The following is a 118243-nucleotide window of genomic DNA, read 5'->3' on the forward strand; positions in this document are numbered from 1 at the left end:
CCGCGCAAGTTACCCAGGGACTTGGCATCGCGAGAAGCTCTTGCATCTCTGAGACAGAAATGGGGCCAACAGCTCTTGCCCGCTCCCTTTCCCCCCGTACATAATAAGCCTTTCTCCAGGGAATAAAATACCGTGCTGCTGCGTGTACGTTTGTGGAATCGCTGCAAGGTGGAGAAGACTGTGTGGCGTTGTTTCCCGCCTCTTTCTCCCCTTTTTTTTCGAGGAGAGAGAGAGGGACAGCCCACGGGGTAGTCGGTGGGTTAACCAACCAGGCAGAAGACTGAGCACGCCCCCGTCCTCGAAGAAGCGGGCGTCAATCCCATGGCTGGGGAACGGGGAACCAACCGCGCAAGGGAAGTGCGCATCCTCCATTTTGGCTGAGGGAGGGTGGGGAGCGTGGTTCTCGGTGCTTTGCCGCCTTGGCGGCTCTGGGTTCGATTTGTCCCTTTTAGGGCATTGCCAGAGGTTCCCCCCCGTGCTTTGCTGTGCCCCTGAGGCGAGAGGCTCTGAAACCAGGCACCTCATAGAGCCCCATGTTGGTCTGAAGTGGTCCCAAGTTCCCTGCCTGCAGCAGCTTCCGACAAAATGGAGGACATCACCACCATTACCAACCACCACTATCACCACCAGGAGCCGTGCTGGCAGTTGCAAGGGACACAGCTTTCTTTCTCCGGAGTAGGCAGGGGGAGGGGGAAAAAAAGGGGGGGTTCCTCAATGGAGACAGGGATCTTTGCCCTTGGGAAAGAGCTTGGAGACTGTTTCCATTACTCTGCCCCCTTATGGAAATGGATGCAGGTTTCCCAGCCCTGCTGTGGGGGCGCGCGCGCGCCTAAAAATGTGGACGAAGCGTGGCAACCATCACCTCCCCACGGAACAGGGTGTTCACACCCGAAGCCACACGTCTCCACTGCAATTATTGCCCAGAGGGACCGTGGAAGGCAAATTAATGGGTTAAACACACCACCTCCCTCCCTGGCAAATGTCATGCGGAGTAAAAGGGATGCCATCCCGCTTTCATTCAGGGGGAAAAAGAGCACAAACTTCTGCAGGAAAGTACCCGGCAGCAGCAGCAACCTCTGGGGCCCCAAACCCGCCCATCCACCAGGAGAAAGGCAGAGGTGCTGCAGCTGTTGGGTGGTGGGCAATGCGATTCGGGTTTAACCTGATGGAACCAAAGAGGGCGGGACCGTAGGCGTGAGTGAGAATCGGATTGACAGGGGCTCGGCCCAACCACCTGCGGCGAGGACGCTGATAGGCGGGAAGCCGCTCCAATGGGTTCTGCAGGCAACGAAGCCCTCTTCCTGGGAAGGCCAATAAGCGGGCGCACGAGGCGGCCTTTCCCCGAGCTCGGCTGGTGGGGTTGGTCCCTGCTCCTCCCCTCCGCCAAGCAGCGGCGCTTAGCCCGGGACTGGACCGAGTTAGAGTTGAGGAAGCGTTGGCGGAGCCGCGGAGGGTGCGTGTGACCCGCCGCCGCCGCCGGGGCGAGCTGCTTCTCCCCCCCGAGACTGGTGAGGGCCGTGAGAGGAAGCGGCTGAGGTAGAGGAGAGCCGGGTGGCTGGCTGGAGCCCAGCTTGCCCCTTCAGGGTGGGGATTGGAGCAGCCCAGCCGTGCCTCGCAGCAACCCGGGCTAAATGCCCCGCTGCGTGTCGCTCTCGCCTCACGCCAGCAGGGATTGGGGGCGGAGGGAGGGGGAGGGAGGCGGTTGGGGGGGAACAGGCAGGAGGAAGCCCCCCTCACTGAGGGGCGCTGAGGGCAGAAATGCGGAGGGGGCTGCCTTGGGGGGTATCTGGGGTGGCGGCGTGGGGAGCGGGGGGGGGGGGAGAGAAGGGAAGGATCCATTTTATCACGGCTTCGTTTCCAACCGCCTCGCCCGCGGTTTTGTTTTCAATGCCCTCCGCCCCGCCGGCTCCCCTCCCCTTCCCCCCATTTCGCAGCGCCCTTCTTTGCGCCCAGCGCTGCGCTCCGCGTATCCTCCTCTCCCCCCCCCCCCCCCAGCTCCCGCTTTCTCTCGCGCTCCCCTCCCGTATTGTTTGGCTGGGTCTCCTTAATGGCGGCCGACTGGAGGCGGCAGTGCTGCCGGCCGACTGCAGGGGGCCAAACCCGACACCCGGGGCAATTGGCAGGGACGGGCGCCAGGGCAGATCTCGGCGCTGGAGGCGCGCGCGCGGGTTGTTTTTGTGTGTATGTGTATATGCGCGTGTGTTCGTGTGTGTGTTTGTTGGGGGGTGTTCAATCGACTTAATACTCGGTCCCCAGAGAGAGCTCTGAAGGGGGAAAGAAGAGGCGGCTTTGTGTATGTGTTGGGTGGGTGGGGAGAAAGTCTTCGCTATTGCCTCCTCCTCTCCCACCTCCGCGCCCGTCCAAACTAACCCCCCCCCCGCTGCCCTCCAGCAAAGGCTCCCAAGGCTGGGCGCCCTTGGGGAGCAGCGCTGGGGGACGGGGCCGACCCCCCACCCGAGGTGGGGCTGTGGGGAAGGCGCTGGGGCGGGTGGAGCCTGTCTCTGGGGCAATAGGTTTGTATCCCACTGGGAGAAGGGGGCTGTGCTGGAGGGGCTGAAGGATTGAAAGTGGAGGGCCCTGCTGCCAACCCGTTTCTTTGCCCAGGAGGAAGGGCGTCTCCTGGAGGGGAAGATGAGAAGGCGCGCCCACTACCACGATTAAAACCCGATTCAACCCCCCCCACACACACACCCTCACGCTCCACCAGCACCTCTTCTCCCTAGGCTCCAGGCCAGTTTGGTGCAGCCTTGGCAAGAGCCTCGCAAGGAGAAGGAGCTCCATTGTGAGTGCTATTTATATGTTTTTCTGCCTTGGGGAGGAGCAGGAGGTAGATCATCCTTCTCCCCCCTTTTTTTTGGCACGAGGAGTGGATGGGTGGGGGGGGGTTAAGAGGAGGTGCTTCCAGGGTAAAAGGGGGGGGGCGTTGTTGGGTGCAGCAGCTGCTGCCCTGGAGCAAAGCCCCGGTAATGGCCGTGAGGCGACTCCTCCCCCCGGGGTGGGCTCTGCTGCAGACATCGCTCCTGCAATACCAACACCCGCAAGCAGACGACGGGCTCCTGCCGCTCGCCTTACCCGGCTCGGCCGCACGGGGGAGGGGAATGGAGAGGGTATCTTTCGAGTGCCCTCTAGAGTTTTGGAGCGTATATTAAAGCGCACATTTAACCAGATTTCGAATTAATTCCCTCGCAATTCCGAATCCCTGCAACCTTACCTGACTTCTCTGGCCGGCAAGAGGGAGACGACTTAAAATAATCCAGTCCTGAGCGAAGTGTGTTCTGGATCACACGTTTTATTTCTCGTTCAGGCGGATTTGCTTAGGCATGGAGGTGGGGAAGAAGATACAGTTGGACACAATGGACATTTTCATGTGTTTCTCTGCTAAGGACAAACGTCTTATTTGCCCCATTTCCCTTTAAATCCTGATGCTATCTGAGAATCCCATCGGTTGTGTCTCGTTTGAGTGAATTTTTTCAAGGCTATTGCAAAGTCAGCGAAGAACCATCCTTTTCTTACATTCTGAGATGACTGCAGTTAGCCCCCTTCTCTTCCCCTTAGTAATTTCGGCTCTTTACACTAAGTGGCGAAGTAGCTCTGTGAGGGCAAACCTAATAGAGCAGTTTATGCCGTGACCCATCATCTGGAGACTGAAAGTGATCAATAGTTGCTTGTTAAGGGTCTCTTACTAGAGGCCGCTGCAGGAATCCATTGGTGGCATTTCACTTTTTAGCTTGCAGGAGGCAAACATGGGTATTGCATGATCCAAGATCAGCATTCCTTGTCCATTATTCACATAGAAATTAGGGAGAAAGATCAGGAGGAGTATACTTTATGCAAGGTGTTAGTTTACTCAGAGGATGAGGGGGGTGCTGATTTTTAAGCTGTCTTTAGAGCGACTGGTTTAAGCCTTAAACTTTAAGGGTGCAGATTGACTCACAATTCTAATTTCTCAAGTTTTTCAAGAGCATGAGGAAGATTGTATGGTAAATAGCTTTGTGCAGACTTTAGTAGAATTGCTGAAATAACCTGTGACAAATTCACATAAATGTGAAAATGAATGTGTATTAAATTGTAATGCCAAACAGGGTTGCAGCCCCCCAACTATTTTCCTGATTTGTGATTTCTGACAACTTCCAGCAGGATCTTAGATACTAAAGGATGACTTGAACAAATTCTAAATGGTTAATAAATACTTCCCAAGCAGCATAAAAGAAATACCAGAATTGAAGGTGAATGGAAATTTGTTCTGTACAAGTCTTCAGAGAGAAGGTTTGGTCAGCTCTGAAGGGTTTCAGCTGCAGAATTAAACCATAGTACATAGACTTCTTTAAACTGGGGATCTAAGCATGCGTGCTTAAAAATAGGTTATATTGAAAAAGAATAACTTGGATGTATTTCCAAGTAAGACATGTTTAGATGAGAGGTGTAGTCGACACACTGCTTACTTCAGAACAATAAAATAGGATAACATATACTAAAGGACTAAAAATTCTAACAGGCAAGACTTGAGTCAATGCCATTTGGAATGGGACCCATTCATATCTGAGGTGGCTCCCATGTGATCATCTCTTGATAGGTTTGCATAGAAGAGCCATTAGTGTATCTTCACATAGGTGTTGATGATACAGACATCGTTATTGGTAAATTTTAAAGTATAAATGGTGTTGCATGAATTGGTGCAGTTATGCATACGCCACCAATTTAACTGAGCAAATCAAGTATAGACTGTCTCATGAAAGCTAGTCCTAAGTGTCACTGGGGCAAACAAGTAAGTGATTGGTACTGGGACATTAAGGTTGCAATACTATACCTATTCTGTGACAGAAAGGCCAGTTGAATTCAAGTCTTCTGCATTGACAGTTACTTGTGTAGTACAGAAGTTCTTACATTGTAAGTGTCTTGCGACTTAATTATTTTGGTACATTTTATTTTACTAGAATCTTCATTTGAAATGTAATAGATGGCCCCACAAAACACGTTTTTGGTAGTTTTAAGATACTTCATTACTGTGTAGTGGGAAATTCCCAACAGGAGTAGTAGTATAAAGAGCTGGCTACATAAAATTAATAGTTGGATAAGGCACTGAATGAAGTGAATAGAAATGCTTAAGATGAATAACTTTGTGTATATAAAAGTAGCTCTTTGGAAAAATCTGCTTTTTTCACCACTCAATTTTAGGCCCATTTCTAGTATAACATTTGGAGTTTAGAGATAGGGAATTAAAAGTAAATGCAGTGGCATTTCTTTGTAGACATTTTATGTGGAACTGACATTTGCTGCTTGCGTCTAGATGTCTATTGGAATCTATTAAGTTACAGTTCCTGAAAGTTGCATGGATGACAGTCATCCCTGTGAAGACTAAACAGCTTTACTGAAACATGTTTGCCACACACCTTTTAATATGTAAACCACTTTGAGAACTACTTGTTGGAAAGTGGCATATAAACAAGGGAGAGAGAGAAAAACTGATTTATGGAGGTGTTCAGGGTTATGTTGGAAGTGTATCCTGAGACATCTTGGTTGATAACTTCCATGTCGCAAGATAACTACATCTATTTGCCTGGAGGTAACACTTCTTAAAAGGGCCACTTTCAGCTGATTTTGCCTTGTGTATCATTAGGTAATTAAATTTAAACTTGGGAGTGAATACGGTAATTATTGCCAATATTTCTAAAATGTTCCAAATTCTGTCTCTGGCATCTTTGATTAAAAAGAGTCAGGTAGCAGGTGATGTCTGCCCTGAGACCCTGGAGAAATGGCAGCAAGTCAAAATGGACAGAATAATCTGATGTTTAAGATAGATACTTATATTCTGTTTTATCCTCTAACACTGTGAGGTAGGTTAGGCTGAGGGACACTGACTAGCCCAAGGTCTCTCAGTTACCATCATGGTTTAGCAGGTATTTGAAGACTGCTGGGGATTGAAAGCAGGGCTAAAGCCAATTTTCTTTCCACTATGCCACACTGACTGTCTGAAACTTACTGTCACCATATTGCATCGTAGTTGCTGTAAGTATGAAAAGTTGTGTGTTAATAAGTAGCAGAAATTACACCTCTGGCCACATGAAGCATATTTCTTCAAAATTTTAACTTGGCTATATGCTCATTCCTAAAAACACAAATCTGCTTGGTCATCACAACATAAGGCTGAAAATACATTCTAATTATAAAACAGTACAATTGCTCCACTGATTACATTGCAAAAAGTAGATTATTATTTTTTAATCAACAAATTGTTCTCTCAGGCTTCATGAACATGAATGCTTGTGGGAAGTTGCTCAACATTTAAATTCTCACACTTTATTACAGCTTTATCCCTGCACTGTACTTCAAGATCATATGTAAACTGAATGTATTGGGTAGTTTGCACAAGATTAAACTTTTTGTGATTTATTTATTTCAACATTTAATCACAATCGTGTATGTACAGTTAAGATAGTTGGGCAGACTAATTTTAGTTGGGCAACTAATTTTACTTTAAAAAAACCCCAGTGATGTAGTCACAAAATGGCAATTTAGGGAAGATTGAACCTGGTAGAGTGGGTGAGGGAGGTTGCTAAACATGGTATTGGATGGATTTAAGTATCTTGTAACCAAGAAGAACTGTTCACACCTAACAGGCTGCATCAGCACAACATAATACTTTGTAGAATGAAACTGTCACAAGCACAAAGTGGAAACTAAAAGTGAGCCTACCTGTGGACATGACAAGTTGCATGTACAGCATGTGGAATATTGACATGATAGAAAACACTTTGAGATTAGCAGGGAGTGCCTGGCGCTGCCTAAGAATTCAAAGAAACAAAAAAATAAAATCATGATTTTTAAATGGATGGTGTAACGGCATGATTTAGGTGTGTGTGCATCCACCCACCCAACTCAGGGAACACCTGACTTAACCCTGAATCCATGTGTGGGGTGGTGAAGACACTCCAAAGTGACATTTTGGTCTGCCATCTTGATTCAAAATGGTGGCTGCTGACTAAACATTGGCAAAGACTGCTGGCTCCGCCTTGGGAACCCTCACGCCAAATTTGGTGATGACTGAGGACAGATACAAGCTATTTCCCAAAATATATAATAGATGGCGGGCAGTAAAGCTTAAACAAGGACAGTTGGTCAATCCAGGGCACTGATTGACACACAAAACAGATAATTCAAGAAAATGAGCTATGCTGTAAACTGCTAGTCAAATCTTTCACATGGCAGCATTACTAGTTCCATTTTACAGCTATAACACAAGGATTAAAAAAGGAATTAAACCCAGTGACTTCTCTTCAAAAATAGACATGAAAAACAAAGCATTCAATAGAAATGACCAAAAAGGGGTCTCAATCTCAAACATGCTGAAGAGTGATACTTTTTATTAGTGCCTAACATGTTTCCCACTCAAAAAGACTTTCCATGGAGGCTCTTCTATTAAAAGATAGGACAACAATTAATAAACCATGCTTAAAATATTTTAAAAATGTGAAGCCAAACATTAGATATTTGGGAGCACAGTGCTAGCAGCACGCTGATGGCACTTGGCTCTATTTCTTCATAACATTTAAATCGAGAGGCTGCAAGCTCTGGACTAGTGCCTTAATGCAGTGGTGGACTGGATGACAGCCAACAAACCGTTGTGGGAAGACGGAGGCTTTGGGTGGTTCCATTGTCCAGACGATAGGAGAGTTACCTGTTCTGGGTTGGGTTGCACTCCCTCTAAAGGAACAGGTGCATGGCTTGGGGGGGTACGCGTAAATACGTATTTCTCATTCAGGGCCCAAGTGACCCTTAGTTTGGTGTGCCAGCCATGGCTGTAACTAGATTCGGATAGCTTTGCTATAGTATCCCCAAGACTGGATTACTGCAATGTGCTTTGTGTTAGGGCCTTGTCTGGAAGCTCCAGCTGGTTCAGAATTAAGTGGCCAGACCAGTGTCTCCCAAACAGGTCCCCGGCTGTTTTTTGGACTACAGCTCCTATCATTCCTAGCTAGCACCTGTTGTCATGGGAACTGTAGTCCAAAAACAGGTGGAGACCCAAGTTTGGGAAATGCTGGGCCAGCTAGACAGTTGATGGGGGCAGGTGGCCAGCAGCAGGTGACACCTAAAAATGTTTGCACTGATTGCCCATATACTACTTGGCTATGTTCAAGGTTTTGGTGTTGATGTACAAAACAACTTGAGCCCAAGGTACCCTAAGGACCATCTGACTTCTTATATCCCATCTTGATCCCTGAGATCACATGGAGGAGTGCTGTTGTCTCCCGTTTTACAGAGTTCCAGTCAGCCTCAACTAGAAGTTGGGCATTTAGTGTTGTGGGTCTCATGCTGTGGAACATTTCCAGCAGAGGTTCAGCAGACACCTTCACTTTTGACTTCTGAAGAGGACTTTGATTAGCCAGTTCACTTGAATGATTTTACTTTTATTCATTTATTTTTAGTTTTAAATGATGTTTTAAAGTGTACACCTTGCTATATTTTATGATATGTGGCATATGATATATATTTTATGATGGAATTGGGTATATTTTTAAGTTTAGGTTAGTTTTGGGGTTAGGACTGAAATATTGTAAGTTTTCTGAATAATAAACATTCTTAACATGGATCTAATCTGTTTCAGGATACATATTTTCAGAGATCTCCAGTCTCTCTGGAAGAGAGAGCCAGGTTTCCAGCACAAACAAGGCACTGGAGCAACTTTTTAAGCTTAACCTACTGCTACATATTCTTGAATGGGTAAGTGTTTCAGAAGATAATACCTAATCCTCTATTGAAGTGGTATTCAGGATGGTGATTTCAGGCAGACTAAAAAGTGTTTCAAAAGGATCACTCCAGTGTAGATGAATGGGCTACAAATTGGCAGATGAATTTAATGTAAATGCTCGTTGGGAGACAAAAATATATACCAATATGGTCCAAGCTGGCTGTAAACTCAGAAAAATATTTTTTGATAAGGGAATGTGCATGGAAGAAAGCTCATCAAAATCAAGTTGTGTGCTGTAGTAAGAAAAAAGGCACACTGTTGAATATTTCATAGAAAAATAACAGTGACTAGTATCTTAATACCATTTAAAAAATCTATTACACATTCATGGTTAGCATATGTTGAAAATTTCTGTTGCTGACTCCTTAAAATATTAAAAATATAAAGACTCCAAATGACAGAATCGTAAAGGGTAGCCAAAATCTGGTTTTTTCTTTAGAAAAACTGATTAAGAGTAAAATGAGGCTTATAAAATTATGAACATTGTGATTGGGAGTGTGAATAAGACTCTTCTGTAATAGTATGACTTGAAGTTGCTTTACAGTAGAAACAGGATTGACTGAAGGTGAATTGCTGAACGTTGTTAGATGGAAGTAAGATCTATTAATCTCCGAGACTTATTTTCTAGTACAGCCTGGTTAGATACACACTGCACTGGAAGTTTACTTCACACATTTGTTTATTTTGTTGATGGATTTCTTACTAGCAAACTGTTTGAACAGACGTTTTCTAATGACAAAATGATTCCTGCCTTTTAATTTCCCTTCTATTAAACCCCTCTATTCACACAATGGCAGGAAACCAAAGGCTTGTACTTTTCATTTTGCATAAAGCAGTTTCCCATTACATCAAAACTTGAGAAACAATTCTAATTGTAATTAGTTTTGAACTAGACACTTTTAGAATAAACCACTATTTACCAAATTTGAACGGAAAAGAAAATTGGTTCTTCAAAATCTAAAGTTGAAGCTTTCAGTATCCAGGTAACATGCATTTTTGTGGGGGAGGGTACCAACCCAAGGTTTGCTATGACTTTTTTCATGTTAAACCTCTAAAGCAGGTCAGAAAAAAGAAGATGGGGCAAGATTCCACTGCTGAACATGTGGTAATTGGCAATTCAACTTTAAGCTCATATCATGTATGTGGGCCTCTAAATTTATCAAGACACTTAATAAGTTAAGACTCAATTTGGTCTAAGCATCTGATTTTGATATTTGAAAAATGAGGTCATGACTCAAGGTGAATGTACACAAAACCCATTGTATTATAGTAAAACTGCTTTTTTTTCTTTTATAACAGTTTTTCTGGAAGGTCCACAAGCTGTCTGAAAACTGGCGCTGTCTGAACATCCATCTGAGTTATTGGGGCCTACCACAATGGCAACTGGCCTAGCCAATGTAGGAAACTCTTTCGGCTGTCCATCTAACTCTCTGGTTTCTAGATCTAAGTTCCAGAGTCCTTCCGTAGAAGACGACGATGATGTTGTATTTGTTGAACCTGTGCAACCTCCACAGATTTCTGCAGGGTTGATAACGGATCCTAGAAATGCAGCTTTTAGTTCACCCAGTAATGAAGAGCATCACGGAAATGACCCCAAAGCAGTGGTTCCAACAAAAGACCTGAGTTCTCAAAAGGGAAGTATAACTGAAACTATTATTATTGATGATGAAGAAGATACTGAAGCAAATCAGGGGCAAGAGAGAAATGATTCCAGTTTCAGTGAAAGAAGATTTCCAGAGCCTAAAAACAGAGCCACTGAGATGGAATTTTCACCACCCAGTTTTTCAAGAAGTAAGGTAAATGCAGGAATAGGTAATAGTGGTATAACCACAGAACCAGACTCTGAAATTCAAATTGCTAATGTTACTACATTAGAAAGAGGTATGAGCTCTGTGAGTGTTGGCCGTTTAGAAAATACTGAAGGGCGTGACATGAACTTAATGATTACACATGTAACATCACTACAGAATACCAACTTGGGAGATGTATCTAACGGACTGCAGTCAAGTAATTTTGGTGTTAATATGCAAACATACACCCCATCTTTAACTTCACAGACCAAGACTGGTGTAGGACCTTTCAATCCTGGTAGAATGAACGTAGCTGGAGATGTCTTTCAGAATGGAGAATCTGCGACTCATCATAACCCTGGTAGGTTGTACCTTTTTATGCAAATATATATTTCTTCTACAAGTGGCACAACTAATAATAGCAGTTACATTGTGGATTATTTTTTCCATTTTTGAGACCACGGTACAGGTTTACAAATCAGGCTGCATTTATTTAATCAAGGTTATTTAAATGGAGTTTTCCACTGTAATTAGTATGTTTGCTGAACAAGTGTGCATAATAGCTGGTTACTATAACAATTAAAGCATATTCTCCTTGGACCATGTAGCCCACAGAACCTTCTGTGCTACAGAATTATATCTTAATTTGAGACCAAGGTGAGTAGCTGTTGAAGAGTTAGGCCCATTGTTTGGTGTGGCTTGCTTATGAGTGAACATAGTGTACTTTCCGGAAGGGATTGTTAGTTGCTGGATAGAATAATTATTCCCTATTATAAAAAAAAGGAAAATATTGTTTCAGTTACTGGATAAAAATGTATTTCATTTGTTAAGAATTTTATTTATTTATTTAAATTTGTATACCACCCTTCCTCCAAAGATCACAGGGTGGTTCAGAACATAAAAATACACAAGGAGAACACAAAGTACATAATAAAAACAAGAACAAAAACAGACCAACAACCTCACTCCTTTTCAGAGCCGTAAAACATTAATGTGATTACTGAAGAAGGAGCAGTCAAAGCATAAAATTGGCATCTGTTCATAATACGAGATACTTTCAGATAAAACTAATATGGTACAGACATAATAAGGTTTAAAAGTGCCTCTCAAATCCTATAGCGATGTAGTTTCATGGTATCTCTCAGAAATTTTGCTACATTATCCATAATGGCAGGCCTACAGCTGTTTAGTAGAAAGGAAACCCTGGAGAAGTCAGGGCAATTTAACCTTCCTTTCAGCATGGGGTTTATATATTTATTGCAGATTTTCTGTGTAAAATGGGCAGTAAAATAAAACATGTGCAATGGTTTTGACCAGTTTATACCACAGGGACCATATCTTTCTGAATAAGGAATTTTCTAGAATCTTCCTTACAGTCGCAGATGGCATGATGTTAAATCTTGCAAGGAAAAAAGCTCTACATTGGTGGGGATTCTGGTTCTTGGTCTCTGGGGCACTCAACAATGAGTGGCCCTCAATCTAACCTGCATAATAGAATGGGAATATGAATGGAGCTAAGCTTCGGGCAGTGGGCACCAACCCCACATAAACAGAGAACAAGGTCATATGGAAAATGATTGAATAATTAAGGGACTAAGATGCAGCCCTGTTTCCTCCCCTTTGTTGGCAATAATTTTTTAGGATTCGCCTGCCTAGTTGGGAGCATTTCACTGGCAGCTCATGGAGGTATATAATTTCCTAATAAGAAAAAGTAACTTTATGCTAATGTTCATTCTGGTTAATTTATTCCGGAGTATAAATTGGGACGCAATTATAAACTGGACGCAGGTGGCGCTGTGGGTTAAACCACAGAGCCTAGGACTTGCCGATCAGAAGGTCGGCAGTTCGAATCCCTGCGACGGGGTGAGCTCCCGTTGCTCGGTCCCTGCTCCTGCTAACCTAGCAGTTCGAAAGCACGTCAAAGTGCAAGTAGATAAATAGGTACCGCTCCAGCGGGAAGGTAAACGGCGTTTCCGAGCACTGCTCTGGTTCCCCAGAAGCAGCTTAGTCATGCTGGCCACATGACCCGGAAGCTGTCTGCGGTCAAACGCCGGCTCCCTCGGCCAATAAAGCGAGATGAGCGCCGCAACCCCAAAGTCGGTCACGACTGGACCTAATGGTCAGGGGTCCCTTTACCTTTTATAAATTGGGATTGAATCAAAGGTTCCTTTTAGGTCCAGGAAGATTGTATAGAGCTTTGACTATCTGGATGCCTTAGAATATTTATCAACGGGACTCAGCTATACAGCTGCAAATAAAACATTTTATGTGTGCTTTATACAATGTGACACTAGATGGTGATTGTGAGCCTTATGGAAAATTCAATGTATTTTTAAAAGCACTTTAACAAAAAGCATTTTCAGAGCGTTTTTTATATGTCTAGATTCTATCTGGGTGAGATAGGATGACACAGTGGTCCAGAATAGTTTACCCTGGCAAAAGACCACCTGCTCTGGGCCTAGTATTGCAAGTTGAGACATCCAAAGTGTAAGTTTACGCAATAGATGTTTAGCATATAACTTACCCACTATAGGGGAAAAGACTTATTGATCTATAGTTAGATGGTATTATATGGTCTCCCTTTATATATTGGAACTGTTATTGCCCTTGTCCATGCCTCTGGCATGGATCCAGTGTTATTCACCGATGTGAACAGGTTAGCCAGTAAAGGGGTTCACCAGTCAGGTCTAATTTTAGTACTTTGGAGCCTATCACATCTGGACCAGATGCCCTTCCCTTTCTTTAGCTGGACTATTAGCATTTTTATTTCATCTGGTGACATTGGGAGCATAGAATGGTGACATGCCACTCCATCTAGTTGTTCCTTGTGCAAGACACTTGCAAAGTAATGATACCAACTACTAAGCGAAATGGATGGAGTGGGGAGGTCTTTGGTGTTGAGTTCCTCAGAGACCAAGAACCAGAATTTCCTAGAGCTTATTTGAAGTTATTGCTTGTTAGTATATTCAGTTCTCTCTCTCTTTTTTAGTAAGATACCGCAGTAGATTTTTAGAACTAAAATATTCTGGAAGTAGGCAGCACCCTCTTCCTTCCAGTATTGTCAAGAAATATTCTGGATATAAGATTTTAGAGCTCTACGTTCCTTGTCAAACCACTTGTTAGTAAAAGACTCCCTGGATTGTTTCCACACCTTAAATTGTTGTTTTGAAAAATCAGTTAGATGTTCATAGATTTTGATAGCTTCTTGGGGGTATTCTGGGTTAATTACAGAAACTGCATTCCAGTGTTGTCTTGGTTTTAAATAATGGATGGAATTTATGCAGTCCAAAGAATTCTTGGCAGAATGTCTGATGTTTTCATCATGAGTTGGGCAGGAAAGGTGTGAGCACAGGACAGTTAAGTTCTATGGCCAAGGTCAAAAATAAGTGGTCATTTAACAGTGCGATTGCCCACCAGGACTCAATCCCCTGATACTGGGGAAACTAGGAAATAGTCAAACACACAGTTCACCCCTTGTTGCTATATAGGTGAACTCTCCGGAATTATCAAAACTCACTGAATAATTGAGCAAGACTTTACTGAATTGAATGCAAAAATTGGTGAGGCATATGCCTGCATTGTTCAAGATGTTGTCCTTAGAACAGTAGACAGTTAAAGGCAGGTAGAGAATTACCTTGGTCAAGTCCAAGCACTCTGAGAAGTGCAGAGTCGTCATTGCCCACCCTCTCGTTAAAGTCACATGCTAAGATTATTTCAGTAGAGGGAATTTGTTGTTGCAAACTGCTTCAGTGAAGAAATGGGGAGGGCATCTCTGTGCAGGGAGATATATCTGCATAGATTTTGGCAAGTGTCCCTTGATTCTAATCAAACTTAAAGGCTTAGATCAGGCATAGGCAAACTTGTCCCTCCATATGTTTTGGGACTACAACTCCCATCATCCCTGACCATTGGTCCTGTTAGCTAGGGATGGTGGGAGTTACAGTCCCAAAACATCTGGAGGGCTGAGTTTGCCTATGCCTGGCTTAGATTGTAGAGCTACAGGCTTGAAGGAATGTCAGGTTTCAATCTAAACATAGAGCAGTAAGAATGGATAAACTGGGTGGAATCTACCTTTTGGGTTTAGTTTGAAGGCTGGCAGTGAATAGGCTTTAAAGCCTTCAATTACTATTGGGGTTTGAGACCAGGTCTCCTAGGAACTCACAGTCATTTGCCTTATTTCTCCAGCTCACAATGTTTCATGACAAGAACTTAATATCTAAGGGTGGAGGAGACTTAAAGAGTCAGTCAACCTTGATAGTTGCCATATGGAGTTATTATCGTCATGGCATATACAGCCATTTCCCAAGCCCTCATGCTTACCTCCTGATACTGAGGTCCTAGTCCCCTTGGGGCTCAGGGTGTTGTGAGGTGCACTTATGCACATCCACATTAATTCACATATCAGTAACATGTTCAAAGGAGCATCTTCTGTTACCATTGCTTAGCATCAAAGGAGTTTCTGGACTGATGGGGATCAAGATGTTTTTAAGTAAACAGGTTTTGACCACTTCTAATCTGTCTGTAATCAGGTGCTGTTCAGAAGTTGTTTATTTCTTAAAGGATTCTTAAATTGTTATCCATAGAGAACTCCCCTAAAGGCACTTTCATCCAAGATGTTCAGTTCTCAGACGGCAAATTATTAGCTGCCTTTTTAGATTTTTGACTGGAGAGGGGTGAAGTTCTCACACACTGGGGTGTCTTCAAGTTAGTAAGATTGGGCAGTAGTGGAACTTTAGCTGCCATTGAAGATACCAGCTAGAAATATCCAGGGATATAGGATAATGTCTCATGAGTGAATAGTGTCACTGGTGGCTTTATGAATACTGGGTGCAGTAGAAACCCCACAGCAATAAATACAATATGGCATCTTTTTTGCTTGGCTTCAAAATACATTCTCTCCTTCCCTCCCCATTTCCTTTATATGTTGAGTTGAACATGTTTGAATTTTCAAGAGAGCTTCTATACACCCTGCTCAGGTTGAGAGTGTTAAGCTTAGCTACTTTAGTTATCTATGGATTAAGACAGTTTTTGCAGTCCTGTAAAGTTGATAATTTTGTTCATTTATGTATGATAAATAGAGAGGGAGGCCTGGTTACTTTTAACAAGATCTGCTAATGGTTCAACCAGCAGACCTTTATTCCTTTTGCTCTGGCATCACAACCAAACTTTTGTGGGGCTTGGTTTTGGGAGTTGTCTGGGTTCTGGTCACTGTTTCTTATATGTGTGTTCATTAAAATGGGATAGGGTTCAGGAGAACAAAATTTTGCTTCCTGAAGAAAAGAGTGAGGATCCATCTATTTATTTATTTAACAAATTATATATCTCTAAGCAGTTTACAGAAAATAAAACAAACATTAATATTGTCACCAAAACATTAAATTTAAAAACCAAACAGTGGAAGACTACAAAAGAATTGTATATACTATGTGTCAAAAGAAAGATAAAAACCTGTGCCCACAAGACCGCTAAGTTACACATGTAGAACAAAACTTGCACAGTGGCATATAATTCTTCTGCTAACTTTTGAGCAGGGGAAAAGGGTTGTCTGCTAAAAACTTTGACCTCCAAATCTGCTTAGCCACTTTTTTAGTTCTTGAGATTTCACCAATCAAGCTTTGTTTCTCTGTAGCTAAGAAAGATATGAAATTAATGAAAACTGTAGGTGCTTAATTTTTGCACCTGATACACAGTTTCAGACATAAAAGACAAATGCACCTCTGGTCAAAAGAGGTTGCCTGAATATGTTACCGACACCACTGTAAGTGACTAGTGTTTCAGAACTTTATGAAGCTTGGCCATAAAGATTCATATATAAATTGCTTTACAATCATGTGAGGCAGGTCTCTATCACTCCTATATTGTAGACAATTAAATTGGAGTTTGCCTTGTTACCCAATTACATCAATTATCACTACCAGGTTTCTGTACATTAATATTCTGTAGCAATTGACCAGAAACCTGCTTGTGGATTTTAGCACGTCACAATTCCATGTACAAATTTCTTGCAGTATGTATGTGCACTGGGGTACTAATAGCACATTCTTCAGTCCATGGATGAACAGGAGCTTATATGCAGTACAGTGGTACCTCGGGTTACATACGCTTCAGGTTACAGACTCCACTAACCCAGAAATAGTGCTTCAGGTTAAGAACTTTGCTTCAGGATGAGAACAGAAATCGGGCTCCGGCGGCGCGGCAGCAGTAGGAGGCTCCATTAGCTAAACTGGTGCTTCAGGTTAAGAACAGTTTCATGTTAAGTACGGACCTCCAGAACGAATTAAGTACTTAACCCGAGGTACCACTGTATATGATTTACAGGTGTCCAATGCTGTTCTATCTTACCCACTCCTATTAGATAAACATTAGATAAACACTGAGGTTCATTCTTTCACAATTTCATAGTGCCTTTGAGCCAATATTAAACATTTTAACATGCTCCCTGACCGCCACCCCAACCTTTAAACATTTTGTGCTAAAGTCAAGACTGAAGTCATTTTGACCAAACCAAAGAGATTTCCCATTTTCCATATTAAGTATCATATACAGTCATTTCTACATAGGAGTAAATTAAATAAATTAAAATGAGATTTTATTTTATTTTATTTATTTTACAATTGGGAACTGTGTGGCTACTACCAAAAGATAACCAATTATAGTTTGGTTAATGAAGGACCCATTTCCCATATGTGTCTCATTGTTTGGAAGAGCTAGCCAGTCTTCTCTCAAGTAGCAGTTTTTGTAATTTTTTTCTCTACAAAAAGTAATCTTATGAAAATACAGTCAGGCAGGTTGTATATCCTCAGCAGTGACCAGAGGATGAAAGACTGCTGGGAGCAGCACAGAGAGAAGTGCCATGGTGCCCCTGTAGCAACAAAACTGGATGCCTACATCTGCCTCACCTGCAATAAAACATGCCTCTCATATCAATCTCTATAGCCATAGCGGGAGCTGTAACTCCAGTTCGACTTTACCCCCAAAAGCACACTCCTCCAATGTCTCCCGAGTCAGACTGATGCCAACAACTACAATGAAAATACTGCAGATTCATGGAGTTCTCGTTCCTTACATCTTTTTTCTGTGGATGGTTTTCCTCTACTCTAATCATGATTTATGTAATACCCAAATTGGCAACTGTTATTAGTGCTTGCACTTGAAACCAGAATGGAAAACCCATAGTTTTTTGTTTGGAGGACAAGCTCCCTTCCTCATTGTCCAATTTAACCATTTAAGTTCACTCTGGGGTTTTTAATTAGTTACTTAATTACTATAATGTGTTCATACCACTCGGTGAGCAACTTTCCAGATTCCATTGTGGCAATAGACATTGCTTGAACAATGTTGGGTGGTTGACAGACTTTACGGTTATGTACTACACCTTAAAAGCCGTATTAGGACAATCTGCTTATAAAAGTGCAAATCTGCATCTGAACGTAATTACAGATAGGGGATTTTAAGTTTTTGATGTTTGATGCTTTATTATGTTTTATATATTCTGTAAGCTGCCCAGAGTGTCTGGGGAAATCCAGCCAGATGGGCAGGGTATAAATATTATTATTTTTTATTAATTTCTGAACATCCAGGAAGACTTCCCACCATTATATGGCCGAAATAGCCCCCCCCCCCAATATAAAAATGTAAACAACTTCATTAGGTGTCAGTAATATGCAATGTTGGGACACAGGCTTGGCCATGGTTAAGTTTCTCCCAAGGTTGGGTTTTTCAGTTGTTCTTATCTTGTGACTTTAGTCAGTGTTTAGAGGAGTGATCACAAACCATGGTTAAGAAAGGATGCTGGGATTATTTGTACTGCCAAACAATGGTTGAAAACAAGGTGGATTTTTCAAACCAAGATTTCTAAGCAAAACATTTGGTTTCAGAAATGGTTTCACAAATGGGTGCTGTACATATGCAGATCATTGCTGAGAACTTTCTAGAGCTAGGTTTTTGGGTGAGCTTTCCCCCCTTCTCTCAGTGTGCATGTTCATGGGAGCATTGCCCCCAACTTCCCGCTCAATACCTTTTGGCACAGGCATCATTATCAGAGATGATGTCCTTGCTCTTGGGCAAACATTGTCCTTGTTTTCTTCTCTCTTATCTATTTCTTGAGTAGTTTGTTACCTTTATCTTCTTGGTTTTGTTGTTTGCTGTTCGTTTCAGGGTGCTTCTAGAGCCATTCGCTGATTAATGTGATGTGGATCTAAAAAGGTTTTCATCCACACTGTAGAATATAGGTTTTGTTTCATGAAGGACAGTCTCCATAGACAATCTACAGAGATTGTTTTCATGTCACAGGTTAATGGTAGAGGAGATGAGTTAGGGTTTTATGATAATGTCCAAAGTTAAGTGCTGAAGTGTGTTATTAAACAAATACTGATCTATTTGTATATGAGAAGTTTCAGTTCCTTAAGATAGTGAAGTCCAGTTACTCAGTTCTTCAAATACAGTATCATGACACAGCTTATCATTTACCAATTAGTTATTTTATCATCTCCATTTCTAAATGGCAAATTATTGAAATTTCTATAGCGCTGTATAAAATATTATGATTGTACACAAAGTTCAAACACAAAATACCATAAAAATTAGATCATATGTTTTGTGTGGAAATTGTTCGATTTGGTTGTGTATGTTTTGATGTTTATGACCATTTTTGTTATGTTGTAATTAGATATTTCCTTCATGTTGCAAGCCGCCTTGAGTGGCATACAAATAAAATTATGTACGTGTATATGTATGCATAATCATTAGAGTGACAACCTAAATATGTAATTAAAGCATAGGTACCTTGGTTTAAGAACAGTCCTGTTTACAAATGATTCGGTTTACGAACTCCACAAAACCAGAAGTAGTGTCCCGGTTTGAGAACTTTACCTTGGTCTAAGAACAGAATCCGAACGGTGGAAGGGCTTTTTGCTTCCTCCTTGAAAGTGAGGCATACAGCAAATTTGCTTTAAATCTTGAGTGGGGAACCTGAGGCCTGGGTGCTGAATGTGGCCCTCCAGGCCTTTCCATCTGGCCCTTGAAACACTCCTCAAGCTATAACCCACACTGACCCTGCTTTGTAACCCAAGTGCATGTGCCTGGCTAGAATATGCTCTTGAACTCTGATAATAGTTTTCTGGTGGAGGATAGAGAGGTGTGTGAGTGTGTGTAGAAACCAGCGTACTGTACATTTGTTGATCCATTCAGTGTGGCCCTGCCTACAACTAGAATTTGGTCCTCAGATGTGAATGCTGAAAAAGGTTTCCCCAATTCTGATATCGTCTTCCCCACCCCCTCTGTTCCATCTTCAAAGTCAGTTATCACAGAGTAGGATAATGTCTTCACGTTCACGGAATTCTCCTGAGCATTGTGTTGGAATTTTGAAGACAAGGGCACTCTATTGCTATTCCCATGACTAGCAGGTGGTGATCTGTAAATATTTATTATGCAGTATGGGCATTGTTGTATCCCAACATCTTTTTATGTTACTAACACTTATTATTTAGCCTTTTGGAAAAACTGAGTGCGTCTCCTTTTACCTACACTGGGAATAGAATATTCTCCTTCACTGTCAAATTGCTTGTCATATTGAGAGGTAATTTTTAAATTTTAACTTTATCTATTTTGTCTCTTTAAGATTCCTGGATATCTCAGTCAGCTTCATTTCCAAGAAATCAGAAACAACCAGGTGTGGATTCTCTGTCACCGGTGGCATCCCTCCCAAAACAAGTCTTCCAGCCTCCTACACAACAGCAGCCTTCTAAGCAGGTTAAAGTCACATGTGCTAACTGCAAGAAACCTTTGCAGAAGGGCCAGACTGCATATCAGCGGAAAGGATCAGTTCACCTTTTTTGTTCCACTACCTGCCTTTCATCATTCTCGCATAAACCAGCTCCAAAGAAACTCTGTGTCATGTGCAAAAAGTAAGGGATAGATCTTACTGCTTGATCCTTGCCAATGTGATCAGTATTCCTGTTCAACGTTCCAAGAACTCAGTAAAATATTTTATTTTTATTCATTCATTTATTTATTTCATAAAATAAATACACTGCTTGATAGTTGGTTTTTTATATAAAAAAACCCGTCCTCAAAGCAGTTTATCCAGGACATGAATGAGCTACCCTCTTTCAACTTATTCTTGTTCATACTTGTCATAAAAACTGATAGGCATTGAGTTGGTTCAGATGTAATGACAAAATCATTAGCCCATTTTGAAGGGTCTTCTTGATAAAGCAAACTATAGTTAAGCACAAACCATGATTTGCTCACAGTGGGAGATGGGAAATTGTTGGCTTGAGTGCCCATTCACATTGAGCTAACCATGGATCGATCGTTATTTAGCTAACAAAATTTATATAACGCTTAATCAGCAAAAACCTCTAAGCAATTAACATGAAACAATATAAAATAACTAAAATGAAGGTGGTTTGTATAAAAAGTTTTCTCCTTATCACACACATGTTTAGTTTTTCTCTGTATAATATAATCCTATACCAATACTGAGACTTGGAAAGAGGAACAAACCTAGTTAAATTTCGTACTACTTAGCATCTTAGTTTTGTTCACTGTTTCCTCTTCTGGAATCCATGAAGAATGCTGTTTGGCACTAATGATGTGGGTGTATAAACAGTTCTGAAAAAGCAAAATATAAAATTAAGCTGAGACTTGTGGGAAGCATGGGTGGAGCATTTTGGCCTAATTTGTACACATTTGTTGAGTGCTAGCAGTGAGGTCTGTGGGTGGTGCCAAGTCCTGCTTTGCTTTGTTAATGAAACATGATTAAATCCAGTGTGTTAATATTCTTGAAACTCTTTTAAGTTACCCATCTAAACAATATTAACTGCTACATCGAGACATGCTGGACAGTTAGATAAATTGATTTTGACATCAACTTGTAATTTAAAAATGTATAACTTCGCTTTTGAAGCTGTCAGGTTTACTGAGAGAGAAGAATTGTAACTCTGTTGATCCATTGGCTGTCTGCAGCTAGGTAGCTGTCTTCCTGTTTTATTAGAGTAAAATCACTTCAAGTTAATAGGGCTTAGCTTATGCATACTTCAGTACAAGAGACCTCAGGTTTGTGAGTATCTGGTGAGCAATGAGCAGCTACAGCCCAAAAGAACTACCATATTTTTCGCTCTATAACACGCACCAGACCATAACACGCACATAGTTTTTAGAGGAGGAAAACAAGAAAAAAAATATTCTAAATGAAACAGTGGATGTATGATTTTTGTGGTTCATGCTGTGGCCACAGACATGTGATCTGACAGTGAGTTTGGAGTAGCCCAATGCAAAAATCCTGAGGATCCATGTGGATCCATGCTTTGTAACCACGTTTTTGCACCACTGCGACCCTAGGCAACAGTGGGTGCGTGATTTTTTTGGTGCAGGCTGTAGCCATGGACATGCTATGTTATCTGATGGTGAATTTGGGGTGACCCAGTGCAAAGATCCTGTGGATCCATGCTTATAAAAAGTCCCTATTAAGGAAAAAACAGACAGGATATACGAAGTATGATTTCTTTTTTATTTACGGTATTTCTTTTTTGGCCACCTCTGTCACTGCAACCTTTGCTCTGTGCTTGCACACTTTTGGGCAATAGGGCATGTAACACACTTTTTTTCATCTGCCAAGATGTAGAAAATCAATTTTAATGTCCCTATATAAAATGCCTAGTGAAGCAGAAGGGTATTACATCAGCCACTGTATTAAGGCTAAACGTTTGAAGAACAGCTCTCTATGGGGGGGGGGGGACTAAATTCCATTTTCAATCAATTGTTATTGTGGCAGCAATTATCAGTGTATAGCGCACAATGAGGAAATGAACTTTAAAAAATATATATAGAAAACATTCTCACGTTATACTTCTTCAAAGAAGAGTATTAGGCTTTTAATGAAGGGGAGAGGAGAGATGCTGTAATCCTCCTGGCTCAGGAGATTCTGATTTACCTGCCGCGTTAGAAAGTATAGATTAAGATATTTGATATACAGCATATAAATCCAGAGATTTCCATGTCTCACTCTGCAATCCAGCCTGCTGTTACTTACGAGCAGGGAAGCAGGGTTTCTCTTCCAAACAAGCATACTGTCTCCCTCCAGCAGTACATTGCTTGGAGAAGCTGTAATTTGGAGGGGGCCTGGGGGCAGGGCTCTCTGCTTTTGGAAAAGAAATGAGAAACCTACCATTGTAAAGCAAAAGTCCCCTCCACCCCACCCAAGCCAGCCCCCTCTCTCTCTCTTTCTCTCTCTCTCTCTCTCCCACTTGCGTGTTTTTCGGCTGCCTGCGAGTCCCTAGAGCACGGAGAGGAGGAGGTGGTGGGCTGGAGCCTGCACTCAGTGTGACTAGGAAAGAATTAGAAGGACTCGATCATTTCCTTAACCCTCTGCTTGCCAGGAGGGCAGGGGATTCCCTGCTCTTTGTTGAGTTTGAGCAAACGCAGCAACAGAAGCGGGTGGGCAGTAAGACCCTGAGGCAGAATGCAGGAAAACAACAGCTTCCGCCTTTCCTCTTCCCTCCGCCCTATTTTTGCCTGATTTTTGCCTATTTTGCCCCTTCGCTCCGGAGAGTCAGCTCCAGGGACCACACATTCGCTCAATAACACGCACAGACATTTCACCTTACTTTTTAGGAGAAAAAATCTGCGTGTTATAGAGCAAAATTTACGGTAAATGTGCTCCCATTCCCTTTTGTTAAACAACAACAAACGTTTGCCTTATGGTGTTTCTGTTTACAATTGATATTTTTGCTTCTCATGGTATTCCACGTGTCTCCAAATAATACTTTTACAAATAAACTTTTCCATTTTCTTCATTGCATTTTCACCACTGTTGAGCACTGATGTAGATGACTAATTCCTTTTAAATTGTGGTTTGTGAAATGGGAGACTCCACTCCCAGCCCCCCAAAGCAATTGATCCCTCTTTCCTGCCACAAGTCATGGCTTTACGTTACAGTTGCATCTATGGCAAAATAATTTCATAAACAGATTGAACTACGTTTTCACACTCTAATTTACAAAGAAACAGGATTTGTTCTCCATAGTTTGCATTAGGTGTCCATGATATATGAAAATATGTTTTCACTGCAAGATGAGAAGGGGTGTACCTATCTCCTGATACTCAAGGAGAAAAGACTGGCTTTTGATATGCAAACCATTATTTGCACTGCTCCTTAGTCTACAGCAGGGATAGCCAATGTGGTACCCTCCAGCAGTTATGTACATGGACTGTCTGCTCCAGCCAGCATGGTCCGTGATCAGGGTGATGGAAGTTGTTGTCAAAAACATCTGGAGGGCACCAGGTTGGGGAATACTTGTTTAACAAGCAGGAACGAGCTGAAGTAAGCCTTGGGCTTGCATGCTCCTCCCTATTCTCCCTCTCAGCCTAGAAGAACAACTTAAAGGATTCCACTTTTAATTGCAATCTGTCAGGTCAGCCATAAAAAACTGGTTAACACAAACTGTGGTTGGCTTTTTTAAAACTAACTTCAAACCACATTTTCTGAAGCTGGCTTTTTAAAATTTAAGCATAGTTAATGCTAACCACAAGCAGGGATTTGGATGACACCAAAGTTATGTTTAACTGAAGAAGTGAAAGCATTGTCTTTGGTTGCGCAGCTTGTTCCTTCTTGTGTGTGTCACATTAAACCATTTTTAGCATGATGTTCAAATGCAGCCAATGGTATACCCCCCCTCCCATTTTGGGTGGTGGGAGGGAGGGGGCTCTTGATAATATCAAATTGTTCCCAGTGTGGTGTAGTTGTTAAGAGTGGTAGACTCGTAATCTGGTGAACCGGGTTCGCGTCTCCGTTCCTCCACATGCAGCTGCTGGGTGACCTTGGGCTAGTCACACTTCTTTGAAGTCTCTCAGCCCCACTCACCTCACAGTGTGTTTGTTGTGGGGGAGGAAGGGAAAGGAGAATGTTAGCCGCTTTGAGATTCCTTCGAGTAGTGATAAAGCGGGATATCAAATCCAAACTATTTTTCTTCTTCCCAGTTTTTTGTTCAGACTTTTAAATCTTGTACTATCTGTGACTATTGTACTTTATGGTGGCTCCTAATATTTAGAGGACGTTCCCTTCTTATCTTTCAGAGACATAACAACAATGAAAGGTACCATTGTTGCTCAGGTTGATTCAAGTGAGTCCTTCCAGGAGTTTTGCAGTACGTCATGCTTGTCCTTCTATGAAGACAAACAGAATCCCTCAAAAGGAATCTTAAATAAGTCTAGATGCACTATTTGTGGAAAACTAACTGAGGTTTGTTTGTTTGTTTCTCCCATCCCTCATTCCTCCATCCCTCATTTATACACAAATATAATATTATTTGAGTTTCTCAGGAAATTACTTAGGTAATATTTCTCACCAACATTTCTTATGTGGGCAGAATTTTCACTTGAGCCATTTGTCATGCTCTTCAGTCTTCTGGCAGCATACAAGTTCTCATATGATAGCTAGGAAATGAAAATTATTTACCTAGCTTTTCCAGGTTGGTTGGTTTGCATTTCTGCATCCTTCACAGACTTGAATTTTCTTAGATTAAGTATTTTTTTATTCTTTTTAGTTACGACTTGTGGTAGTCTCTATCCTTGTTGTTACCATTAGTCTGTCATTTTCCTTCTTTGCAAAGATAGAAATAATGCATGTACTGTAATGCGTGGTTCAACTTTGTCAGTGTCTGAGGCAAGGAGGAAATTTGGTGCATTTTGCTCTTTGTGCTTTTAATATACATGTAAAACTCATTTTTCCTCACATTTGCCCATAGTGCAGCTTATTCTGTGAATATTAGTTCTATGGAAAATGGTATTTTTCTTAGAAGAGGGTATTAGTTTCCAATCTTTGAAAATTAACTTTTTGAGAGTTAGTAAATTTCTGTGGTGATTGAATATATTGTAAAACAGAATATATTTTGCCTTACATGTGAAAGTTTACTAAACACATTTTATTTCATTCTGGTTTTTTAATACTCAGTCATGTGCAGAATACTTACCAATATTTTACCAGTCATATATTTTACAGTCAAATTGTATTTAATGTAGCATCCTCTGTTCCTGTTTTGTTTTTGTTTTTGAAGTTTCAAAAGTACCAAATGCAGCTTGCATTTCTGAAATTGCATTTTCCACATTTTTCAAACAGTTTAATGCAAATTTATGTTTCAAAGCTATTATCTGGCTAATTATAACTCATTACAGTAAAACTGTTTCCCCCCCCCCCTTTTAGATCCGTCATGAGGTTAGCTTTAAAAATATGACACATAAGCTGTGTAGTGACCACTGCTTCAATCGATACCGAATGGCAAATGGCTTAATAATGAATTGTTGTGAGCATTGTGGGGAATACCTGCCAAGTAAAGGAGCAGCAAACAATATCCTTATGGTTGATGGAGAGCCGAAAAGATTCTGTTGCCAAAACTGCGTTAGTGAATATAAACAGGTAACTCTTTATCTTCCATTGTCATTTAGTGATAGCTTATTTAAAATTGTTTAACCAGTGTATTTTGAAACCATACTTGGTATTACAAGTAGTGTACATTTGTTCATCTCGAAGCATATTCCTTATTTTAAAAGTGAAACTGAGGACACGAAACTCCCATGTTGGTTGAAGTAGCACCTCCACAATCAACCTTGGCCTTTTTTCATTCATTTGGAGGCATATCTAGGATATGGCAAACATATTTCCACAATAAAGCTGTATTTCATGGGTTGATCTTAACATACAGGTTTTGGCCCTGTATGTTAGATTTCCGCTCGTTTTTAAAAAATTAAGAAAAGATCAGCCAACAAAATATGCCGCCTTCCATATGTTTCTCATTAAGGATCCTTAAAGCACTTGCTGTAACTAGCTGTAGCTAGCTGGTTCTTCAGAAGGAGTGGGGTTTGTTTTTTGTCCCATCCCTCCAGTTACTGCATATGTGACTGTGTGATAGCAGACTCTTTGAAGCAACACAACAACTGACAATTTTGTCCAAAGAGCATCAGGGGTAGTGCATATGGGATTTTTCATTCCTTTCTCACAATAACTCCGAATGCCTCCACACTATTTCTCCCAAACCTCTCCCACTGTAGTCGCCAGTCCCGAAACTCAGGTCTTTCTTGAATGCCCCTCGACCTTCTGGGGGGGCTTGAGAGGGGCGGGGTATTCTCCTTGTGCAGCTGTTCTTCTGCATGTTCTACACTGGATCCAGGCCAATGTATTGTTTCATCAAGGTGCTTTTTAGGTTGATTCTAAACTGTGTGGAAGAATTTTCTATTCCTTTCTTGGAACAAGGTAACTATTAGTCTCTTAAAGTGGAGAGGCTTTATACTGAATAAAAAATACTCTATATTCATTTTGTATTAGCCTGTCCTGTTCTTAATGTTAAGATGCTACTTATATATATTTTATAAAATGTAAACAGCACTTCTAGAAACATAACATGGGCCTTGTTGTTTTATTATGCAGCAAAACAAAAGGGTCAAAATAGGTTATTCAAGATACTAAAAATGATAGGCACACACTGAAGCCACGGAGAAACTTGGAGAAGCCTTGAATAAGATTTCATGAAGGAACCCAAAAGATACAAGAATAACATGGGAGTTTCCCACACAATCAATAATGCATTGCTGAAATTCCAAGTGAACATGGAATTGTGATCAAATAACAACTCTGTATCTTATCAGTTTATTGTGACATGTACATTTTTTCACCTGTATAGATATTTCATGCTATTTTTGACATATCATCCCATATGTTTTTCCCCCCAAGAGGGTGAGGTGGTGTGATATATGTAGAGGAAATTACAAAATATTATTTGAATCATTGCAGTTTTTTGGGACCTATATTTTAGAATTTATTTGGAGATGGATGAACAACTTAACTTTATGTAGAAGGCTGTGGGGGCAAATATTTAGCTGCATATAAAACTTGGAACCTGATAAATCCCTCTCCTGTTATGTGCTTGGCCATTAATCTGCAATTAAAGGCCCTTGAATGAGTCTAGTGGTTTCAGTCCTCCTTGGGGCCACTCATAAGCTGTTTGTTGTCCAAGAGTGAGTAGCTTGCATGGGAAAATGATTCTCTGGCTATGGGAGATATTTATAGTCTTCCCATTGCAGGTAAAATGCCTTGGCATTTTGTAGTATCCCTGGCTCCATATGCAGTAGTGCAAGGCCCAGGTGGGGGAGAGTGTATTAGTGGTGTATTGGGGACCCTTCCCATGTGTAGGAAAGGGATGGATCATTCTGTTGGATTGTAAATGGTTTGTTATGGAGAAAGCTATACTTTAAAAAATAACCAAGAGATTGGTGCTTTGGCTTTAAATTCATAGTTTAGAATGGTTGATAAATTGGTGGCTTTGGGGGTCTATGTAAGCATAACCTACATATTATTTGGGATTTCACTATAGAAGGATGGAACCATAGTAGTGGACCCTCTGTCTAGCATTTTGTGAATTAGCTTTATTCTGATTTTAATTTACTATAAAGGAATGTAAACTGATTGCATCTTAAGTATTTTAATTTTTTGACTTAAAAATCAACACAACTATACCTTATATTAGCAAACAACTATGGGCACTATAAGTGAGTATTGTTAAATATGTTTAAATATTTTCACACTTAATATTAAAACACAATCGTTTGGAAACATTTGTTTTGAAATTTTTGGTCTGGGCCTAAAGCTTAGCCTAAACGCAATTGGCTATGCAAAACTGCCTTTGCTTTTTGCTACTAAAAAAGTTGTATTAACAAATATTTGGTTTTTATGTAGTAGGAAAACTGATAGACATAATATTTGTACCTACTTAACATTTTGTTTAAATAAATAATTTTTTCCACAAATAACTTTTTTGAAGTAGTTGTTTCAGTTCCCACTCGTTCTGCTCTCTCTCAACATTTTCCTGTGCAATTTTATTATGGTAGTCTTTAGTAACACAAAATTCATGGATAAATAGCTTGAAAGTGCTTACAACTTGACTTTAGAGACCATTATTTTAGTTAGGTTGTTCTTTGAGGACTGACATATTTTCCCACATCATGGGTGCCATGTGAGAAAAGTACTTGGAATATGAAGGCATACTTCCTTCCAAGTGTTCACATGGTTGTACTGGAATGCATGAGGAGAAGGGACGGGTTGCTATGTGGCAGCAGATTTGCATTGGTTACATATCATTTCAAGCTGTCCTGGAACATCTGCAAGCCTAGGAATGCCAATTTGCTGCTTAGCAAAACTTTTCCTTTCACCTTGTGCTTTCAGTACAGCCACATCAAAGTGCAGAAGCAAGCAGAATCTTAACATGCTTCTGCCACTATATTTGCTTTAGGAAAGTCCTCCAATACTTTGCTTTATATTCTGTATGGTCTCAGGGACCATCTGAAAATGCATTAGTCCACAGACAAGGGCTTATTTACTTACTACTCTTCCCCTCTCTCGAGCCCAGAGTGATGCCGGCTTACATGGAGTCAGAACTTTAGCTCTTAGTGCAGTGTTTTCTGACTGTCTAGATGGGTAGGCAAACTAAGGCCGGGGGCCGGATCTGGCCCAATCGCCTTTTAAATCCGACCCATAGACGGTGCAGGAATCAGCGTGTTTTTACATGAGTAGAATGTGTCCTTTTATTTAAAATGCATCTCTGGGTTACTTGTGGGGCAGAGGAATTCTTTCATTATTTTTTCAAAATATAGTCCAGCCCCCCACAGGGTCTGAGGGACAGTGGACCAGCTCCCTGCTGAAAAAGTTTGCTGACCCCTGGTCTAGAACTCTCTGTGGTCTGTCAGAGGCCTTTCACTACCACGCTGCCCAAGATCTCGGAACGTTAAATCTTGGATGAGACCCTTTATTATAAAAATAAAAATCTGAAGAAACAAATGAAGGTTAAATGTGGAAGACAACACAGTGTTTAAGAAGATATGAAATGAAGCAAATAAATAAATAAATGAAAGAAGCTCAATTATGATAACATGAGTTCAACTGGCCATCCATTTGTATCATTGATGTCCAGCTATTGTAGGCCTGAAAGCACTGCTGCAACATAACAGAAACCTAGGGCTGCATTGGTCTTGCACTATGCAGGGTTTTTTTTTCTGTGCAACTTTACTGGAGAACTTTGCCAGGTACATTTTGTCTTGATTCCTTTTTCCCATATTTGTCACTGAGAAGAAGCCATGCAGTTGTTAAAGGTCCAGGAGTCTGTTCAGAATCCAGCAGGCCTAGAGGAAAGTAATATCAATTTTATCTCCAAAACTCAAACACACAACACATGCAGACTGCTTCCTTAGCCATTGAATCTAAAAGGAGCAGAAAACATGGGGGGGGGGGCGGTTTGGAGAAAAAGGAAATACAGAAAGTGTCTAAAAATTCCAGGTTACTAGGTGATGGGTTGGAGAGGCAGTTCCTCCAAGAAGTCCAGGACCTGCATGTGCTGCAGAAGTGATGCTATAAAGATGATTTAACATGCCTTGCTGAATGCATTTCCGTAACACAAGGAACATGTTGCCATTTTATGTCAATCACTGTGAGGGTTTTGCTGAGTTTGCCCATAGATACTATCGCAATACAGCTGAGCATTCACTCTTTACACTTCAGCTGCTAACCAGTCACTCTTGATGGACATTACGGCTGTGTGTTAATACATGCATCAGTAAAGGTGTCTGCACTAGATAAGTGAGTGAAGCAGTTTACAGATTTTATTCTGGTATGTGTTTCCAGAATCCAGTCGCATGATCTTTTTGTGTATTTGGAATGACACACACTGCAGTGCACATGGGTTTTCTAATACAAATATTTTTAATACTGTATCTGGCAAAGTAATTCATGAAACTGCACTTAGACCACAAACAGAATATGGCAGTTTAGGCTGCTGTCTGTAATTGACTTGTTTTGTTTGCATTGCTTTATGGTAGCTAATTTCTATCTCTTTTTCTTCAGTGGTTGATAATTCAGGGCATGTCCTTTTAGTTTTTGCTCCTTACTTTCTTTGCTGCTACTTTAACTGTTAGCGCTTATCTGTCACGCTTTTCAGAGGAGGTAGTTGTATAGAATCAAACAAGTAAACTTTGTTGCCAAAAGGTAGGCTTTTCATTTTGAGCAAAGGAACATGCAGCAACAGTGAAAAGTGGTAAAAGAAGGAATGCTCTAATGAACATGTCATGTGTCTGCTTGAACGAGTAAATAATATTAATCTTCAAGGCACACGAAACAGTAATGTAACAGAGATGAAAGAGCCTAATCCCTTAATTTACTTGAAATTCAAATACATAGAGTACGTATCTTCTGTAGTCAGATGCTTCTAAAGATGTCAGAATGAGTCTTGCAGGAGAGTGGTAACTTTACTTTATTTGCTGTTTAGATCTGTGAACCCTAAAAGTAACACCTGAATTCTTAATTCGTATTCTGCTTGTAGGCTTTTTTCCTACCTTAAGGCATCCCCTTACTTACAGAACTGCTTGTACCTTTGTTTTTCTTTTGTTCCTTTAGTAAGCAACTTTCTCCCTTCCTTTAATCTTCTCACCATGGCTAACTCTTTCTGCTTCCAAAAGCTCTTCTGTGTATAAAACACATTGCTATATCTAACTTAACTTTCATATGCTTTTTTGCTGTATTTATAAGATTTCTTATCCACCCTTTACCGCAAGATTGCAGTGCGGGTTACAAAAATACAGTTATAAAAACAAGTAAAATTGTTCAAACAAAAAAAAGGGGAACATAGATTCAACAAAAGAAGGTGGGTCCCACAAAACAAAATAAGTTAACTGTGAAAAGGCCATGGGAAAGTGTCTTACTTTCACACAAAGTTCTCTGGTACTTTTTACTACATGGTTCCTATATTTAACATCTAAGTCACTGGGAGAGATCATCTGGGGGTGTGAGCTGATTGGTGATTGAGTGTCACCAGTATTTTGATGATTCCTAGTTTTACATCTCCTTTTCATCTAATCCAGCTGAGGCAGTGGGAATTGTGAGCGGTGCTTGGGTTTGTAGTGGCTGAGGGCCAGTAAACTGAAACTTGGTACAGGGAAGACATGAATATTGTTGGGGGGTGGTTTGTCTGCCCAGCTAGGTGGTGCTCAATCTGGTTTGAATGAGGTTTCACTCCCCTCTATATCACAGATAGCTAAGAACCCTCAACTAGCCTTTCAGAAGTGTGCTTAAATGTAAGGTGGTTTACACCAGAAAGGGGCATGCCATATCAATTTTTGGGGGGAGGGAATTTCATGATTCTGAAGCCACCACACTAAATAGTGTGTTTCTTATAGATGTCAACCTAATGTCAGTAACCACTGGTATAAGGGTCTGTGCTTCCTTAGCCAGTCGTAATTATGGGTGATGATGGGTTGTTCAAAAGGGAAAGGTTGCCCATGAGAGTCATACTATTCTGGATACTAAAGGTCACCAGCACCTTAAATTAGTGTCAGAAACATCATGGTAACCAATGAAGTTGTTTCAAAATAAATGTTATAATCCTAGTGGTGCAAATCCATCAATGTACGGGCCTATAGAAGTTTCTGGATAATCTTTGCAGTTCGCCTACCAACCCAGACTGTTAAAAAGCATTTTGGACCACTGGCACATCCCAGGTATCCTGGAACTGAGGAGGACTAAGATGCATTCCAAACTGCAAACATGAGTGATATGACTCCCCCTTCCAGAACAGGCAGTTTCCCAGATTGCTGCTTGTTCAAATTTCCAACCATCATTTCTGTTGTGGCTAGATGGAACTTCAGTTTATTCACCCACATCCTATCCCATTACAAATTGAAGATACTCTTTTAGAAGAGGCCACTGCCACATTTCAGATAAAAAGAAGTGGACCTGGGTGACTTGTAGCCATTTCATGAAGATAAAAAGTTTAGGGGAAACAACTGAACTGAGGATGCACATTAGTTATTTTCCATGAGGAGAGATTCTGTTGTGCCGGCACTGTATTTTACAGCGGAGTCCATTGGACAGAGCAAGGGAGAACAGACTTGACCGCAACAGTTTCAGTAGCTGATCAATAAGTTTCTCCTTCCCCTCTGCATGACCTACTTCCACCCCACCCCTATTTGGGTCATCAAAAACATCACCCTCATTCCCTTGGAGTGATGGATCCTGAAACTGATGCTTCACAGCTCCTGCTGGTTTTCCCCAAGGGGTCAGTATAAAAACTGCTTTGCCACATTCTTGCTGTTCAGCACTAACATTCTGATTCAATCTACAGTTTTGGTAGTAGCAAAATGTTCTCTAGTGGCTAACAAGTCTAAACTCCCTATACAAGCAGTTACTATACCATGGCCCACCAGAAGTTGCTGAGTTGCAACTCCCATCATTCCTAGCCATTGGCTACTGGTTGATGAGGGTTATAGTTTAGCAATATCTGGAGGACTACGGTTCAGTCACCCATGCCTTATGCCACTTTCTCATTTACATATTTCAGACAGTTTGGCTTTCCTAGCTGGCCCCGCATGTGGGACAGGTAGTATCTCAGAGAAGACTGCTGGAGGCCCTGACTTTCAGTGTCCTGCCTTGCAACTTAAAGTTTGACTTCCAGGACCATATGACTACTTCCCCTGTGTCAGTGGTGCTAATGTGGACCATTGGTTCCCACCCAGTATACTTTGCCAGACTGTGTGATACCTGCAACGTTCATACCAGGCAGACAAGTCACTGTATCCACCAGAAATCTAGGTATCTTGGTCTCTAATGATTGAATTACCTACAACAAGGAGCCTGTCCCCATAGGGATATTGTCACTGACAGGATATATGTTAGCCCCTCAGTAATGAGTCACTTCTAATGGAACATTTCCTCTTAAGAGTGCTGTCCTCATGCCCTCTAGGACTGCAGAGGAGCTTTCGCCTTGAGAATGAAAAGCTGCTCTGTCCTTGAAGGCCTCGTCCACCAACCTCTCTGCTTCCCTTTGCTTCTCCAGATCCCAAGAGATCTTGCCCCTTCTTTTTAGTGAAAGACTTGATTTTCAGCTAGAGGATGTACTGTTTAAGGCAGTGTTTCCCAACCTTGGGCCTCCAGCTGTTTTTGAACTACAATTCCCATCATCCCTGACCACTGGTCTTGCTAGCTAGGGATGATGGGAGTTGTAGTCCAAAAACAGCTGGAGGCCCAAGGTTGGGGAACACTGGTTTAAGGAATGGTTATGGAAACACCCTTTGCACGTTTCAAAGCTGTGTTTCTGTACAAAACACAGTTAAATTCCTATCTTACTTAATACAAAGAAACCATTTGTCTAGAAACCGGACGTTTTCCTCCAGACTATTTAGGCAGCTTCTGTAAATCAACTTTCGGATAGCAAGGCTGCCAGCAGATGGCCTTTTGAGACTGTCAGAACATCCTCAGTACAGATATGAAATCATGGCTGTTCTAGCTAGATTCCCCATTAATCACCAGCAGTACTACAGTGACTCACTAATCTTAAAGGAAGACTTTCTTTTTCATGGGTTGCCTAAAGGTAAAGGTACCCCTGCCCGTACGGGCCAGTCTTGACAGACTCTAGGGTTGTGCGCTCATCTCACTCTAGAGGCCGGGAGCCAGCGCTGTCCGCAGACACTTCCGGGTCACGTGGCCAGCGTGACGAAGCTGCTCTGGCGAGCCAGAGCCGCACACGGAAACGCCGTTTACCTTCCCGCCAGGAAGCGGTCCCTATTTATCTACTTGCACCCGGGGGTGCTTTCGAACTGCTAGGTTGGCAGGCGCTGGGACCGAGCAACGGGAGCGCACCCCGCCACGGGGATTCAAACCGCCGACCTTTCGATCGGCAAGCCCTAGGCGCTGAGGCTTTTACCCACAGCGCCACCCGCGTCCCCTCATGGGTTGCCTAAGCAAGTGCAAACTCATGCAGGGATTAAATGAGTCTGAAACTTTGCTGTGTTTTGTAGAAGAAAGTATCTAGAACATGTTGATTGGTATTTAAAGAAGACTCAAATAAGATCATATTTTCCACTGATCAAGTTAAGGTTTAGGTTTGATTGTTCCCTGTCATTTCTCTTGGTGGGAAAAACTTCTTGGGTGGTTTCAGAGTGAAAAACAGGTTTTAGAGGCTCCTGTTGCAGAGGCAGAAATTACTGTGAGTTGCTTCTATAGTACTAGATAGCATGGGGCAGGGTACCCAGCATGGTGCCTTCAAGTTGTAGCTGGGCTGTAACTCCCAACAGTCCCAACCAGCATGATTAGTGATCAGGGATGGGAGCTTTAGTCCAACAACATCTGGCAGGGCAGCATCCTGGCTACCCCATGGTAGGAAAATAAAGCATGTCTTGTCCCCTGTAGACATTGTTCCCTTACATGCAAGTCAGTCATTTCATATCGGGTTATAACTGAATTTCCTCCTAAATTGCCTTTGATCATTTCCTACCTAATTAGCCAGTGGTTATAGTAGATGTTAATTCAGTGTATGACAGTTGTGAAAAGGGCAAATTAAGTTACACAGATTAGGTAGGTGATTAAAAAAATCTAAATCTGCTTTGCATTCACAGGGAGACTGCACACATGAACCCAAGTCCTGTCATCCTTGCCCATAAACATTCTGGAATAAAAATAGCATGGGCAGGCCTATATGCAGATTGCTCTGCATAAGCAGACACAATTTGCAGATTATGTTGAATGCATGTTCATGAGGTGGAACTGGCATAGATGGGATGGGTGGGTGCTATCTCTGTTGTACATTCTGTAAAATACATGTGGATAGGGATCCTGTGTGTGGTGACTTGGCCTTGCTGTAACAGTAGCTGAGCTTTTGAGAGGATACTAGAAAATTCCTGTATGCCTATTGTAATAAGACCATCTGATTGAGTCATAACTAATGTTATTTTTACTTTTTCATTATTTGCTTTTTAGAAATATGGCAAATTAACAGCTTGTACTGGTTGCAGAGTTCAGTGCAGGTTTTTTGACATGACACAGTGCATAGGACCTAATGGACATATGGAGCCATACTGCTCAACTGCATGCATGAACACACACAAATCAAAACATGCAAAATCAGAAAGTAAGTGAAAAGGTTGGCGTGTTTTCATCCATGATGATAAAATAATATATCCGAAGTAGGAGACTCTTGTTTCACTTATGCTTTCTATCTGATTTTCCTTTGGGGGAAAAATATTTTAAATTAGTTGATGCCTAGATTACATTTAGCACGTAAAATAACATTAGCAATACTTATCGGTCACATACAAAAGCTATAAAGATTTGATGCCTTTAGACTTTTAATATTTAGCTACAACTTCTTCATAATGAAAAAATGTACTCTTGATTTTTCCATTGCATCTATTTTTGTCTTAAATTCATTGTGAAGCTTTTATTTTATGACAGAGGTATATTGTTGGAGTCATGATCAAAGAACACACATTGCTAGCAAAAGTGCAGTCTGTGTTCTTCCGTGCAAAATAGATGGAGATAGTTAAAAATCAGTTGAATTTGTTTGAAAAAGTGCAAGTACATTTTTTTGTAACCCCACCAAAATAATACACTGAGGCATGATTTACACAAAAAGTGTTTGTAATTATGTCTGTATTTAAAAACAATTTAAGCTTTGACATTGGCCTGGTTCAGATGATTATCTGATCATCTTACAATGTCATGATATGAACAAGATGATACATGGCTTATTTGTTCCTCCTTCAACACTGTGAATAAACTACGAAGCCTGTAATTAACCATAGATTCTGTTTTCATCTGAACCAAGAAACTATAGTTTCTAGCTTCAGAACACCTGGTGTCTTCCAAAGTTGGTAACTGTAGTCTCCTGGTTCAAGTAAAGTGGGAAAATAGAGATTTCCTGGATTGATTGCTTGAGTAGTAAAGAGGCTGCGTTCCCAGCTAAAATACTCAGTTTGTTAAGCCAAGATAAAATGACATGAACACAGCCATTGATGCAAATTTTGAGAAACGCCAACTTGTTATTCATAACATTGTACATTTGCATTTATTTTATTTGTAAACTACATTTTTCTTTTAGGTATGGGGATTGTTTGCCACTTTTGTAAGCGAAACTGTTTACCTCAATATCAAGCCACAATGCCTGATGGAATACTGTACACCTTTTGCAGTTCGAGTTGTGTAGCTAAATTTCAGGTTAGCTGTTGTGTTAAATCTCTTCCTCCCTGGATATGTCTTTTTCTGTGCATGCCTGTTAGGTGCTCTTAGTATGTTCATATTAAATAATTTGCTACCTACTCATTGTTAAAAACTACTCTTTATGAATATACGTTTAAACAAGTGGGGCTTCTAATGTACCTGGTCAAATTTTGGCACTTCTCAGTAATTTCCAGAGTTATGGTGAGAATTGTTTGAATGTCCTGCACTAAGAAAAGTGAGATTGTAAGCAGGTCACCACCTGCATTGGGACAACCCATGGTTACTTGAACACAAGATCAACTTTGACCCTGTGTATTAAACGTAGTTTCAGATAACCACAGGAATTCCTGGGTCATTTCTGCATACTGTAATAGGAGCTGGTAGGAAGCATTTATATCATCCCATGTTTAGAAGTTGGTGAGAGTAAGTTTTAATATCTTATGTCAATGTGAGTGAGGGTTGGGCTTAAGTTCTCCTTTGGGCTGCAAGAAAAACCGAATGTTTAATTTGGCATCGACTGGCAACCTATGTAATCGTGCTTCTTTGAGAGATTAAGAATTACACTGCACAGAACAATTGGATTGGTTTCCAATGCACTGTTTGCTGGGTGTTCATCCCATATGAGTGACATTTGAAGCCTCAGCGTACATGTAATAAGGCTGCCGTGTATTCACGTTGCATAGTTTTAAGCGACAGAGTTCTGAATACCTTAATCCCCATTCCATTTTAAAAGCAGTAAGTGTTTTTTAATAAGAGAAGAGGGAGCAATTGTTTATGCTACTTGCTAGTGGCCTCCAAGTGGCCTGCTGCTTATTCTTGAATGTTATGCCGGTTTTACTTAAAATAACCAAATGTGCTTGTGTCTACACCATCCAGATTTGATACAAGCCAGTGAGACTTGATGTTGAATGGGCCTCGAGCCTCTGTTGCTTTCCTGACCTTTTGCCTACTTTGTTTTCTGTAAATGAAATAGAAATTGTAAATATAGAGGATGGCGAAATCAACATTGCAAGATGGTGTCTTAACCCTGATGACCCTTTGTGCCCTGGGATTATTAGTCTTAAGTATGCAATTGTTAGCTATGAATGCAGGAAAAAAGAAAAGATTCCCAGATATGATATGCCACATAGGCTGCATGGGAACAGAAAAGATATTTGGACCTACTTTCCATATCATTTCTGCCTCCCAGAGTTACTCCAGAATGAGATTTAGGAAGGAAAAATGTGGATATAGAGGAGAACCTGAGCAGAGCAAGTCCAGCACCTTGTCTCCTAACCTCATCAGAAATTGGATGAAGTCCTCCAACTTTGCTAAATAGGCAAGCAACTTAGCAGAGATCTCAGCGGCAGCAAGCACGGCTTCAAGAACAAAGCCGCCATTGAGGTAATGAAACCCCCACAAATTGACTTAAAGCTACAGCTAGAAGACATTGAGGATCAAGATTGCTGCCTGAATATTAGGGCCAGGGAGAATCCACGAGGAACCTGGAGAGCAAAGTTTGCAAGAAGCTTTCATAGCACAGATCTGTCAGCTGCTTCTGAGGTGAATCTTTAACCGGGGGATATAGAAAACCTACACAGTTCACTTTGTTCCAAACAAAAAAAAAAAAAAAAGGCAAGAACCCTAGGGATGTTGTAGTGCGTTTTTCCAAATACTTGGTAAAAAATGACTTAATGCAGAGATTTAGGGTTACCATTGTAAGTTAATAGTAATCCAGAATGGAATCTAGAAAGCTTTTACAGCATTTGGAATTGCAGCCTGAATTGGAGCAATGAACACAAGAAGCCGATGAAGAAAGCAGGGATCCAGATCAAGAGAGCTTTGACCTAGTGGCAAAGAGACAGAAAGGTTTCCCCAAAGAAGAAATGGCCAGAACTTATCCCAGATGGATCCTGCTCAGCTTGGGATTTTATGTGACCGTTCTGTTGACATTGCGTAAACAATCATTTTAACTTCAGCATAAAACTTCAGCGCTAACTTCTTTACTGTTATATCCGTGGAGTGGGGAGTTTTCCCCTTCCCCTTTGATTCCCACTGCATTTGGAGCTCACTGAGTTTCAGGGGAAGGGGAAGTTATGGGTGGTGGGTTGTTACTTGTATGGTACTAATGGGTACATGCCAACAATTGTGGGAAGTGGTTAACTACAGGTTCAGTGTATTGCCCCGACAAACAGCAAATACTCTTTTTGAAAAAGACACCTTTTCATAGCAAGAATCCTTTAAACAGGAATGGATGGCCATCGGAGATGATCTTCATTTCATACTAAATGAATATTTTGACAGAAGTAAAAAAAATACTTAAAGGGAAAAATACATCACCCTCTACTGAAACTCTGCTATATTAATTATTGAAAAAAATACACTTTGATATGATGCATACAACTTCCACCAAGAGAAGCATGATTACACTTGTTTTTCCAGTTAACATGATTACACTTGTTTTTCCAGTTAATAGGACACTTTCTTATAGCCTGCCTCTTGATCTCAGAGATGTGGTCCTTTTGGGTCTACTCCTCCAATATTGGGAAGATGCACACTTTGATCATACTCCTTTGTTCACTTCTTTGATCTGGGAAAATAATCCACTGGAAATGGATTCAGGATTACTACAAGTCAGTAGTTGTTGAAAGGCCACCAAAGGAAATTCTTAAGGCAATGGCCAGAGGAGCATTAATTAATTTAAATTATAGATAAAATATCTCTTCCACAGTTAATCATAGAAAAATGTTAAGCCAACTCCTCTCTGTTGAAGAACCTCAAGTGGGCATTAAGAAAACTAAATGTATTTAAACCACCTGTGCCAGATGGCTAAACTGTTGTCTTCTCTAAAACTTTCCAAGACCAATTGGCTTCTTTATTGTTAACATTATTTTAAAACAAATAAAGCAACAGGCAAATACCAGATATTTTGAAAATTGTTGATTCCTAAACATTTGAAGGATTTTGAATCCATTGAACCACATCACCCTGTACTTTAAATAAATGTCTGTTCTAAACATCCTGGTAAAGATATGGACTGTGATCATATCTAACTGTATTCATCATTATTAAAGAATTCACCTGACAACGCTCAGTTGCCTAATGCTGAATGTAATTAATTTTGGACAAAATCATCCAATGCCTGTAGCCATTTTAGCCCTGGATGCCACCAAAGGGTTTGTTCACTGGGAGTGGAAATTTTTATTAAATAAAATGACAAGTGAAAAGCTTAGCAAGCAATTAAATAAATGGACAGAACTCAGCTGTTTTCTTCACACAACTAAAACTGTCTGAGATTCCATATAATTGGATTAACATCCATCAGGTTCTACATGTTTCTTTACCTGACCTATGACACTATTTGAAAAGTTGATTTATACCACAGATCATTTGGATAAAGGCCTTCTGTCAAAAATGTTGAATATTTTGGTCCAGACCTCAACGAAACCTCTAACTTCCTTAAAGGCCCTTTGGGGTTGTGTCCTGGGTGCAATAATAGGCAGTACTCATTGGGAACACATGCGGGGTAAAGCTCGATTTCTCTCATCATCTGCTTGAGCACTTAAAAATGCATTAAAAACTTCTGCACTGCTGGTATATGCGCCCACTTCTGTTAAGTAGGACTGCCAAAACAAATGCAGTCAACTATCAAATTATCAGGGATTAGGTTCCCTGTTCTATATGTAGTCATCCTGCCCAGAGTTCTAGCAATTTTTGGATAAAAACGTTTCATAACGCTAAACTGATCACTCACCTGATAGCAGCAGTAAGATTAACTATAACTAAAATTTGGAGATAGCTAAACACAAGCGTAATGGAAATTGGTTTCAATAATTATGAGGCCTTCAGATGGAAAAATTAACCAACAAACTACAGTGATAAGACATAACAAGAAGTCAGACAATCTTTTTCCTGTTTGATTCAGTTTTATTAGATACGCTATGACAAAAGTACGTGGGTAAAGAGTACCAGCCTCTTGTGACGATCTGTGGAAAGGTGCTTTATTTGAGGGGGCATTTTTATTGGAGAATTGAGTTTGTTCAGACATGATATGCTGTATTTATCTGTGGGGGTTTATTTGTATGTTTTTTATACTTGAAATTTAATAAAACAAGTTCAGAAAAGGAAAAGGCCCTGCTGATTTTGGTGGGAAAGATTTAGCCATCTTTAGCAGGAGAGTGACTCGATCTTAATACAACTTAGCTTTGACTAGATTGTATCCATTTCTTACAAACTTGATAGCTTCACTGGTTTTTAAAAACTTTGTCCAAGTTAATAATAAAATGTGTAAGGAGCCACCTGATTTCATCTCCAGATTTGACATTGGCCTATTAACATATAAACTGGTCGTGTGTCCTGGAAAGTTCTTAGAATATTCCAGAAAGAAGTTCCATCAAGTGGAATATACCTTTGCTTGCAATACTTAGAATCTGGCAAACTCTTGCTTTTCTGAGTCACCAAGGCTGCAGCCTCAATTTGCAAATCTGTATCGGTATCTACGTACACACTGATAGTTCATTTCAAAATGGCTAGAATATGTTTGACCTATGTCTCTATCTGTACCTGTAACCCTGGCTGCTTCCTTTTTCATGTAAACCAGATGCATCTTTTATCTGAAAACTGAGCAAAACAGTAAAAAGAAACAAACCAGTTTGTGGTCTTGGCCTTCTTGCATGCTATCTGTACCTACGAGACTCACCTTTTAGCTGTGCTTTACTTACTACTTTTTTTTTTTTTAAACAATTCTAGCCTACATTTCAGTCTACCTCTAAGGGCTCAAGGTGGCTTAATTCCCCCTCCCCACATTTGATCCTAACTGTGTATGTGGGTTAGTCTACTCAACCTCTTTTGCTGCTTGCGTTGTTGTCTTAACACGGTTCATTTCATGGGGTATACAAAGAAGGAAGAATTGGACAGCTCTCATATGATGTAGCTGGCTAATAATACTGCTTCTTATCCGATGGAAAGGGAAGGCAATCTGCAGGTGTGAACTGCCCTCATTTTCACTGGATGGATGGAAAATTTACAGGTCAAAACAGTGGTACCTTGGTTTGCATACGTCTTGGTTTGCATACGTTTTGTATTACAAACACATCAAACCCGGAAGTGCATGTCCCAGTTTGCAACCTTTTTTTGGATTGCAACCCATGGGGGGGGGGATTATGTATATTTTCCAAGTTAGCCAACATTATGTCACAGAAGTAGTAGCTATCAATTAGTTTTCTCATGTTTTACCTCCAAAGCGAGTAACTTAAGCCAGACCTGCTACACACAAGTATGAGAACTACACATACAGCATTCACTTAAAATAGCTGGTTATGCAAGAAACAAAATAGGCCATTTTGGCATTAGTTTTAATTCTCAGTACACTGAATTAAAACTGTTGAGTGTATATAAATGATCCCCATATAGTGTAAACCAGTGATGGCCAAACTTGACCCTCCAGCTGTTTTTGGACTACAACTCCCATCATCCCAAGCTAACAAGACCAGTGGTCAGGGTTGATGGGAATTATAGTCCCAAAACAGCTGGAGGACCAAGTTTGGCCACCACTGATGTAAACTATGGAACCCGATTGCATTTTGTGGTGTTCTGACACACTTGCTTCCTGTTGACTCCATTGTTCCACAATTTGGGATAACTGGGTGTTGCAGGTATGTGCACCATGTTGAGTTTACCATATCTGTAAGATTAGAAGATATGTCAGAATCGCATGAATACAAATAAAACTAGGCTTGCAGACAAATCAGATGTGTATCCTGAGAAGCCTATCTTTCCAAAGGCTTTGTGTACCCCACATTCTGGAAATGTTGTGTTAACCTGTGTAGCTACACACCACTTTTCAGCTTTATTAACACCTCTCTGCATTCTAAAGCTACCTGTATATATGTGTAGGTGATATCTGAAAGGCTTCAGAGCTTCTGTGGTCCCAAAGGTCCTATCCATGTGGCTTACAGTTTGGTTCAAAGATTCAAGCCTCCTGTTGCTCTTCAGTTAAATACAAATCTTATTCTGCCATTGATATCACCCACCCCACCCCGCACCATTCGCTAGCCACAGTCCAAGTTGATATAAAATTAAAATAGTATGTTTTGAGTGGCACCTGAAAGTTAAATCACAAACAGAACTACTTCTGGAGAGAACTGAGCTTTAGTGATACTCTGGATTTTTAAAAGATGTGCTAAATGAAAATTAATTGGGAGTTGGAGCTGGAGACTGAGTCAAGGGAATACACAGGCTGCAGAGACAAATGGCATACATTGTGTGCTTTGCTAATGGAGTACTGTCTGCTTGATTCTGCTGTTCACTATCACCACCACCCATCAAATACAGTCTTTATTTGCTCTTATCAATTGGGATGGTCTGAAGACCTTGGGGTAGCCTTTTCTGGAAGATTTGACTTATCTAGATGCTTACTGTGGAAAGGGTTTCTCCCTGTTGCTTCTACCTGTACTTGTGGGCGGTTCTGCTCAACCTCTCTCTCCCTTTGTTTTGTCGGCTTTTGAAGGGATGTGGCATGGAGCTTGACTACAGACCAGGCAGGCTACCTCTCCAAGGGCAGGAGTCATCTTGTCCTCCAGCTAACTCTCCCTGCCTGTGGTTGAAGACAGTTGGGCTCCTTTAGGGTTCTAAATCAACTCTGTGTTTTTCATTAGCCTGCCTTCCCTTTTTGTGAGCTGTTCTCTTCCTGGTCCTCCTCTCCTCTTTGTTGGACGTTGTGCTGATAGGGAGCATGTGTGCGCTTGTGCTGTTGGTCTCTCCCTTCACCTCAGCTGTAAGACATCAGGTGGAGGGGCTGTGGCTGGGGGAAGAAGGGCCTCACAGGCCAAATTAGGCCCTTAGGCCTGCCTAACTGTGGTTAGCTCAACCACAGGTTTCATATCTGTTTCTGCACCAGCTGAATTTTCTTTTACTTCAAGGCCATGTGCTCTTTGGAAAGCATTATAGGAGAAAGAGGTTAGCTAGGCAAAGGATTCATTAGGACCACTCCAGTTGCCCCCAACCCAGTGGGCCTTCTGCCACCAAGTGCCCCTTGTGAAGGGGGCTCCAGGAAGTGTTATATTTTAATATTGTTAATGTGGCTTTTAGTAATCTTTCTTTGTTTCTTGTAAATTTGCTTGGAAGGATTTGTGTCCTAAAAGACAGGATGTAAATAATTGTAATAATTAAGTGCATAGACCTGACTAGTATTTCATTGGCATCTTGTCATAAAGACCTCTGCCTTGACAGTAATGATTATGATTTAATGCCTCCGTGTGTGTGTGTGTGTGTGTGTGTGTGTGTGTGTGTGTGAATGTGAATGTGTATCTCTGTGTTCGTGTGGCAGTGCAGCCAAACGGGTTCTGTAGGCTGAGCACAGTGAACGGTTGAGAATGCAGTGACATAATGAGAGGGAGTTAGATCATGAGACGTCACACACTCTTTCTCCACCTTTTTCCATGGGCCTGCCCCTCCTCATCTGTCTACTGTTATCTCCTGATCTATTTCTACTAGAGAATGTTGTTCGTCTATCACCACCTGCTGCCTAAAGTTCTCTCTTGCACAGCTTCACTCATTCGCCTGTGCTTCCCCTTACACCTTTCTCTCCCTTCTTTGCAAAGCCTTTGGTTTAACCTTCCCCAGCTGGACTGAAGCCAAAGAGCACCCAGTGTTCATATTTATCATTGTTTCCTCCATCCCTCTTGCCCCTTTTTGCTGTTGTTGTTTTGGAGGCTCTTTTGACACCTGCTTCTCTATGTAGCTCTGAGTTGTCATGTCCATTGATGACTGTATAAACAGTAAAAGTGAGCCTCAGAAACTTTGTGAATGATCCCATATAGAGGATGTGAAATTTAGCAGAAGCCGTTTCAAGGAAAAACCTCTTCATAATAGCACATATTCTGACTAATTCTTTTTAACAAATGCAGTAATGCACTTCCAGCTCTACAATGCTATGATTCTCACTTTTTTACTGTGTCTTAACAGTGGAGGAATTTGATCTGTATATTTTAAAAATATTTTTCAGACTCTTAGTGTACAGTCTTCAACCAATGGCCAGTTTGTGGCTCCGAGTGATATTCAGTTGAAATGCAATTATTGCAAAAATACTTTCTGCTCAAAGCCTGAAGTACTGGAATGGGAAGTAAGTAAATTATATCAAAATGGGATATGTAGCTCTTGTATTGAACATTAAATGTTGTTGATATTTTATTGATGTATTTAAAATCTTTATAGCCCAACCAAGTCGCTGTTTAATATTTCTTTAATGCTAGTTGAATGTTACCAGCCTATTCATGCTTTAAGGTCTTCTAGACCTTATTCAAAATTCACTCATTAGTAGAGATACACTATGATACCTACCAAGGAAAGGGCATTTTCTATAGCGGTGCCTCAGCTATGAAAAACCCTCCCTAAGAAGGCAGACCTAGCATTGCAGACATTTCAGCTCCAGACCTTCCACCCCAATTTTATTTTATTGTTCAAATTATGTGTGAGTTGTTCATGGGGAAACTGTTAGGACAGAAGAAAAGGAAATACATTCTTGATCACCAACACATTCCAGACATCTATGGTTCAGTTCCAGTTACTGCCAGTTCTTTCTCTCAGGCACCAGTATGATTAAACAAGGTGTCTTGTTTTCTAGTACAGTGGTACCTTGGGATGCGAACGGGATCCGTTCCGGAGCCCCGTTCGCATCCTGAATAGAACGTAAGATGCGTCTGTGCGGGTCACGTTTCGCCGCTTCCACGCATGTGTGTGACATCATTTTGACCATCTGTGCATGCGCGAGCGGCGAAACCCAGAAGTAACGTGCTCCGTTACTTCCGGGTCGCCGCGGAGCGCAACCCTAAAATACTTACCTTGAAGTGTATGTATCCTGAGGTATGACTGTGTCTGTTTCTTACAAGTTGTAAATCACCCATGTATTCTAAATTATTAGATGCATGGGAGAAAAACCCAATGTAGGAAACAATGCCCTGCTCACATTGCAGCCTTTGGTTTTCCTCCCATGAAAATGTTGTTTGTGCATGCATGGCTGTACATAAAATACTTTGTGGTATTCTGAGAGGAGTGTGGAGAACTATTTATCCTGCTCCTAGGAAATGGGGTGGAATGGACAAAGACACCCTAGTTCTTCCAACCAGCCGCAGCGCTTACTGCTGCTGGAACTTGTGGGTGTGCAAAGTCTGCTTTGCAAGTTAGCTGCAGAACATTAATTTGAAAATACATAGAAACCGCTCTGCCTTCTGTATTCCTATAGAATGGCTTTTGCTGATCTGGCAACTGTGCCCAGCAAACAACATTGCCCAATCCTTGGTTAAAATAACCACAGTTCTTACTTTTATTAGTCAAAATATAAAAGCCTTAATATGTCATATTGTTGATATTGTTGGATGATTTGACATTTTAAAGAACTAATAGTCAAGTGGATTCTCCTTTGCTTTAAAAAACAAACACATAGCCTTTTTCCTGAAGGGTAGAGTTTCTTGTGAATAAGGATTTATTTTCTTTGGATAAAATGTCTTAAGCTAATGTAACTTTTTGCTTTTTTTGTTTGAAGTCTTCTAACTTACCCATTTATCTTCTGTGGTATTTTTTCCATTAGAACAAAGTGTATCAGTTCTGCAGTAAAATTTGTTCTGATGATTATAAGAAACTACATTGTATAGTAACATACTGTGAATACTGTCAAGAGGAGAAGACTCTGCATGAAACGGTGAAATTTTCTGGTATCAAGAGACCATTCTGTAGTGAAGGTGTGTTGTGTCTCTCTGGTGCATATTGCTACCAATATTGTCATTTGTAAACGTAGTATTTAAGTATTTCAACATTACAAAAACACGTGAACCAGTTTTGGATGTGTCTGGGGCCTAACTGAAGGAGCCAGTAGGCCGTAGCCTGCCATTTATTTGATCTGAGGTAGTTTTTGTCATCTGATAGACAGACTAATGGCTGAGTAATATCAACATCCAATATCCAATGCTGTCCGGATGGAAGCCAAATGGACTTCCAAGGTTTTGCCTTCTTGTCTTTCCCCCTACAGCCTTTTGTTTGCCCTCAAAATAACGCTGTGGAGGGTGCTTAGGGACAGATTTGGGGGCGTTGCAAGGAGGACAAGAGAAGGGGGGAGCTCCTTGTGTGAGCATGAGTCCATTTGTGCAGTGTTAGGTTCCACTCCCAGTGTACTACTGCTTGAATCAATTGAATATTTTTTTTGGTTTAGATTTTGCACGTTTGGTACATTGCAAAATCTAATATAGACCAGCAAATTGCATCACATGCTACAAAAATGCCTTAACTCTTGTCCACTGCATGTCCACACACACACTCTCTCTCTACTGTAGAAACAGCTTCTGATACAGGAAACCTGAGCCTATGTTTTTCCACATTCGTTCCCCACCTTCTAGCATTATCTGGGAAATTGGGAAAAGAACAGAGGACAAGACAGGGCTTGCCATTAGGCAGAGTGAGATGGCCAACTCAGGTGGCAAATGTTTAAGGGACAGTGGCAGGATATTCCTTCTGGTCTCTTGGTTGTCGCCTGCTGTTGGAGGACAAAACTGTTTATGCTACATGAACTGTCCTTCACCTCAATAGGATTAATTGCTAGTCCAGTCAGCTTCTGTACATGGTATGGTAGGAGCACCATTCTAACTTTAGCCTCAGGCAGCAAATATCTTGGGATGGCCCTGGGGGTTTGTGCATCTTTTGCCACACAGTGCAAAAAAGCTGGCCTTTCTTTGTTTTGTTTTGGTTTTTTTGGGGGGGGGGGGGCGACAGCAAGATCAAGGTGGCCTTTAAAAAGTAAGTGGATTTTGAGGTTTCAGAGTGTGTTCTCCTTTTTGGACCATTCAGACCAACCACTATTTGGGAATTTTGCTGAGATGGTATATAAAACAGTCTAAAACCCTTGAATCTCTATGCTATTGGATTGTCATATATTGCTAGGAAGCACCTTTATTTAAACCTATAACCTATGCAAAATAAAACCAGGGATGCAATTCTAATGTGTGGATTTGTTCACGACATCTCCACTAGATGGAGCAGTGAACCGCAGAAAAATAAAATAAAAAGTTATATACTTCAACCTCAGTTGAAAGTAGATGGACATCTAGAATATGAAATAATGAGCCAGGCAATTTTTTTTTTCTGTGATAAAACACCTGTTTATACAAATCCACTTCAGCCAGGGGCATGGCTAAATTTTGTTTCATAAGGAAGTATTCTGCTGGAAGAGAATCTTATATAGATATGTTTAGATACGTTTAATGTAAAAAAAGTCTTATTGAGCAAAAGCTTTTCAGTGTTTATTAGTATTTGATCAGTATATTTTATCTTGTATTATTATTCATTTTTCAATCCCCTTTCACATCTCAAACTATACAGAATCATACAAAGAAAGAGAATAATGAAAAATAGATTTAAAAATAATCCAAGCAACAACTAAAGATAGGTTTAAATACAGTGCACATGGACACCCACGGCAGAGGCCCATATCATGTAGCTTTCATCAACTGTCTGTGTCATTTTTCTTTTTCCAGGTTGCAAGCTGCTGTACAAACAAGATTTTGCAAGGCGGTTAGGATTACGATGCGTCACTTGCAATTATTGCTCTCAGCTCTGTAAAAAAGGAGCAACTAAGGAACTTGATGGAGTAGTAAGAGATTTCTGCAGTGAAGAGTGCTGTAGAAAATTTCAAGACTGGTACTATAAGGTAATGCAGTATTCAAAAGCTTGAAAAGAAATGAAGATTGAGAGATAAGCTATCCAAAATATTGTTGATCCAAATGCTGCATATAAATAAAGAAGTGCAGCTATATAACATGCTATAACATGGTTTGCATGATACAGAAAGCCAAACTACGGCTTCCTAAAGGTGTGCCAACATGCAGACTCCCAGAGAAATGCTCCCAGGCACTTTGCTTTTGCCTGGTCCTTTTTATTATTATTGTTGTTGTTGTAGTAGTAGTAGTAGTAGTAGTAGTAATAATAATAATAATAATAATAATAATAATAATAATAATAATAATAATAATAATATTTCTATATCACCCTTCATCCAAAGATCACAGGGTCATTTACAATATAAAAACAAAAATACATACCTTATTAACAAACAAACAAAATAGCTTTCCCCCCTCCATACACACACACACACACACACAGTTTAAAAAGCCATCAATTGTTTAATTAGCCTATAGCCTGGGAGAAGAGGAATGTTTTTGCCTGGTTCCTAAAGATATGTAATGAAGGCTCCAGGTAAGCCTCCCTGGGAAGGAATTTAACAGTAGAACTGTGTTGCTTAAAAATATTTCAAAGGAATTAAAGGTAAAGGTAAAGGAACCCCTGCCCGTATGGGCCAGTCTTGACAGACTCTAGGGTTGTGCGCTCATCTCACTCTATAGGCCGGGGGCCAGCGCTGTCCAGAGACACTTCCGGGTCACGTGGCCAGCGTGACAAGCTGCATCTGGTGAGCCAGAGCCGCACACGGAAACGCCGTTTACCTTCCCGCTGGTAAGCGGTCCCTATTTATCTACTTGCACCCGAGGGTGCTTTCGAACTGCTAGGTTGGCAGGCGCTGGGACCGAACAACAGGAGCGCACCCTGCCGCGGGGATTTGAACCGCCGACCTTTCGATCGGCAAGTCCTAGGCACTGAGGCTTTTACCCACAGCGCCACCCGCGTCCCTTTTCAAAGGAATTACTGTTACTTATTTTCCCTTTTCAGCTGCCCAGTCTAAACACCTTTTAGAATAGTATTTATATCACATGTATGGTAGTAATTCTTTCTCTAGTTAACAACATTGAAATTGTTTTTAAGGCCGCAAGGTGTGACTGTTGCAAAACTCAAGGAACTCTTAGGGAGAAAGTCCAGTGGAGAGGAGAGATGAAGCATTTCTGCGATCAGCACTGTCTTCTACGTTTCTACTGTCAACAAAATGAACCTGATATGGCAACACAGAAAGGACCAGAAAACTTACAGTATGGTATGAGACTTCCCGTAACTAACAACACAGAATAAAAAAGAGATGATGCACTTTCAGGAAAGTCAAGCAATATGAGCTTCCAAAAGAGCTCTTTTAAGATAAAGCACTGGAGCCGTCTATACAATAACTTAGTGCACACAGATGAGCAGGGATCACCCTAGAGCTCAGCATGTCAGCCTGCATGATCAGTGGACAAAAATGGACGGTCTTTCCAAAAAATGAAAGCAGACTCACAGTTTCCCCATTCTTAGGAGGATCCCCTGCTACTTGATAATCGGTAATTAGCTGAACAATGTTAAGGGCATAAGAAAAGCCTGCTGGATCAGTCCAGTGGGCCACCTTGTCCAGCATCCTGTTCTTATTGTGGCTTACCATGGGAAGCCTCAGTGCAACAGCTCTTTCCTGCGTGTGAGTCCAGCAGCTGGCATTCAGACACACATTGCCTCCAACCATAAAGGCAGAACAATGTTCATCATGGCTGGTATACATTATTACTGTAGTAGTGCAACGAGGTTGAAAACATTGGTATTACCTTTTATAACAACTGCATTAGAAAAATGGCACTATATTAATTTTCTCTTTTCTCATTCATAGATCAGGGCTGTCAAACCCCCCGAACAAAAACCACAGTAAGTAAATTGCAGCTTGTATAGCTGGGTTCATTGTACTTGTATTCCACAAAATATAGGTGGGGATTTGTTTTGGTATTTTGGCTCACAATAAAACTCCTGATAGGCTTATATTGGCTATCTGCCAGTTCAGAGAATCGAGGTCTGTTTTCTGTAGCACAACTTCTATGGCATGACTCTTCTGAGAAGTGTCTTGGGTGGGCCAAGCTGCTGCGGGTGAATGATTATATAGGAAACTTGTGATGATCCTGCAAACTCAGCAGCAATTTAATGCGTGCTTGGTTGTATCCAACAATGTTGTTCTGCTTGCAGAACGGAACTTCCTTTTCCTCTCCCCTGAAGCCCCTCAGGCACCCTCAAAATCTGCTCCAGAAGATTGGAGGAGAGGACCTTTGAGCAGTTTTTGGGGGTGCTTGGGAAGAAGGGAGGAAAGAGTAGTCTCACTGCATGAGTGGAACTCCTCAGGCCCTGTGCTGGATACCACAGATTGAGAGTTACTGATGTAAAAGAGTTTAGGGTGTCCTCCCTACTTGTTGCCAGTTGTCTAGAACCCTGAATAATCTCCTCCACGTCCACTAGAATGCAGGCTTTATTCTAAAAGGAAAGAACCTTCAGGGCTTGGACTTTGTGGTACCTCCCACTAAACTTGTTACATCTCTTACATCACTATAGAAAATCCATTTTGAGCTCTCAGAAGCAGCCATTTATAGCTTTATCCTGTATTAAAGAAACTTCAGTGTCAGCTGGGTGGGCTATTGCCCTGCCCTTGTTAGGGGTCTTTCTTTTGTTTTGGGGGTGCTAATATTGACTGATGTCCTTATTCACAGGGATCGGCACCACCTCCTTCCCCAACACCAAATAAAGAAATGAAGAACAAAGCAGTTCTTTGCAAACCTCTGACAATGACTAAAGCAACATACTGTAAACCTCACATGCAAACGAAATCTTGTCAGACAGGTAAACTGTTGAGTCAAAGCACCGGCTGTCCAGTCGCCTTCTTTTGCAACATTGTTTGTGAGGAATACAATTATAATCTCATGATTGTATGCTACCCTTCTTGTGGTAGTCTATTACAGCGTATTGTCTTTTGTTTCAGATGATGGCTGGGAAAAAGAATACATCCCCGTACCTGTTCCAGTTCCTGTGTATGTACCTGTTCCTATGCACATGTGTAGTCAAAATGTTCCAGTTCCTACAACGGTTCCTGTTCCAGTAAGCCAGATTTCAGCCTTGTTCTAAAATTTGTAGTATTTTGCATGCCTTGAATATAGTTTAGTAATCCTAAATTTTCTTACTGGAAATCAGCTCTTAAAAAGAGTTGATTGTGCCTCTTAAGAGATGTCATATGCAGCTGCTAGGCTTCAACAGATCACTCTCTTAAATATGCTTATCTCCCCTGGCATCTGTTCTCTTGCCAAAATGCATTTATCATTTCAATAAATTGTACCACGCCTTTCTACAGAAAGCTGCGCCCCTCTTATTGCATGCCCATAAACCAGCAGCCTGGTCAGACATGGAGATAAGTGAGGCATACAAGGGTAGGAAAGTAGTAAGGAAGCCCTAAGCACATCAAAGTGCAAGTAGATAAATAGGTACCACTCCGGCGGGAAGGTAAATGGTGTTTCCGTGTGCTGCTCTGGTTCGCCAGAAGTGGCTTAGTTATGTTGGCCACATGACCCGGAAGCTGTACGCCGGCTCCCTCGGCCAATAAAGCAAGATGAGCGCCGCAACCCCAGAGTTGGCCACGACTGGACCTAATGGTCAGGGGTCCCTTTACCTTTACCTAACCTGTTTATGGAGATAAACCAATTAATGCAGAGCATTCATATCTTTTCCACCACCCTAACATTGATATAGTGAAATGTATTCTTGTGTTATCCCTCTAAATGGGGATACCAGAAATAACCTATTTTTATAGGAGTGGTTGAGATTCCGGAGAACGTAGGGCTGTATCCAGTTGTGTCCAGTGGAGACCTCTGTGAGTGGGGAGGTAACATTTCACCAGCAGAGCTAATCCAGTGTTACCACCGGTGCATTTGCACTGTGCCCCCCCCCCCCCGCCCCCGCATCTTCTGCAGAGCTTTTGGCTGGAATAGCATGGGAGGCTGCAGAAGAAAGGGGGAATTTACAAAATCACATCCTCCCCCACCCCCTTGTGCTCATGGAAGTATGTGGGATTAAAGAGCCCACCCACTGTAAGTGAAGTGGGAGACAGAATTACGCCTTGGGGCTTTTTTATTTTTAATGCTGTGCCTTTACATATATTATTCAGCCTGTTTTCGTGGCCTTCTGCTTATAGTCCCCTGGGTACATATGCACTAAGTGAGTTAATTTCTCCTTTTCTGTTTGTCCCTACATTTATATGCCACTGGTTGTTTCTCCTTCGGAAAAATGGCTGTGAGGACTTACTCCAGTTCTGCTTTCTTGGCGTTAGTGGTACTTTCGTCACTAATGATTTAATCTTTCCTATACTAGGTACCAGTTCCGGTTTTTCTGCCCACCACACTGGAGAGCAGCGAGAAGATACTTGAAGCAATAGAAGAACTAAATAACAAAACAAATTCCAGTCCTGTGAAGGCTGAGGAGGAGTCACTGGCTGTAGCAGAAGAGATGCCTGAAAAAGAGGAGAAAGTGGAACCTCGAGAGCTCAAAAGTATGTCTTGGTAACAGGGGTTTTTTATTATTGGTTTGGCAAATTTGAATCTGTCCTCAGTGCTTATGTGGTGAACCCACTCCCACTTCAAGTTCAGAGGGGTAAAAAAGCAAGCCACGATGGTGTAGACAGTTCTGTTCCCTGTCCTCCTTTCCATTTGGGGTTTTTTGGCCAATATGGCTGGCTATATCAATTGTGGTGATCTGGATGGGAATAAAATGGTATTATGCAAAGGGCCATGGAAGGTGGACATCCATAGCACAACTATACCTAGACTTTGGGTGGTCTCCCTTCCTTGGTGACATGGGACTATTTCAAGAGGGATGGGTTCCCTTCTGGAAAAGAGGATGCATTGCACTAGAGGCAGGATTTGGAGTGCTTATCTGACGTCCCCTCACCACCATTGCTGTGGCTTACCGAGAGAGGAAGCGTGGAGGTGGTAGCAAGCTCAGTGCAGTGTCAGTGCACCAGCAGAACTAATCCAGTGCTCCTGCCGGTGCATTTGCATTGTGTCAACCTCACTGCTTGCCCCTCTAAGTAAGCTATAGCAGCAGTGGTGACAGGATGTCAGCAAAGTGGCCCTGCCCTGCTCTGCCCTCCTGACTACTATTGACTGCAGGAGAGTGCACATGCACTAGGATTTGAGTGACAGCTGACTTGCACTGGCCCTGCTGCTTTCTTCATCACCCTCTTGATATATATAAAGGACTTTCTTGAGATGACAGCCTCCCTCTCTTTCCTCAGCGGACTGTGTGAGCAAAGAGTGATTGTTGTGTGTTCCTTTTCCCAGACACAATACTTTTTCCTGATGAATGCTATATTCTGGAGCTACGTTTTTAGTCTTAGGCCCTAGGACAGGGTTTAAAGTTTGGTTTGATTGGTATTTTCAATTAATCATTTATATTGTTTTTGGATAATAAATCCTGTTAAATAAAATAAAACCAATATACTGGGTGGTATTTGACTACATTTTACTTAGAGTAGACCCATTGTTCATGTTCACACATTAGTTACATTGCCTTTCTTTAATTGCAGGTGTAATAACTGAGACAGGTGTAATTACTGAGACAGAATTGCCCGACTGTAAAACAGAAACCCAGGAAAGCTTGCCTGATATTCCATATGAGCCAGACCTTGACATTGAGGTTGATTTTCCTAGAGGTTTGTACACTCAGTTTTAAAATGGATAGTATTGATGCCAACATGGGGCCAACTTCTTTAACACTTGTTTTCATCCCTTCCTCCCCGCATGGATGTCTTGGTTTTATTAATGTGTTAACAGTTTCTGACTCAAAGCCTTTACAATGGCTTAGAGCAATCTACAAATATGTTGGTAATTTTATCCTTTTAAAAGAGAGCATGAGTGCACGTGAATGCCTAGATCAGGCCATTGTCTATCTGGTTCAGAATTCTTGGACGTTCTGGTCATCTAGTGTCCTTTGGAAGTTCTCAAGCAAGACATGATGAAAGGCGCCAACTGTTTTTGTCCCTTAATCTGGAATTCAGAGACACCCTTCCCTTGAAAATGGGTGCAACTGTTACTCTTTTCTTACTGTTCTGGCTATAAGCCATTGCTATCCTCTAATTCAGGGATGTCCAACAGGTTGATCACGATCTACTGATCCTGGGAGGTTTTGGTAATTCTGTAAGTAGATCGCAGTCTCTTGGGAGTTGGCCACCCCTGCTCTAATTGATATAAAAGCCATACTCTGTGGTAACAGTCACCACATGAGTTCTGCACTGCACTGCAGGAAGATACATTTTGTTTGTCTTGAACCTATTGGCCATCAAACTTGGTTCCAGAATTTTATATCTACATGAGGATGGAGTAGATATCCCTGTCAACTGCTTATAGAGATGGGAGACATAGAGGCATACCAAAAAACGAACGTGTTTGCATTAGGGGATGTTCTGAAGTAGAGGACCTTATGCATTATATCTTGCACTGTCCGTTATATAATGATGCAAGAAAAAGATTTTTGGTACCTATAATGACAGGGTCCCCTGGCCAGAACCCCCTCGATATGATGTTATATCTCCTTGCAGACACAGATAAGTATGTGACCTGGCGGGTAGCACTTTTTGCAACTGCTGCCAGGAAAATTAGAGCAAACTATATAGCCAAGGTAGCCATTAACTGTAAAGGAGATGAATTTATTTGATCCTATCTATCTACCTCAGGCTATGCTCTATCTTTGTCACCAAACTCTGAGTATAAATTGCACACTGTATTAATTGATATTGTTTTTAACATTAGTGACCATGTGATGATTTTAGCTTATGAATTTTATTGTTTAATGCTTTTATTTGTACATTGGGGTACTTTTATAGCTTTGTTTAGAGTATGTAATGTTTTAATAATATAAATGTTTTAAGCCTTTTTTTACCAATTCAGTATATTTACTTTTAATTGTCAAATAATTCTGTGTACATTGCGGCAGCCTTTGGCTATGCGCAATAAAACTGACTGAGACTGAGACCCTGTCAACTCACATGCTCTCACCTTGGAAGGTCTCATTATACTAGCAAACCAATGCTAGACCCCATTTCCTGCACCCCAACTGCACTGCGCTCTCTCTCTCATACCAAAAAACAAAGGGAGTAGAAATGAAGTGATGAATTGTTGTCTTACTCAAGCACTACTGAAGCAACCACTTTTGCAGAAAGCAGTAAATGTTACGCTACCAGTGCTTCTCAGAATACTGTCTTCTGCAGGTTTTTCTAGAATAGGGACCAGCACTGATGAATAATGTGTAAAACACGTTGTACAATAATTAAGGCTTCTGTCAGTTATATGCACCTGATACAACAGTTTGAGGTTACATGACATTTAACTGCATTAATACCCTTCCAATATATGTACAGCAACAGAGGAACTAGACACAGAAAGTGAATTTTTGCTGCCACCTGTCTTTGGAGAGGAATACGAGGAACAGCCAAGACCTCGAACTAAGAAGAAGGTACACATATAGTTTTTGTGACTGAAATGTATTCCAAACTAATAATGCGTTGCATGGGAAATGGAAGATATGGCTGTGACCTTTTGTATAATAGGAGCCTGAAATAGCCCTACCATGAATGAAGGTGAAGCATTTCATTAGGTGACAGTCGTTTTTTTTTGGGGGGGGGGCACTGAGAAGGTCTCTTGAACTAAACCTACTGAAATGAAAGGGAGCTGTGTAAACAGCACGATAGTCTTTTTATGCCACTTCCTTTGATACAATGGAGCTTCCTTAAGATAATGCCTTTCTAAATGGACCATGCGTCAAATTAAATCAGGGAAGATCTCCATTTAGATTTTCCTCCTCAAGCAACAACACCCCTGAGAGTAATTCTTAAGGTAACACAAATGTTTGGATTTCTCAGAGTCACACATGTCTTACCTACCTTTCTAAAGGGCTGGTAACAATTATTTAACAATCTAAAATTTTAAGACTGCCTTTTAGACATAATGTTGAATAAAATTATTCCCAACGCCAGAATGTAGTTTACCTTTCTCAAGCTTGTTGCCTCTGAAAACAATGCTGTAAAGTGCCTTTACACTGGTGGCTCTAATTAAACAATAATTGCATCATCATCATCATTATTATTATTTATTGCATAATTAAAACCAACTTTGGATCTTAGTGCAGAACAGTTATTGAAAGGGATTATATTATAGGGAACCATTATGCTCATTTGAGCTCAGTAAAGTGCAAGTATTGGGTGTTTTTGTTTTGTTTTTTTAAAAAAAGACTTTGGTGACTGGTATTTATGACTTTCTTGGCTTTCATTTGCCCGTAGTAGAGTGCAGAAGTGGTGTAAATTCAATGTTTATAAGCAGTAATGTTTACAGATCTGTTTTAATGGCAGGGAGCGAAGAGAAAAGCAGTGTCAGAGTACCACTCTCAGGATGATAGCTCTGAGAATTCAGAGTGCAGTTTCCCCTTCAAGTATGCGTATGGTGTAAATGCGTGGAAACACTGGGTAAAAACTAGGAATCTAGATGAAGATCTGCCAGTATTAGATGAGCTGAATTCAAGTAAGTATTTCCTACTTAGCTATAAGTCTCAGGTCTGGCAGGCAGGCAGGCAGTGGGTTGAGCTTAGGCAGTGGGTTGAGATTAGATCGGGGTTCGAATTCTGCTTTACCATGTTTTGTTGGGGTGGCTTTGGGCAAGTTGCTCTCAGCTTGAGTGCCTGATCTGTGAAACAGGGTCATAGCAAGATATTACAAATAATAATTACGAGTACCAAATAGTTAAGCGTTATAAAAGTGTTAATGGAAATTTCCAGTTTTAGTGAAAAAATTCTCTCGTCTGAGATGGGCTTCTTCGATAGTGTTTGCATTTGCTTTTGTATGCATTTTATCTGTTTCCTGAATTCTGCTAGATGCTTTGTTTTATGACATGGAGTTTGCATTACATGATTCTCAATACTTTGCGCTACAGCTAAAACAGTGAAATTGAAAGAAGATATCGTGTCACATACGTCTGCTGAGCTGAACTTTGGGTTGGCACACTTTGTTAATGAGATCCGAAGACCAAATGGGGAAAACTATGCACCTGACAGCATCTATTATTTGTGTCTTGGGATTCAGGAAGTGAGTCATTTTAACAACAGTGTAATCTGTATGGGAGAGATATCATGATAAACTTGAATGAAAGACTGGCAGTGGCAAAATAAGGAATTACCTGTTGAAATACTTTCTAAAAGTAAACGTGGCCAAAGTGGAACTGGCTGAAGTGGAAAACAAATACTTTTTGCTTTCTTTCAACCCAAAACCGTTCCCTTCCCCTTCTGGGTCTCTCTCCACGCCCCCCACGATTAAATATGTTTTTTGTAACTAATGCTACTAGGTGTCTTGGTCTGTAGAATAAATTGGTTATTGTATCCAAAGCTTCCATGAGTGCAATTCTAGTCACAGAAAGCATGCTCCTAGCACCCAGTAACAGAAGTCCAGAGGATAATTATCTCCTCTCTTAGTTCAAAGGCCTTTGCATTCCTGGAAGAACCTCTGTGAATGGAAGGGAATGGAAGCTTTTAATCCAACCCAATATTTGACAAGCCTGTTAATTACTAAACTGAGACAAATGTGTTAAACTGAGATGCTATCATAAGCAAGAAGCATAAAATACAGCAGCTTAAAATATATAAAAATATTCAAACCTTCAAACACTTTTAACCATATCATTTTCTGTAATTTTAAATTACTTTGTGTACTACCCTGGAATTCATTTTTGGAGGGAGAGTGGTTTGTAAAACTTAAAATGAATAAGTGGCCTGCTTTCATATGTATATAAAAGGAATAGTTTTTGCTTCTGGTTTTTTGTCTTGGTCTACTAAATATTTTGCTTTTCCTGTAGTATTTGAACGGAAGCAATAGAAAGGATAATATCTTCTTGGATCCAGACTATCAAACATTTGAGCAGGAAATAAATAAAATACTCAGATGCTGGCAACCAAGCATACTTCCAGACGGTAACTGTTCTTGTCTTGGTCATTATCCTCTTTTGTTTCTGAATTCATGCTCCTTAAGCAAGTTCAGTGCAATTAAAACGCCGTGTTTTAAGTTCCATGAAGCTGATTGTCAATCGTAGATATATGTAAACTTCAATTGATTGGTTAGACTGAAGAGGTGGGACTGTGGATTTTTAATTTGTAGCAGATATTTCTGAGAGATATAACTGATAATTCAGTTTAGCACATTTTTCTTTTGTTAAATTCCATAGGTTCATTTACAGAATACTCATCTCCTCCCCCCGCCTTTCTCTTACCAGGTTCAATTTTTTCTCGGGTTGAAGAAGACTATCTGTGGAGGATAAAGCAGTTAGGATCCCACTCTCCAGTTGCTCTTCTCAATACACTGTTCTACTTCAACACCAAGTATTTTGGCCTGAAAACAGTGGAGCAGCACTTAAGACTTTCCTTTGGCACCGTTTATAGGCACTGGAAGAAAAATCCTGTAACCATGGATAGCAAAGCTTGTCTGAGATACCAGGTTTCCTCCTTATGTGGAACGGATAACGAAGGTACCATAACATTCTGAAGTGAATATGGTGGCAGCATCCATATTTGGCCCAATCGAAAGGGCCACTGGGCTAATTACTTGGCTCTATAAATTTCTACAGGCTTCTAAATTTCCGCAACCTGCCCTGGGACCCTGTGGTGGAGGGTGGGTAAGAAATCAACAGCAACAGCGCCATCTCTCTCAGACAGACCTGAGGCAGTGGCTGACCTCTAGCTAAAGGGGAGAGGTCTGCCTCTGGAAAGAGGGCAGATTGCACACTCAGCTCTGTATTGTCTCCACTGGTTAGCACTGCGCCTCCAGAGTTTCTGACCAGGTGTCTTTCTCAGTGGTGCCTCCTTGAAGCCAAACCATGTGCTTGAAGCCAAACCATGTGGCACTCCCACAAAGCTGTGGCAAAGAAACTACAGCCACACTTAAAGGACAGAGGTTATGGATTTTATTCAAGGCAGGTTCATTGCATTGTGTTTTCTCTTTTATGTTCTACTCCATCATGTATCACATAGAACATCTCGCTCTTCCCCATTCTTTGGATAGAATTGAGAAAGAGCTGCTGTAAACTGAGGGCTGTGCAGTCACTACTTACCAGCTGAGGAGATGTAGCTATGATTCCTTGTGGCAGGGGTGGGGTACCACCAGCCCACACTGCTTTGGGATCCATCCTCTGGCCTTCTGTCTGCAGCTTCACCCCTTCAAGACAAAGTTAGAGTTACCGATTTATTGTGGGGGGGGGGGTAATGTGTGGGGTGGCAGCAGGGGAGGGAATGCTTAACCCTAACCTTCTCACTCTCCACATACTTCCACCTTCCAAATCACACAGCCATTTGTGGGGCAGGGCTGTTAGGTTTAGATGGAAAGGTTCCACTATCCAGGACTGTAGCCTTTGGGCTTGCACTCCATTCATTCCATTCTGTTATTCTTTTGTCTCTCCCCCCCCCCCCTTCTGTTCTAGAAGATAAAATTACTACTGGAAAAAGGAAGCATGAAGATGATGAGCCGGTATTTGAACAAACTGAAAACACAGCGGATCCCTCTAGATGCCCTGTGAAAATGTTTGAATGCTACTTATCTAAGAGGTATTGAAATAACAGTAGCGGTAAAGCCTGTGTATATGTAAATGTTTCTTATTGCTTCTGTTCTCTCTTTTAACAGAGATAATTATGCTTTCTCATAAGAAAGATACAACATAATGCAAACATAATTCTTCCTTATTTCTTTAAAAAGAATATGATCTGTAACGGCAGTGGCCTCTCATCTGCATGAATGTTTGGACTGTTTCCATTTGGGTTGTCTCACAAGACCCCCTCTTTTTTCCAGGTCTTTTCCCTCTGCTTATTTTGAGTTGGAGGGCTACACCAAAATAGTTTTATTTGTACCCATGTCTGCCTTGCTTCTGCTGAAAAGCCAATAGGGGGAGCACTAGGCATGTATCTAAACATTCATGATAAGATTCAGATCATTAAAGGAAGACGGGACAATACAACAGTAGAAAAGTCTGAATATGATCATCCTTGGGCTGTTTGCAGTAATAAACCTCAGTTGCTTGTTTCTCAGCAGTTTTGGGGATGATAAATACTGATTTTATGGACTTTTCCATAGTGTGACTTGTGTTAAGGTACTAGCTTTTGCATGTTACATGAAGTCACTACTTAACTAGGTGCTCTTCTGCTGTAACAGAAGTGTGTGGGAAACCGTAGTTGTACCCTGACAGCATATGAATGGATGTCTATGTGGATAGGCTGCGTTGTTGTTGTTGTTGTTGTTGTTGTTGTTGTTGTTGTTTTAAGCTTGTCCTCTTCTCACCTTTCAGCCCGCCCAATCTCAGTCAGAGAATGGACGTGTTCTATTTGCAGCCAGCCTACCCGGTTCCCTCAGACAGCACGGTCTGGTACACCTCCACCTCAGTGGATCGCAATACTTTGGAAAACATGCTCGTACGGGTTCTTTTAGTAAAAGATATTTATGATAAAGACAATTACGAACTGGATGAAGACATAGATTAAACACTTTCCAAACTCTCTGTGGGGGAAAAGGAAAACACAACAGCATTAGCTAGTCAAGCTGCTAGACTTTTATTATGGAAAAAAAGTAAAACATTTCAAGTTTACTCTTTGTTTAACACGTTTTGTAGCAGTGTACCCTCAGCTGGGTATTACCATGTAAATAATCTGTGAGCGAATGTGGCCATTATTCTCCATAGTGGTTTTAGGAAACTTAACAAACACTTTCATCTTTTTTTTTTAATTATTATTTATTTGGTTAGGTATGTTTGTAACTTTTTACATTGCAAAACATGAATGAGAATGTGCCATGTGTATTTCTTTCTCTCTTTTATTCTTTTTTAGTCATAGTAAGCAACATCCATATTGCACAACTTCACTGCTGCAGAGCTTCCTTGAAAAAGACGTTTGGGCTCTTACTGGGTTCTGAAATCAGGTAGTTGTGTATGGGTAGCACTACTAAAGTTTAGAACTTGCTGTGTCTTTCAGAATTTTTTAAAGAAATTGTAAACTAATAGGTTTTTTACTCTTAGTTACTGAAGCCTTACGAGCTTATGTAGAGAGGTTCCATCTTATGTACCAAAAATAGACGAAAGAGAATGCTGTCGATGTTGATGTACTGTAATGTGAATCTATCCTGGTGAAACAACTTTTTCTTTTCTTTTGGTTGCCCTTATTAAAAAGATCTTAGTATCCTTTCCTTATCTTCGACTCTGAATTTGCCCTTACAATTACAGTACATGTGTTGCATAAGAGCACAAGGTGAAAACATAAAGGCCATTTAGACATACCTTGCCGTTGGGGAATATACGCAGTTCAACAACTTTCCTGTTCATTCTTTCCTAACCTGGCTGCATTTTATTTTTAAAACAAATTTGCCAGGGTAACCCAGTGATTCTCCTGTAGTGGAGGAAGGGGATCCTGTGTGGGTTGTCACTGCCCATGTCCACTGGCAGGAAGTCAAATTTCTGAGAGGGTACAGGGCAGTTCTTCGCCAGTTCAGCTTCCTGCCAGCTCCTTTGCAGGTTGCTCTTGCTGGCAGCTCCAGACGCACCAAAAGAGAGAAAGCAGGGTTTACGCTCTCGAAAGTTTGACCTCCTGCCAGTGGAGAGGTAGGCGGGGATAACCCATGCAGGAGCCTCTTCCTCCCTACAAAGAAGGAACTTATCACAGTAAGTACCAATGGTTGCTTTCGTTAGACTACATTTCCCATCTTCCCTGGCCATTGGCCATGCTGGCTGGGTGTGATGGGAACTATAGTACAGCAACATCTGGAGAACTCCGCATTGGCTAGCCACAATCCTTGCCGTCCTTCGGTGTAAATATTCTCAGGGTAGATTGCGTAATAAAAAAAGAAAACAAACACAAGAAGATAGTACCAAAATTTAAAAAGCCTAAACAGCGGGTTAAAAAACGACAGCAATACAAATATTGCTGTTCAACCATCAAAATCCTGGGAAAATAAAATATTGTTGGCACCAGAAGGATAGCAAAGGAGGTGTCAGACAAGGGTCTGGAGTGTGAACTACGTAAACAGGGCACCACCACTGAGCTGATGGTAGTACGTTACTAGATGAGATTGTTGCATACTGTGATTGAAAGCCTTTGCTTTTTGTACTTGCAAATCCATTATTCCTAGCCTGTACAAATAATGGACCTAATCAATTGGATTTTTTCTTGCTCAGGTGCAAGTTATACAGGTGACTGTTGTACAGTTCTAGGTTCTTCTGCACGCTGTACAGCAGTGCAGTTTGGCTTTGGCAAGGATCTGCACACAAGCATCTTGCATGAGCCGAAAGCACTGCTGAATTTTCAGAGGTCGGTAGGTGTGATAATTTGGAAGTTCTGGCTGAATCCTGTGGCACAATGTTGAACCCCTCTCTGGAAGATCCAGGGGTGGCTTTTCAGTCAGCATAAAGTGCTGCAATGGGATGGGGTGGATCCCACTGCACACCTGACATTGTGTGCAGCCCTTTGGTTCCTTGTCTTTGTATGATATTCCTGCAGATACCTTTTCAATAAAGAGACCTTGATATTCCACCTGCATGCAAGTAGATTTTAATGAATGCTTTGCTTTGGGTTGGAATAACGACTGGTTCCACCTTCTCAAAATGGTGTGTCTTACCGGAGGTTTGCTTTGGTGCAAGAGGAGCACATACCATGCAAAGGAAAAGAGTATTATCCTGCTGTACTTGTCCTACAAGGTACAATGGCTCATGTAACTTGAAGGTATTCTTTATTGCACTTTTGAATGCCTGGAAATACAGTATCCCAAGTACAGAATCACAGCCTTAAGGTAAGAGGTGTACGCTTTGTACAATAACTGTACACAGTACTGTTAATTAGCCTTAAGTGAACAAACTTTAATTATTTGGTTGTTTCCTCAGTTGGCCCTTGTTGACCCTTAAGTTATTCCTAAGGCTTAAAATAAATCATAGGATCATAGAATTGGAGAGTTGGAAGGGACCACAAGAGTCATCTTCTAGTCCAACCCCTCAATACAGGAATCTTTTGCCCAATGTTTTTCAAAGCAGAGAAGACATACAGGCTCAGTAACAAGTGGTGAGTCTTTATAAATGACTTGGATGAAAGAATTGTGGGGATGCTCATCACATTTGCAGATGACACCAAACTAGGAGGGGTAACTAATGCCGCAGAAGACAGAATCAGCATTCAAAATGATCTTAACAGATTGGAGAACTAGGCACAAGCTAACAAAATGAATTTCAATAGGGACAAATGTAAGATTCTGTACTTAGGCAGGAAGAACCAGATGCACAGCTATAGGATGGGGGACACCTGGCTTACTAGCAGTACATGTGAAAAGGGTCTTGGTTGACCACAAGCTTAACACGAGTCAAAAGTGTGATGCAGCAGCAAAAAAAAAAAAAAAGCTGATGCTAATCTAGGCTGCATCTTGTAACTTGAAGCAATGGCTTCAAGTTACAAGAAAGGAGATTCTGACTAAACATTTGGAAAAACTTACTGGCAGTAAGATGTTTGACAGTGGAACAGTCTCTCTTGGGAGGCTGTGGACTCCCTTGGAGGTTTTTAAGCAGAGGCTGGATGACCATCTGCCATGGATGATTTAGCTGAGATTCCTGCATTGCAGGCGGTTGGACTAGATGACCCTTGGGCCCCTTCCAACTCTAAGTTTATATGAGAGCAAGGAAGAGATGTTTGTTAAAGCAGAGAAGACATAGAGGCTCAGTAACAGGTGATGAGTCACAGCATCTGCTACGCTCAGGCTAGCTGGCAGGAAAGGATAGGCTAGTCAAGCTAGAAGCAGTGGTCCAGGTTTATGGAGTCCAATATCAGGGCAAGGAGTTCAGAACTGCAAGGAAGCAACAGAATTGTCCCAATGGGTTGGCACACCCACTCACCAAGCTTTCAAAGCCTGGCAAGGTGTTCTTATTCGTGAGACTTATGCCTTGCAAGACTGCTGAACATGCAGATGGTCACTGTGTCTACCAGGTCCTGGGCAACCTCCCCTAAGAGTGGACTGACTCCTCCCCTTGGATTCTGTTTCTGTGCCCCTTCCTTGGAGAGGAGACGTGGGGGTCCCGCTTCCCCAGCCAGTGCAGCTGCATCCTGGAAGTGGGAAGTGTTCCCCTCCAGTCTATGTCCCCCAACCCCAGCCCCATTCATCACACTGTCATCCACCTGTTCCCCCTCCTTGTCCATCTTAGGCCAGCCAAATCACTCCTGAGCCCGGCAACACTTTAGGACTTAAAAGTATATTCAGACCAAACCTCATAAACTATTGAAGTACCATTGTAATGGGAGGGTTTTTCTTTTCTTTTCAAAATGCAACCTTGCAATAAGCTCAGGGACACCTTTCATTCTAGAAATTAATATTGCCAGTAATAAGCTGTACAGTTACTATTGCTTGACAGCAGCAAGCAGAGCGCTGTTTGTTATGTCTGCATCATCTACGGTCTTGTTTATGTAAAGAAACAAGTGATAAATTCTCTTTGCAACTTTTCCTCTAGGGTGGTTCTGCTTTGGCTAGATGTTTGTGTCAAACTCCAATTGAGGCAGTGTGAGCTAAAATACAGATGGAACGAAGTATTCATGGTTTTAAGTTGCCCATTATCCTGTGCTGGTTTGCTACAAACCATGTGTATATACTGCTTTTAAACATTGGTTTGATCATGCATATGCTTGATTAGGGCCCCATTGTTCCTGATTAACAGTGGCAGAGATGCCTTATGAAAACCTGCATTCAGATGTATGAAGATGCCCTATAGATACATACAAAGAGATGCAGCTCTATTCATAGCGACATCAATAGAAAGGCTTCCACAACTGACTTTCAGCAACATCTACATGTTCTTTTTGTGTTTTTGTTTTTAAAGATACCTAGGCTCAGTTGTGCAGGTTTTTCTTGGCTGAAACTTCTGTTGCGCTCTAAAGACTGGAACCTACATTTAGGTCTGAGTGTTTAAATAAACCAAAAGCATAGGAGTTGTGCGCATTTCATGGTATGCTTCCTAAAGCAATTCAGCAGTATGTCAGTCTTAGAAGTCATGTGCCTAAACACACCCCTTTTTTGTTTTTAGATATGGGAATACTTGGTTGGGAGAGCACTCCATTGTCTTGAACACACACCTAGCTTTCTTCTGGTATAGTTGTAGTGTTCCTGATCTCATAGCCACAGCCTCTCCCTCTCCTGTCTTTTATTTGCTTTAGGCATGGCGTGGTGTTAGATCTGCATCAACACTAACCAGTTTCATAACCAGGGTTTGCAGATCCAGTTCAGACTGGTTACATAGGAAAATCTGGTTGGCATTAGCCATGGTTGGTGATGATGCAGGCATAATGCTTCACCATGGTTAAAATAAAGGCAGTGGAGTAGGGATTCATGAGAGGGAATGGGGAGGGAACGTGTTAAACCAGCAGCATGGTCAGGAGATCAGGAATGTGATATACATATACATTAATTTATACTTAATAATTGGTTAAGTTAGAAGTCTGAGAGTTGCTAGGTTTGGGAAATAGGAAGGCTGAACAAAATAAATATCTTTGATGATGAAGTGATTGTGCTATACAGGATAATCAGGACTAATGCTGATACACAGATTTCTGCTTATAACCGCTCATGTATATAATATTATGGTGTCTTTTTTCTCTCCACTGTCATCAAATCTTGCCTGTGTTTCTTTATTCCAGTTTTATTGTCTAATTTTTTAATAAAATTTATTTTGCTCCTCGAAAGAAGGCTTGGTGACTTAATGATGCAATGAAATTAATATTCGGTTCCATAAAATGCCTCAAAAGATTTTAAAACCAATTTGATCCTACCCTTATATTAAAACTGGTTATCACACCAACACACTCTAGAGCCCAGAGGTGGAAAATGTGTGGCCCTCCAGATGTTGAACTACAACTCCCATCATCCCTGACCATGGGCCATGCTGGCTGGGGCTGATGGGAGCTGGAGCCACGAGAACATCTGGAGCTCAGCAGGTTCTCTGCTGCTCTAGCACCTATTTTGATACCTCAAAGTATCTGCTTTCTGTGGTATTTAGAAAGCCTTTGGGTGACTGTGCTTACACGAGTTAGGCCATATTGCTGCCAGTTTCCGTGCTATGGAAGTGCTCTCCATATAACAGAGATGGGGAAGCTGTGGCCCTCTACATGTTGTTGGACGGAAATCCCCACCATTCCCTGACCATTGGCTATGCTAAGTGGGGCAGATGGGAACTGGGAATCCAATACTATCTAGAGGGCCAGCCGGGAGTTGTGGTGCTCTGCCCTTGAACTTATGGCAGTGGTGTTGCGACTGCTTACCCAGTGCAGGTGGAACAGGGGAGTGGTGAGGTCTGGGCTGGTCTAATGCTGGATTGGCGCCTCTGGCATGTACATAGCACTGCCCAAGCCTCACCACTGCCCTGCTAAGAGGCAGGGACACTGCTGCCAGTTAGGCATCTGCTGCCACAAGCCCAAAGTGGTGAGAGACAGCAGCACGGTAGATACACGTGTCCCACCCTGTGGCTTCTGACTCTGCCAGCAGACAATTTCAGGCTTGGGGTTCTTTCCTCCATGAGACCCTCCTGCGTGACCCAGAGACTCCGCAGCGGAGCAGCTAAGACTGGTGGGGAGGGAGTTTGCCGCCACCCCTTGTAACTCCTGTCCGTTTTCTTCCTTGGTTGAAATATTTGTTCTGTCAGCAGGATATTCAAATAAAAAAAGAAATGGTTTAATGGCTAATTAAAGCAAATACGGCAGCTGTTGTCAGAGCTGCCCCATTCTGGGTCACTGGCTCTTACTGAGAGTGGAGGTGCAGGGAGCTCGCCTAGTGTGGTGTGCCATGGCAGGAGCGTTGGGATGGCTCTGTGGCCCCACACCACACCTGGCCAAGCAAAGGTGACCTCCACCCTGACCCTGGGCTGCCTCACCAGCTGCTACCCTCTGGATCAATAAGGAGGCCCATGAGAGTGTTTAGGTGGTCCCTCCCTGGCCTTTCCACCTGGCCAGCCATTGCCAGGTCAGAACCCATTCCGTGGAATTGGAGCTTTTGGCCAAAATATGCATCACTTAAAACTTGCTGGCGTTTGCCATTTTACTTCCCATTCACCCAGCTTAGAAAAGTCCTGTTGAAGCCCCTTGCGATCCATTTTGGCACATGTATTATAGGGACGCGGGTGGTGCTGTGGGTTAAACCACAGAGCCTAGGACTTGCTGATCAGAAGGTTGGCGGTTCGAATCCCCGCGACGGGGTGAGCTCCCGTTGCTCGGTCCCTGCTCCTGCCCACCTAGCAGTTCGAAAGCATGTCAAAGTGCAAGTAGATAAATAGGTACCGCTTTGGCGGGAAGGTGAACAGCATTTCCGTGCGCTGCTCTGGTTTGCCAGAAGCTGCTTAGTCGTGCTGGCCACATGACCCGGAAGCTGTATGCCGGCTCCCTCTGCCAATAAAGCGAGATGAGCGCCGTAACCCCAGAGTCGGTTACGACTGGACCTAATGGTCAGGGGTCCCTTTACCTTTACCTTATTGTGTCAATTTGTCATGAGCTCCTTGGAAGAAAGGCAGGCTTTAAAAATAAAATTTTTAAAAGCTTTCCGTTCTAGGCTTGTGCAATCAGTTGTCCAACAAAGTACAAAGTCACCTGCTTGCACTTTTTTTCTCCCACAAAACACGAAGCGACTTGAACTTAGCACTACGCTGGCTGCACAACCCTGTTATGTAGCTTCCTTCATTGCACAAAGGTAAATTGCACAGCTCTTTGGATCCTGGCCAATGATTGCCCTAAGCTTTTGAAAATTCAGTTTATTGCCTGGCTAGATTGATTGGGTTAATTCAAAAGGCATCAGGGGGATGGAGGAGAGAAAAGGGGGTCCTGGAGTTAGACGGGTCAGGGGAGATTGGAGATCCCTATCAAGTGGTGCTGACTAGACTCCCATTTCCCCCCACTATTCATGGGGAGCTGGGATGGTACTCTGAGCACACAGCTGTGAGTGTGACAGCAATTTGCTCCCCTGCATCCTTTTGTCTTTGTTCAATCCTTGTCCTTTGGGCTAGTATAATAAAAGTGCTTTAGTAAGCAGGGTCAAATGGGATGTGCCAGTTGCAAACGTGAAATGGGACTATAGGCTGTGATTATGGGCTCTAATGTCTGATGAATCCTCCTTAATCACATGATATGAACTAATGTCACCATTTTATTATAAAACAACAATTGTGCTCGGCTACGGGAGGGAATAGAATGGATGACAGCTGCATTTTTAAACGGTTTTGTTTAAGCAAGTACAGCGTGGCTGGTTTAGACAACAAGGAAAAATGAAGTTGAAATAACTGCAGATATTTTTAGTTGAAGGTTCATATTTTTAGGGCTGCTTTTTGTGTCTGTTGCTGTGGACCAAAACTCCCTTTGCATCTTTTTGATTAGGAACTGTGGAGTTGCGAAACTGGAATTCAAGTATTAAAATGTCTTGCTGGTTTGCTTAACTTGTATGTTTGAAACGTTTCTGCATATAGTGTTGCTTTTTAAAAAAACAATACCCTGGTGCTACACCAGGGATGGCCAACTCCCAAGAGACTGTGATCTACTCACAATCACAGAGTTAAAAACTGGCGGTGATCTACCCCCTTTTTGGGGGTTCAGGTCAAAATTGTTGAGCTTTTTTTTTGCTTTTGTGCTGTGTATTTTTAAGATGGCAAAGATATATGAGCTACAATTTTTGCTGTGCTTTGACATGGCTTTCTTTATCCTGACCACTCTCGTTTTTGAGAGCCAACTCACCCACGTGCATTTTCATGGCTCGCCAACTGACAGGGTGAGGAAGAAATGCCATTCAATTAGCATTTAAAAGTGAATTTACAAAATTCACATTTTCTGAAACTGTATGTGAACAGAAACAGAGCTATTCTGCAAAATTCTCACCTGGATTTCGCAATGCAGTTCTCCAGACAAGTAATGTGTACAAAAATGTGTACACAATGATTAAGTGTGCATATAAATGCATATATTAGAGAAAATAGCAAATAAATATGCATTTGGGGGGGCTTGTTTTGCAAAAATGTATACACCATGCAAAATTGCATATAGAAATGTGTACAGTGGGAGCAGTTCACAAAAATGCTGATTACTTTTCATTAAAAAATAGCAAAGTGATTTAGAAATGTGGAGAACTAAACTGAAGTTTGGAAAAATGAGAAATGGAGAGAACAGAAACTGGCATATCTGCTTTTCCCTACCTGTTGATGAGTTAAATCAAGTGAGGCTGTGCATGTTTAGCTAGCATGATAAGTCATAAATTATGAGGCAACAAATGTCACATATGAACTGGCCCTAGTGGTGCATTTAGCCTCACTAGAAGGTAAACCTGCTAATAACATAAATAAATGGTAATTGTGTTCACAGTGAAAGGCTGGAGGTGACCCCCACTAGAAGGGGGGGGGATAGCTAGTTCAGTTCAGTCCCATCGTTCTGCCCACCCGTGGTGTGCTTTAAATCCCCTATCTTATCCCTAATTTATAGGGAATCAGCAGGGCAAAAACTATTTTGTTTCACCATAATGTCTAGTTGTGTTAGGGATTGCCAACCTCTTTGGGCAATGGGAGGTTCTGGCAGGCGCCCCTGGGTTATGCCCTAGAAAACATGGCCATGCATAAACTTACAAAATAATCACGGCTAATATTATTTGATGCCTGCTTGTTTTTGCAAACCTTTGATTTATTTTTTGGAAACAAAACAGCACACAGGTAGAAGAAAACCAGTAGTTATTGTGGCTTGGTCAAGACATAGCCCTAAACTATCCTGGCTTGGATAAGGCAAAAACAAATCCTAGTTTGCTGATTTGGATACAATGACCAGCTATAGTCTGCGGAAAATGAAGCAGTAACTAAACTTCTCTGAAAGACCCGGGGAAGGAGGAAGAGCATACATGTTGAAAGTTGCTTCCATTCTCCCTCTTGTAGGTTTTCCCATTCCTGCAAATTAATTATGCTGCTAAAATGCCCAAGAAAGTCAATTAAAATAACAGGGTTTCATTTTCTGTCTCTGACAGCTCTACAATTCTGGCTCTATTATTCTGCCTGGTTAAGGTGGATTGTTTCAAAGCATCATCACTGATGTAATTCCAGGGGTGGCCAGGAGTTGTAGTCCAGCAACATCTGGAGAGGGATGTGGGTGGCACTGTAGGTTAAACCACAGAGCCTAGGGCTTGCCGATCAGAAGGTTGGCGGTTTGAATCCCTGTGACGGGGTGAGCTCCCGTTGCTCGGTCCCTGCTCCTGCCAACCTAGCAGTTTGAAAGCACATCAAAATGCAAGTAGATAAATAGGTATCGCTCCAGCAGGAAGGTAAACGGCGCTTCCGTGTGCAGCTCTGGTTCACCAGAAGCGACTTAGTCATTGCTGGCCACATGACCCGGAAGCTGTACACCGGCTCCCTTGACCAGTAAAGTAAGATGAGCGCTGCAACCCCAGAGTTGGTCACGACTGGACCTAATGGTCAGGGGTCCCTTTACCTTTACTAACATCTGGAGAACATCAGGCTGACGAAGGCTACACTAAGTTTTTCATTCCAACAGCTGGCCGAGAGAGAGGGAAGTGGTGCATTTGATTCAGTGGATCCCTTCTATTATTCTATTATTCAGAAAGTAAGTATGAGGTGCTTTCTACCTCCATTTTATCCTAAGGAAAAGCTTAACCTGTTATATGTTGTGCATTGCAGGCTGCTGTTAAGGAGGAAAGAGCAGGGCTGGGGAAGAACCATAGCTCAGCGGTAGGGGACCTGCCTTGCATGGAGAAGGGCTCAGGTTCAATCCCCATCATGTCCAGCCAGGTAGGACTGGTAATTCCCACTGCCTGAAGAGCCCTGAAGAGCTGTTGCCAGTCAGTATATCGGGGCCAGCCCACCCATGAGGCAAGGTGAGCTGACCATCTCAGGTGGCACAATCCAAAGGAGTAGCAGATCTAGCCTCCAAGGAATGCATCAACAACTGGTGCACTCCTTGGAAGCCAGATCCTCCACCTCCTTAGCAGCCCCCCCGCAAATACCGCCTCTATAGCAGCCTCTTGGCAAATAGGAAGCACTGCTGGTTTCCTCCCACCTTTGCTCCTGGTGTAAAGTACATTTCCGAGCACAATTCAAAGTGTTGGTGCTGACCGTTAGAGCCCTAAACGGCCTCGGTCCTGTAGACCTGAAGGAGCGTCTCCACCCCCATCATTCTGCCCGGACGCTGAGGTCCAGCACCAAGGACCTTCTGGCAGTTCCCTCACTGGGAGAAGCCAAGTTACAGGAAACCAGGCAGAGGGCCTTCTCGGTAGTGGTGCCCACTCTGTGGAACACCCTCCCTTCAGATGTGAAGGAAATAAGCAGCTATCCTATCTTTAAAAGATATCTGAAGGCAGCCCTGTTCAGGGAAGTTTTTAATATTTAGCGCTGTACCGTTTTTAACACTTGATTGGGAGCTGCCCAGAGTGGCTGGGGAAACTCAGCCAGATGGGCAGGGTATAAATAAATTATTATTATTATTATTATTATTATTATTATTATTCCCACCCACCCTTGTTTCTGATGTAGATCTTCACCCACACCTTCTTTGTTGGCGGGGAAGGGGAACGAGCATTTTGTGGTTTCCCCCTCAGGAGCCGAAACGTCTTGGGCAGTATAGACAGAAGTGAGCTAGATGAAAGAATGATGTGCAAGACAGATTTCTGTATTGCTAAAAAGCTGGCAACCTTATTCAAAATTCCTCCTACATATTGATTTTTTAAATATTATTACATCCCTGCTAACAACAACACTGCTATATATAGAAAAGCAGATGTGGAAAACTTATTGTAAAAATATTTCAGCATCTATGCAGAGTTAGGGCCCAGTTAGATGTGCAACCCAAGACCCATCTGCCTCCATTCACATATAAAGCAGGGTATATGGTTTTTAATTGGAAAAAAAGGATGGAGAGGAGCTAAACTAAGGTGGGAAACATATTTCAGCCAAACGGCTGCCTGTGCTTGTGGGAAGGCCAGAGGGGACAGTGAGTGGAGCAGTGGGTGGGACTCTTACCTTGGCACATTAGGCTAAATCTCAACCACACAAAAGTCACACACGTGCTCTATTTTTCATCCAGGCAATCAGGAGGCTTTTGCACAGTCTGAAGAAACATTCCTAGCAGGGCAAGAGTACTGAGGGAGGATGTGAAGTCTAATCAATGCTAGGTGTGACCAGGGGAGAGGCCTGTACAGAACTGAACTGAAAGGTTCAGCCAGCCTGCTTATATAGAGCTCCAGTAGAACACAACTGTAACAACTTTCTGTAACTATCCAATCACTGAACGTCACTTTCGATCCCTTATTTGCATATGTGGACCTGAGTGAAAACTATCTACAGTATCCCCCTGCTGGCCCAGGGTGAGAACTTCAGTACATAACAGGTGCAATGGGAGATAAGGTAGGGACTGGTCCAGGGCTCCTCACCTGTGCAACCTTGTTGATTTAACTTTAGTCCCCCACCTCTGCTGGCCTACTTTACACAGGACAATCCTCTGTTTGAAGGAGTCCTCTCTTTGAAGGGCTGTCTGGTCCAAGTCTAGTTTAAAGAGCAAGTTCTGTTAAATAAGGGAGACCTGTAGGCGCCTCGAAGTTGCCCATCAACAATTGGTGCCTGAACAGCAGACTGCATGTGCACACAGCACACCTTCTCCATTAGGGTGAGAGGTACTAAGTGATAGTATTTCCCGCCCCCCTAAATTTGCATCTACACGCACAAATTAGCATATGCGCTTTTTATGCAAATGTGTCTCCTCTTCTGTCCTCTTCTTCGGCATTGCGAACAAAGAACCAATACAGCCCTTTGATTTGTAGCATTTCTTGGACTGCTTTCAATGATGTTTGACTTTTTACAAACTGTCTAAGATACGATGTACACTCTGCATATCAAACAATGTTTTTATTGTTTTCTCATTGAAGGCCAGATTTAGAGAGAGAGAGAGAGAGAATATGTATGTACCCGTGCACACCCAAATATTGTTTGGCACTGAAGTTGTTTCAGTCAGTGTTAAATGACTTAAGCTGTGTCTTCTTGGCTCTATGCATACTGGAGAAAGTATGCATAGACTTGGCATTCATTATTTTTTGCACAGGACAAAACGTTGCACTCTGTAAGAAGCATCGTGCTTTGGCCCAAACAGGGCCTGTACCGTGGCAAAAATGAGTGTCAGCTGTGAGGCATGTGGTAGGGCTACATTTTGGAGAAAAGACAATGCAAGGAAATTTTAACCTCTCTTTCTTAGTACAGTGGTACCTCGGGTTAAGTACTTAATTCATTCCAGAGGTCAGTTCTTAACCGGAAACTGTTCTTAACCTGAAGCACCACTTTAGCTAATGGGGCCTCCTGCTGCTGCTGCTGCGCCGCCGGAGCACGATTTCTGTTCTCATCCTGAAGCAAAGTTCTTAACCCGAGGTACTATTTCTGGGTTAGCGGAGTCTGTAACCTGAAGCGTCTGTAACCCGAGGTACCACTGTAGTGTGTGTTTGTGTGACAGTGCAGGTGGAAAAGTGAAGTGGCTTGTATAAAGAAGAAGAAGAAGAAGAAGGAAATGGAAAAATGTGTTTCCTGTGCTTCTAACGAGGAATAATCCATTCTGCATTCATAATAAAAACAATAATTGATAATTATTAGTGTTTGTGTAGACCAACATGCACGGCATTGTGCATAAGAACACAAGCAGAGCAGTGCTAGATCAGGCCAGTGGTCCATCTAATCCAGTATCTTGTTCTCTCAGTGGCCAACCAGTTGCCTGTGGGAAACTTTCAAACAACTGACATTCTGGAGCACTGCTGCCTCTGACTGTGACATCATGGCTGGTAGCAATTGATAGCCTTATCCTCTGTAAATTTTTTCAGTCCTCTTTTGAAGCCATCTAATTTGGTTATTTCTATATTCGTAATTGCATATAAAATTCAAAAGCATTAGTTTTGAAACACAGACTAAGGAAATGAAGGCAGAAAGTTCTCAGGAGTCTAGAAATGAAGATAATTCCCTTCTGCCAGGAGGAGGCAGGCGTAATATTAATTCCTTTTTCAGGGTAATGTGTTCATTTAATGTTGCATGAACTGAGAAGAATGTAGCATAATTCTTCTAAGCTGCCGTGGTTCTGACATCTCCCAGCCTGTGAAAATATCTAGCTAACACAAATATTTTCAGTTGAGTTGGCCTGTCATTTCCCACAACTTTTCGCAGCTATGACTTTCCCCAGTTGAGCTCCGGTTGCTGACGTCTGCGGTTTGTGCAAAATACAGTCCGCTATCACAACACATACACCCTCCAGGTCTCTGGCAATTCAAACACATTCGCCTTTAGTCTTTGCCCAAAGCAGCAAAACGTTATTTCTGCTTTTAATTCTATTTGAACATTTCACACTACAAAGCATGGACTCATAGTTCCTGTGTGTGCTGTTTTTTTCTTATTTTGATTGGGGTGATGTTTCTCTTGGGCATCTTGAAAATGGGTTTATTTCATTACTTCTAAAAAGAAGAACTGAATCTATAAAATTGTGCAGCTTTTAAAACAACAACAACAACCAGGTCCCACGTAATTTGTGACTCTTAATATGTGATGCTGTCGAACACAAGGAATGGTTTTTGTTTATTGAAATGACACAAGTTAATGGATGCAAGTTAAGACTCATTTTCTTGGGATTTAGCTGTGGGTAAAGTGGAAAATCCAGGCTGTACTGAAGCTGAAACTTAGTTCTTCCCTGCCTGCTCTTGTTTTGTTCTGCAGGGTAAAACATTTCCAACACTGCTGTTCCTTTAAAAGATTTGTCTTTGCAAACCTGTCTTGCTCAAAGCTTTGGACTGGACAAAGTTGAGGACAAAGTCTGTTCATCTCTGGTTGCAGGGACATGAACAAAAAGCTTCCTTAATTAAATATGAATTGTTTCTGAATACTGGTTGTATGAAAGGAAGCCAGTGTCTTAGCCATGGGCGTAGCTAGTATTTATGTTGACGTGGGCAGGACACCCACCTGCCATCATCCTCTGCCTGGCTCCTCTGTCTAGCAGATTCGGAATGAAATGTCTCCCCAACAGTTGTTTCATTACTTTCTTTTGACCCAAAGTGCTCAGAAAAATCTGTCAATATCTTCAATCATTTGAAAACTAGGGAGCTAAATTAACACCAGGGAGCACCTTTCATGCGGTTAATGAGTATATTTCATAAAATTACAACAAACACAGCTTTTTTCATTTTATTTTAAAAATCTAAACTAAAACAAGTTTTCTTGGATTTGCTGAAAACCTTTTCAGCACTTCCTTTTCAATTTCATCCTTTTCCCCCAATGCATTTTTTCTGTGCACAACTCAGTTAGCATGGCCCATTTAGATGCTCCCCTGTCACTGTCAACCTTAGGCAGGTCTTCACTCTCTGCAAGGTACTGAATGACTGCTCTACTGGTGCATGGCTGAGCAAGAAAGATGCAGCAGAGCCTTTTTTGTGGTGGGTTAAAGATTTTTATTTATTTGATTTGGGGGGGGGCAGCCCATGGTCTTAGCACAGAGTCTTTGGCCTGCACAAGGGGACTGCATGCCCCCACAAATACTCTGGAGCCGGCATAGGCAAACTCAGCCCTCCAGATGTTTTGGGACTATAATTCCCATCATCCCTGACCACTGGTCCTGCTAGCTAGGGATCATGGGCATTGTAGGCCAAAAACATCTGGAGGGCCAAGTTTATGCCTGCTCTGGAGGGTTGAGGAGGAAACCCATAATAGATTGAGGTCAGGGAGGCAAGGGACAAAAAGTCCCATTGTGCAGATTGAAATCCTTTTGCTAACAGGACAACTTGGTTAGATAGAACCCTATGTATTGTTTGGCAGTAGTTTTTGTACAGGGTGCAAGACCTGAGTGGCTCCCTACCATTCACATGCCATTGGAAGTGTCATTGGGGTTCCTTCCAGGCAGTGGCATTGTATGCAGTCCTTTCCTGGTGTGTGCAAGAATGCTGCTATCCTAGACCACCACATGGCAGCTGAGAGGAATGGGGATTTTGCCGTGTCACTAAGAACCATGTTATGAACGTGTAGGCTCAGAGGACCCCATGTACATCAAGGAAGGGGAAACGTGTGGCCTGCCAATGTTGGTGGACTTAACTTCCATCAACACCACGCAGTCAGGAATACAGGAGTTGGAGTCCAATAGTATTTGGAGGGCCGCACGATCCCCACTCCTGATATTTATTTATTTTGTGTACCGCCTGTCAGGCTCCAGGGAATCTGCTCCCCCTCCCTCATGGCTGGCTGCCAGTAAAGGAAAGACAAGAAGCTCTTACCAAGGTCTTTTATTCAATATTCACAGAGAGAGACGTAGAAATGCCATCTCTCTTGGATAATGGTGTTGCTCCGAGTAAAGCTCCACCCCCTCCGTCTCTCTTATTATACGTCATCCCTACATTGGCTGATCTGAGCTTTCTGTTCTCCTACTTTCAATGCCCGCCAGGTCCTGGAATGCTTTATAAAGACACTGAGTCTGTCAGCTGTCCCTTCCCTGGTGGTGCTTCTTCTTCTTCCTGCTCCTCTCCCAATATTTCCCAGCTTCTCCCCTCTGTGGCCTTCTGAAAACCACTGTTGTAAATCTATACTGTCGTCTCTTGGAAGTGCAGGAGGAGGAGGGCGGTCTCCACCATTCCAACCTCAGTCCAGTCCCTGACAGCAGGTAGCAGCAGTGCTGCATCCCAGCTCCCCACTGCCAGGTCTTTTACAAATCTGACCAGGGACTGGGTGCTGCGCATAAATTCCTTCTTCTCCAGGATCTGTTTCAAGTTATATGGTGACTCCTCTTCAAAGGCTCCTCCTCTTACCATGTCTTCATCAACTTATGCATCTTAAGCCATTGGTTTCCAAAAGGGTCTGCTTCCAAAGACTTGTGCCTAGCTAAACTCACTAGCCCTTTCGTAGGGTGGTTGCACATCTGCTTTTTACAGAGCGCAGTCCTCTATTTGAAGTCTGGTTTGAAGATAATAATCGGAAGAAGAGAGGGAGCAGAGGACTCCAAGTTGCTCAGTAGCTATTGAGAATATAAGGAGACCTTGCAGGCATGTGAAGGCTCTCCCAGACTACAGTGGTACCTCAGGTTAAGAACTTAATTCGTTCTGGAGGTCCGTTCTTAACCTGAAAGTGTTCTTAACCTGAAGCACCACTTTAGCTAATGGGGCCTCCTGCTGCCGCCGCGCCCCTGGAGCATGATTTCTGTTCTCATCCTGAAGCAAAGTTCTTAACCCGAGGTACTATTTCTGGGTTAGCAGAGTCTGTAACCTGAAGCGTATGTAACCTGAAGTGTATGTAACCCGAGGTACCACTGTATTGCTATTTTCAGGTGGGATTCAATCACATGCCAGCAAGCTCAGCTTGTACAATTATACGTAGAGGTTAGGAGACACAGCTGCTATGGAAAACTGTGCTTGTTTGCCCTTCTTTATTATGTGTAAGTGGTTGCCCTACATTCTGACATAAGTTTTGCACTCTGGGGGACTCTGTGCAGCATGTCTTTTCGTCCTGCACTCTGGGGGTTCATTGGGAAGGCAATTGTGGCTTAGTTCTTTTCCATGCCTGTATCATGGAAAGCGAGGGAAGGAAATTCTTTGTGGGTTCCTCTCACACGTTCTGACTTCTGGTTTATGGTGTGGGAACAACAGCTCTCACACAATAACCTCAGAGTAGGCCCTTTTATTGTCTTTCTGCACTGGAAGCAACAACAGTAAGTTACTTCCTAGAGTTGGAGGTAAATGTTCTCTCTATGTCAGACAAATGCAACCTGAGAGGAGTAGTTGGTCACAGCCATACAGCACATGACTTCCCGTGGAATCCTGGGAGCTGTGGTTTATGGGTGCTGGGAGTTGTGGCCCTGTGAAGGATAAACTATGGCTCCCGAGATTTTCTGAGGGAAGCTATATGTTTTAAATGTGCTTTAAATGTATGCTGTAGAGGTGACCATGATGTAAAGCTCTAAGGAAATTGTTTGTGCTACTTGAAGAAGAAGAAGAAACAGCTGCAGCTGCAGCGACCAATGGGATGGGTGTGTGGAAATGTCATTTATAAGAGACAGCGTTATGGTACAAAAGTTTATTTAGTAACAGTTTTGTAAACATTTGAGGTAAATGAACATGGACACCAACTGGTTCTCACATAATTAATCCACAAGGCACTTCTTCAAAGACAGCACTTGGAACAGTTTGATGCTTTTGGCGTGATTACAAGTCCCTGACTGCCCAGAAAATTCTCTCCTTCCTTGTTGGGAGGTTCGGTGATGTCGAAGGACACGTGTACTTCGAGCGACATAAATGAGTAAACCTTCTGATGCAATCCGATTCTCCAGTGGAAATACATTGTGTTAAGAGGGAATATATCTTCTGCTTCAAAATTGCACACACTTATTTCAAATGCAGTAAGCCCGCAATTTACACAGGGGTTACATTCTGGAGGTTGCACCTAAAGCCAGAATCACATATAGTCAAAACTCATTGGAGTCAACGATGAGTGGGATTACTAAAAGTCTTTCCCCACCCTGGACACCCGCCCCCTTTTATTTTTTACTTTTTCCCCCAGTGCATAAAGCTGAATGTGTTAACCATGCGTAAGTTGTGGGCTTACTGTATACCAACAGTTGTGAAATGCCAGAAATCAAAGAGTATCATAACTAAACATTTTTTTAAGAAATCCAAACCTGCATAGCTGTGTCTGTATCATGGGAATAATTTATACTTATGCAAAAGGTTTTACAAGAAATATCTCTGTGAGCAAATAAAACTGGCATGTTGTTCGTAGCAAGGAAACAAAATCTTCCACATGGGAACAATGCAGAGATTCTAAAACAAAAACAAGAACCCAGGAGGGGGCTGTTGCTTCAAATGATGGTGGCAACTTGTCCCGTAACAGCTGGACCCTGAACATACATATACGTTCCATTAATTGCAAATAAACTTTCACATATGGGCTTCAACACTTATCACGAAATTCCCACACAGGGGAAGGCACATGTAAATCACAACTTGAGATGCATGCATCCTAACTACTAACATAGCATTATTGGTGCTTTAGAGAGGTGCACAGGCAAGAGAAAGACAGCCCCTTCTTCCAAGGAGCTTACAATCTAAAATAATGGGGAAGCGGAGGTGGGGGGTGGGGGTGGGAAGCAGACGAGAAGGGAGAGACAAAGGTGGGAATTATGTTATGCTCTACATGGGATATTCCTATTATGGTTTGCTTGTGGAATTAACACAAATTCCTTCAGGAAAATTCAATGTCTGGATTTCGTCCTGTTAGGCTGTGATCCTGAGCACACTGATACACCAGCTACACATGTCCATTCAAAGGCAGCATTCAGATACAGCATAGGATGCCTTTTCTCTATAACCAGGCCTTTGCCCTTTAACTATCTGTGGCCTTTTAGAAGTGGGTGGGGTGTTTTTAATCCATTTCTATCCCCCCCCAGGTTTTAATGTATCTATGGTGGGGGGGTGTTTGTTTGTTTGTTTGTTTGTAAGTCATGTTGGGTTGCCTCATGCAAGATAAAGCAACCCACACACTTAATAAAATAACAAATGGATCACGATCTACATGTCACAGAGGTGGATCTGAGTTCTAAATAACAGATAGCCCTGAACAACTGCAGTACGACATGAAGGGGCAGAGGCAACTTCAAGGGGAGAAGGAGTAGGAGGGATGGGTGAGTGATGAACATTCCTCTACATGTTCTGCCCCCCTCATCTCCTCTGTTCACTTATTCCCAACTTATTCTCTATTGTCTTGGAGCCTACATGGGGGGTGGGGGTGGCTGGACTGGTGGACTTACTTGGGAGCATCTGCTTGGCATGCAGAAGATTCCAGGCTCAACCCCTGGTATCTCCAGGTACGACAGGGAATGTCCCCTTTCTGAAAACCTGGACGCCGCTGCCAATCAGTGTAGACAATACTGATCTAGATGGACTCGGCATAAGGAAGCTTCCTATGCTGCCATCTTTCCTAGTTTGAATCTGCCCCCATCTTGCTACTTTACCTACGTTGGGTGCAACCAATCTTCTAAAACACAGCTCTGCTTCTGTCGTGAATAGTTTGAACAGTTTCACATGGGATTCCCATTATTGCTCAAATTGTAGGCAGCTTGCAATGACAATTGGTGGTGGCTCTGGTAGGGCTGTGCATCCCCATTTACACCAAATGACACATACAGATGGTTCAGTAGGGCTCAGATGAGCACCATAATATGGATAGAGTTGTCTATCCAGCTACACATTCCCATGAACAACACACTGAAAAGAATTTCCTTGCACAAATCTCTCGCTGCCTAGGGCAATGAAGTTTCTCTCAGACAGTTACCATCCCCAACACATCTGTATGTGGGAAAACATATGTAATGATGTACATGTTTGAAAAAACACTCTTTATGAATACCCATGACTGGAGGGGCAGCTTCCTGCTGTGAAACAAACACATGTGAGATACAGTTTTTGTACCTGACTCTTCTATTTAGGGCGGGGAAACCCACTGTGTGAAGGGGCAATAATTTAATGTAAACTTCAGGAAACCAAATGATGAACAGAGCACACATTTCACAAGGAAGAGAATCCAGAGGACCTAAAATTATGTATATTTAAATACCCACCAGGATTTAAAAGTCAATAACATAACCAGCACACTAATAAGCAAAAAGAGATCAAACTGAAAAAGGTCCTAAAATACTGTTTCTATATCTATCATCTATCTGTTAATGACCATCTTTTTTGGCCTTTCCTCTTTATAGTTTTGCCAAAACATGTTACAAGATATTTCAGTGACCTGAATTAACTTGTGTCTTACAAGATGTTAAAATGGGCTGCATCTTTTTTTCCTTCCATGTGTAGCTTCATTAACTTTGTAGGTAGCCTGGTGCCGATGCAAGGACTCCCTTGGCTTCTGATCAAAGCGGGCACAACTTTTTTTTGTCTCTCCCCTTGGAGGGGAGATATTCCCACTGTTGTCCATAGTAATTCTTAAGCATCCTGCTGCTGTTGGTGAACTAAAACAAACAAACCCAAACCCTTCTACATATTATTACATTGCTTTCCCCATGCTTGATCACCTGGGAGAAATGTCCCAATGGGGAAATCCCACCAATACATGGAGTACCAATGATGTTTATTAGCATAACTCGCAAGGGCAATTAGGGAGCAGGGGATTTCCTATGTTTCTTTGACAGGAAGGGGAGCAGGGTGTGAGAAATTTGGCAGTGGCAAAGACATGAGTCGGCCGACGTTGCATATACTTCTACTCAAAGGATAATTTTGTCTTACAGCTTCACTCTATGCCTGAGTATGTTGGTTTGCATCCAGTGGAAATTACCTGCAGGAAGGTCTACAAAGATCAGTAGCGGAATAATAAAATTTTTAGACCAGGGATGGGGAACCTGTGGCCCTGCAGATGTTGTTTGACTCCAACAACCACCATTCCCGGTTACTGGCCCTATTGGCCGGAGAAATCCAAAAACATCTGGAGCGACAGAGGTTTCCCAAGCCCTGTTCCAGCAATTATATATAATTTAAGTTCCATTGAAGTAGATACAGTTTAAGGAAAGCAAATCGTGGCCTGTGCTGGTATGCTGCTTATGAATGATGTACTTGTCAGTGGGATTTAAAAAGCTTAGAGAGAGACAGTTTCAAAACAACATATGAGCATATGAATGTCACTTTTTCATTTGATTAATTGGAACACTCAGCTTCTTAAAAGTCACATGTGAAAACACCCTTATATACATACTACTTTGAGAAACCTCTTCCAATATTGAGCGCCCCCCCCCAAAAAAAGCTACAAGAGTTAATTGTCACCATACTCTCTGTTTTGTTTTAACGACAAAAAAAAAAACCAAGGTAAATGAACATATTTACAACAGGATATGTTGTTTTCCCCAGCAGATGTTTCTTGAACTAATTGCTTTCTAAGTTGGTTGAAATATATTAATTGAGGTGTTTTCTTGGTATTCAAGAATTGAACCCTTGCTCCTATTCTGCTTTTGGTTCTTACTTGTGCTAATACTCTATGGCCTATGTGGATGTTATCTCAGTAAAAAGTAAGAAATACTGGTATCTGATGCCAAAGCATTTCTCTATATCCTTCCAAGAGAGATGGAATTTATTTTAGTGAATTTAGAAAAAGGCCTAGTTTGCAGTCCTACAACATTCCCCTGGGAGAAAGTCATATTGAACTCAGTGGGTCTTACTTTTGAGTTGGAATGCATAGGACATGGTATATTAAAAAGCTTGGCATACAAAGCAATCTTTTAAGTAAGGCTTGGCCCATGTGGCCAAAGCAATAAATAAATGGTGCTATAATAAGTTTTCATTATTATTATTATTATTATTATTATTATTATTTTGCAGATACCTTTAACATTACTTGGAATGTGGGCAGCACAGGGAATTATCAGGGAGCCTAGGAAATTGTGAGTCAAATTCTATTCCAAGCTGTTAATTTACTCCTTTCCTGGGTGCCTTCCTAGAACAGGAACAGCACTCATTAAATAGAAAACCAGGCTAACTTTGGAAAAATCACTCTATTCCTTGAGATACGTGAGTACAGTGTGTACAAAGAACATTGAAGCAACTATCTTTCCCCCTTTTCATTTATTTATTGAAATAAGATATATATAGTGCTACCTTGGCAATTCGTTTTGTGTTACATTTCAGACAATATAGTATAAAAAGAAAAGAAGAGGCAAACTGAGTACAATTCTGTTCTCATTTCTGCTTAGACAAGCCTGTTGACTTAATGCTGGCGTCAGCAACACTGCATATGCAACCCCGAGAGCAGAATGCCATCTATCATGATATATTAAGGCACTGCTTAGATGCCTTTAAAAGGGGATTAGACAAATCCACGCAGAATGGACCTATCAATGGCTATTAGTCATGATGGCTATAGGGGTACATCCAGATTCAGAGGCATCAGGGAATGCAATTTGATGGTGGACCAACCGGGGTGAGCATCCGATTGGTTGCTTTGGGAAGCAGCATGCTAGACTAGATAAACTTTTGGTCTGATCCAGACATTCCGGGCCGTATCTAATGCTGCCGTTCCACTAGCACAGCAGATTTCCAAGTCTGCAAAAGATCACCCCCCTCCTCTCCCCTGCAGCTCCTCCAGAGCAGTTTTGGGGACAGGCAGAGAGAGGAGTGGAAGGGGAAATCCCACATGATCGGAACTCTTCCCCCCCCCCCCCCCACTGTCAGATACAACCCACTGTCTTTAAATCTTCCTCTGATTTAGGTTGCAATCGTATATTGGCTTACCTGGAAATAAGCCTCATTGAACTCAGTGAGGCTACTTCTGAGCAGCCATGTGCCACGTTGCACTGTTAATTGATAGCACAGTGCACTTCACTTTATGTCTTCAAAAAATGACATCTTTAGTCTGGAATAAATGGATTCAGATAGTGGAAGACAAGTTGCCGCTTAGTCAAATAGACACCAACATTTCTAGACAATAAAGTGGTTGAATGTGATTTAAATATATGAGAAAAGCAAACATGTACTTAAGAAATAGCAGATAAAGCAGTTTTACACTGCACATTAGGCTTTGATCCAGACAAAGTCGGTTGCGCTTAGGTCCTGTTGAGATCGATGAGGCTAGCTGCAACTAACAAGACCAATGGATTTCAAAGGTACTTAAGCACAATCAACTTTCTGTGGTACAGGGCCTAATTTTTCATTTTGGACATTTTTTTTTATGCTGGAAATCAAACAGAAGCCAATTCCCATTTGTGAAAATGACCAGAGTCAATACAAATTGTATATCTTTATACAATAAAAAGATAAAACTAAAGAGCTAAGTGCACTGCCACATTAATTTGAAATACATAGGTTATTTTTAAAATCTTCAGGTGTGCACTGTAGTTTTAGTCTTTCAATTTCACTGTTTATTACTTTTGCCAAATACATTTTACAACAGCAGACCCCCCAAAAAATCTCTTTTTAGGTTGAGATTGTAATCTGCTGCTTATTTTACTCACTCCACTGAAATCAAGTGTTTCTGCCTCTTTTTAGCTCAGTTGTGCCCTCACTATTTCCCCTAACTAGCTCAAAAATATTTAGCCACCTAAAATGCACAGTCCTAGTTCATCCTACAATTTTGTTCACAATAAGCATAAAATACTGGAACGGTTTCTTTGCTTTTCTGGGTTAAAAGCCAAAGTGTGCCATATCTTAAGATGTGTGTGCTTTACGTTCTTGTTCTTGCATTTATAGTTTCAGAAGTAATTTCAAGAAAGGTAACCAAAGGTTTAAAAATACATAGATTTAAAATGTGTCTTCATGGTTTGGAAACACTTGTGTAGAATTTCAAGCTTGACACTTCCTCACAGATTAAGAGCCAAAAAGAAAAGAATGGAAATAAATGAAAAAATGAACACTTCAGTCTACAGCAGGGGGTCAGTACAGACCCATTAGAAACTGACAATTTGTGAAGAGCAGAAAGCTGCCTTAAATTAACTGAAGACACCTAAACCTGCTTTTGTTTTAATTGTGGCTCTTTGACCACGAAGGGGAAAGATGATCTGCAGTTACCTTCAGGGCTGACCCTATCATTAGGCAGAGTGAGGCAACAGCCTCAGGTGGCTGATGCTGAGGAGCAGCAGGGCCTTCTATTGGAGGTCAGAGATGTGTGTGCCACACAGTCTTTCCTGCATCCCTTAAACTAGTTTGCTGCCCTAAGATGTTGGGGAGGATGCTATCCCATTGGCACCATTTTAGTAAGATTCAACTGCTAGTCTAGTCAACTTCTGTATGTAGAGTGGGAGATGGGCACCATCTTGTCCTTTGCCTCAGGCAGCAAAATGGCTTGGACTGGCTCTGGTGAGCTTCAGGTTTATGGAAGTGAGGTGAACAGGAGGAAGAAACCCTCTTACTGGAACTAAATGTGAGCCTGTGAAAGGAACTGGAACTGGGATGAGGGGCAGAATGAGATGACAGATGACGACAAGGACTAAGCATTGCTTGTTGGGATATGTGATTACAACAGCACGTTCTCATTTGCTGCTAGCACCTATAATCTACGAAGGCCTCTTTTCCTCTCACGTGATCTGGCTGCTATTGGTCCCTTGGCCGGTGGGCTGCGCTTTTGCCACCCCCAACCTATTAGAAAACGTTGATGTTTGTCCCGCCCCCGCCCTCACCACCACTACAACCCACAGAGTGCAAGAACTGCAAGCTTCAAAGTTTGGGATCTTGGCCTCCCCTATCCCCTTGTCCTGGGGTTAAGCCTCCCTACCCCCCAGAATAGTTCCCCTTTACACTTTGCTACCTTCATCTTCTTATTCCTCCCGGCGTAGGGGATCCAGTTACACGGTCAAGTCATCAGACCTGGCTCTGCTGCTGCTCGATTTACTAGCCCTGCTCAAGCGACGTGTGTCTATGAGCAGCGGTGGGTCGTGCATCTCCACCAAGGTGCAGGCAGCTGACATAGAGGACCCTTCCTCTTCCCCTTCTCCATCCCACTTGCTGCCGCTTCCCCCACTCAGGCTGGTACTCAGGCTGCTGCTGTTGGCGGCAGCCACAGGCGACAGAGAAGGTGGAGGCGGCGGGTGCTCTCTGGGCTCCCCTTGCTCCGGGTGAGGTTGTCGGAGGCTACTGGGGGTGGAGGAGGCAGCTGAGCTGGAGCCTGCGAGTTTCCTCTGCTGCTCGACGGCCAAATTGGCCCAGTTGTGCTCATCAGCCAGCGCTTGGCTACTGAAGTAGGAGTTGTTGACGGGCGAAGGTGAAGGGATAGACGATGTGGTTGCGACTGGGGTGGAGACTGCCGTGTGCCTGAGGGCTTTGTGCCTGTCCTCGCCGGCCAAAGGACCCCCTGGGTAGCCAGTCAGAGAGGTTGCAACAGAGGCCGGCTGTGGCCTGGAGGTAACGTCCGCGTAGTGTGGCAACCCAGCTTGCTGATAAACCAGCGGGGTGATGGTACGAGTTTCAGGCATGGTGATGGAGGTTGCGGTTGGTGGTGCTGCAGGTACCGGCAAGGCTGCGTGGGAGGCAGGTTTGGAGTCCTCCACTTCTGAGGCTGGCGTGACGGGGGTGAAGGCGGGTGCTGCATGGCTGCGTCTACTGGTCATGCCCTGCTTGAATTTTTTCCATCCCAAGTGGTACATCTCAAACATGTTGAGGAGCAGAGAGAGGCAGGCCACCGCCAGCATGAAGATGATGAAGATGGTCTTCTCCGTGGGCCGCGAAATGAAACAATCTACAATGTTCGGGCAGGGCCAGCGGCCACAACGGTAGAGTGGCTTCAACTCAAAACCGTAAAGGAAGTACTGGCCCAAGATAAAGGCTATTTCAAAGAGAGTTTTGAAGATAATGTTGAAAACGTAGGTGCGCAACAGGGCACCTGCCATGCGAATCCTGCCATGCTCATCGCGGACAGGTAGTTTCTCCTCTTTCTGCTTTGGCGGCTGCTTGTCGTTGCTGCCGCTGCTGTTCTCGCCGCTGCCAACTTCCGCTTTTGATCCTTGCAGGAGGCAGCTTGCTTCCCTGCCGTTTCCGGTTTTCCTAATCTCTTCTTCCTTCTCTTTTTTCTTTTCCTCCATGCGCACAATGTGGAGCACGTGACCCAGGTAGATGAGGGTCGGAGTGGAGACAAAGATGATCTGCAGCACCCAGAAGCGGATGTGGGAGATGGGGAAGGCTTCGTCATAGCAGACGTTCTCACAACCAGGTTGCTGGGTGTTGCATGTAAAATCTGATTGTTCATCTCCCCAGACCTCCTCAGCAGCCGCCCCCAGCACCAATATCCTGAAGATAAACAGTACCGTCAGCCAAACTTTGCCAATAACTGTGGAGTGCTCTTGCGCATTCTCTAATAGTCTCCCCAGAAAGTTCCAGTCACCCATTGTTTCAGCTCTCTAACCTACAATAAGAACATTATGGCAGCATTATTACCAAAAATAAAATAAAAAATCCCTGAGAAACTGGTAAGCAATCCCCCCTCAAACCACACTCAGGCATTTCTGTGCAAGGCAGTGTTTTCACAATAATGCATTATTATCGTCAGTAAGAGTGGGAACATATAATCTAGGATATTAGGCTGATTTGTAGCTTTTGATTACAAAGGGACCGTACCACAGAAAATAGGTAAACATATAACGAAGGGCAAATTATCACTCATAGTAGCTCAGGAGGTGGGTGGTAGTTGGAAATCACTACGGCTGAACCTTCACATATAAAAATAACTCTGTAAAAATGCTTTACACAAAAAAACACGTTTAAAAATATATATTGAATTTGCAATTAGCTCACCATCGCCATCTAGTGTCACATTTGTATACTGCACTTAAAACGTTATATTTGCAGGTGTACAGCTGACTCCTATGTACACAGTAACTAATATGGGCCTGGAGTGCACAGACAGACACATTTTATCAGAGTGATCTTAACAGGACAATTCTCAGTATCAAATAATTTTAACTTGAGTGCATCTCCCTGCCCCCCCCCCCCCCGACTAGTAGTCAGTAGTACATTCCAGAAACATTTTTACCATGTGGTCAGCTGTATGTCTAGATGGAAGTCTTTTGGGAACTAAGGCTGGAGCTCTTCACAGAATTACATCTTTGAACTTTCACATGAGCCCTTCAGGCCTCCCGATTAGACTCCCTGGAACACATGAGCTAATTGTGGGCTATACTCAGAATGGTGTTTCGCTAACAGTAGATTCTGTGCTCAATTCAACAATTTGTCTCAAGAAGGGCCTGCAATAACAGGTTGCTGTGTAGAGCAGTGGTTTTCAACCAGTGTGCCGTGGCACCCTGGGGTGCCTTGAATGGCGGTCAGGGGTGCTGTGGGCAACACTGCCCTCTGTCCCTCTTTCCTTCCTTCCCTCCTCAGATGCCCTCTGGCATCTCTGCCTCCCAAAGGCTTGCACAGCTGTTTGTTGCAGCAGCCCTGGCTACAAGCTCCCGAGGCAAATGCTGCCTCTGGGGCTGGTCAGGGGGTGCTGGTTGCCAGGAGCTGAGGTGGCCTCGGAGTAAGCAAGCAAGCAGGCGAGGGAGCCTAGCCAGCCAGTCCACCAGCCCTTGTTGTTGGGAATGGACAGACAAGTCCCAGGGGTAGTGTGAGGAGGCACCTCTATTTGGGGCATGGGAGGCAGCTCTGAGACCAGGGGTGGCATCAGCAGCTGCCCAGAGGACTCTCAAGGAGAGGAGAGAGGAGGCTGAGGGAACACTTCGCAAGGGAGGGTGTTCAAAAAGGGGTGAGGGGCTGCCAGCTCTGCAGGCAAGGGGAGACATAACTGGGCTCCTGAGCCCCACAGGGGTGCCGCAGAAAGAATGTAGTTGGTCAAGGGAGCTGTGAACTCAAAATAATAATAATAATAATTTATTATTTATACCCCGCCCATCTGGCTGAGTTTCCCCAGCCACTCTGGATTGAAAACCTCTGGTATAGAGTTTTCAAGGTTCCAGCCAACCAGCTGTATGCCCATTTCCAGAATACTCCATTCCACTAGCCCTATATTTCTGTTTCCCACCCCAACAGTCAGCCAGCTTTCCATTGGCACTGAAAATGTAGCATCCTTATTTAGCTGGGGGGGGGGGTCTCTTCCCACTGCAGATTTCTTTTAAGTTGGGTAGTGGGTTGTTGTTGTTGTTTGTAGTTCTGCAAACTTTCGTGTTCCTCCAATCCCCTTGTGTAGTTTTGGCTGCATGAGCTAAATGAGCTCACTATCAGTATACAGGATTACTATTGCAGCAAAAATGGTGATCAGCACAATATGTCTGTAAATCTTTAGATGATGCCCACTTCGTTCCATCTGTGCATGAGTTACCTATATCACAGATGTCTCAGATATAAAGGCTGCTCTTCTCTTGACGTGGAAAACACTTCATTTGCTTTCAGTTCCAATTTCCAGCAGTAGACATTCCTGCTTCTCTGTTGGCCCCCAAAGTCAGTCCTGAGTGCTGGGGGACCCAGTGCTGGTCAGAGCTGATGGGAGCTGCCCTTGTAGGTTGGCAAGAACCTGCAGCAGCAGCAAAGGGACAATGGAGGACCCTCCTTTGCTTAAGCTGCTCACACAACAGCATATAAATAATAGCACAAAACATACACATAGATATGATGAGCCCGTTCACATTTCTTTGTTACTTTATATTCTAGGAAACCGCTGACTAGCTTCAGCTTTTTTTAAATGTATATTTATTTATCTATCTATCACATTTGCACCTTATCCTTCCTTCACTGAGCACAGAGCAGGGTCCACAATGTTAGCCAATTTTATCTTTGCCACAGTCTTGTGAAGTAAGCTGGACTGAGAGATAGTTGAGGTGCGCAAATGAGTTCTCTGAGTGAGCAAGGATTTGAGCCTTGTCTTCCTAGTCCAATACTGTGTGTGTGTGTGTGTGTGTGTGTGTGTGTGTGTGTGTACACTGTAAAAACACACACATGTGGAATCAGTACACTGGGATCGCCTGCTAACCGCTCGGATCTCCTGCTCTGACTGCAGCTAGCCGAAATGCTTTCCTTGTGGGAAGGTTGCAATGCGCACAAACATCCAAGCCTAACTTCCAGGTTTGTCAACCTGGTGCCCTCCAGTGTGATCCAAAACATTGGGAGGCCAGCACCTTGATGAATTGCTGGCATCCTCTGCTTCTGTTTCAGCTGAACCATGATCACAAAACGGTCAGGTTTAAACAGGGGAAAGCTTATGTGGATATCACACCTGGAGGGGTTATATCATAGCTGACTCTTGACAGTAGTCAGAGCAGCTTGAATTGTCAACTGATTAAATAGAAATACATTTATGTATTGCAGAATGCCATTGAGGGTTGAAGATCCTGAGAGGAATAGCTACAAGAAAGCTCACAACTTGATAAGCAAAAGCTACCACTTGTTGTTAATTTATCTATTTCATAACATTTATACACCGTCTGATTGTGAAAATAATAATCCTCAAAGCATTTTACAAAAAGATAAAATAATATTTTTTAAAAATACGAGACTTTAAAACATACAAAGAGTTAAAATACTATAACACATTAAAATGCATATCAGGATTTCTAAGCATCTGGATAAGCTTGCCTAAACTAGAATGTTTTTAAGAGGGATGTTTTAAATATTTTCTTTTTTCATAACTCTGGAAATAGGGGATTTTAAAATATTCCTCACTAAAGAGTGCATCAGAGGCAAAATAAAAACCCCCAAACATAAACAAAGTTCCAGGCCCCTCAGTTCTGCAGGCAATCCTGGTTTGAAAGGTGTATTTGTAGTAATTTCAGCAGAACACTGCTTCAACTATTTATTATTGTTAAGAGAGAAATCATATCAATCTCATTCAAATTACATAAACGGGAAAGAAAAGCCATTCTTCAGTTTCATTATCATAGCATTTGTCATAGAGAAGAGGAAGCTGGCTCAGAACAAACTGCGCTCCAGGAGTACTTTGTCTTTGCTTATTATAATCCCTAATATTTAATTGGGGAATGTAAAAAACAACAACCCTGCAATTAAAGCTTCACTTTAGGAATCAATTAGGCAATCAAAGCTTTATTAATTTTACATGTATTAAATGACAGTACTTTCTTTGGAAGAAATCTACAACAATGTATATATTATTCTTTTAAACGTTTAAAGGCATTTAGTCAAATCAGGGTTTGTCTCCAAATACATTAAATTATTGTTTTGAGCTCTGAAATGAGCTTGAACATATACCTCATACTAATGTTTAACAGCACAATCCTAACCATGTCTACTTAGAAGTAAGTCGTATTGAATTTTGTGGGGCTTACTTCCAGGTAAACGGGGTTAGGATTGCAGCATTAATGCCAGTGGCACAATCTGTATCGGTTCCATGACACTTGTTCAGTCATTATTCCCTCTCTATAACGTCCAGGAAGCAGGATCGGAACAAAAACAGGCGCAATCTGACCAAATGTCCTTCAGCATCTTCTCTCAGATCCCCTCCAGCAAATCTAACTGATTCCTCCTCCTCGGAAGGAACAAAGTGGTTCTTTTGGTAGTGACTGGCTTCAATTCAAAACGAATTCTATATAGAGATGGAGAAAATATGTGACTCTGCAGATGCTTTTGGACTTCCTCCAAGCCAGGGGTAATGGGATTTGTAGTCCATCTATATCTGGAGGACCACAGGTTCTCCAGTTCTGGTGCAATGGAAATCTCAGAGCTTATAGGGGAAAGACCACCGGACACCAGCGGCTAATTAGACCTCCTCCGTGTGCATCTTCTTGTAACAGTATCAAGAGTCTCTATGAAGTTAGAGATGGTGGATGACCCACTCCTTTCTAGAATTCAGCCTGTTTGTTCTCATGAGCCCTTGGTGAGAGCTGCCACCAACACCTTCAGGGGCTTAGTTTCGGGAGGAGAAAGACGCGTGCTGGTTCCAAGGTCCGAAATATTTAAATATATTTAGATTGTGGTTCAAACTCACAGGGGCAGCCTCCTCTGAAGTCCTGCCAAAGTGAAATTTAAACCAATCTAAACTGATTCGATTTCACTGACTCCGCCAAACCAAACCATCTTATAGTATTTTAAAATGGGCGGTGGATTCGGGTTACTTAAGAGCCAAATTATTAATAGTCAAAACGTTATTATTTCATCTTGTTGTATTTAGCGTCAAGTGCTGGAGAGACGATTGAAAACATCGATTCCCTGGCTCCCTCCAACCAACGCCTTAAAAGTATACAAACTCGTCCTATCTTAATCGGGAATTAGAAAATCGGATTTCACAAATATTCCGCACCAAGGAGTATTCAAGACACCGGGGAAAGTGGGCGGGGGAGCGGCAATTTAACTTATGCTGGGAAAGGAAACTCGCAAGTCATGCGCAGGCGGATCCACGCATGTTTACAGTACTTCAGAGTAAGCCCCACGGAGTCAAGGGGCTCGACGAGGAGACAATCCCAAACACGCTCCTTTGCAAGAACGGCCACCGCTTGCGTGGAACTTGCTGCCAAGTAGATGCGTTTAGGATCGCACGCAATCATTTTGCACCTTGGCATCAGCATCTCGCGGTGCTCTGATTGTTTCGTTAGAGGGAAGATGCGCTGCATCCAACGGAGCTCATGACACCAACCTAATAACCTCGACTTTTGCATACTCTGAAATAAGCCCGACGGATTTTTTACTGGGGCTTTTTCACTTAGTAAAGTGTGCGGAGGATTGTCCCGCAAGGCACGCCAGGAATTAAGGATTTACCTCCCGAGGAACCGAGACCTCACGACTAGCTGAATTCCTGGCATTTCTCGGGTGCCCCTGAGAACATGGTTCCTGTTCCCACAAACATTGACACGCGGTTCCAAGACGTTCTCACGTTTCCCTACATTACACTGAGCGCCGATGGGGTGCACATTTGGTTTGCAACTTCGGCTCACGTGAACAAGGCTTCTAAATTCTAATTGTTAATTTAAAAAAAATAATGTGCCGATTCTAATTGCAAGTTCGTTTCCTAGCGATACTTCAAACGCCTCCCGTTGGTTAAAAGGTCAATATTATAGACTTTCCCACTGCATTTTAGCAATAATTTTGGGATGACACTGGTTTGGAGTAGGGGGTGCGATCAGGCGGACGATAGGATTCTGGAGGAAAATTAACTCCCAGTCCTGTGTAATCTCGGAATATTCCCTGCTATTTCACACCCGTGTATAAAACTGCAAAGCAACTCGATTTCCCCTGCCCGATCTGCTGAACTGTCCACGCAATCCTATATTTGTGAAGCAAGACCTGCTGCGTTCCGTGGTACTTATCCCGAAGTAAATGGGTCCAGGATTGCAGCGAAGCCCGTGAACCAGCAAAAACTCTGAACCACGGTGCCACGATTTACCTCTACGGTGCCCTTTTCTTGCAAACTCGGAGCAACAAGACAAGCCTCGCTCCTCATCCTCCGGTCTACCTTTCACACGATCCGAAGAATCCACTACCCTGTTTGGGCTTCGAGTCTGCTCGGGTATCTCTGACCTTAGGAAGCCTCTTTCCGTGGCATCTTATCCTCTGCCAACTAGTCGCAAATAAGCGAAGCAAATTAATTAGCAGGGTTTAATCTGGGTTCATCCTGCAGAGGGTAGACTCCGGTTTCGTACATATTCATACGACTTATTTCCGGGTGGACAATTCTATTATTTCCGAATTCATGTTGAGCAGGACTGAGCTCTCGGCGCGACTACTACGGGCAACACCTTAAAGTAACGGAAACGCTTTACCGTCTGCCCTTGCACTGATAAACAATACGCCATCCTGAAGAGCATTCAGCACGTCCACTAAATAAAAAGTGCACATTTTAAAGGAAACGGTAAGTCGCAGTTAAAAATCAGAATTCCATGCCAGACTTGAATTTAAAAATTATGGTGCACCTTGTCTCCCCCCCTTAAATTCATAATAAGAATAAATTAATTTACTACTACTACCAGTGTCCAGGCACAGAACAATAGGACAAGACGCAGCTCTCTGCCTCGAGGAACTTACATTTCGAAATCTTACAAATTTCTACTGTGAGGAAAACAATAAAGGGGGCCAAGAAGGAAAACTTCTTGACCCTGGAAAACTCTTCTCACATGTTGCGTTTCGTTCGCTATATACTTTTAAGCAAGGCAAAGCAGAAAAACCCCCTCGATATTCCCCAGGTTGTCATTATCACACCAAGGGGAGCAAATTACACAACTTTGGACCAAAGCATCACTACTGCTATGCAACCCGCCGCCTGCCAATATATGTGTGTGACAGATAAACACACACACTGCCTTGTAACTATAGGAATTGTTTCTTAGACCGCAGTGTTACAAAAATGTCAATATTATCGATGCGGTATTCATTTAGTCATGTACGATTTCTTAATCAAATAAAACACAGCAAAGCAAGCACCTGTCTTATCTAGTGGTTAAAGAAGCGACTGTCAGTGCAAAACACACACACACACACACACACACACACACACACACACACACACAAAGATCTAAAGCACTTAAGCGCTTGCAAACAAAACAAAGAAGAAACGAAGAGCAGCTTTAATAAATCAAACAGGAAAAGGGTAGAAATCAAATCCTCTCCCCTTACCCACCCACCCCCATGAGCTACGGGAGAAGGCTGAACCGCGCCTGCCTTGGAGGCGACCCGAGCGCATCTCCTAACCCCAAAGCAGGCGCAGCGCAGGAGCTTCCAGCCGCAGAGCGCGCGCTCCCCGAGCTGCCACACACACACCATGCTCGCAACGGAGACCCTTATTATAAGCAGCCGAGTACACATTTGCGCCTCCAAAAGTGGGACAACACTCCCCCCCTCCATTTGCAGCAGCAGAGGGAAGAAGTCCACGTTGCTAGTCCTCAAGGAGGTGGCCAGGCCAGGCTGCACTTCGGAGCGGCCTTCGCTGCAGCGGAGGCTGCGGCGCGGAGCAGGTCCCTTCCCTTCCCCGCCCCGGTCTCCCGCACCCGCGGGCGCCCTCCTTCTCCCCCTCTGCCCCGCGGCGCTTACCCCAAACTCTTGAGCGCAGCCGGCGGGCCAAGCTCACCAAAGTCCTTCTCGGCACATGGGAGTCAAAGGGCAGCCTGGCTCGAGGGAAGAGAGGAAGAAGAGCCAGAAGGGGAGGGAAGAAGGGGGAAAGGCAGAAGTCCTGTTATTCTCTCTCTCTCTTCCCCCCTCCCCCTAAAAAATATTTAATAATAAGAATAACGAAGACAATAATAATAATAAGGATAAAATAAAAAAGAACGCTTAAAAAAAGGGTGGGAAATCTGTCCGGTGTGGAAGTTTAATGGCGCTTGGTAACGTGGGGCTCCCAGAGAGAGGGAGAGAGACCAGGGTCTCCCCCTCAGCCATCGCCGCTGTCACGTCGGATGAGCAAGGCCTGGCTGAAACCGCCAAGTTAGCGCCGGGGGAGAGGCTGGGCCCCGGCCAAGCCACGCCTCTCCGCCGGCCCAAGCGCGGCCCTTGGGGGCGCGGGGCGGGCGAGGCGTCGCTCGGCAGGACTAGGCCTCGGTGGCTCCCGCCAAAGAGGAGCAGGCCCGCGGTTTCAGGGCTGCGTCTGGAGCAGGGGGGCAAGGGAGGGCTAGGTTTCGTGTCTGTGAGGGGAAGGGATTCCGCGGTTTTAAGTTTTTCTGTAGGTTTATTTCATTTTATAGCATTTATTTATTGAGCTAGTTATTGCATTTCTGTGGGGTGTTTATGGAAGGGTGTGGGACCTCTGGTGTGGGGCACCTGCAGAGGTAGTTTGCCCATCTTTTGGTGCCCCCTCTGCCACTTGGCTGTCACCTGTGGCTCCTAGAAGCTGTCAGCATGTAACAGCGGTGACACTCTGGAAAGCGGCTTTGGCTGGGTGGCTAAACCAGGCTCAAAACCCTCAGGGAGTTAGGGACTTCCCCTGTGTGTGGCTCTGGTGGATTGAGCGGATGAGACCAATGGCGGGTCTCATAGTCAAGAAGGCGGTTTTTGCACATTCTGTAGGGAAGTGAGGGGGAGATGGGCCTTGTCCACCTGGGAATCCAAGGAGAAGGAAAACTCTGACACTAAACCTCCGCTGCTTCTTTGGGAGAAGAAAAATCTAAGTAGCAAACCCTACGCAAATCCAGAGTGGAGTCCCTAAGGCGGTTGGATGGCACCTTGTACGCCTCCTTCTGGCAATTCCAGCAGCCAAGCTGGTGCCAAACCTATTGTTCTGCTTTCCTTCGGACCACATCGGTGAGAATGAGACTTCACCCTTGGAGGCACACTCCATTGTCTCTCGAGACAGATGGATGTCGACAATACATTTCTATACTGCCCAATATCCAAGGATCACAGGGCGGTTTACGATCTAAAAGCACAAAAATATATAACATAGTAACAAACAATAATAATACTAACCCCCCAGTTTAAAAGGCCATAGACCAGGCTCCCCCAAACTCAGTCCTCTAGATGTTTTGGGACTACAACTCCCACCATCCCTAGCTAACAGGACCAGTGGTCAGAGATGATGGGAATTGTAGTCCCAAAACATCTGGAGAGCCGAGTTTGGGGATGCGTGCCGTAGACTGTATAATTAGCCAGAGGCCTGGGAGAAGAGGGATGTTTTTCACCGGCACTGAAAGCTATGCAGCAAAGGCGCCAGGCAAGTCTCCTTGGGGAGTGCATGCTGCAAGCGGGGAGCCACCACAGAAAAGACCTGGTAAGGGAGTCCACCCTAAGCAGTTCATTCCCAGGTGGGGATGAAATAACAAGTGAGGCCAATGATATGAGAATCAAGGTACGCCTTTATTTCTCTGTGGGCACTTCAGGAACTGGAGATCTCCCTGCTCCCAACACAGCATAAAGTTTTTATATATGTTTCAAACAAAGAGCTTTAAGCTAAGCTAACTGATTATGCTGCAAAATGAGTCTGCATATTATACCAATGTCTAATTATAAACACTACACACTTGTCTAGTCTAGTTATTTGTCTTTTTTGTTACTTAAACTTTCATTAGACTTTGGTTCTTGCTATATTTCTTAGCAACCCCTTGCTTTTATCCAGCTCTCCCATTCATCTTGTGAATGTCAAGTCATATAAACAGCGGCAGGCGTTCTACACGCCCTGACTTCTTTTCCTTCCATAGAATTGTTAGTTGTATGGGACCCTGAGGGTCATCTAGTCCAACCCCCTGCAATGCAATGTTTAAATTTAGAGCGCGGTTTCAAAACTATTCCTCCACAGCCCCATTCCCATGTTGCTACCCTCCGGAACTCTTGTGGAAGATGCACACAAAGAAGGACCATAGTGGATGATCTCATAGTCCGGGTAGGTTCATATGGGGAGAGGCGGTCCTTGAGGTATTGTGATGCTGAGCCGTTTGGCATTATAGGTCAAAAACAGCACTTTGAATTGGGGCCCAGAAACTAATTTTCAGCCAGTGCAGTCACTGTGTAAGCTGTGGGATTGAGAAAGCTAGAAGAGAAGTGTCTTAATCGCTTATCTGAGTGCTCATTTGGTTTGGTCAGCTTTATCCAGAGTTCAATGTAGTGGCAACAGCTTTGCTGTGACCCACTGGTTAAAGACCTCTGATCTAGATGCTGCTAGATTGGGAGGCACAAATGACCCTGGATATATTCTACAGAGACATGTGCTCCCCTGTCTGCTTCTGGGGAGTGTCCCTCAAGATAAGGTAATAAGGCAGGAGCCAGATTCTCAAACCCTGCCTTGTCTCTGGTGGAATTTCTTTGGTCACAAGGGCCTTTTGTATGTTGCTGGACAGTCTTCAATACATCACCTTCCACAGCATGCACTTTGATGAAATATCTCACTTCCGTCTTGTGGAATGAAGACCCAAAGGAGGGTTTAACCACAGTGGTGGTTTCTTTATGTAGGTGGGGAAAACCGTTAGTCAACATGAGGGTGTCTGGACAGGGTTGGGAAGGTGAGGAGAAGTGAATCAGAACTTTGCCAGAAGTAGTACTGAAGAGGGGAGTACGAGTCCCACCTCAATCCCAACTTTTCCCAGAGTGTATTGAGTTCCCAGTCATGGATGGCATTTGATGGCCAGCCTTGGGTGTGTTCTCGTAAGCCCCCTCTGTTCAGTGAGTCTTCGTCCCTAGTGTGTTTGACACTGAAGCCTATGGCTTTTGGAATGAATATAGGTCGCGAATGGTGCTCATAAACAGCAGGTGGCAGTCTGACAATTCAAAACACTTAGGCCATATTCTAAAAGTCAGAATCAAGCCAATAGTTGGAAGAGAAACATAGCCAGATGTTTAAAGAAGTATGATGTTATAATTTTGAAGTGGGAAAAGACTTGGTAAAACTACATGTGTTAATCTGTTGCCAAATAAATAAGTGAATAAGTTGTGGTTATGATTGATTTGGGTTGTCAGACTACCCCACCTACAAATTGCAAACAATTTCTTTTACAAATGCAGACAAAGTTCAACTGTTGAGAAAGACATAGAGAAGGGGAATAATAAGAACTTTTCCATATTATTAATTTTAGTGCAATAATTGTACAGTTTTAACTCAATTGATTCTCTCTCCCCTCTTTTAAAATGATAGGATCGAGGGAGGGATATCACATTACCCATGCCTCACATAGTTTGGGGTGATATTTCATCAGTTTCACCCTAACATGGACAGCTATTACAATTGTCAATACTGTCTTTTGGCTAGAAATAGTTAACAGTGGTGCTAATTGATATTTGTGTAGCATGTTGAAGGCATTTCACATGCATGAAGACCATGCAAAAGGATCATTTAAAAAAAATTTGTTCAAGGCACACTATGTAGTCTTTGTGGATAACTAAGCAGAGCATAGGCATAGCAAGTTTGGGTGGTTTCTGCAAGTTTACATAAGATGTTTGTACAGAATGAAATCTGATATTTGAAACAAGAGGTGGCAAGTCAGCTCAGTGCAACTCACTAAGGGCTGTGAGAATCTTGAGATTCAGTTTCCTTTTTTTAAAAGCAACTTTCTGTTCCTTGTGATTGTGGCAGCAAAGTGTAATGATTGCATGTTTGAAAGGTTCAAACAAAAAGTCCTGTTTCAAATGTCACAGATTCTAAGTGTCAATATATTCTTATCATGAATAAATATTGCAGCTGTTGTTGCATGCCACCCCAGTGGTGCGAGATTCCAGGGGTTCCAGGCGTTCACCCAGGGATTGTGTTTCCTTTAGGAAATGAAACAGTGAAGACTGTGGTGTCTTTATGATATATGGTTTATTTACACATATATACAACCTGAGCCTATGATTGAGAGGTTCACAGCATCAGCACCCCAAAAGAGTCTTGTTTCTCCTGTAGCCACAGCCTTGGGTTAAAACAGAAATCAGCCACCGTACTTGGACCATACTCTTTAGCAACTTGCAACCTTTTTTCCTATAGGTCACACCACAGCCAACCCTAAAGACTCTGCTTCAAACTCTCACATTGTCTTCTAACTCATAGCTGGCCACCACCCCTTTTTCTTAATGGCCCATCATCTTTCCCTTTGTTCTTTCTTAATGGCTCATCTCCCAGGCGATTACTTCAAGAGGAAGCCAGCCTCGATCCAGGGGTTCAGGAGGCTTGATTAATTTCTAAAACTTACTGGGTCCAGGACTTTATGGGAGTCTTGCGCTTAGTTCTTGGCATCTCCAGTTTAAAATTACTTAGGGGGCAGGGAAGGGAAAGCCTAAGCACCTGGAGAACTTCTCCCCGACAGAGTAGATGATACAAGACTAAATGGGGAATTGGTCTAACTCCGTATAAAGGTCACAAGCCAAGTTCCAAGGTGTGTTCTGGTCACTCCTCTGATTGTAGGTCAGATTATGTGGGTATTTTGAGTGGGTGTTTTTGAGGGTGTTGTTTAAGGCGGCATTTCAGCAGAATTTAGCTTATAGCAACTGGGGCAGCTCAAATATTTGGTTGCATGCCCTTGCCAGTTCCATTGATCCATATTTCCCCAGTACTTAACACCTGGTGTGCTATACATGCTGATCAAGAAAGTCCCTGTGAATGTCACGTAACTTAACAGTTTATGTGATACTGAGTCACAGTGAGGCAGGGTTAGGGGGTAAACATGCCCTATGATACCTTTTCTGTGCTTTAAATACTTAAAAAATGAAGGCAAAGCCCACTGATCCACCCACCCCAGCAAATTTTTCGAGCCCCTCAAGACCTTGCTGGGGTGTACAAAGCCCAAAACTCTGAAGGGAATGTCAACTGCCCACTCCTCAGTCATCATTTGATGAGCAAAAGACTAAATGGAGCAGATCATTAAGCAAACAGTCTGTGAGCACCTAGAAAGGAATGCTGTGATCACCAATAGTCAGCATGGATTTCTGAAAAATAAGTCATGTCAGACTAACCTGATCTCGTTTTTTGACAGAATTACAAGCCTGGTAGATGAAGGGAACGCAGTGGATGTAGCCTACCTTGATTTCAGCAAGGCATTTGACAAGGTGCCCCATGATATTCTTGTAAAGAAGCTGGTAAAATGCGGTCTTGACTATGCTACCACTCAGTGGATTTGTAACTGGCTGACTGACCGAACCCAAAGGGTGCTCATCAATGGTTCCTCTTCATCCTGGAGAAGAGTGACTAGTGGGGTGCCACAGGGTTCTGTCTTGGGCCCGGTCTTATTCAACATCTTTATCAACGACTTGGATGATGGACTCAAGGGCATCCTGATCAAATTTGCAGATGACACCAAACTGGGAGGGGTGGCTAACACCCCAGAGGACAGGATCACACTTCAAAACGACCTTGACAGATTAGAGAACTGGGCCAAAACAAACAAGATGAACTTTAACAGGGAGAAATGTAAAGTATTGCACTAGGGCAAAAAAAATGAGAGGCACAAATACAAGAGGGGGACACCTGGCTTGAGTGCAGTACATGTGAAAAGGATCTAGGAGTCTTGGTTGACCACAAACTTGACATGAGCCAACAGTGTGACGTGGCAGCTAAAAAAGCCAATGCAATTCTGGGCTGCATCAATAGGAGTATAGCATCTAGATCAAGGGAAGTAATAGTGCCACTGTATTCTGCTCTGGTCAGACCTCACCTGGAGTACTGTGTCCAGTTCTGGGCACCACAGTTCAAGAAGGACACTGACAAACTGGAACGTGTCCAGAGGAGGGCAACCAAAATGGTCAAAGGCCTGGAAACGATGCCTTATGAGGAACGGCTAAGGGAGCTGGGCATGTTTAGCCTGGAGAAGAGGAGGTTAAGGGGTGATATGATAGCCATGTTCAAATATATAAAAGGATGTCACATAGAGGAGGGAGAAAGGTTGTTTTCTGCTGCTCCAGAGAAGCAGACACGGAGCAATGGATCCAAACTACAAGAAAGAAGATTCCACCTAAACATTAGGAAGAACTTCCTGACAGTAAGAGCTGTTCGACAGTGGAATTTGCTGCCAAGGAGTGTGGTGGAGTCTCCGTCTTTGGAGGTCTTTAAGCAGAGGCTTGACAACCATATGTCAGGAGTGTTCTGATGGTGTTTCCTGCTTGGCAGGGGGTTGGACTCGATGGCCCTTGTGGTCTCTTCCAACTCTATGATTCTATGATTCTATGAAAAGGCAGCATTGGCCATGCACCAGCTGAGCAGAGGGCCTGTGTGTGAGAATATGCACGAGATAGTATGGGGTGACCACATCTGTCTCTTGTAATAATGAGAGTGTTTAAGCAATTCGTTTGAACTATTTACAAAACTAGTGACCTATTTATAAATTTGAAATGTCCATATTTGCAGGCGTTTTGCACTGTTACAAGTGGCACTATATTTTCCACTCACTTTTGGTATAAACAAACCCTTCAAGTAACAAAACTTAAGGCATGACAAATGTGATTTATTTTGAGTACAGGATCATTAGGAAAAAAGTGTCATTCATACAAATAAGATATTTTGTAATACTGACCATTGAATAGCAGAATGTTCTTTTGGCAGTCGATCATTCAATTACGCATTCAACAAGCAGAAGCATGAAACACACCAAAGTTCCTGTTTGTCATAGTTGGATTAAGGATGTTCTCAGGCAGACAGAATTACTTGTTCTAGCTAATCCTGATATATCTTTGTGCTTTCCTGAAACTGCTCATAATAGCAGTACAATAATTTCTTCCAAAACGGTGTCACCTTATTAATTATATATATATATATATATATATATATATATATATATATATATTCAGAACTTTTTAAAGGACAGAATTGGCTTTCTTCCTACATCAAGTGAAAGGCACATTTTACATAGTAACAAAGTAGTGGCAGAACTCAACTATAGTTTCTCCACAATTTATTCAATTGGCAGCTCTTATGTGGTATGCCCAGTTCTATTGCCACCAAATTAATAAAAACCAAGAATATTATAGAACATTAAAGACTAACAGACTTTATCATACCACAGGTTTTCACGGACTAGAGTCCATTTCATCAGAGGCATGGAACTGTGTGCATCTGAAGCACACTCTAGTCCACCAAAACTTATACCGAGTGTGGTGATCAAAACTGTTACCGAGCAATTTGATGGCATTTACATCTTAACAAAGGGAAATGCATATTAAATATATTATTTTTAGAGCTTCAAGTCCCATTAAACCCTGGTAAGGATTATGTAAGGCAGTCAGGGTTTGCACAGCATGTTCAAGAGTGGCGGTTTGCAGACTTAACATGGCTAAACTGTGGTTTAGTGTGCTGTGTAAGAGCAAATGAGAAAAACTCTCCTGTATCAGACTAAAGGCTTATGTAGCCCTGCATGTCCCACTGTTCCCCCACAAATGGTATTCAGAGGAGGCAGGCTGCCTCTGATTATGGAAGTGAGTGAGCCTTGAGTTTGCTCTCCTTCTCTGGAAGGAAATTGGAAGCATTCAGTATTGTTTTCAACTAACCATGGTCTGTTGTTAAATTTAGACTGGGACAAACTGTGGTTGGTTTTAGCTATGGTTTGTCTAAACATGCCAACTTCAAACCATGATTTATCTGAATAAACCAGGTTTGTAAATCGTAGCTAAAACTAACTGCAGTAAGTTGAGGGGGTAAAGTAATTAGGGAAATAATTGTTACTCGAGTCCTGAGAATAAAACATCTGATAAAGAATCATGATGTTTGAGGCTGTGCGCTCTTCTCGCCCAAAGGAGCAAAAAAAGAGCTGTTTAATCATCAAAATACTAGCCTTTTGCACAATTGTAACTAGATGTATTTGGGTATTATCAGCCTGTACTGACAAAAGAATTCCTGAACTGTGGGTTAAATAAGATGGACTCCCACTATTTAGAAGGTGTGTAATTTACTATAGTTTAATTAAAAACAGATGAGCTTTTAAGCAATGCAAAACAGATACATGACATACAAACATCTAATGATTGGGCAGTGGCTTCTTGGGCTGAGACTTCTTCATGCAAGACTTTAGTATCAAATAAGACAATTCAAGTACATTTAGGAGCATGCAAATGCCTGACACAGCCAGCATGAAAATAGTAAATACAGTTTTCTCAGTGGGACGAGAAATAAAGCAATCTACTGTATTTGGGCAGGGAAAATCAGTGCATTTCACTACACGAGGCATACGGTACCCATCGTACATGTGATAAAATATGTACATGAAAGTTGCTTCGAAGATAATTCGGAAGAAGAGGCTGCTGGTGTATGTCCACCATAAGGGTCCTTCGATGTGGAACTTCTGGGTTTTCAGACTTTCAAGGTCAATTTTCTCCCCATGTCGGTATTTCCGTTTCTTCTCGTGCCTTCTGTAGGCAACATGCATTGCCACCAGAAGGGCAGGGGTAGACACAAAGATAAGCTGGAGAGCCCAAAGTCTAATATGAGAAACTGGGAAATAATCATCATAGCAGGTATTTTTGCACCCAGGTTGTAGAGTGTTACAAGTGAAATCCGACTGTTCGTCTCCCCAGACGTTTTCTGCAGCCACCACAAGGATCATGACACGGAAAATGAAGAGGACAGTGAGCCATATCTTCCCAATGCTGGTTGAGTGTTTGTTTACACCTCCTAAAATGGATTGGAGGGTTCCCCACATGGTGGCTTGTGTGTTCTTTAACCTATTAAGACAAAGAAAAAAGAAAAAGCCAAATGATTAATTATTCTATTCCTTCACAAATGAGGAAGTTCTCTGCTGCTAGTACAGACAAGTTGTAAGCAGACGGGCAGAACAATTCTGAGATGTTTTGGCTTCTTTCTCTCCCACCCATTCTGGAAAATGAATGTTAAAACTTGATATACATCTATCCATTCAAAGGAGCACAGTGACATTAAAACACTGACATAATTAAAGGGGTGGTTAAACCAGAGTTCCTTATGCAGAGACTTCTTTTGGCATGGGACTACGTTGATGATACACAGTGAGTTTATACAACTAGGATTCACATATAAATGAAGCCCATATATTAGCTCCAGCATATTCTTCTGTTCTGCCCTTATAGAAATAGCCTTTAAAGGAGGTGCTGTTAAAGGCTGGTTAGGTTATAATTAAACTAAAAACACTGGCATTTTTTCACTTTTCCAAATGCCATCCTATGGCAACTTTAGTTTACAAGATGACTTCAGATGTATGTACAGAAAGCCCGCTACTTGTGTGCATTTAACTTGTGTGCATGCAGGGGAAGGGAGGGGAAGGGAGTGGGAACACCTGTGGTCACTGCAACTCATTAAACTAAACTATGGTTTGACATTATATCTGAACTGGGTCAGCAGGGAGAGGTGCAGCTATTTGGCAATGGAAGTTATTGTTATCATTTTTAAAAAAACCAATTTGTGGAGATGCTCCATTGTGGGAAACTTACACAAAGGTAATGGAGAAATACGTGTTCCAAGATACTACATTTTAATGGCATGAAAGAATCTTGCTGTAACTGCAATCGCTGTATCATCACTTAAAGGTAAAGGTACCCCTGCCTGTACGGGCCAGTCTTGACAGACTCTAGGGTTGTGCGCCCATCTCACTCAAGAGGCCGAGGGCCAGCGCTGTCCGCAGACACTTCCGGGTCACGTGGCCAGGGTGATAAAGCAGCATCTGGCGAGACTGCGCAGCACACGGAAACGCTGTTTACCTTCCCGCCAGTAAGCGGTCCCTATTTATCTACTTGCACCCGGGGGTGCTTTCGAACTGCTAGGTTGGCAGGCGCTGGGACCGAGCAATGGGAGCGCACCCCGCCGCGGGGATTCAAACCACCGACCTTTCGATCGGCAAGCCCTAGGCGCTGAGGCTTTTACCCACAGCGCCACCCGCGTCCCTGTATCATCACTTATCAACCATTAATTACCATTCTCTGCTATTAGCGCAGATCTACACCACAGATGTAAACAGATTTAGTAATCATCCTCCGCCCTCAGAAAACCCAAGAAACTTAAGCTGTGATGGGGAGTAGGGGGTGTCAAGATATGTAACAGTACCGTCAACAAACCTTGATTGCCAAGATTCATTGATGGAAGAACCCCAAGCAGCAGCAGGAGAGGAGTAGCCAGAACAATGGCAAAACAGGTAAAACTTCTGCCACCAGCTCCCTGCTTTGCTTGGCTTTGCTTCCCCCTGAAGGAAGGTGAGAGGTGCCAGTCCATCCCGGAAGACCCTGGAACCACTTGCCTTTAATTTGCAGGAAGCAACCTGCCTTCTGGGTGGAGTGAGCACCTTGAACTGGGCCCAGAAATGAACTGGTAACTAGTGGGGGAGTTGACTCCATGTGAATTGTCATTTGGGCTAGGGAAGAGGGTTGAGTTTTTGTCTATCTGCTGATTAGTGGTTGGGAGTATTGCCTTGTTTTTTTGTTTCAATATTGCAAATGGTTTTTTATTGCTATGTAGGGGGCTGGTTTGTTGTTTTTGTTTTCCCACATGTTGAATGAAATATTAGCATATTATATGATTTTCCCTTTTTTTATCGTATGACGTATTTGCACATCTTTTTCTTTAATGTTAGTTGCTTGGAGACCTTTGGGTGACAGGCAACTAATCAGCTAAAATATTTATTAATCTGGGTTTTTTATATTAAAAAAACACAACCTGATATAATTTTATAGTTAGATATGCCTGTCAAACAACACCTTTGGGTTCATTTCTGGTGACCCTCAATTCTAATTTTTGTTGATATTGCTAATTAAGGTCAAACTCATTTTTAATCTTCATTTTCATTGGAGATGCCTGCATGCTGGTTTTGGCAATTCACAAATAGAAATAAATCCAAATGTGTGTGTCCAATTATGCAGCTTTCCTATTCTAAGAGTGTGTTGGCATAGTACTATACAAACAAATAATGTGGTTTAGTAAAGCCTTAACAAGCAAGGCCAAGCTGACTTACAAGAAGACAGAACTCCAACATGTTATAACATAACCCTTGACATGGTAGCTTTCATTACACCCACTAACCCTTAGAAAAAAGTAGATAGATATTGCTGATGTAATGAGGAGTTGCAGAATCAAGATGAAAAGATGGATAAAATTACCGGTATTTCTTTTCCTACTAATCACCCTCCTCCCTGTAGGATTTGATTTGAAAGCTGCACGGATTTATTTCTTTAAAATAAATCATTTATATGTTTTCCAATAACCAAGGTCTCGGGTTTTCCTATAACCAAGTTCAATAAGAAACCACACCAAACTCTGTGACCACAAATCAAATACACTTCTGCTAACCATTAAACAAGATGAAGACTTTCACCCCTATTAATTCAATTCAAACAAAGCATTCAACCAAAAGAAAACAGGATAAATATCAAGTGTTTTGCTCTTCTATTATATAGATCAGTGGTTCCTAATTGGTGGTTTATGGACCCGAGGGAATCTGCACCCCATTCACATAGCAAAAACTACCATAGAGGTATTAGCATTTTCAAAGGAAGGGGGTCCCTGTCTTGCCTTTGGAAAAACACGGAGTCCACAGGACTTAGCTAATTGGAAACCACTGATATTTTTTGCCGGTATTGCAAAATGTGAACTGACACAACAAATTCCATCTGTAGTATAAGTGTAACTGATGTAGACTCTTAAGGTTGCTTTCAACTGAGACAAGACTAAGTAGGGTAGACCCATTGAAAATAATGAGCCTATGTTAATCATGCCCATTAATTTGAATGGCTCTGCTTTGAGTAGGGCTAACATTGAATAGAACTCTTACCTATGAAGATTAAGGTTGCATTCCTGTATAAATTCACATCAGATTAAACATCATTGAGCTCAATTGCTTTTTAGTGAAATGCATAGGATTGCATTGTAAAACAGCAGTCCTGCACATACTGGAAAATACTCATTTGACAGACACGGTCATATGTATGTCTACTCAGAAGAATACCTTTGAGTAAATCATTTTCTCAATTCATCTACTATTCTAGAAACCTTAAGGTAAAAGGTTAGGTATATTAATATTAGTACTACTAATGAATATTGCATCTTAAAGGTGAAAAATTAATCGGGCAACTGCAGCATCCCTCATGCAGAATTCTGCATCTTACATGGATCAGTGTGAGTGAAGGGGCAAATGGTTATCCAGGACTCCACATCAAATCCATTTCTTCCTCCACTGTTTGGAGAGGTTATATTGCAGATATTAAATACGTCATTCTTTCTGCATAAACTGTTAGATATCATTTTGAAATTACATCTCTGTATAAAATACAAATGGTTAGCATATGGAAATCACAGAATGTTTCTCTGCTTGCATCTCTCACCCTTTCTGTCTGCAGCAGTATTATTTCCACTGGAATAATATGGCGGGGGAAGATAATAGAAGAAAAACACATGTAAACATGAGGATAGAATGGCATATGAAATATTAATTAAAATTTCAGCTATGAGGCTTTTTTAAACTGGATATATGTTTTATGTGTTTTGATTTCAGGGATCACTTTCTTGCCCCAGGAGGAAGAAAAAATGGGCGTTCCTAGTTCCGTGAGAATTTTACAGGCATTTTCATGACTTAATATTAAGGGAAGTTGTTGAAGCATGTTAACGCTTTAGTCACCCAAGAAAGAAATCACAGATTGTATTGAAGAGAGCTATTGAGAAGTAATATATCCCAAACATTCACTGAATAGTGAATGAAAGCAGTTCTTAGTTACTTCAATGTGAAATGATTTCAGTGGGCCACCTCTGAATATGACAAACGTTTGGTTATCCCACTTCATATTTAAGGTGCCACAGGATGTCTTGAAAAACTAGTTCTCCTTCTTTGCACTAAGGTCTCTTAGAAGATGAAAATAAGCATCTTACAGGACAAATCCTACCCTTTCCTCACATGTTACGATTGTAGCAGAAGACCAAAACTATTATTTTAAAATCAACATTACAAAAATCCCTGAGTTACATGGCTTGGCCATGTTGCTAACTTTGTATGATAATGTTTCACCATAATGGTGGGGCTGGACTTCACAGCTGGTTAGTAAAAGACAACATGTGGCTATTAACTCCCAGCCGTAAGTTGTAGACCTTGGCCTTAACATGATGATGGGTCTTTCAAGAGAAAGACCTCTTTTTGCTGGCAGAACCGAAGCACTGGGAACCCAGCGAAGAATCTGGACTACAGCCAACATCCTGGCAAAAGAAAGATCGTAACATCTTGTGCATCTCACAAAACCGAATGGGGGGGAAAACATGTGTGGAGGGACTTGTTTCCCCAATTTTGTCTGTATTTCTGCTTTATCTCTCACACACAAACAAACGCGCGGAGCGGTCAGACTTTCTCTTTGGCACCGCATGGTATTCAGCCGCTCCTTTCACTTGCACCCCTCACAGAAATCCCGTAGAGCTGAAAAGGGACCTCCAGGGTCATCTAGTCCAACCCCCCGCAATGCAGCAATCCTGCCCACAGCGAGACCCACCCCTTTCATACGTCCTATAAGCCTAGCAAGCCGAATACACCAAAGTCCGGACTCTGCCTGCCCTGCGAAACGCAACCTTCTGATTTCTCTTGATCTTTTAAAACGCGCGCACGGCGTTTTAACCCCATTCCCTCCCCACCCCATGGAAGTGCCAGGCGCGGACATTTCCATTCACTGGAGGCTTCATCTCAACCCAAATCTTCCCTTCCCGGCAAGGGGGGGAGAAAGCATCGCCCCTGCAACAGCAGCAGCCCCATCACCTCGCTCAGCTCCGCGCGCGGGAGAAGAAACCGGTCCAGCTGCGTCCCCCCGCGGGGCTCCGTTCCGCTTCCTGGCGAGGTCCAGAGAGCGCCACTTGCTCGTAGGCTGCCTAGTTTCGTCGTCGCCGCCGCCTCGGCAGCTTTGAGGGAGGCTCCTTCCTGTTCTCGGGCAGATGCTCTTTAGCGACGCCTTCGGCAGGCGCGGCTGCAAGGAAAGAGGCGGGAAGAGCCCGTGTGGACAAGGCGGGGGGAGGCGCCACCGTCGAAGAAATGGTTGCGACGCGGCCCCTTCCCGCCCTCCGACGACGCCTCCGCAGCGCTTTCACTTCTTCCTCTTCGCTTCTTGCCAGGGCTCCAACAGCAGCACGGCAGGTAGAAATTCAACATGTCATGGGCTTGTTGTTGTTGTTTAGTCGTTTAGTCGTGTCTGACTCTTCGTGACCCCATGGACCAGAGCACGCCAGGCACTCCTGTCTTCCATTGCCTCCCGCAGTTTGGTCAAACTCATGCTGGTAGCTTCGAGAACACTGTCCAACCATCTCGTCCTCTGTCGTCCCCTTCTCCTTGTGCCCTCCATCTTTCCCAACATCAGGGTCTTTTTCAGGGAGCCTTCTCTTCTCATGAGGTGGCCAAAGTATTGGAGCCTCAGCTTCACGATCTGTCCTTCCAGTGAGCACTCAGGGCTGATTTCCTTAAGAATGGAGAGGTTTGATCTTCTTGCAGTCCATGGGACTCTCAAGAGTCTCCTCCAGCACCATAATTCAAAAGCATCAATTCTTCGGCGATCAGCCTTCCTTATGGTCCAGCTCTCACTTCCATACATCCCGACTGGGAAAACCATAGCTTTAACTATACGGATCTTTGTCGGCAAGGTGATGTCTCCGCTTTTTAAGATGCTGTCTAGGTTTGCCATTCAAATAGTGTTTGTGCGCACCGTGTTATGTGATTGATAATGTGGGGTGGGCTTACCTGACACCCCTCCCCTCAATATTTTTATTCACCCTGGGGGGTGTAATAATGGGGAAAGCATCTACTGATGAAATTCCACTGCCTGCCTGTCACAGTGCTATTACAACCACGGTGGTAAGAGGTGGATTGAGGGGAGCACAACTGGTTTGGGTGCCAAGGATGCCAACTTGAATAAAATATGAGGGGGCAGGTCAGCCCCGCCACACACTATCAATCACATGACGCAGTGCACACACATCATTAGAATGGCAATGCGCATCAACTGGCCTCCAATATTTTATTGGGGGGGGGGGAGAGAAGGGACCTCAGCTCCTAGGAGTCAGGCTGGGCGCAGAGCCTTGGCGGGTGCCGCCAGGGTCAGGACACCACAGCTATGCTTTAGAATGGAGCATGAGAGGTAGGGGGTGCTGAATCTTGGTGTTGCACAAGGTGCTGCTGAATTTTGAGACCCCAAGATCCGCCGTTGTTGGGGTGGATCAGGAGTGGTAGACCCTTGGCACCTTTGGCCCTGAAGATGTTGCTGAACGACAACTGCCATTTTCTGGTTACAGAGGAAACATCAGAATAGGTACAGAATAAATGCTGCTGTTGTTGTTGGCATAGGTGCCACTTTCCAAAATGAGAGTGCACTGGACGCAAAGCAAACTGGAGTGTGTACACACCCTCAGACGTTGGGAGGAATTTAATCAAGGACAGGGTGGTGGTTCATGAGTTGAGATGGCTGCCGTCTGCTGTGCGTACATTTAGGGAAATGCTAGCACTTGGAAAGAGACCTGAATGGTTAGCCAATGAGACAATAAGGATGTTTAACTTTTCATAGACAAGTATTGGCTTCAATTGGTGTGCAACATGAAAGAAAGCCTTCAATTGGCTGTCATATACAATCGATTTTTCTAGTCACATATGGGCACATACATTATGTGTGTGACTCCAAGGCACATTTAAACCTAGCATGAGAAAATACCCAAACTCAGGTTTAGACAGATTTTAGGCTTTCAGATTCCATTTTGTTTTGCTTTTTTCCTTCTAGGATCTTAAGGCCCACTAACCAGAGCCACATACCAGATAGGGGCTGGTGGAGCAGAACCAGGTGTTAAATAGTGATTCAGGGGAGTCAGGAACCTTTGCTATTACCTACAGCAAAATATCCAGCAATTTACCAATAGAACTCAGTCCACCTTCTGTCCACCCCTCTCCTAAGTTGTTAGTCCTTATGATACATGTTGCACATGGATGATGCCACCTAAATGCAACACACACACATCTTGTATCAATTAGATACAAGTCGATCACATCAATATTAAAGGGTTTTCTTGTCAATACACTTCAAAGCAGTGTCGTTGAATGTGTGTGTTCACCAGTTTTGAAGCCATATTCAGCTACAAGTCTGGTTAGCTTTTCCACATGGAATGTGGGCACTGGGGCAAAGTACACATTAATGGACTAAAACAGGTCAAACCCCCCCCCCATGTCTTTCAAGTCACATTTGCATATTGCTGTACACAACAGAGAAGGGCTAGATATATTTTCAGTCAATGTGTGTTACCTGTTTGGTTTCCGCTTGTCTGCTGCAGCCACCCCACCAACTCCTATTCATGAAATTGTCATTTGTGCATGCTCTGCAATCTGCACATGTACAACAGCTGCTTCAAATGTGCACGTCTCATCTTAACTGCATTGCAACGTGTAATGCGGCTTATGGGATTTTTGCCAAGTTGAACAGAAACTGAGAGAATAATAGAGAGCTTCAAACAGTAACAGTCAGTATTTAACTTCTAAAACTAAAGAGGCTGAAGCTGTGTTTTCATTTATGGATTCCTTAACCCCCTCAATTGCACAAAATCGGGGGGTTTTGTGTCTCCTGGGTACCCTGGTTGAAGCATGGGGAAAAAGTTCCCGGGTAAGTAATGGTGAGTCCTGACACACATTACACCTCTGAAGCGCCCAGCCTCTCTTTCAATGTTAAATGAAGCTTTCTGGGTAAAAGGCTATAGTTGTCTCTATACTTAAAATGTCGCTCCTCACATGGTGTTCTGTTCAATATTATTCTGTGCCAAGCAATGAGGCACAGACACTACTGACACTGTCCTGATATCCTGCAGGAAATAAGTGAACAAAAAACCTCCAGCTAATACACAAAAACAAACAATGCTCATTTGTATCCTCCCTGCCACTGTCTCTTTCCAAAACAATAAGGATGCTACACCATCACCAGTCTCGCTTGCCTGAAGTGAGACCTCCAATCTTATCTCAAAAATGAAAGATTCCTAGCAAGTCCTATGGAAGAAGGGGCTCCTGTCTGAGAAGAAATTGCCTTAAGGATCCTTTCTGTAATTATTCACTGGCAAAGAAGCCCTCTAGGATGTGCCCTTGTCAGGAAAAAATGAACATTACCACCACCACTATGGCCCATTGATGTGCTTTAGCACGATAAACTACATTGTTTGGTAAGACTCGAGTTCATTCCCCATCTACCACCAGTGTTTACAGCAAGAACACTGCAACTTAATTTTAAAATAGTAAAAGTAAATACAGTATGCATTTCAGTGCTATGCAGCTTTAGAGCAAGTGGATAAAAAAATGGAATTTCATTATTTATTGGTGGATGAAAGGGTCAAAGTGCCTTTGTAAGAATTACTCAACTTTTCTGGCTCATTTGCTCCTAGTGTAGGGTATAGTTAGATTAAATCCAATTTTGTGCCTTTTCATTCTACTAATTTTTGATCCCCCATTGATTGGGTGCCACCTTCCTGTTGTGGTATGTTTTCAGAGTAAACAAACAAAGGCAACTAATGCAAACATGATAATGAGGCTTAACTATTGGGCATTTGCATTTTTAAATGCATCCCCTCTGATCGCTGCTTCCCACGTTACCAAATCCATAAATGGAAGTCATATTCAACTATAAAATTAATGGGCATGGGTGTGCACAGCACATTTCCTTAAGGTGTGCACCCATGGATGATGATAATGATGATGATGATTTATTTCAGTGAAGGAAGGCGGGGGAATGACGAGACAAACAAATAAGGACAAGGAATAAGTAAAGGGGCAGAAAGGTAACAAAACAACCACAACAAGAGGGTAAAGAAGCCAAAACGAAATATTTTTCCTGCAGAGAGCCGACCCGAGGCATGGAAGACCCAGAGGGCCAAGGGTGGGGTGGCTCCTTCTCTTCCTTGCTTGAGCAACAGCAAAAACAGGTCCTCACTTTTATTGAAACCATTTTTATTAATAATGGGCATGCATGTTTTTAAGTCTCACAATAAAACCCCACTAGTAACCAAAGGGTGCAGTGAGACTTGCAAGTTGTGCTTTGTGCCTGCAATGTAGGCAACCTTTTGAGGGGTAAGTAATCGAGCAATGCATGCCAGCAGGAAAGAGACTGCAGATTCTGAATATTGACATTATGAATCCAAAAAGGGTCTTCAGGGCAATTCCCATAACTTAGTTATTCCAACTATTTATTCATCATATTTGCCTGCAGATATGAGCAGCAGTTGGGACGCGGGTGGCGCTGTGGGTTAAACCACAGAGCCTAGGACTTGCCAATCAGAAGGTCAGCGGTTCGAATCCCCATGACGGGGTGAGCTCCCGTTGCTTGGTCCCTGTTCCTGCCAACCTAGCAGTTTGAAAGCATGTCAAAGTGCAAGTAGATAAATAGGTACCCCTCTGGCAGGAAGGTAAACAGCGTTTCCGTGTGCTGCTCTGGTTTGCCAGAAGCGGCTTAGTCATGCTGGCCACATGACCCGGAAGCTGTACACCGGCTCCCTTGGCCAATAAAGCGAGATGAGCGCCGCAACCCCAGAATCGGTCACGACTGGACCTAATGGTCAGGGGTCTCTTTACCTTTTATGAGCAGCATTGTTTTTGCTTTTTAAATTATCGGGCAACAGAGAAATAGAATCTTGAAGTTCAATTTGTAAGTGTGCTTGTAATTCCACAAGTCCCATGTGGCTAACCTAAGGAGGGTCTGTCATGTAGCCTTCTTAAGTGATTAACATAAAACTTGAGTATTTGCAAATAAGATAATATAAAATTGATTTTGTAATTGTAAGGCTACTTATAATAATTGGGGAAAACAAGGTTTGAGGGAAAACATCTCCATTTTCAACTCAACAGAACACGAGACGAGCCTTTCTCTACTTAAAATGTTTTGTGATTAAGAAATTCTATTTGCAGTGCGTCAAGTTTTTCAGTAGCATACTTTACTTTCATTTACAAGTCATCATTCTTCCTTGTACCTGATGACATATTTTCTTCTCTTGCCTAATTGTGGCATTATTGCGCATTCCTTCTATGGGATTGTGGTTCTGATTCATCAAGTGCAGATGGATACATAGTGTGATTTCCCTCAAATAATAATACGTGCGCTGACATGTTTTTGAAATGTGTCTGTGAGCCAATATTCTCTGCATTTAGCGCACCTACATTGCTATATTATGCAAATATACTGTCTAATAAAGCCAGTAATAGAATAGTTTTCCAGAGTTCAGTCAGTAGAGCATGAGACTCTTAATCTAAGGGTCACGGGGTTGAGCCCCACGTTGGGCAAAAAGATTCCTGCATTGCAGGGGGTTGGACCAGATGACCCCTGTGGTCCCTTCCAACTCTACAATTCTATGGTGTGGGAGCATACAGGGATGCTGTTGAACTCCAAGTTGGGAGGCACGCATGCAGAGGTCAAGTTGAATGAATTGGTTCTTCTGAATTGAACTGGTAGGGTTTTCTTGAACTGTTGTAATCACACAGATCACAGGGACCGTCTTTATGGGCTCCATGCAGAGGAAGCAACTGGATCAATATCATCCCTTCATGCATCAGTCCTAGCTGCAAGCTCTATGATCATCTGGTGTAGCATGTGATTGAGGGGCCACTGGCTAATGTCCCCAACCTTCCTGGTACTCTGCTTCTCCTCTCCCCTCCCCTCCAAACCTAATATTTGATTGCAGATTAAAAATGGGGACATGTAATTTTTGCATCACAGATTAAGTATAAAAAGTGATGTTCAATATTCACAGAATCACAAGTTTCTCCTGTTTAAGTGCCACCATGTGTGTCGGCTTCTGAGCATGTGTTTTAGGAAATTAGAAGAGAGGGTTGCTGGGGGTGGGTGGGGGCTAGCTGCAAAGCTAAATGGTGGCATAATTTTATGTCACTGAGCATGACCAGGGTGGTGGTGTCGCTTTGAGGCACAACCATAGGCTTTGGAACTGCAGAAATTTCACATACCAGGAATTGTAATGATTCAAGGAATTTGAGGCGCCAAATCAAGTTTGCACATTTCGATCTAAAAGAACAAATCACAGAGGGTTGAACTCTATGATCCTCAGGGTCCCTTCCAACTCTACAGTTCTATGATTCTATGATCCACCTCAATAGGGGCACTCATCAAGGTGACCCCATGTTGCCGCTGCGTTTCGCAGAGAAGTCGCTCTTATTGGATTAGCCATACTTGACAAACCTTAATAGAGACTCTGACAATGCAAAGAGAAAGGGAGAGCTCAGCCTTGCCAGTGAATGGGTGACTACGTGAGAGACATGGTGCAAACCCTTTGTGTTTGTTTCACCATACAGTGGTGCCTCGCAAGACGAAATTAATCTGTTCCGCGAGTCTCTTCGTCTTGCGGTTTTTTCGTCTTGCGAAGCACGGCTATTAGCGGCTTAGCGGCTATTAGCGGCTTAGCGGCTATTAACAGCTTAGCGGCTTAGCGGCTATTAACAGCTTAGCGGCTTTAAGAAAAAGGAAACAAACTCGCAAGAACTCGCAAGACGTTTCGTCTTCCGAAGCAAGCCCATAGGGAAATTCGTCTTGCGGAACGACTCAAAAAACGGAAAACTCTTTCGTCTAGCGAGTTTTTCGTCTTGCAAGGCATTCGTCTTGCGGGGCACCATTGTACTAATTAATGTGACTGTTTCCCGAACGTGGGTTGGTCAGGCAAAATGGGTTACTGCGTCACGGCACAGTATTTTTCTGTGCTCAGTTAGCACCCTTCCTTGACTTGCGTCACCTCTAGGATTACAGTGGTACCTCAGGTTACACTCCGCTAACCCATAAATAGTACCTTGGGTTAAGAACTTTGCTTCAGGATGAGAACAGAAATCATGCTCAGGCGGCGCGGCGGCAGCAGGAGGCCCCATTAGCTAAAGTGGTGCTTCAGGTTAAGAACAGTTTCAGGTTAAGAACGGTCCTCCAGAACGAATTAAGTACTTAACCTGAGGTACCACTGTAATCCTAGAGGTGACGCAAGTCAAGGAAGGGTGCTAACTGAGCACAGAGAAAATACTGTGCCGTGACGCAGTAACCCATTTTGCCTGACCAACCCACGTTCGGGAAACAGTCACATTAATTAGTATGGTGAAACAAACACAAGGGTTTGCACCATGTCTCTCACGTAGTCACCCATTCACTGGCAAGGCTGAGCTCTCCCTTTCTCTTTGCATTGTCAGAGTCTCTATTAAGGTTTGTCAAGTATGGCTAACCCAATGTGTAAGAGCGACTTCTCTGCAAAACGCAGCAGCAACATGGGGTCACCTTGATGAGTGCCCCTATTGAGGTGGATCATAGAATCATAGCTACTTTCTTAGCTGCGTCACGGTACAGTGTTTTCTCTGTGCTCAGTTAGCATCCTTCCTTGACTTGCATCACCTCTAGGATTATTGAGCAGTGACAACATTGTACTCTAGATGGTGTTTTTGAGTAGATTTCCACCCCCACCCCCTCTGAACCAAACTACACATTATGTCGGCTACTATATGTGCTTCTAAGTGCATATTAGTATGTATTAAGCAATATGGGTGTACTTACCCTGAAACCAAGTGGCTGCGCTGGAATAACGCCACGAAATGTTCACGAGCATTTCTGTTACCCAGACAAAGCTGCAAAGTTAAACTGTTGAAATAGAGGTTCAGTGCTGTCCCCTGTGGTGCCAAGATCTCTGTGTTATCTCCCAAAATATATCTTCCAAAAGTTTCTTTTGGGAATTAGAGGGACAGAACTACCTAAATTGTATAGAAATTTATTTATGTATGCTACTACAACAGCAAGAATGCTACCTGTCCAAATGTGGAAAGAAGCAGAAGTCCCAGTAAAGGAAGAATGGATACAAAAACTCATGGAATTTGCAGAAATGGCAAAATTTACAGGAAGTATAAGAAATCAAGATAACAAACTTTTTAATATATATATAAAAGAATGGAAATGGTTTATTGAATATTTACAGATAAATGGTAAACAGATAAAAACATTATCGGGATTATTATAATAACCTGCAGTTTCACAAGAGTATATATTTACAGTAGATAATCAAATGAGCAAGTGAAATGAATTTGGATATGCAGAAGATACTTTTTAAAAATTAAGGAACCGCAGAAAGAGGGGGAAGGAAGTCAAATTTTGAAATGGTAAATTGATTGTAAAACTAATGAAATGTATAAACTTGAAAAGTATAAATAAAAACTTTAAAAAGTGAAAAAAACCTCTGTGTTATCAGCATAACAGGTGATTTTTATGAATGTCCCCTGCTAATAATGTAATGATAGTCACCTGTCCTTTTCTGCATTTCCTTTCTTTCTGACCTCGTAATTCCCTACTCACCCAACTTAGGATAACACTTCATGCATCTGATAGAGCGAAGTTAATGAATGCCATAATAACTTTGTTGCGGTGATCTTCTGATATAGTACAAGCAGGTGTCTGCTTGTGCAATAAGGCTTTGTGTTCCTCACCTCCTCCATGCAGAACCCTGCATGTTTCCCCACATATTCTCTGGAGGGTCAGGGGGACCCTCCAGCGGAGATTTTGTGGGTGCATGGGGTGGCTGGAGGTGACAGAAGAGGAACCAGGCACCCATTGCACAAATGGGCGAACTTCCTCGTATGCCACCTCTGGTCTTTAAGATGCCCCAAGTCTCTTTGTTATCATAATGTCTGCAACCCAAGGAATGCTGTTAGCCTAGAAACAATGTGGCTGAAGGACAGGTGAGGATTAGACAACAGATAGAAAACAAGAATGTGTATGACTAACACTGGCTATTGCTCTATGTATTTTGCATTTATTGGTGAAAAGAGTATGCTTAATTTGATGGGGTGACATATGCTAAACAAAAGTAACTGAGACCTCTTACAATTTAAGAAAAGCCACTAGTTTAACTACCATATGCAAACTGGAGAAGTAAAAATAAGTTAGTTTATTCAACTAAAAGCCAAGCAATTCTCATCTTGCGAAGAAAATAACTAAAAAGAAGTTATGTGCTTTTATTTTTCTGTAACAATGTACGGACCTACTGTGAACTTTCTGTAGAGATGTAGACCTCTTTTCTGCCTCTTCGCTTTATGTTGACGAAAGAACCAGAATTAAAAGTTGCATTTGATGGTTCATAATTGCTGTTCATTTTCTAGCACTTAATTTTGCAATGTCCTGCAGCATTTTATGGAGGGCGAGGGATGCTACATAAACATTTTACCTGTTTGTGTGTTTTTAAAGTCTCTGAAAGACCTTAATTACTGACTGGCGCTGAA

General features: G+C 42.5%; 3 protein-coding genes across 13 annotated transcripts; 1 reads left to right on the forward strand and 2 right to left on the reverse strand.

The window, feature by feature from the left end:
- The first annotated feature begins 1332 nt into the window (after window positions 1-1332).
- ZMYM2 (zinc finger MYM-type containing 2) lies at window positions 1333-61500 on the forward strand. Of its 11 annotated transcripts, XM_028726281.2 has the most exons (25): window positions 1335-1508; window positions 8603-8718; window positions 10046-10542; window positions 10804-10897; window positions 20156-20441; window positions 24613-24778; window positions 25739-25951; window positions 35324-35474; window positions 36444-36559; window positions 44547-44663; window positions 46128-46278; window positions 48064-48236; window positions 49343-49508; window positions 50103-50137; window positions 50965-51094; window positions 51234-51349; window positions 52613-52790; window positions 53826-53951; window positions 55656-55750; window positions 56643-56811; window positions 57220-57371; window positions 58135-58249; window positions 58549-58800; window positions 59749-59872; window positions 60607-61500. In XM_028726281.2, the coding sequence occupies exons 3-25, from the start codon at window positions 10123-10125 to the stop codon at window positions 60797-60799; spliced, it is 3738 nt and encodes a 1245-aa protein (XP_028582114.2). In that variant the 5' UTR covers window positions 1335-1508; window positions 8603-8718; window positions 10046-10122; the 3' UTR covers window positions 60800-61500. The 11 variants fall into 11 exon arrangements, with proteins under 11 accessions (XP_028582109.2, XP_028582108.2, XP_028582112.2 ...); XM_028726276.2 differs by having other exon boundaries at window positions 1333-1536; window positions 10046-10897; XM_028726275.2 differs by having other exon boundaries at window positions 1333-1508; window positions 10046-10897.
- Window positions 61501-83485: 21985 nt separating this feature from the next.
- GJA3 (gap junction protein alpha 3) lies at window positions 83486-95156 on the reverse strand. Its single transcript, XM_028726286.2, has 2 exons — window positions 94719-95156; window positions 83486-87159 (listed from the first exon to the last, which is right to left on the reverse strand). The coding sequence occupies exon 2, from the start codon at window positions 87140-87142 to the stop codon at window positions 85607-85609; it is 1536 nt and encodes a 511-aa protein (XP_028582119.2). The 5' UTR covers window positions 87143-87159; window positions 94719-95156; the 3' UTR covers window positions 83486-85606.
- Window positions 95157-101497: 6341 nt separating this feature from the next.
- Window positions 101498-108957, reverse strand: GJB2 (gap junction protein beta 2). The gene is made up of 2 exons (XM_028726287.2): window positions 108755-108957; window positions 101498-103727 (listed from the first exon to the last, which is right to left on the reverse strand). Exon 2 carries the CDS (start codon window positions 103703-103705, stop codon window positions 103025-103027), a length of 681 nt encoding a protein of 226 aa, XP_028582120.1. The 5' UTR covers window positions 103706-103727; window positions 108755-108957; the 3' UTR covers window positions 101498-103024.
- Between the last annotated feature and the right edge of the window lie 9286 nt (window positions 108958-118243).

Source organism: Podarcis muralis, chromosome 4 (genome assembly GCF_964188315.1).
Source record: "Podarcis muralis chromosome 4, rPodMur119.hap1.1, whole genome shotgun sequence".
NCBI lineage: Eukaryota > Metazoa > Chordata > Lepidosauria > Squamata > Lacertidae > Podarcis > Podarcis muralis.

What these genes read in the sequence shown, in the direction of transcription:
- ZMYM2 (XM_028726276.2), top strand. Translation starts at nt 10,123, where the DNA reads ATGGCAACTGGCCTAGCCAATGTAGGAAACTCTTTCGGCTGTCCATCT. An exon ending in GTTGTGTAGCTAAATTTCAG is followed by an intron (nt 36,560 to 44,546) that starts GTTAGCTGTTGT and finishes AATATTTTTCAG; the next exon opens with ACTCTTAGTGTACAGTCTTC. An exon ending in TTCAAGACTGGTACTATAAG is followed by an intron (nt 48,237 to 49,342) that starts GTAATGCAGTAT and finishes ATTGTTTTTAAG; the next exon opens with GCCGCAAGGTGTGACTGTTG.
- GJA3 (XM_028726286.2), bottom strand. Translation starts at nt 87,142, where the DNA reads ATGGGTGACTGGAACTTTCTGGGGAGACTATTAGAGAATGCGCAAGAG.
- GJB2 (XM_028726287.2), bottom strand. Translation starts at nt 103,705, where the DNA reads ATGTGGGGAACCCTCCAATCCATTTTAGGAGGTGTAAACAAACACTCA.